The sequence below is a fragment of the Drosophila bipectinata genome, chromosome 3R, assembly GCF_030179905.1.
Source record: "Drosophila bipectinata strain 14024-0381.07 chromosome 3R, DbipHiC1v2, whole genome shotgun sequence".
NCBI lineage: Eukaryota > Metazoa > Arthropoda > Insecta > Diptera > Drosophilidae > Drosophila > Drosophila bipectinata.
The window spans coordinates 17,413,183-17,531,575 of record NC_091739.1 but is presented as its reverse complement, the minus strand read 5'-3'; the positions used below and the strand labels follow the sequence as shown (position 1 = coordinate 17,531,575).

General features: G+C 41.9%; 13 protein-coding genes and 2 long non-coding RNA genes across 21 annotated transcripts; 8 read left to right on the top strand and 7 right to left on the bottom strand.

Moving 5' to 3' along the window:
• The first annotated feature begins 5,643 nt into the window (after positions 1-5,643).
• On the top strand, positions 5,644-23,162 carry thw (thawb). The gene is made up of 5 exons (XM_017249270.3): positions 5,644-6,175; positions 16,901-16,948; positions 19,304-19,350; positions 19,410-19,676; positions 19,737-23,162. Exons 1-5 carry the CDS (start codon positions 6,154-6,156, stop codon positions 22,782-22,784), a joined length of 3,432 nt encoding a protein of 1,143 aa, XP_017104759.2. The 5' UTR covers positions 5,644-6,153; the 3' UTR covers positions 22,785-23,162.
• A 719-nt stretch (positions 23,163-23,881) lies between these two features.
• On the top strand, positions 23,882-25,818 carry LOC108130278 (uncharacterized). Its single transcript, XM_017248664.2, has 3 exons — positions 23,882-23,909; positions 24,573-24,619; positions 24,673-25,818. Exons 1-3 carry the CDS (start codon positions 23,882-23,884, stop codon positions 25,816-25,818), a joined length of 1,221 nt encoding a protein of 406 aa, XP_017104153.2.
• Positions 25,819-26,011: 193 nt separating this feature from the next.
• Positions 26,012-28,814, bottom strand: Noc3 (Nucleolar complex protein 3). Its single transcript, XM_017249143.3, has 4 exons — positions 28,693-28,814; positions 27,009-28,630; positions 26,325-26,948; positions 26,012-26,268 (listed from the first exon to the last, which is right to left on the bottom strand). Exons 1-4 carry the CDS (start codon positions 28,699-28,701, stop codon positions 26,046-26,048), a joined length of 2,478 nt encoding a protein of 825 aa, XP_017104632.2. The 5' UTR covers positions 28,702-28,814; the 3' UTR covers positions 26,012-26,045.
• Positions 28,815-28,849: 35 nt separating this feature from the next.
• Positions 28,850-29,756, top strand: LOC108130600 (G patch domain-containing protein 11). Its single transcript, XM_017249145.3, has 2 exons — positions 28,850-28,937; positions 28,998-29,756. Exons 1-2 carry the CDS (start codon positions 28,891-28,893, stop codon positions 29,752-29,754), a joined length of 804 nt encoding a protein of 267 aa, XP_017104634.2. The 5' UTR covers positions 28,850-28,890; the 3' UTR covers positions 29,755-29,756.
• LOC108130599 (serine/threonine-protein kinase 16) lies at positions 29,751-31,206 on the bottom strand. Its single transcript, XM_017249144.3, has 4 exons — positions 30,951-31,206; positions 30,289-30,883; positions 30,091-30,225; positions 29,751-30,031 (listed from the first exon to the last, which is right to left on the bottom strand). Exons 1-4 carry the CDS (start codon positions 31,058-31,060, stop codon positions 29,915-29,917), a joined length of 957 nt encoding a protein of 318 aa, XP_017104633.1. The 5' UTR covers positions 31,061-31,206; the 3' UTR covers positions 29,751-29,914.
• A 226-nt stretch (positions 31,207-31,432) lies between these two features.
• Positions 31,433-32,396, top strand: Dtwd2 (DTW domain containing 2). Its single transcript, XM_017249146.3, has 2 exons — positions 31,433-31,600; positions 31,665-32,396. Exons 1-2 carry the CDS (start codon positions 31,512-31,514, stop codon positions 32,356-32,358), a joined length of 783 nt encoding a protein of 260 aa, XP_017104635.1. The 5' UTR covers positions 31,433-31,511; the 3' UTR covers positions 32,359-32,396.
• Positions 32,397-32,433: 37 nt separating this feature from the next.
• Obp84a (Odorant-binding protein 84a) lies at positions 32,434-33,574 on the bottom strand. Of its 2 annotated transcripts, XM_017249148.3 has the most exons (5): positions 33,406-33,574; positions 32,941-33,153; positions 32,811-32,872; positions 32,626-32,752; positions 32,434-32,572 (listed from the first exon to the last, which is right to left on the bottom strand). In XM_017249148.3, exons 1-5 carry the CDS (start codon positions 33,557-33,559, stop codon positions 32,478-32,480), a joined length of 651 nt encoding a protein of 216 aa, XP_017104637.2. In that variant the 5' UTR covers positions 33,560-33,574; the 3' UTR covers positions 32,434-32,477. The 2 variants fall into 2 exon arrangements, with proteins under 2 accessions (XP_017104637.2, XP_070137149.1); XM_070281048.1 differs by lacking the exon at positions 32,941-33,153.
• Positions 33,575-34,177: 603 nt separating this feature from the next.
• Positions 34,178-47,468, bottom strand: Gld (Glucose dehydrogenase). 3 transcript variants are annotated; one of them, XM_017249301.2, is made up of 4 exons: positions 47,134-47,468; positions 38,612-38,788; positions 38,417-38,537; positions 34,178-36,001 (listed from the first exon to the last, which is right to left on the bottom strand). In XM_017249301.2, the coding sequence occupies exons 2-4, from the start codon at positions 38,777-38,779 to the stop codon at positions 34,413-34,415; spliced, it is 1,878 nt and encodes a 625-aa protein (XP_017104790.2). In that variant the 5' UTR covers positions 38,780-38,788; positions 47,134-47,468; the 3' UTR covers positions 34,178-34,412. The 3 variants fall into 3 exon arrangements, with proteins under 3 accessions (XP_017104790.2, XP_070138043.1, XP_017104791.2); XM_070281942.1 differs by lacking the exon at positions 47,134-47,468 and adding an exon at positions 46,542-46,570; XM_017249302.2 differs by having other exon boundaries at positions 34,452-36,001.
• A 1,152-nt stretch (positions 47,469-48,620) lies between these two features.
• On the top strand, positions 48,621-52,356 carry Syt4 (Synaptotagmin 4). Its single transcript, XM_017249271.3, has 4 exons — positions 48,621-48,732; positions 49,258-50,465; positions 50,540-50,614; positions 50,678-52,356. The coding sequence occupies exons 1-4, from the start codon at positions 48,690-48,692 to the stop codon at positions 50,795-50,797; spliced, it is 1,446 nt and encodes a 481-aa protein (XP_017104760.2). The 5' UTR covers positions 48,621-48,689; the 3' UTR covers positions 50,798-52,356.
• Positions 52,357-52,535: 179 nt separating this feature from the next.
• LOC108130605 (modular serine protease) lies at positions 52,536-55,384 on the top strand. Its single transcript, XM_070281424.1, has 5 exons — positions 52,536-52,672; positions 53,373-53,646; positions 53,698-54,338; positions 54,417-54,786; positions 54,856-55,384. Exons 1-5 carry the CDS (start codon positions 52,618-52,620, stop codon positions 55,148-55,150), a joined length of 1,635 nt encoding a protein of 544 aa, XP_070137525.1. The 5' UTR covers positions 52,536-52,617; the 3' UTR covers positions 55,151-55,384.
• A 36-nt stretch (positions 55,385-55,420) lies between these two features.
• On the bottom strand, positions 55,421-89,149 carry rn (rotund). 2 transcript variants are annotated; one of them, XM_043211906.2, is made up of 8 exons: positions 88,455-89,149; positions 81,769-82,374; positions 77,072-77,173; positions 75,796-75,835; positions 74,060-74,110; positions 73,544-73,824; positions 56,933-57,959; positions 55,421-56,828 (listed from the first exon to the last, which is right to left on the bottom strand). In XM_043211906.2, the coding sequence occupies exons 1-8, from the start codon at positions 88,932-88,934 to the stop codon at positions 56,512-56,514; spliced, it is 2,904 nt and encodes a 967-aa protein (XP_043067841.1). In that variant the 5' UTR covers positions 88,935-89,149; the 3' UTR covers positions 55,421-56,511. The 2 variants fall into 2 exon arrangements, with proteins under 2 accessions (XP_043067841.1, XP_017104642.2); XM_017249153.3 differs by lacking the exons at positions 73,544-73,824; positions 74,060-74,110; positions 75,796-75,835; ... (1 more) ...; positions 81,769-82,374; positions 88,455-89,149 and adding an exon at positions 58,292-59,063.
• Positions 67,934-69,544, top strand: RacGAP84C (Rac GTPase activating protein at 84C). Of its 2 annotated transcripts, none has more exons than XM_070281789.1 (3): positions 67,934-68,455; positions 68,508-69,303; positions 69,367-69,544. In XM_070281789.1, exons 1-3 carry the CDS (start codon positions 68,193-68,195, stop codon positions 69,460-69,462), a joined length of 1,155 nt encoding a protein of 384 aa, XP_070137890.1. In that variant the 5' UTR covers positions 67,934-68,192; the 3' UTR covers positions 69,463-69,544. The 2 variants fall into 2 exon arrangements, with proteins under 2 accessions (XP_070137890.1, XP_070137891.1); XM_070281790.1 differs by having other exon boundaries at positions 67,936-68,455; positions 69,356-69,544.
• Positions 89,150-94,714: 5,565 nt separating the features above from the next.
• On the bottom strand, positions 94,715-95,760 carry LOC138926521 (uncharacterized). Of its 2 annotated transcripts, none has more exons than XR_011443073.1 (2): positions 95,654-95,760; positions 94,715-95,493 (listed from the first exon to the last, which is right to left on the bottom strand). It is a non-coding gene; the product is annotated as an uncharacterized lncRNA (long non-coding RNA). The 2 variants fall into 2 exon arrangements; XR_011443072.1 differs by lacking the exon at positions 95,654-95,760 and adding an exon at positions 95,564-95,638.
• A 277-nt stretch (positions 95,761-96,037) lies between these two features.
• On the bottom strand, positions 96,038-97,442 carry LOC108130355 (endoplasmic reticulum resident protein 44). Its single transcript, XM_017248757.3, has 2 exons — positions 96,860-97,442; positions 96,038-96,802 (listed from the first exon to the last, which is right to left on the bottom strand). The coding sequence occupies exons 1-2, from the start codon at positions 97,420-97,422 to the stop codon at positions 96,139-96,141; spliced, it is 1,227 nt and encodes a 408-aa protein (XP_017104246.2). The 5' UTR covers positions 97,423-97,442; the 3' UTR covers positions 96,038-96,138.
• A 5-nt stretch (positions 97,443-97,447) lies between these two features.
• Positions 97,448-100,263, top strand: LOC138926520 (uncharacterized). Its single transcript, XR_011443071.1, has 5 exons — positions 97,448-97,462; positions 97,527-99,904; positions 99,960-99,989; positions 100,072-100,098; positions 100,160-100,263. It is a non-coding gene; the product is annotated as an uncharacterized lncRNA (long non-coding RNA).
• Positions 100,264-118,393: the final 18,130 nt, after the last annotated feature.

Below are 118,393 nucleotides of genomic sequence, written 5' to 3'. Positions count from 1 at the left end.
TAACCAGTTGGCTAACTAACCTTATTGTATTGCCTGATTCGCTTTAATTTATTTGTGGTTTTTCGGGTAGATTTAACAAGCAATCGATGGTCTTAATTGCCTTTAGATTCTTTTATGTGTATAGTATATCTTAGTATACTTAGTATATCATTTAGATTAAATCGAATTAAATAATGTTTTAGATATATCACTTTGTAAATTGTTAAAAAAGTAAGTTTTTATAAAAATTGGTATTCTTAAAACACTTTCAAAACCTTCTAAACAATTTTTTTTTCTTATTTAAAAAAACAAACTTATTCATTTTAAAACATTTACATAAAGTTTGACTTTTCAACAAAGTTTGAGAACATTTCAGGGATTTCTTTTTTGAATTAAGAAGATTATTTTTAGGAAAGACCAAAATGTTAATTATATTCTGCTCTACAGTCAACATTTATCAAACTAACCAAAAACATAACCAGCGAGCATTAATCACGGAGTTATCTTCAGCATTGATCTTGACAAATGTGGGTCGACTCCAAACGAATTTAACAAACAGCATAGTTTACCCCGAAATCGTGCCAAGAATGCAAGCAAATTGCCCAAGAAAATGCCACGCCTAGATATCGCCACAAAAATGAACAATTAAATCAACAAATTGTTACATCGAGGTGGGGAGAAAAAAAAGAAGCTGCAGCCCAAACCTGAATGAATGACGGCATGAATGGAGGAGTAATTGAAGGCAGCCAGTATTGTTCTCAGGCTGTAAGCACGTTGACAGAGCGCCGTGTGTGTGGGTGGGTGCAACACGCTGGCTGTGGCACAGAGTCGGGGTATCTGCCAGATACAAATACATTCGGTGGCTCAAACTCAGCCAAGTCAAGAGACGATCGGGGCCTTTAGCCATCGCGAAAATCGCACGTTTCTATGCAAATCTTCTTCGCTTTTCAATCATCTACACGACTAGACCACGGCGGCTTCTGTTTAGTTTTTTTTTTCTATCATTTTTGTTTTTGTGTGGCCTCTTCGTTTTTTGGTAGTTTGTTGTCTGGAGACGTTTTTGGGGGCCTGTAGGCAATAATTATCGCTTGCATTACGTATTTCGGCTGCTTCTCGCTTTTGTTTTCCAACTCGGCAGCAACTGTGTGGCAATCTAACTGGGTTGGCATAGAAAACGGGCGTTAAAATTAACGGGATTTAAATGGTTTTTCAATTTACAATAGGCCAAAAAAACCAAAAAGGTAAAAGGCCGCAATTGCACGAGGGCCCAACACCATTCATGCTTCTTTGATGGATAGTTTGGGGTTAAATATAGGCTAGATGGCTTCTTAGATGCTTCTACAATGATTTGACACTTTGCCGGATCTCTTTGCTCTCGGATCACAGCCAGCCCAGCGAACTTACCCACTGAATTACTTTTCAGAAAAATGGTAAAACGACCTTTTAAGGTTGTTGCCCAACGTTGTTCACAATGCTGCCACTGAAGGAGTGCTATAATACTACCTGTGTTACATCTGGGTATTATTGTTTGGCCAAAGCTGGCCGCAAAATGAATTAGTTTTGGCAATGAGATTGCATTAACAATTTTATCTGTGGGTGCACTTGGTAACGAAATTTTTTAAAAAAGAGTAATTAACAAATAGTTTTTTCAATATGAGAAGTTTTAGAAACTATTTTGCAAAAGTTTATATTGGGAGACCCTATTTGGCCAATATGCAACTCCTTAGTCTCTTTCAGGCATCTAAACTGAAATTCAAAAACTAATTTTTCTGAAGGATCACGTGGAGGCCCTATATTTATAAGTACTTGCATTAAAATCTAACCGCTATGAATTTTTTGTAAATTTTTCTGAAAGATCTCATTCAAAAATGGCTTAAATGCATGGAACGACCACATGGGCCCCTTCGAAGGCCATATCTTCACCAAAACGTATCCGATCCTTAAACGGAATACCTTTAATGATTTGTAGATCGATTCTCCATCAATCTCCATCAAAATCTACCAACGAAATATTTTTTCGATTTTTTGTCAAATTTTCTGGAGGATCCCCTTCAAAAATGAAGAATATGCATGGAACGACCACATGGGCCCCTTCGATGGCAATATCTTCACCAAAACTTATCCGATTCTTAAACGGAATACCTTAAATGATTTGTAGATAGATTCTTCTTCAATCTGCATCAAAATCTACCAAAAAAATATTTTTTCGATTTTTTGTCAAATTTTTTGGAGGATCCCCTTCAAAAATGAAGAATATTCATGGAACGACCACATGGGCCCCTTCGATGGCCATATCTTCACCAAAAACTATTCGATTCTTAAACGGAATACCTTAAATGATTTGTAGATTGATTCTCCATCAATCTGCATCAAAATCTACCAACGAAATATTTTTTCGATTTTTTGTCAAATTTTCTGGAGGATCCCCTTCAAAAATGAGGAATATGCATGGAACGACCACATGGGCCCCTTCGATGGCCATATCTTCACCAAAAACTATCCGATTCTTAAATGGAATACCTTAAATGATTTGTAGATCGATTCTCCATCAATCTGCATCAAAATCTACCAACGAAATATTTTTTCGATTTTTTGTCAAATTTTCTGGAGGATCCCCTTCAAAAATAATGAATATGCATGGAACGACCACATGGGCCCCTTCGATGGCCATATCTTCACCAAAAGCTATCCGATTCTTAAACGGAATACCTTAAATGATTTGTAGATCGATTCTCCATCAATCTGCATCAAAATCTACCAACGAAATATTTTTTCGATTTTTTGTCAAATTTTCTGGAGGATCCCCTTCAAAAATGAAGAATATGCATGGAACGACCACATGGGTCCCTTCGATGGCCATATCTTCACCAAAAGCTATCCGATTCTTAAACGGAATACCTTAAATGATTTGTAGATCGATTCTCTATCAATCTGCATCAAAATCTACCAACGAAATATTTTTTCGATTTTTTGTCAAATTTTCTGGAGGATCCCCTTCAAAAATGAAGAATATGCATGGAACGACCACATGGGTCCCTTCGATGGCCATATCTTCACCAAAAGCTATCCGATTCTTAAACGGAATACCTTAAATGATTTGTAGATCGATTCTCTATCAATCTGCATCAAAATCTACCAACAAAATATTTTTTTTTCGATTTTTTGTCAAATTTTCTGGAGGGTCCCCTTCAAAAATGGGTAAAATGCATGGGACGACCATTTGGGCCCTTCCGAAGGCCATATCTTCACCAAAACCTATCCGATTCTTAAACGGAATACCTTAAATGATTTGTAGATTGATTCTTCATCAATCTGCATTAAAATCTTGAAACAAAATACTTATTCGATTTTTGTCATTTACATAAAATATGAGGAGGGTTCTTTTTTAAAATTCTCTATGGTCTCTTACCACGTCTATATAAATAGCGATAATCTTAAGTGATGGATTTAACCTATTCTTTTAACCTAGCGAAATACCTTTAACTTTAAATCACAAAAGATGTCTAATTAGTAAATTAAACTAAACTTTTAGAAAAACTCGCCAATCTATTGCAAATTATCGATTGAGCAATTCATTACGATCGCATGCGGCTCGCCATGCTATTCTTAATGAGAAAAGCCACAAACTCAATGTCATTTGAAAGAAAAACATTGTGAATTGTGGAAGGAGCTGGGATGGCTATTAAAAACGAGAACCAAGTCGCCATTAAAATCACGTTAAGCAGGCAGAAGCGCCAACTGGATGGTGATTACGACCATCACTTCTGATTTTGAATAGAATTCAAAGTTAAATTTACATGAATCGCCAGGCGGCTTGTCGATGAACTAATGCTAGTTACTAGATAGATACTACCGGCTGTGCGAAGTGCCTGCCCCCTTGGCTGGTTGATTCGTGGGAATATTTGCGGTTGCGATTATTTGAGCATTTTTAACTCCACCACCACCGAATCCATAATCGCAGGCGCAATGAATCGGCATCTGCATCTTATGCCTTCGTGTGCAGAAGGAAGAAGAGGTCGCTGTCAAGAAGCTGAGGAGGCGGGAGCTGGGTGCTGGAAGCTGGAAGCTGAGGAGAAAAGCAGATGGAGCTAGCGAAAATCAAACAAAAATATTATGCAATCGACCTACTGCTCGTCAGGAGTGGTTGGGCTCCAAACTGCTTCTGCTGCCTGCCCCACAATCATACTCGTAATAAAAACTGTCCACTGTCAACTCTTCAGCTGTCTTCCCTTTTGGTCCATTGTCTTGTGGCCTGGTCTGGCTTGGCTGACCAGAAAATAGAAGCCAAGAAACAAGAAACGCCTCAAGTCAAAAAGTCGTCACTGCGAGCATTTCGAATCTTTAATTTGCGATTTTGTTGTTTGTTATGCCATCCACGGGCGATTGGTCGGCAGATCGACCAGCTCCCCCACCGATGACGACCGACTCGAACTCGGATCCACTCCAGATCCCCCTGGGTACCCAGTGGCATAAGCCCTACAAGTGCTTCCCCTTCCTCATTAACCGATGATGGATTTTAAAACTGTCATCTTGCTGATTGACTCGAATCCATTTGAATTGAATGAGACATTTATTGTCATTTATAAAAGTATATGATGCAAAGGGGACAGTCCCCATTATTTTGAACCCAATTAGAAATAATTTGACAATAGTTTTATTTTTGTATATATTTTTATCATTGTGTTCTTGATTTTTTAAAGAATGGTTGAAGAAATATTTGTTATAATTTATAGGTATAATGGAATGATTGCTTAATAGCTAGTTACAAGCCTTAAAAAAATATTAGGCTTTATTTTGGAATGAAGAATTCATTCATAAACATTTGTTATATTTATCTAGTTTATATTCTCAGCTAAGGTAGGACTTTTTTTTGTAAATTTTAATCGTTTTGTTAACACCTTTAACAACCTTTGTAATCAAAAAATTCTTTTAAAGCGACTAACAAAATTCCATCTTAACAGAAAATGTTAGCCAAATGGGGGTTTCTGCTCTCTTCCGATCTAATGCTGTTAAAATACGAAGACTGCCGAAGACTGGGAGCTCTCTTTCTTTTCTCGGAATCTTCACAATCAGCTGATGGCTGGACCGGTCGCAAAGACACACTGTCTTTGTTTGGATTTGCCTCTGCTTTTGGTATGGTCTTCGGGCTTCTTTGGGAATCGAGGAAGATGTGGCAGCGATCTTCGCCGTGCGGTAAGTTCGTCCGGATTGGAGTGGATCGGGTGCTTTTGCCTTTGCTGTGCTTTTGCCTTTGTGGCGGTGACGGTGGCGGTGGCTTTGCGAGCGTTTTCGCTAAACAGAGTTTCGAGTGGAGCTCAACTACTAAAGTTGGACGCCGCATTTGCCAATTGAAACATTCAAATGTGAATATCGTACGGGTGAAGACGTCTTCTGTTCGTCTGGCTCTGGCTCAAATTGTATTTTCTTACCAATCTGATGTGATAAATCATTTTAAGAATACTCAAGTGTCCAAAAGTGTTTAATGTTTTGAAACTCTTGTGATTTTCTCAGCTATTTTTTTTTTCCTTTTTAAGGATTTAAAAATAGATTTTGTATAGGAACAGTTTTCGGATTTTGAAAGCTTAAAAGGATAACAGAACAATTTCACTTCAAGTTTCTGTCGAAAAGGGATTTTTATCTCAACAATTTTTTATTAATAATTTTCTACTTTTTTGTGCCAATGTTTGGCCTTAATTTGAAGGCAAAACCTAATCAATTCACATTTTAAATGTTGGATTACCAATGTTTCCTGTCTTCATAACACTGAACATGAACAACTTGAAGTGATTTTGTGCCACCACCGAAAACATCAACTAAATCGTGATATCTGTGCATTACAACCGGATCCCACTCTAGCCCATAACAAATAATAAACCAAATAATCAACCTTAGTGAGACAACATCAACAGCAATAACAATAACGAAAAATATGCAACAATTTAAGTAATATTCACAAGAAAAACGAAAACAAAAAAAATAAAAACAGTACGAATAACCCAGTCGGAGAGCGGAAAAGTTGTCATAAATAAGTTTACGGCGAAACCTCTATATTACTTCAATCACGAAACTGAAAGCAAAAAAGGAAGCTGTGCAGATTGAGTTGCTGCCACAGTTACTTACCTGAGTTACCTGAGAGTGTTACTGCTCCACAAACTGACATTCAGAGCACTGCCAATGATGCTGATGCCGCTTAAAGGTGAGTGAGCCAGTATAACTTGGCCAAGAATTTCGACAGCTCATCACATCGACAGCTGAATTGCTTTAAGGCTGAGAGGCTTCTACAAAATAAAATGCCAAACGCATTTCGTACGCATGAATGGATAAAAAGTGTTGTTGTTTAAAGTCGTTGCCTTTCACAAAGCATCATCTTGCTTAGATTTATTGCATACGTAGTCCATGTAATTTTATAACTCCTTTTGGCCAGTCAGCTAGCCCAAGAGGCTGGTAAAATGTCAATGCGTTGTCTGCATAATGGAGATGCCATGTTTATGGTGGCTCTTGTGAGTTATGCAACTAAACTCCTTACTTGAGCACAAATTATGAATAAAAAATGATGATATATGAAAATATAATTTTTTAAACATAAATTTCCCAATTTTGAAGGTTGTAATCAATCCACCAGTCAATCAATTAAGATAAATAACTTAATTCATTTTGCCCACTGACCAAAGTCAATGCTATTAAAAATCTTAAAATAAATCTGGCTTCTTTTTGAATTCTTCTTGCTTAGTAAATATTAATTGGTTCTAAACGAATAAAATTATCGACAATTTTCATAAGTCTTTAATATGCCTAAGGTGACTCCGGTCCGATGATTAATTTGCAAATTGTTGGTTAGCTTAGATGAATAGATACAGCAATTAAAAGGTAGGCAAGAGCCTCAAAATTGCCGGCATGCATTTCAATTTTTTCTCAATTCTTTTTTTGGGTTTCTAATTTTTTTTTTGTTGGTTTCTAATTTTTTACTGCATAAATTTAGTGTTGCAAAATTTGCAACCACAATAGTTACCTCGACTTGGCATTGTTATTAACGAATCTAAGATAATGCTAGCGGGCACACAGTTCAAGGATGAACAGCAGCAGCAGTAGCCGATCAGCTCAGAATAAACCCTTGGGAGGAGGCTGGGCCAAAAATTCAAGTTAAATAGTTTGCAGCTGCAACATTTTTGTGTTAGATAATTTCAATTGGTGCTCAGACTGTGATTACTGGGTGAGCAGCTTGGAGCAGAGGGCCGCAGAAAGTAGTGCAGAAATTAGGAAATTCGTCTTAAATGTCAAGAGGTGGCGCAGTTTTGTTTTCTTCTCTAGTATCCAGTGCAGCCTCGTGGCGCAAATGAACAAAAGAAAAGCCAGGCCAAAAGAAAAGACAAATTTAGGCCAAATGTGTGACTTAACGTCTTTCACATCACATCGCACACACCTACACCTACACCTAAAGCCTAAAACCCAAAGCTAAAAAGAAGAAAGGGGGCAGACCTGCTTTTTGTTTTATGTGGCAGGAGGTTAAAGTTGACTAGGGAGACGAGCCGAAAAAAAATCCGAATCCGAAAATGGAAAACTGCCTGGCTGCCTCAAATGTAACAAATAGTACAATATAATTTTGCCCGTTGTTGTCTGCAGATGGCCAGATAAAAGTTCAAAATGCGAATTGTTGTTGCACTCCTAACCGGGTCTAGTCTGGCCTGGCCTGGCCAGGTCTGGTCTGCTCATTAACGTTGCCAGCGAAAGAAATGGCAAATAAATTAAAAAGTCATTCAAGCAACAATACCCGAATGGGGGAATCCTCTTAACTCTACCAACTAAAGCCCTCTTGTCCAACCCTCTTGTAGTTGTTACCTATTTTTGCTATTAGTCTGGTTGTTTTTGCTACAAGTATTCCATTCAAGTGTTGATGCGTTAACTGGCGCTGCGTGCGCATCGATGAAAAGCCAATGAGCCGAATCTGAGAGCCGGGTAAAAGTATCTAACGATTCCTTGTAGACGAAAACAAACAACCTCGCAATTGATGTTTGTTGCTGATGCTGTTTCTGTTGCCCATCTGGCTAGCTGGCCCTGTTTATTTTTTGCCCGTCTTCAGTGATTAATGAAGTGTAAATAATGTTCATGTTTTTGTATTTTTTCTAATTTTTATTCAACCTCAAGATTTCAACACATTCTAGACGGAATTATTTGGGGTTTTTACACGCTCGATCATTACTTGGTTGTTTGTTTTTACAATTTTTAAAGTCCATCTTAGGGCTGGTTTTAAAAAACCACAAAATAGAGGACAAAAAAACAAAAGACTTTGACAACGAACTTGCAACGAACATGGACTGTAAATAAAAACCAACAGTTTTTTTGTTCCAAACGATATTGTCAAATGTCAGCCAAGTGCACTTGAGTCATAAATAAGCCATTTGTCAGCTTTTTTCTTTTGGCGAACAAATAGATAACCGAAAAAACCAACGAACTTGAACTTTTCAAACGATTTCTGTAGATTTGGCAGCGCCACTTTATTGAGAGGGTTGGAGTTTTAAAATAAAATGACGAATATAACTTAAGCACCTTGCAGTGATTTATCAAATTTATGCTGCATCAAGCATTTCCCTAATCACAGTTATTTTCATGCATGCGTGAAGTGTTCAATTACATCACGATTTTAAATATGATCATTATAGCCATTTAACAACTAAATGCCAGCCGGCAGCCAGATTCTGAAATTGTTGCCACAAAACTGCGCGCTCATCGAGACACACGTGCGTCGCGAATTGCGTAGAGCTGGGATGCCTTTAATGGTGGACCCCACGATATAGCCGTAGCCAACTTGATATATAGTATATAGCACCGACCAGCAGGCTAAATGTCAGGCCAAGATGCTGACCTCCATGCAACGTTTTGGGCCATTTTAGGGTCTTCCAGCTCGGAATGGCATTTTGATCTGCCATGGTCTAAGGTGAGCATCACGGCGGAGAGTTGCCCAAGATGGTTGGTAGCTAGTTGCATTGAAATAGTTTATAGCATTGAGCTCCTTTTGGGAAGCCAAGCGAGTGGGGCAACATTGCTAATTAAAAGTTAATTTTAGATCAAGTTTTTTTGACCATAAAAATACTATTTTGCATAATATTTATAATTTCAATTATCAATGATTCCCCAAACAAATCGAGGTTTAAAGCCCACAGGAACAGGTTTGCTAATATGCTTTCTTTACTTATTATTGTTTTATTTTTTTTTAAGATATTCCAGAGGCTGTTTTACAGTTGTCTCAGAACCTGATTCCAGCATATTTGACTCAGTTTTGTTTACCTCTTAGGCAGGATCTAATTCGGGGAGTGACATCACTGTTTGGCTCGCGCAAAGGATGCGTATTATTTATCTAAGCGATCACGATCGCAGAACAGGTTATCGGCTGGCAATATATGATTCATAAAAGAGCATATAAAATATGAAGACACTAATGGGTTTTTATAAAAAAGGTGTCAGCCAAGGCTAGAATCAAAACATCCATTCTCACAGGGGGCTATTAAAAGTCGCGTCAATCGATAAGATGATGGCCACAAATAGTTCCCACTGGTATTTGGTCATTTAAGTTGCCGCTTCATGTATGAGCTATTATTACCTATCAAAAAAATGTATAAGAATAAAGTGTCAATAATGGTCTATTAGGCCACTACTTAAGAAGGCAACGTTCACGAATTGGTATCAATATCAACCACTGAAATCAATTCCACCGTCTGACAGCCAATTAGGGACGCCTACCACTCACATGTTTACTACTTATGAAAAATCGAATCATAAATCAAAGAAGTCAGAGTTGAATTCCGCATTTAATACCTCTATATCGTTTGATATTTTCAAGCACAATCGAACGCGCGAAGGAGACCAAATGACAAGAGCTTTCAGCAGTCATAATCATGTTTACCATACAAAAAAACGAATAAAAACAACAGTGAACAAAATACTTTGATATTTTCGGTAACTGGTTGTTGTTGCTGCTGACGCTTACAAACAGTCGCTTGAAAATGGCAAAGAGCTACAATAACAACAAAAGCATTTTTCTTGTCGTGCCAAAGTCAAGTTCGTTACCTGAGTCTTTTGTTGTGAACTTCGAATTTAAGAGTCTAGAATCGTGTTTCGAGTTAGGAACTTATCGCGTTGATTAACTTAATATGTCTACGGATTACGTTTTGTTGCCTCAAGAGCAAACAAAGATGTAATTTTCTCGGACATTTCCGCTTGGACTTTGTTTTCTATTTTCCGCCAAAGAGTTGCGAATGAAAACGAAATCATAACAAAAATCAAAAATGACTTTCATTTACGTAGCAGTAGCGGCAAACAAGAAACAATTACTCCAAACAATAAGCAACTAATTCGCATCTTCATTGCTGCATGTCTAACATTTATATGAAGATATTAGCATGTGTATGTGAGAGAAATAAGTAAGTACACTGGGAAAATTAATAAAATTGAGAAAATTTAATTTTAAAAACAAATATGTTAAATTAAATATAAATTTTTATTACCTAAACTAAAGTTTATGTTTTATAGTTAAACTGAGAATTACATCTTTTAAAAGGTAATGAACATTTTTGGACAAAATTAAAAATGATTGCTTGTGTTTTTTTTATGTGAGGATGGGTGCAAGCTGAAGCAATCATAAAAAGGCCATCATGACGAGGAAAAGCGCTGTGCGAACGAATGAAAAGCCGCAAAAACCCCAGTGGCTCAGATAAAGTTGGCCATTGTTGCTGGGTATAATTAAACAGAGAGATGGTTATTTAACCAGGTGACATAAATACACACCGCCCTGATAACAAACACTGACCCAAATACGCGTAATCTGGAATCAAAGTGAACAAAAGAACGAATCAAAAGTGCAATAGTTGTTGCTGCTGCTACTGTTGTGCTGTTGTGGCAACGTCAACGGCAATTACTTATTAATTGCCCCTCGACAGCTTGTTTGTTGTTGTTGGCGGTGTTGTTGTTAGTGGCACTGCTACTGGTTTGGCTGCTGCAACTGTTGCCGGCGTGTCTGAGGCCGACCGAGCTGTCATAAATTGCGCTTGCCAGCTCTGGCGGATTGCCTCATATCAATTGAAACTGTCTGAGCGGCGTTTTCAATTGTTATCTTTTGATATTTAGTATTTTTTTTGAATTTTTTTTTGGCTATTACCGATGAGACTTTTCACGTCTTGCAGAAAGTTATATATCTTCTCAGTGACAACTCAATTGTTATGTGAGCACTCAGCGGGTATTGATTTCCGTATGTGTGCATTCGGCGGGTGACAAAGCGAATTGGGAGATTGCCAATACATATTGTAGATGCAACAGGAAACCGGATTGATCCAGGTTCATCTTCAGGCAATACTTTCACAAAGTAATAACCAAATACTTTACAACCTGTTTGTTTTTAACTGGCATTTGATATCAAGATATACTTTTATTAAGGATTACTCGTACATATATTATTTTAATCACATATTATCTGGTCAATTGCCCAACTGGATTTTTGAATAAACTTTTTGTTTTAAAGATTCTAGCTGGTATGAGTCAGTTGTGAAAAAAAAGGTTCTTGCTTACGCGCGCTGAAAACAAGTTCGTCGCCTAAGTCTTTTGTTTAAGTCGCTTGGATCGAATTCTGGTTCGACTTTTTGCAATATTATTTTTATGATCCAATATTGTCATTAAGTTGATGACAATTTAACATCATTTCTTCGCTGAAATCTCACTTTTATGGACCATTATTGCTCGGTTTGATAAATGCGCCACATAAACTACTTTAACTGGATATTTGATATGCGTAGAAGATTTGAATAATAATTCTCGGGACCCCGAATTCGGATTAATTAGGTACAACTTCCTGTTGGGGCAGAGCCTTTGTTTTGACTTACTCGTTATGGCAACATAGCCCACTGCCCTGCAATTACCTTGAAGATTTTAATGGTATAGTTGGTTACCCATAAAGTGTGAGTGGTACTCTTGTTATTTCAACAGCTTGTTTTGTGATCTGGCGGGCAAACAGTTTTCGGGGAGTTGCTGAACAAACAACACAAAATATGTTTAACCAATAATTAAGTAGCATCAAAATCTGCTCCAGGGAATGCATATTCAAATGAATAATGAAATGGACTGCGTTCCAACATCGCCTGGACGCCAATGGCAAATCCCGGCCCGCGGTAGCTCTTGCATGAAGAATTGCTGGGGCGCATCGGTACAAAGAGCCAAGTACTGACAGCACACTAAAAAAGTGGAAATCATCTTCACATTCGGCGTTAAATGTTTTGCGCTGCTTTACAAATCTCCGGCAATTTGCCTGGCCTCTCAAACAAATTGAGTTCCATTTAAGCCTAGGCAGATGAATGCGCTCGAAGCTTCGCTCTCAATGGGCGGTCGGATTCGAATTCCGAGTTGGCCGAGAGCCAAGTGTGAAACGGTTGACAGGCGGCTGCCACGACGCGTCAGAGTGACTTTTGCTATGCCTCTGGCTGCCAGAGTATTTCGGTTTTTTCTTCTTGTTTTTTATATTTTTTTTGTATTCCCCAATTCTCAGCCCACAGCCAAACAGCCATGCAAATTGCAAATGAGCAGCAACAGACAGAAAAAACCCTGCACGGAAATGCACAAGAATTCTTGGGCAAAAAAGTGGCCGAAAATTGTATCAAAGGTGGAAAAAATGGCCGGCAGCGGCGGCAACCAAAAACGATTGCATTTGACCTCAAAATCTATTAGCACGTCGAACTCTGGCGGCTATGCGATGCAACCGATGTGGCAGCCGCCCAGCCTCAGGCCCAAAAACTGTGAAGTTGCCGCAAGAATAACAGCAATAATTGCTACTTAGAGTTGTGTACACCCATGTCTGGGTGCATCAGCGACACGTAGGTCAATGCATCAACACTAAATACCAAAAAAACAAAATAACAGCATCTTCGGACACAGACGCAGTCGTCTGGCTGCCTTTCCCGCATATCTGAATCTTAAAAGTTGCAGCTTAGCGAATATACACAAACCCAACAAAATAACAAACAAATGTTTAACAAAAAGTCTTGTTATTGCAAAATTTACATGTTTTGTCTGACGCACAATCACACTTCAAGGAAATTTTAAACAACTCACAGATGGAAACTCCATCTTTATGATTAATTGCCAACACAACCGAGTGTCACACAAAACAATTTGTGTCATAAATTTTATGACTGATTTTCTACAAAAAATAACTAGAGTACAAATGGTGATTGATGATATGTTTGTAGAGCAAACCCCGAAAAAAATGTATTTGATCAATCTGAAACTGCTCAGCTTCCGACCCATTTCTGGTACAGGTACCGAAATTAATCACGGATAATATATGTTTGGTAATCCAATTAAAAGCATTATTGTACAAATACTAAAACGCATATCATAGGAATGATTTATGGCTAGGAGAGTCCAAGAAAGAGGTGAAATAAATCCAAAATTGCGTCTCACAATGGGGATTCATTGTGGACTCCCCAGAAAAGCGATCTTTATCGCAGGGGATGTGCCAATATAAAATACACATTTAATTGCCTACCACCGGGACGGTCTTTATTAAAAACAAAAACAAAGAAACACCAAATCCAAATGTTTGGACTGCTTGCCAAATCTGGGGTAAAATAAATATAAACAAAATCCACAATGGGCGGGAGCAGAGCACTTTCAAAACATTTTGCTTGGGAAACCTAGAGTGATTTGCTCAGCTTGGAGTTTTATGCATTTATAATGACATTTTTCACACAGTTTGTTTCCCAAATCTGAAGCCAAAACACAACATTGCTCTGCCATTTAAAATGTTTAACGTTTTAATTAGTTTTTGTTTTGGAAGAAGTAGTAGAATTCTGTTTCGAGGTATAGCAGTTTTTTGACGGCATTTCGGTGATTAATTATGAGAAATTTGCATAACATTTGCTTGTGTCAAAGATTAGCACTGAAAAGCAAATGAGTATGTCAGAAAACAGGAATTAAGAAATGACTTTATCGGAGTCCTAATTGGTGGAATTTCCAGAACATTAAAGTTCCCGAAAAAAAATCTTGATCATAGATTCAATCGATTTATTCCCAACGATGGCAAAGGCTTAATTTCGTGAGCAGGTAATTTCTCTCCCACCATTAGCCAAATGACCAGCATATCTATCCGCACCTGCATGGCACTCCCAATCGCCAGGCCAAAAAACAAACAAAAAGCACCAATCAAGTTTCGAACTGGAGGGGGTATAGACATCGATTGAAGATGAGCTGACTTTATGCAATTTTCCGCACCAGGAATGGCCGGCAAGGAAAAGCAAGCCAAGTCAGCAAAGTTTCATAATGAATTTCGGTAAAGGTGAAATTTTTCCTGCACTCGATGTACAAATAAAATAAAATAAATACTATCCGCGTTACCTTTGTCAGAGAAGGCCACACAAGAGTGTCAGTGCAAGGCAACAAGCCAGATAAGCCAGCCCAGTCACAATCGAGCAACACGAAGAGCCAAAACAAATAAATCAAATCTTCAAATAACACGTATACGACATGTGGTCGACGGAGAAGAAAAAGAAGGCTGCAGCAGCAGCAGCAGACGCCGCAGTGGCTGCAAATACTTTGAATCTTTGGGTTGGCGTTGCCTTAGTTTCTATGCTCTCTGCACTGTGCGGGTTTCAACACTTTGCCACAATACAATGCGGCAAAAAGCGCAAAAACAACCTGAAGAGCTCAGCTGAGGGGAAAAAAAAACAAATGCTTCCTTCATGTCAGCTCAGCAACCGTAAAAGGTTAAGCGGCAACTTGACAAAAAGGTTAAAACGATTTAACAGACATTTGGCTGCAGTCTGCAGAGCCTCTCCAGCTCCAGCTCCAGCTCCTCCAGGCAGCCACCAGCAAAAAAAAAAACTTAAAAACCGACCCAGGCAATCTTTGAATCCATCGACTGCGTCCTTAGCATATCCATCTGAAGTACACCCCCCATTGCCTGCAAAACTCCCAATCTCCTCGAGGTGTGCGCGTGTGTTGAAGGCGGAACCAAATTTTGATTACAGAGACCCTCAGCATGGCGAGGAAAATGCAACCTCAGGTTTTAACAGTTAACTGGCGCTAGCTTATTATTTTTGTTGTAGTTGGTTCGTTGTAGTTGGTAGCTGGCAATGATGGTGCCGAGATCGCTGTAGCCACAAACACCTGCTATTGCCATGGCCCGCGTTGACATTTTTTTCGCTGATAATGATTCAGCAGTGTGACTTCCTTATTTGTCATTGTTGTCGTTGCCAATTTTTCACTTTTCACTTGGTTTTTTTGTTGTAGTTTTTTGGCGGCAAGTTTTCCGTCTCCAGACATGCTCTCTTATGAATGATTGGGCAAAAGCCTTTGATTAATGTCATCCAATGAATCCGATGAATGGAAGAAGCATAATTTGGTGCTGTAGCTAATTTATTGATCGCAATTTATACAAATTCTCAAATAATCCCAGCTATCCGGTACGACCTTCGCAAAACCAATCACCATTTAAGGCAATTGAATTGAATTCGGCTTAAGCCTTGACAATGACAAACTCTTTATCCGTGTAATTGCAAATCGAGAATCGTGAATTGAAATTAAGATTCGGCAGGCCCAGACCCAGCCAGTGCAACTCTTGAACTTTAACAAAGTGTTTGGCTAATCGACTTAATTTACAATTTTTATTAAATTTTAATGCCAGCCCATTTGTTGCAGCGGCAAAGCAATTTCATTTTGTGTACATTACGTTATTTTGATGAAATAAAATTTAGGTGTGAGAATATTTTATGCAAACATCCACGACGAGAACCCCGCCAAGGCAATCAACTAATTTTAATACAAAAAGCAATTTCGGCAACCGAATCCAACGCCAAAGAATCCCCTTTGCCGAGACAATGCAGAGAAACAGAATCTTCATCAACTGCAGCTAATTTCAATTTAAATTTATGTTCGCATCAAATGAAATTTCGAGATTCGGTTCGATTTTGCATTGTTATTGAAAATAGTCATTACGTAAACAGCAAACAAATGTATTGTCTCTGGACGTCGGATACCCAAACCATTGAAAATTATTTAATTGAAAGAGTGTCACTAAGCAAGCCGGTTGGTGTTGATCTCTCCCTCTCTGGGACCTGCTGGCCAGTATCTGGTCTCTAGTAGTGGCTCCCAAAGATTTGATATTGTTTGCTGTTGTGCAAATTAAAACAATTATATGAAATTATGCAAAGTACGCAAAGAAACTACGGGAACAGCAGCGACAACAACAGCTGCAAAACGGTCTGACGGAAGCGAGCTGGTGAATGTCTCGACTGGATTGACTGACTGACTGACTGACTAACTGAATGCCTTACTGACTGACCGACTAACTAACTGCCTCGATGGGTGTATGACTCCTGGTCGACGCCTGCAGCTGTTCCTGGGCCGTCTTAGCTAGCAAATAAAATTCGATTTTACTCTTTGGGGAAGCCGGCCTAAAATGTAATAATTTATTGCGCATACTACCCGTGGTACCCGGTCCCAAAGTTTGCAACTTTGAATCTGCATATCTGGCTATCTGCATTACTTTGTATCTCTATATGGACAAGGGGAGGATGGATATATCTAACGATCTGCCGTAAATTTCTGTATGCGTCTGTGGGCGTCTACGAAAGTTATGTAATCGCTGAGAGCCTTTTGGGCTTTGTTGTCTTCTTCGGCACATTGACATCTCGACTGCTGCGTTGATTTGTGCAAGCCCAGAGTTCATTTATTATTTCTGTTTGTTTTTCGTATTGTTTCTTATAATTTCTATTACCCAATCTGACGGCTTGTTGCTGGGTGTACGTGTTTTATTTGCGCCACTAATTATATTTTCGTTTTTTTCCCAATTTTATTTTTGGCGAATCTCCCACGCGATTGCGTAATAAATATTCATAATTTTGTTAACAAGCTAAATATTTGTTTCCCCCTCTTTCCATTTTAGGCGATTCCAACAACAAAATGCGGAGAACTCAGCTTAATTTGTTTTGCGGTAAGAATTTAAGTTAGAACAGTTTATTTTCTGAACTTTTTAAATTAAAAACAAGAAAGGAAAGCTAACTTCGGGCGGAGCCGAAGTTTATATACCCTTGCAGTTAAAACCGGATATATATCGCAAACATCGGATATAGTTGGCCGATCCTTATGGGAATAGGAATATATAATCCAATTTATTACAATACAAAATCTAAAAAAAGTCCCAAACTTCTATCTTTAAAAATACGAAAGTTGATATTTCTACCAAATACCATTTCCGATCGTTCAGTTATATGGCAGCTATGGGATATAGTCGGCCGATCCTAATGAAATTTGGTAGGTTGGATCAAATGACCAAGAATTAAATCTGTACTAAGTTCCAGCTTTCTATCTTCAAAAACACGAAAGTTGGGTCATTTCCGATCGTTCAGTTATATGGCAGCTATAGGATATAGTCGGCCGATCCTTATGAAATTTGGCATGTCGTATTATTTTGCCAAAAATAGCTCTCATGTCAAATTTGAACTCTCTAACTCTAAAAACACCAAAGTTATACCATTTCCGATCAATCAGTTATATGGCAGCTATAGGATATAGTCGGCCGATCCGGGCCGTTCCGACTTATATACTGCGTGCAAAGGAAAGAAGGGTGTGTGCAAAGTTTCAAGACGATAGCTTTAAAACTGAGAGACTAGTTCGCGTAGAAACAGACAGACGGACAGACAGACGGACAGACGGACATGCTCATATCAACTCAGGAGGTGATCCTGATCAAGAATATATATACTTTATAGGGTCGGAGATGTCTCCTTCACTGCGTTGCACACTTTTGACCAAAATTATAATACCCTCTGCAAGGGTATAATAAATGGTTTATTGAAGCCCTAAGTTAATGGAAGCCCTATTATTTTACATATTATTCAAATAATATTTAAATACCGGGGTGCCCCTGAAAAATATGAAAAAGTAAAAAGCATTCTCCATCATGGCAGCATCCTTGACCTTGTCAGTATATAATTTTCCCATCATTCGTCTCCGGCTAACGGCGCATCTATGCGGCACATGACGCATTCCGGCCATGCGTGCGCCACAAAGCGTGGACTGCAAAATGGCCAAGATTGCGTTAATGCCCCTTTGTCTCAGCCGGGTTGCGTGAGGCGGATGGAGTTATCGGGCCGCGATGGCGTGCGACAAAAAAGAGAGACTGAAAATCCAAAAAAAAAAAAGCATACACTCTGTTCAGATTTAGATTAAATGTGACTTTGATTTGAATTAATGGATTGGTCAAAAGGCTGGGAAATGCAATTTTTAACGGCTCATTAGGAGGGTCATGTTGGCCGAGACCCAAATGCCGGTACTGAGCAGAAGTGACAGCTCATCTCGCGTCTTGCGAGTAAAACCAACAAAGGCCAGTCTTTTCTATTATTTTTGGTGCTTTTTGTGATTTTTTTGGCCGGCTGTGAGTAATTACGCGCCCATCGACAGCGCCTCTCAATTAAGTTGGCAAGACCATCCCGCTGTGAGTGGCACGAACTATTGAATCGAATGGCCAGATATTCGGCTCCAGATGCGAGTACAACACGGCGTATGCTCGATTTGAGTCCGCTTGCCAATCAGCGGGCATAAATTATGGGCAATTGTTTAATTTGAATAAGGCAGCAACACCCGCCAGCAAAGTCCCCAAAGACACCGCATCGTCTTCATCATCATCGGCGCATCTTCTTCGATGATTCACTTAATCGCAGTGATTATGCAGCAAGTGGGCCTTGAATCTTGTGGCTATTTTGGTTATTTTGGTTATTCAATAACCTCCTCCTCCACCACCTATTCCGTGGCGGGGCTTTTCAGAAGACCACTTTGCCACTTATGCCGCAGTTCATCATGACTTTTTTTTATGTTTGTGTATGTCTTTCTTTAATTGTTTTTATGCTTTAAAATTTAATTATTGCATTTCGGGGGGGCCTGAGGTCAAACGCCGGCTTCCAGCCCCAGTCGTACGCTTCTTGCGTAATTTGACAATATCTGACAAGCGAGTTAAATGGAAAAGTCAAGGTCCGCGGTCCCGCCATCGAGAAGACATTCTAAACTGGAGAATCCATACCTGAAAAGTTGATTCTACCAGTATGAGGAAACAGCCAAAAAAAAATGCACAAAGCTAAATAATTACAGTGGAGCAAGAGAAGTTTCGTTTAATGATTTCCTTTTTAAATGTAAACGTGACTATAATTTTGTTTGATGAGCAAAGAAGAATTTAATGATCAAAGAAATAAGGTAGTCCCATTATAAGTTCTTGAATGGGATTTAAAATTAATAAGTTTCTATAAAAAAGAGTTTAAAAAGTCATTGATTTCTACTTTTTTTCTTCCTACAGCTCTCCTAGTAATGGCAATCTTTGGCCTTACAAATGCCGAAACAAAGGTAAGGTTATAGACCCTTATGGTGAATATTATAAAATACTAATCTAATTTTATTTACAGTATCGAACCCCTGCTCGGATATTAGCCAAACAGACTGGAGCTACGCAATTCGAGGAGGAACGCTATGAGACGCATACTAACTGCAATGAACACAAACACCATCTGAAGAAGCGTGCCTCGGATGAGGATGTGGACTACGAGGTGTACCAGGGTGTAGTCGGGCGACCGGGCATTGATTTTCCCATATACCCACGTATCCCAAGGACCTCGTTTAGCTGTCGCTCGTATGGGAATGGCTACTTTGCCGATATGGAAACTGATTGTCAGGTGAAATATTAGGAAATAGTGGTAGCTTATGGGATATATCTAATTCTATTTTCACTACAGGTCTTTCACATTTGCGAAGAGGGTCGTAAGATCTCGTTCCTCTGCCCCAATGGCACCATCTTCCAGCAGAGCGAGCTTACCTGCGACTGGTGGTTCAAGGTAAACTGCCTTGGATCTTCCGGATATTACGCCGAGAGTGCCGAGATCCTCAACAAGCAGCGTGTGCACCGAGTTCGTCCTTCAGTTCCAGTGCAGGGCTTCAATATTGTGGGAGGCGGACTAAATATTAAGCCCAAAGTAACACCAGTTGTTGGACAGGGCAGATCTGGACCTCGCTCCAATTCCGATAGGCGCATTGATTCCACCGAAGATGTACCCGCCTCTGTGGAGAGTGTGGACTTTGACGACGTTTCTGGGGAGAAGCAGCGAAAAGTCCTTCCCAGTACTGACAATAACAGTAATGACCACGAAACCCAAATAACGGCGGAGAGTTCATCCTTTGTGAGTGGATCCGGAAAGAGACGAGCCAACAAGGAAGCCAGTCCCAGTCGGAACAGCAACGATGACACCACACTTCTGAAACCTTCGCGCAATAGGGCACCTGCGGCTTCCCAGGAAAGAGGAGCTTCCACTGAAAGGGCCAGGAATGGGCAACGAGGACAACAGCGTTACAAGGACAGCGGCAGCGAGGAACTCAGCAAGGAAAAGGAGAAGCCAGCCAAGGACACCAAGCCCGAGTTCTTTGAGGCGCACTCTACCAGATCCGTTCAGCAGACCACTCCCCACTACTCTGCCGGAAGTTACTCCACCGTTCGTCGTTTGGAGCCCAGCAAGTCCACGCCCTTCTATACGCCCACTGTGCCCAGTTTGGTCAAGACGAAGTCCACGGATGGAAAACTCAACTATATCAAGGGCGGTCTTGCGGCTACCACACCGAATCCCAATCGCTTTGTGGGCAACACGGGCCTCTTCCTGGAATCCTCGGCAGCCCCAAAGGTCAAACCCACTGCCAGTGGCAGCATTGAGTTGGACAGCACCTACAAGCCTGTGGTGATTGGCATGCGACACCACTACGACGTGGCCAGCTCCGGAGAATTCCGGCTGCCGGTAAAGTCCAGCGAAAGTCGTGACTACTTGCCCACAACTCCTGCTCCATCGGCTACCAGCAGTGGACCCACTTATCTGCCCAAGAGCGCCAAATCGCCCAGAGGAAATGCTGCAGCGGCCGCTGGAGAGGATGCCGTCTTGTTCGCGCCCAATCCCATCAAGGATGAGTCTGTCTACCGCAATGTGCAGGAGATGCTCAAGACAATGAATCTACTCAAGGATCAGTTTGAGGATGTTGAGCTGAATGCTGCGGCAGCGGCACCCGCCAGGGTTGGACTGGAGATACCACCTTCCTCGGGACCTGATGCCCTCGTTTCACTGGCCAAGTACTTTGCCCAGGAGCACAATGAAACCGGCAACGCCTTGGGTAAGCCAGAAAAGTCCGAGAAAACCGACAAGAATGGGGTAAAGACCAAGCTCTCCGTCAAACCGCCACCACTGCCCACTGTGAAGCCCTCGGACACCACTGCTTTGCTGACCACCTCCGAAAATCCTCCAGCCATTAGCGAAAATGCGGATGACATTAAGAAGAGTCTCCTAAGCGACAACACTGTTCAGAAGTACAGTACTCTCTTTGGTCTTAAGGCCGCTGAAGGTCGCGGAGTAGCCAATGGAGATATAAGTTCTGGTCTTCTGTCCAACCAACCAAACGGAACCCAATCCGAGTCTGGCTCCAAGTACCAGCCATTCCCGCAAATCGGCAGTACGGGATCCACTATTGGCGCTCTGGCCGAAAAGCCCGAGTCTCGCAAGATTGCCCAGATCTTCTCGAATGCTTTGTCCAGCTACTTGGATAACCCAGCAACCTTCAGAGCGGAATTAGCTGCCCGGGCTCGTCCTACTGAGCCACCAAGTACGCCCAACTTCCGTCCCGTGACCACAACAGATCCCTCACTTTTCAGCGACGGCACGGCCAAATACTATCTGCCCACCAAGGGATTACCCGAGGTGACCACGCCAACGCCAAACAGCATAGCTGCGGAGATCAATCACAAGTTTGATTCAACTCCGTCCCCGGATTATTCCACTACTACGGAGCTGTACGAAGCCAGTACCATAAGGGGTCAGGATCTGGAGTTGTCGGCTGAGCTTTCGCCACCAAGTCCCGATTCTGGAGAAGGCGAGGAGATCTTGCAGCAGCAGCACACCCAATCCTTTGTCAAATCCCGCAATGATCTGCTGAAGGAAGCCAGACCACAGAAGCTAGTGACTACCCACAAGCCCACTGAGCACCCGTGGGCTCTGAAATCGCAGACCGACTTCCTGGATCCCCTGACCATCAACGATGGTCTGATGAAGGAGCAGAGGACATCGACGACCAGTAGCACGACCACCACGACACCGAAAACAACGACAACTGGAACTCCGTTTGCATACAGGGTGACCACGCCCACGCCATCGCGGTACGAGTGGGAGGATATTTTCCGGAGTTATGACATTCCCAGGGATGCGCTGCCGTCGAGCAGCGGCCTGCAGAGGATTGCCAATAAGTTGTTCGGAGGCCTCAACGAGCAGGAGGCACTGCATCTGCGCAATGTGATGGCCAAGGCGGAGCACGACCGCCAGGTGCTGAGCCTATTGCTGCTGCTCATCCAGACCTGCGATGACCACAATGGACAGGCGCTGGAGCGGAGTAGGAAGCATCTGCTTAATGCCCTTATCGACATCGACAGCAAGAAGTTGGCAGTGGGGGGCAAGAGCTCCAGGCAGCGGGTGGCGACCACCACCAACCGCGTTCCAGTGACCACCTTCCGACGGGGAAGCGAATACGTAACCAGCACCACGCCGGGCTACACGACGACCACGGACGTGCCCACCACAACGGGAGCGGGCAGCTACGAGGAGACAACCAAGTTCGAGATCCGGGTCGAGGAGCTGGACGATGTCAATCTGACGACGACGGCGGCGCCTCTGCTGCTCGAAGGAAACTCAGACCGACGCGCCCTGGAGCTGCTCAAGTCATTATATTCGCTGGCCTCGAAGTTCAGCAGCCGGCGGTAGAGCCAGGACGGTTCCTAGTGGTGCACGAAACCTAACTTTAGTCAACTCCACTACACTTTCTTCCTTTTACTTCCTAAACTTTTGATTTAGTTCCATTTAAAATTAATGCATGCCCCCCTATTTTTGATTTTGTTAATTGACTTCGTTTAGCCAATGCAATTTGCGCAATTAGTTTGTAAATATGTAAACGAAATACTCGAGGATCGAGGTAGAGAGAGCCCTGAAATACTCCCAGGCCCGAAACAGGCATAGATTTGGTTGTTCCTGATGCCCAGCCAAGCAGTTTCCAGTTTAAGATAATCAAGTTGTATTAAATTAGTTTCTTACTGCTTAGTCTTACGAACGAGAACACACCACTTTCCATAATATCCAATATCGAACAATCTGTACGTCTTGCTGTCTGTTTTGTAAATATTTATTTAAACTTAATAAAGTACATATAAAATAAATACAAAAAAATTCAAATGAACTTATTACTGGTTAGAGTTTTGAGATCTTCAACAAGTCAAGAGGTTAGATGTGGCCTTGACACAAATTCGATGGCTTTTGAGTTCCGCAGCTCCTAATATAAATCTTCAAAAGTAAGGTCGCATCTAGCCCCTAAAACCCATAAAGCGCTCATGTAATCAACCGAAATTTAAATATTTTTGTCATTTGCAAGAATATTGGATTCAAGCCGCACTCAAGGACAAGACGAATCAGATTGAAATTGCATTGCACTTGAAATGGCAATAATATTAAATTGATGATCGTGTAATACGTAACTTATATTACGTATACGTCATGTTTAGGGTCTGGCTGATGTATGAATTCTGATAACTGGCCAAAACAATGGATAATCCAGAGTCGTAAATCTGCTAAAGCGCAAGCACAAACGAACTGACGAACTGTCATGGGTCCCAGTGGGGGCAGCTGCCACATAAATATGGCAAAGATGCCGCCGACTCCAAATTGGTATAAATTTCTAAAAGCGTTCTAGTCTGCCCGGCAGTTGTTCCTCAAGTGCTGACCAGTTCACAGGTCGTGGATTACCCAAAGGACTCGAAGGATATCTCATTAAGGGAATAAAACCTACTAGCACCACCACTATTGGCATGATGCAAGACGGCTCGTGCGTCTTGGCAGGTAAGTTGGCCAATAAGCCAGGCCGGAGCTGACCCAGACCCAACCCAACTCAAGAGTGACGAGCGATCGGCTGTCCGCCTCATCACTATTACCACTTCCTTTGGAGGGGCGTCTGTCTGTCTAAGTTTTTGCTACCTTGCATATTTACGAGGCATGCGTCTTGCCTTTGGCCCACCAGCTGCCGCAATTCTTGGCAGCCAATTGATGTTGCAGTGCGTTATTTTTGCAATTGGCACAGTGGTGAAGGGCTAAAGTCAAAGTTGCAACTTAAATTTGCGAAATTATAATACAAAATTAATATCAAATTAATTAAAAGGACAAAACCTCTTCATTAATCAACTAAAGTTAGAAATATTTTTATATTTGGAACAAAATTTCCAAAAATAACTCCACTGTGCCCCGCGGCATAGGAGTAGGAAGCTGATAAATAAAGATCGCATTGCAGAAACGTCTAAGACGCTTTATCAGCGCCCAGAATCGCGACGTACTTGGCCTTAATATGGGCCAACAAAACTCTCGGCTGCCGCCGATGCCATCAATAGCTTCTGGCCTGGCGTTCATTTCGATTTGGTGCGTCGGCGTGTCCACAGCTCGGAGCTGATCTTCGTCAGGTTTCTGCTCTTGGTTCGAGAATTCTAATGTTGGCTCGCCTGTTTCTTTCAGTTTTTGTGCTGCTCTGCAGTGGTGGCCTGGCCCAGTTGCAGGTTCAGGTAAGATCTTTTGGACACCAGATTCTGCACCTTTTAATCCCTTTATCCGACAGGCTCAGAGTGGCTATAATTATGGGCGACCCGAGGTGGCTAATGTAGGCGGAGTGACTGCCGGAGGGCGCCTGACCCCTGGTCCATATCCGACAGCAGCTGCTCTTCCTCTGACCCCGGCTCCCGCTACTACTGCCTACGGAGCGGGCTTGTTTCCCTCACCCGCCGTGGGATTCACACCCAGTGGACAGGCCACAACCGCTTTCGGAGCACCTGCCGCCGTTGGAGCCAGTAGTCCGGCTAGGAGGCTACCGACTCCCGCAGGCATTCCCGCCACGTCATCTCGCTCCGGACCTTATGGACCCCAGACGCCGCAGTATGGAAATGCACCTGGATCGGGTGTGATTTCCTCCCGAACTCAAAGTGGAAGTGGCGACGGCAGGGATTACAGCGAAGATGCCGACGGCGATTACTCCGCCATTCCGGGTGTGCCAGGGGTGGACTACCCCATCTATGCCCAAGTGCCACGGACCAATTTCGACTGCTCCCAGCAGGCCCTCCCCGGATACTACGCCGACATCGAGGCCCAGTGCCAGGTTTTCCACATCTGCGCCCTGAATCGAACATATTCCTTCTTGTGCCCCAACGGGACGGTTTTCAGTCAGGAGACTCTGGTCTGTGTTTGGTGGAATCAGTACGACTGTGTTTCTGCTCCCAGCCTGTATGCAAACAATGCCTACATCTACGACTACTCTGGAGGAAGTGGCTCTAATGTGAACGGAAATGTGAATGCCAACGCCTATCGTCCGGCTGCAGCTACAACGACCGCCTTTGGGGCACCAGTAGCCACCACCGGAACTCTTCGGGCAACTGGAATACCTCCTGGCTACAGCTCTGGACGCACCGGTTCCTATCCATCAGCCACACCAACTCCTGCTGCCCAAGCCCAGAGTCCATATGGTGCTGGCGCTGTACTGCGTCCCGCAATCGTTCCAGGAGCTGTGGTTCCGTCGTCCACCAATCGCCTGGTTCCCACTGCAGCGGCAGCCGGACTTCTTGCCACAGCCGCCGGAGCTATTCCCGATAACCAGGTGGCCGGAGGTTTCGGACAACAACAGCAGTCTCAGATCGTGGCAAGTGGCAACCGAGAGTACCTGCCACCGGCCTCGGCTGGACAGCAACGGCAGCGTGGCTCCACCAACGCATAGTTGGAGAGTCCGGCGAAACCTGCAACCTTGGCAACTGCACCCGGTTTTATGGCATTAGTATTAGCGACCCTAGGCTTAGCATCTTCTTAGGTTGTTAGGAGCTCCAAACACACTTCTGTACAATTAGTTATAAAATCCATTTGAAATATACTCGTACCAGTAATCTTTTATATATTTTTATAAGACGCCCTAATTTCAACTTAAAAGCTTCAAGTTTATTATGTTATCTATTGAAGTGCACTATGAAAGTCAAGATTTAGTTTATGCCTATCCCCAGATCTTGAAGATTGCGCTTCTCTCAATAGCGTTCTGTATTCCTGCTTGAATCCAGGCCGAATATACATTTGCCTGCCCTTTTTGAGCTTTGGTTGCCCAGCTTTCGGAAGTGGTATTGTTGGATTAAAAGCCATCTGTGAGCTGTCGTACTGGGTAAACAAGTCGTGTGAGGTGCTGAAACAATAGTTTTGTCTTAATCATATATTATAGTAGTCCATTACTTTACTTACAGCTTTCCGATGTCTGTGGGCAGAGCGCCTTCGCCGGATGCGGGTACTCCGTTGGCAATGTGCACCGCCATGCGGCGCACTGTCGGATGATAGTGGCGGGCCAGAAGACTCAGCTCATACAAGGCTGTGCTGGATGCGTTACAGTACTCGGGGTCCTCCAGTTCAGGATCATACCGACCGGATCCTATGGTGGTGTCAGTGTCCAGCAAGGCGTCCAACACGGAGGTAAGTTGGAAGGTCTGTTTGATTGTGCCCAGGGTAGCCAAGGTACCATTATGCAGAAGATGCAAGCTGCCACTTAATAACCGTTTTATAAATGCCATCAAACGTTGCTGGCTCATGTTCCGCCGCCGTTTCACCAGAACCTCATCCAGGGTGCGCAATATAATGGCAAAGTCCTCGTGGTTCTTGCCCGCAGTCACAGCCAACATGTTGCGATAGAAGTGCTGGTAGAATCGTATGGGATCGATGTTCAAAACTTCGCCTTGACCGGAAAGAATCACAAAAATAGTCTGAATGCAGTGCAGGCGCTCGCGGTAGCCCAGCTCTTCCTGATCCTCCAATATCCGGTTGAGAACATCGATAAGATCGGCAAAGAAATCCAGATTGATGACATGAGCGAATCTTGAAAGAAAAATAAAGTTGAAAAAATATTAAGCCTTAAAAACAGGGTCCACTACTCACTCTGCCAAGCCTTCAAGAATGGCGCTCAGAATTCGCGATGTGGGATCATTTTTAAGGATGCGGAAGTAAATGGTGAACACCATCTTGATGATCTCGGTAAGCTTCAGATGCTTGGCTTGCTTGTTCTCCTCGGCTTTGGTCTCCTCCAACTCCCGGTTTACTTCGGTGAGCTTCTTCCGACGCTTCCGCTCTTTTTTGGACAAACTCAAGAGCCTCTGGCGATGGGACTCCAGTTTCTTTTGCTTCAACTCGTTCTCCTTTTCGGCGTCTAGGTTCACGTTCTTGATCTTCAGGCCCATAAGGCAGGTAATGCACTCCACGTGGACATTGTTTTGTTTAGTTTTAATCAGGTGATTGATGCGTCGCACGATGAAAAGGGTTATTTCAAATCGCTTGTCGTTGGCGAAGACTGTGCGGAAACACTGGTTAATGGCCGTTCGCATTTCCGCGTAGTTGCAGTTGAGCATATAGACCAGCAGTTGGGCAATGTTTTGGACGTAATTGAAATACGGATGGGCTACCAGAAGATCGCACATGCACTGCACGGCTACAGTTGCCATTTTTATGGTCTGTGGAGTCCGTTGGCCTCCTCTCTTGTTCACCTGTCCCGTAAGCTGCTCTAGTTTCTGGAGGAACTTCTTGAATTGCTGCAGCAGGGCATTCTCAAAGGTAACACGTTCCAGCGTAGCCTTGCGTAGTGTCTGCATTTTGGTATCAACCTGACCCACTCGATACTCCGGCAGAATGTCTTTGAATATCTCAGTGGCGGAAATCATGGCCAGCTTCCGGACAGGCATCAGATTGGGCAGCCTGGTAGTAGGGTTTATTTCATCCATCAGCTCATAGAGGGCATGGAAGTGACGCATCTTATCCTCGGGCTTCTCCAGCAGGCCGGAACAGATGATACCAATGCGGTACTTCTGTCGTTCGATCTCTTGCTCACGGACAAGCATTAGATCTGTGGTGGAAAGCATTTTCTGGCTGGGAAGTTCCTGTGGAGCGTCTACATCGTTCACAATATCGTCGTCACTGTCCTCGTAAACCGATTCACCATCTTCGTCGTCATCCTCTTCCTCCTCGTCCTCCGCGTCCCCTTGTTTCTTAACTTTGGGCTTGGGCACATAGTCTACTTCTGTGGTGCGGGTAATAATCTGGCCATCCCTGGACTTAATAGGCAGCAAATCCACCTTGATTTTCTTGGCAGCTTCCTCTTTTTTGCTGGCTGTCGCGTACTCCATTTCTAAGCCCACCGCCTGCAGTTGTTCCTCGTGATCTTCGTCGGCTGCTTTGGCCTTTCGCTTGCGTTTGTTGGCCTGAAGCAACGCCAGGTCGTCGCCGTCGAGCATATCAGCCACATTGTCCAGATCCAAATCGTCGTCATCATCGTTGCCTTCCAGTTCCAAGGGGTCTACACCTAAGGAAGCCAGTTTGTTGTGCTTCTTTCTCTGGGCCAGGTTATCCTTCTTCCTGGCCTTCTGTGAGAATATATTTTGGCCCTGTTCCCGCTTGGAGTGCAATTGATCGCGTTTCTGCTTCTGTTTCTGTTGTTGTTGCTTCGTCAGCGGTGTTTTCTTGGATTTCAAGTGAGCCGCCCGCTTAACGGAGCTAATCTTCACCTTTTTCTAAAGATTTTATAATAGAATTTTATTAATACTAGTAGTTTTTGCTAATTTAAGTTACTTACAGTTCCCATTTTGACTTTTTTAATTAATAAAAAGTAGATTTACAAAATGTTGACTCCAAGTGCCGAGCACATGGGAAGCTAATGAAACTGTCCACTTGTTATCATACAGCAACAGCTGGTTGGGAGGCTGCCAACCTGTTTCAGTAGGTGATTCCCCTTGATCTGGTCCCACTGGCTCCGCACTGTAAATATAAACAAATGTCAGACGAGGAGGAAGATTATATGTCTGATAAGTTCCTGGCTGGGTAAGGATTATTTTTAACTCAGTGACCACCTTATAATCGTATCCACTTTTTCCCAAACAGACTGCAAGATGTGCGACCCAGTCTGGTGCAGAACCGCGGCAAGAAACGTCAAATTGAAGTTCAGAGCAAGCAGGAGGAACACAAGAAGCGACAACGCGAAGCTTCTTCATCAGGAAACGTTAACAATGAGCGCTTGCAACAGTCTCTTAGCCAGCCGCTAACATCGGAAAACAAAGGCTTCCAACTGCTAGCTAAGATGGGCTACAAGGCGGGGACTGGACTGGGAAAACAGCCAGATGCCCGCATCGAACCTGTAGGAATTTCCATAAAAAGCGGACGAGGCGGCTTGGGACGCGAAGCAGCGGTGGCCGAGTTGAAGGCCAAACGCCAAGAGCTGCGAAGAGCTCATCTCCTGCAAAAGGCGGGAATACAACCTGGCGAGGAAATAAGTACGGAAGCTTATAGAAGGCGCGCCACCCAGAAGGCAGAGGAAAGGAAACTCATGTACGACATTAAACGATGCCAGCAAACCTGCGAGTCGTTGGATTTAAAAGAGGGCATTGCAGAGCCGGATATGGAATTCTTTTGGCCACCCAAACCAAAGGAGGAAGTAGAAGAAACCGAGGATGGAGAAGAGCAGCCAGAGGAGGAGGAAGAGCAAGCCGAAGAGGATGCCTATACGCCTTCAGAGCAGCTGGAAATGCTTACCAGCTACCTTCGCACGGCTTACACCTTTTGCTACTGGTGTGGAACACATTATACGAGTAAAGACGACCTGGACTCCAATTGTCCGGGACTAACTCGTGATGACCATTAAAATACAAATTACTTTATAAATTACACATTATTTTCACAAATTCGCAGCAATTTTAAAAATTATTTTACAATAATACATAGTCAAAAACGGGTACAATGAAATGCCTTTAGACGAGGTGGAATCCAGTGAGTTAGCAACCTTGTGTCCTTGCTGGGCGGAGCTACAATCGACCCTCCAGCTTTTGTATCAAGTCGTGGGTTCGTTCAATGACGCTAAAAATGAATGGTCTTTCCATGGGATCGGTGCGCAGCATGTAGTTTATCAGTTCATGCATGTCCTATAAGAAATAGTTGAAAATATATATGAAGCTTTATAATGTTCCCGCCATTTCTCTACCTCTGTGTAAATTGAATCCTCTGGAATGTTTATATTTCCGCTAAGTACAGCCAATGCCACGCTGTCTCCCCGCTCGTAGATGGGATCAAAAGGCGAATGAAAGTAGCACATTGCGTACAAAACACAACCAAGACTCTGAAATTGAGGAAAATTTTAAATTCAGCAAGCTAATTTTAGTCTTTTAAGTTATTTTCTTACCCATATATCTGTTCGTTCATCTATGGTGCAGTACGTCTTCACAGTAAACAGTTCGGGAGCCCGATATACAATGGAACTCCGCTCCTCAGCTTCGTCTTGCAGTCGTTGGGCATCCGACTGACCTACTATTTGAAGGCGCGCCTCTGTCATTGAGCCCAGATCCACGATAATGGGCTCGAATGAGTCCGAGAGACATATATTGGCGGTCTTTAAGTCCCGATGAGCCAGCGGCACTGGCTTGGCTTCGTGTATGGCCTTGAGACCTTCGCAGACGCCCAGGAAGATCTGCAGGATCTGAGCCTCGGGCATGTGGTCCTGTTTTCGAGCCCGCAATTGCAAATGATCCGCCAAAGCGCCATGCTTGTAGTAAGGCAGTACAATGAACAGCGTACTGGTGGTGTTTATGACAATGTCAGCCTGACCCTTTAGTTCGTAGTCCACCACTCGGATGACGTTTTCCGAATCGATCTTGCGGCAGTTTTCGATTTCGCGTAGCGCTATATTCTGGTCGTCGATGCTGTGGCAGGTGATGCGCTTAATCGCGTAGCTCCGGCGTGTGATGGTATTTTCCCCAAGGTCGATGAGACTGAAGCCCCTGCTCCGAGAGACACCCAGAGATTAGATATTTTATAGATAATGGTGAGGAATTTATAAAAACAAACCCTTGGGCCAGCCTGTCGCGAATTGTGTAGCGGGATCCGTTGATATTTAGTGTCTCCTTGCGGCAGAAGCAGCCGCGTTTCATGATTAGCGTCCAACCGAGGCTCTGCATTTTGTTACTATTAAGCTACGAACTTTTAACTTTAAGCCTAACAACTAGTTTAATTCATATACAAAACTAAATAGAAAACAGAAAGCGGAACTGCAAGGTTTATGCAGTGATTGAATTCCGATTGGTACTGATTGTGAAAACTAAATATATATAATGGTGTTTGTTAAATATAGATTTTTTTTTTTAATTTAATAATTCTTAGGGTGTCTGTTTTTATCAAAACCTTTCTTTAGGGCTTAAAGTTTTCTTAATTTAAATAAATAAACACTCGAATATAAACAATCACAAACTTATAACCGTAAAACTGCAGATTTCCCTCCGCGGCTCACAGCTGATCCACGGACAGGGTGTTTCAATTGCCATGTGGCGGCCAGCGTTGCCACCTGGAGACAGATGTTTCCTATCGCGGATATCATTGGGTGGATTTCTTTTGTTAATTCTAATTTAATCAATGACAAACATCGAGGATGAAGCCTGGCAGGATCTCGTGGGCATTGGTGCCGATCCGCCTATCAGACGCGACAAGTGCGAGCAGTGCAAGTGAGTGGTAAAGCAGGGAAATCCCTTAGTATCTCAAGACTCCAATAACACAGATCTTTTTCAGACGTCCAGCGGTCGTTTGCTGGTGTCCCGCCCTTCCTAGTCCCCCGGAGGCGGTAGCCTCGCAAATTGTGATCCTTCAGCATCCCGCCGAGGAGAAGCGTTCCCTCCGCACAGCTCTGATGCTTCAGCTGGGCCTGGAGCCTGGAAAATGTGTGGTGTACAAGGGAAAACGATTCCCGAACCACAAAAACCATGCTGAACTGCAAAGGATTCTGGAGTCCCCGCAAACGCTATTGCTTTATCCTAGCCGAGATTCAGTGCCCTTGGAGGAGGTGGACCGCAGTGCAGGTCCTTACACGCTGCTTCTCATAGACGGCACTTGGCCGCAGGCCAAAGCCATTTACGCTAGCAGTCCAGCCTTACATCGTCTCCGTCAAGTTAAGCTCATTGCTGTGGGCATAAGTGACTATATCATTCGGACCCAGCCCACGGAGGGTTGCCTCAGTACCCTGGAGACAGCGGCCCAGTGCTTGGCTGTGCTCGAATCCCGACCAGAATTGAGGCAAACCCTTGTCCGGCCTCTGCACACTCTCTGCAAGTACCAACTGGATAATGGGGCAGTGGAGCATCAGTCTAAGGAGTTTCTATTAAAAAATAACCAGTACCCCAAACCCATTGGCAAGCGGCTGAGCCGTCTGCTCAACTACAGCAACACTGTCTGCGGTGGCGGTCTTGATAAGGATTTGGAAACGTGATAAGAGAATTTAGACACTGGAGGATTTGTGGATGCTTATTTTTATAACGAACTCGGTGCTCGGCCGTAGCAATATATATAGTTTTGTAACACAAACAACTTAATTTGAATTATTAAAGCTTAAACGGTGGGCTTGTTCCTGGCATCAGTGAGGGATCTGGTAAAGACACACTTGACAATGGCGTAGCCTCTCTCGCAGGCATTGGCATCTTCCTCTGGAAAATAGAACCTATGATTTTATAGCTCAAAAGCAAAACAAACAACTTACTTCCTTCTTTTTCGCAAACCTCGAGGGAGTCTCCAGTTGCTGGCCAAACATATTTACGCACCAAGTCCGCATTTAGCTTATAGTCTGTCATCAGGCCAGATTTCTCAAAGAAGCAGTGAAAGTAGCACTATAATAAATCATTAAGGTTCAGAAACAGCTCTAAAGAACTCTTTAAAAGTACCAACCATGCTCGTTTTATCCTTTTCGTCTGGCAGGGTACCAGTGTTATTAAAAGTCAACACATTGGCTGAAAGATGTAATCAATTAGTATTAACTACATCCATTATCCTTTAAGATAAATCCCCCAGGACTCACACATCGGAGTTATGAAACTAGCATTGCAGTTACGAACGACATCGTCAAAATCTACATAGTCTGCTTCCTTGGGAGCTGGCGTAGTCGTGGATATATCATCCACATCGCCATCGAAGCTGTCATAGTTTATAATGAATATATCGCCATTATCCTTGGCTTGATCCTGAAGGGCCAAGCTCAAGTTTAACAGAGCAAAAATAAAACAGATTTTAAACAAACCGGAAACCATTTTGAACCAACTGAATGCTCTCGTTGCTCGAAGGCTCCCTTTTATAGTTGAAGTCCGGAATGAATTAAAATTCGTCCAGATCATGCAATGCACAGTTACAATAATTTCGAATAATATTTACAGAAATTGAGCGCCAATTAGTAAAGCTTTTCACACAAAAGAATCTAATTTCGAAACTGATTGGACATTTAATGATTAAGTAACCGCGTCTAGTTTAATCCGAGCTTTCAACTCACCATACGGAACTAAATTTTCATCCGCACAGGCCACCCTAGCCTTGTAGAACATCTGGTGCATTTCCTTCTGCACTTCAGGATCATCGGGGACGATATCCTGCCCAGCAACAAAAACTAGATACAACAACGAAATAACACATACGTTTCGAAACATTTTTGACACTATGACTGGTGATTGGTTTAACGCCTTTTATATATACCGACAGTAATCGGGATTCATGTGCTAAGTGTTGACAAATTAATAAGCCCATTAAGTATTTAAACTAAATAGTTGCACTTTAATCGAACAATAAATACATGCAATATACGCGTATACAGAAGTACAGGCCATCGCTCATAGTTGGTATTGCAAATGGACGATAAACGAAATTTACATTGTCAATGGGTTAACAAGAGTTACATAGTTTAAATATAGTTATTTCAAAGACCCATTCAAATCTAACGATAAACTGAACTTACATGCTTAATGTATTCATGTCAATTACATTTTTTCGGTTTTACAGTGGTTTTTAATGGAAAACTTAAAGTCAATTAAAAAAAGTGAACGTTAATCGAAATTATACAGTCGAATTTCGCAAATGCAGATTTTAGACACTTTTAAAAAAATATATTTTCATTTTTTATTTTAGGAAATCTATAAATGTTTTGGAAAAAAATAAATTATACATATTATTATCTTTGAAAAACTTTTAAATAAAATCTTTAAGGAAACTTGCTTAAACTTTGAACTTTAAACTTTTAAACTTTTTTAAAAATTGACATTTTTTATAGTTCGACTGTATTGCCAGTGGGTTACAGAAGTAGGTTTTAAAATAGTCTATAGGTTTACTTATCGAAGACATTAGTGGAGTTTGCGCAACGCGGTGTGCCTAGAGTGAGATTGGATTTAGGGTCAAAATTGTTAAAAAATAGAACATAGATCGGTATGTAAGGTTTTTGGAATCAAGGGGCCTTAATTGTAATTTCGTTTAAATTTTTATTCGCAATCATATTTGCTTGGATTCTGATTAAATTACTCTATGCAACGTCCACGTCGCATCCACGCGTCAGACCTTGGCGCCCCATGCCCGCTTCAGCAGGTAGGCGCCCCGCTCGGCGATCATTACGGCGGGAGCATGGGTATTGCCGGCCGTCACCTTCGGCATTATGCTGGTGTCCATAACGCGCAGTCCCCGGATGCCATGCACCCGCAGCTCGTGATTCACAACGGCCATAGGATCGTGGCTGGGACCCATTTTGCAGGAGCCCGCCTGGTGGTTCTCCGGTCCGGTGTTCTGCCTGACGGCGCACTCCCAGTAGGCATCGCTGCCAAACGTATGCGACTCACATCCCTTCACCACCGTCTTGTCCAGCCGCATGCCGTACTGCTTCAGAGGAGAGGTCTGCGACAGCCTGATGGCGAACTTGATGCCCTCTACCAGGGTCTTCACATCCCGCTCGTCGGTCAGGTAGTTGGCAAAGATACGCGGCGGCTCCAGTGGGTCTGCTGAACGCAGGGCTATGTAGCCGCGTGATCGGGGATTCAGGACAGCTGGGAAGATCTGTATGGCTCGTGAGTTGTTTGAAAGCAGCTCACCCACCTGACCGGTGCGAGCACAGCTGGCCAGATAGCCGCCAAAGTACAGCTGCAGATCGGGAAGATCCGGTCGATCCGACCAGCGTGTGGACAGTTTGGCAGTCACGTCAGAGATGCCAGTGCCTGACATGAGTCCGTCCCGGAACAGTAGATACTCCATGGCCGTGGCCCAGTTCAAGGGTGCCGTGTCCGCATCGTCAATAAAGAAGTTTGTGAAGTAGGCCACATGATTGTGGAGGTTCTTGCCCACGCCCGGTAAATTGTGGACAGTTCGAACATTAACCTGCTGCAGTTCATCCTTTGGCCCGACGCCACTCAAAAGCAGAATCTGCGGAGAGTTGACTGCACCAGCGCTGAGAACCACTTCCTTCTTGACCAAGATTTTACGCATGCTGCCAAACTGATCGCTCACCTCCACGCCTAGGACATTCTTGGTGTGCGGGTGGATCAGGATCTTGGTCACCGTGGTGTTCAGCAGAATGTGGAGATTGGTGCGCATGCGGGCTGGGCGCAGGAAGGCCCTAGCGGAGCTATACCGGATGCCATTTCGCGCCGTCATCTGAGCAATCATGAACCCGGTGGAATTCTGTCCATTAAGATCCTGCACAGAGAAGCCAAGTTCTTCGCCAGCCTTCAGGATGGCATAGGAAAGTGGGGGATTGTAAGGGAACTTTCCAACGGGCAGGAGTCCACCCTTGGCGTGGTATTCTGTGCCCACGGCATCCAGCTCCAGGTTATCCTCAGACTTTTTAAAGAACGGCAGGACGTCGTTGAATGCCCAGCCAGGATTTCCCTGGGCTGCCCAATCGTCGTAGTCCTCCCGATTGCCGCGAATGTACATCATGCCGTTCATTACCGAGGTGCCTCCCAGGACCTTGCCTCGGGGCCAATAGCATCGCTGCTCCATGGAGGACAAGCAAGCCATACGCTCCGGCTCCGTATTGTAACGATAGTCAATATCGCTGCCGATGAAGTTCAGGAACATGGAAGGAATCTGGGCGCCCACTGGTTCATCTCCACCTGAAAGAAAAAAGAGTCTTTAAAAAACCACGGTCTAAGTATAGCTTCTAGTTCTAACGACTCTAATCAACTACATTTTCAATAAACTATCTATCAGACAGTATCTCAATACCTCAATACCTCTCAGTATCTGTTAAATTCTTTCAAACCAAACAATATAATTGGTCATTTAAATTGGTTACCAATATTCGTACACCGGTACCCATAATCCAAGACTATAACTAGTCGTGACACTTGGCTAATAGCAGCAAACTGTCTATTAAGAAGCCGTTCAAACAAACCCCAATTTAACCTTCGGGCAGCTTGGGTGGGCATTTCAATTAGAGTTTGGGACATCTGAGGCACGCTTTGGTTAACCCATGGCAACCTATTAGTAATTAGTATATTGGCCCAATCAGCGTTCTAGAATTTCCGTTTCATCGAGCCCACGACTCCAGTTAATTAAATCGATTCAAGTGGAATCTTTGATTGCCAGCCATAGCGTGGGAGCCGAACAAAATTTTACCGCAAAATCCTGCAGTAATAATTTAACTTGGTATTTCAACAAAAGAAAATTAAGCAAAATAGCTTAAAAAATTGGAGACTATCAGAAATACCGGCTCTGATTCATTGAGTACAAGCGTTATATATGTTCCCATATTGCTTATAACTTGTTCTCCAAAAAAACATTCAACATATGTATGTGTCAAGCAAATAAAAACAAATGCGTTTTGCTGTGCTGTTTACGCTTTTAAATAAGAGAAAACAATTAGCACCAGAACGTCGCATTCTAATTAGTTTAGAATGAAAGTCAAAGCCGTCGAGCATCTTTGCATAAATAATACCATTATAAATCCCCTAAACTACATAGTATTGCCGAAAAAATGTTTTAGCCGAGTGCAACAAACCATTTGCGGGAACTTAAAAAATAGAATAAAGCTTAAAGTACAAAATCGAGTTAGGATTCAAATTTAGAACACGTGGTTGTCCGAATAAGTGGTGCTATTAACCTAACCCGAGGGTCACTCCAGGGGTCAGTGTACCAGGCACCAGGTTAACTTCTTAAATTCTCTAGATATCGTTAATTTACTTTCCGGCATGCTTTTGGCATTGGCTAAATGTGACGAGTTGCATGTCTAATGTCAAGCAAGACCGAATTATGACTTCGTCGGCTTGGCCGAAACAAAAGCCACTTAAGACGGGGAGTTATCTGCTCATACTGATATATAATAAGCCAGGTAGGTAATAGCCACAGCTAATTGCAAACCAGCCTCAGGCATTGTTGTATAATTAACGCCAACGCATTGGCCACATCGAAGTGTGTCTCTTTCGCGGCTTTTGGCTTTTAATTGGTGTAATTAGTGACAAGGCGTAAAAATTGTCACAATATAATTGCAATTATTTTGCGCAAATCTGCCAATGAGGGAGACGAGACCCAGAAAGTAACCCAACCAACGATGAGAATGCTGATAGGGCATTTTTAATGGAGACATTAGAATGTTTTCCCATGCCTAAGTGATTTTCCATAGTCTTGGGTGACTAATAAAGACATTAGTCAAAGATGAGAAAAAATTATGATTGATAGCTCTGCGAATACTGAAAGATATCTTTTCAAAGAGCTGACTGTCTTGTTTGGCGGCATTTAGTAGATAAGCACTTATTATGTTTAAAAATGCTATTTACTTTAAAATATTTCATTAGGAACCAGTCTTAGTAAATGTATTCGAGATTGACAAAAATTATAAATTCAAATCGATTATTTGCATTAAATGAAATCAAATAATTTGGCCCGAATTTCATTGTTCACAAAACCATAAAATTCGAGTTTGCTTTAAAATTTGGATTGCTTTATAATGAAATATAAATTATGCAGTGCTAAAAAGGCTCTTAAGCACAGTTTGCCGCATATTTGCCTTTAATTATGGCAAAGTGAATGCACTGCATTGAAAATCAACAAAAACGAGTACATCCAAAAGCCACCCACACTCTCAAAGCACAAATTCACGTGTTGTTTATGCATCGTAATTCATTCATAAAAAAAAGGCTGTGAACAACAACAATTATCCAATGCAAAAAATGAAGTCAACCGAAACGAAAAAAAAGGTCTTCAGGCTGTGAAACGGCTCCAACCGGAGCAAAATCCAATAAAATGAGGGAAGATATTTGCATGGGCTTAGATTGCCTTCGGGCCGAGGTGGCAGCTCGTTTAGTTTACATAATGCTCGTGGCAGTTGCGGTGGCTTCTTTGCCGCAGTGTTGCCCAAGTGGCATTAGTGTTTCTGCGGTTTCTGCTGCTGCTGTTGCGGTTTGCTATTGTTGCCGCTGTTAAGCTTCAATTACTTCTAAACAAATGCCATATAACGTGCCTCTAATTGCCTGAGCCGCTTGAGCTGGCCATGTTGCTGGCAACATGTTGCTCCTAAAAGACCCACTTACCGGCTTCGATCAGCAACACCTTCCACTGGGGCACCTCGGAGAGGCGAGAGGCAACCACAGAGCCCGCTGAGCCACCGCCAATGACAATGAAATCGTACTCGTAATCCGGCTCCGAACGAAACTGCAATAAGAATGGAAACCATTGGAAGGTGATATTGTTGGCCACAAAAATGTTGGCCATGATTGTCAACTAACCCGTGAGCTGGCTCTTCCGCAGGGGTCCTCCAGGTCGCATTGGGAGCGGATGAAAACTTCCAGAAGGCCCATGAACAGCATGAAGGCACTGCCGCCGCAGGTGGAAGCCAATGTGGGTCCAGTGGGCACGCCCACTAAACAATCGCAGGCTGAGGGGCTGGCGGACATGATAATTTACTGCAACATTATAAAAAAAAGTGGAATTAAAGCTTTAAGTTTGAGAAACGGCAGCTTAATATTGATGGAAATCAAAAGACTTAGAAAACAAACTTCACATTTTCAATGTTGGATTTAGCTTTTACTGGGTTAAGGTATTCAGTTTATGAATCAGATAGGTTATGGTGAAGATATGGTCTTCGGAGGGTCCCATATGGTCGTTCCGTGCATACGCCCCATTTTTGATGGGGACCCTCCACACAATTTGACAAAAAATCGAAAAAATATTGCGTTGCTAGATTTTGATGCAGATTGATGGGGAACCGATCTACAAATCGTTTAAGGTATTCCGTTTAAAAATCGGATAGGTTTTGGTGAAGATATGGCCATCGGAGGGGCCATGGTGTCGTTCCATGCATATTCCTCATTTTTGAGGGGACCCTTCAGAAAATTTGACAAAAAATCCAAAAAATATTTCGTTGCTAGATTTTGATGCAGATTGATGGAGAATCAATCTACAAATCATTTAAGGTAATCCGTTTAAGCATCGGATAGGTTTTGGTGAAGATATGGCCATCGGAGGGGCCCATGTGGTCGTTCCATGCATATGCCTCATTTTTGAAGGGAATCCTCCAGAAAATTTGACCAAAAATCCAAAAAATATTTCGTTGCTAGATTTTGATGCAGATTGATGGAGAATCAATCTAAAAATCATTTGAGGTAATCCGTTTAAGAATCGGATAGGTTTTGGTGAAGATATGGCCATCGGAGGGGCCCATGTGGTCGTTCCATGCATATGCCTCATTTTTTAAGGGAATCCTCCAGAAAATTTGACCAAAAATCCAAAAAATATTTCGTTGCTAGATTTTGATGCAGATTGATGGAGAATCAATCTACAAAGCATTTAAGGTAATCCGTTTAAGAATCGGATAGGTTTTGGTGAAGATATGGCCATCCAAGGGGCCCATGTGGCCGTTCCATGCCTATACCTCATTTTTGAAGGGGACCCTCCAGAATATTTGACAAAAAATCGAAAAAATATTTCGTTGGTAGATTTTGATGCAGATTGATGGAGAATCAATCTACAAATCATTTAAGGTAATCCGTTTAAGAATCGGATAGGTTTTGGTGAAGATATGGCCATCGGAGGGGCCCATGTGATCGTTCCATGCATATGCCTCATTTTTAAAGGGAATCCTCCAGAAAATTTTGACCAAAAATCCAAAAAATATTACGTTGCTAGATTTTGATGCAGATTGATGGAGAATCAATCTACAAATCATTTAAGGTATTCCGTTTTAGAATCGGATTGGTTTTGGTAAAGATATGGCCTTTAACTAACAAGAAAGGAAAGCCTACTTCGGGCGAAGCTGAAGTTCAATACCCATGAGTCAACATCTAAACATTATACAAAATTAATATTTTTAATTTTTCCATTCTATAAATAATTGTTTTAATTGGCTATCGGGCTGTTTAATTTTAGTTTTTAATCATTTCCAGTTGATTAAGCACAAAGCCATAGGGCAAAGTCATAAAATTTTGAAAACCCACAACTTGAACTTCTATTTAACCTTGCCGACTCTGACAAAGACTAAAAATTATCAAAGTAATGCTCCAGCAGCAGCACTGTAATTAATAAGAGTACCCACCGAAACAATGGGCGTCGTCGGTGGTGATTTCAATGCACACCGAAAAACAACGGAAAAAACAAAGCCCAAATGAAATTGAAATCAAAAAAGATACTTTTTATATCTTGGCCATTTGGCAAACAAAACGGCAACTGCCGCCAGCATTGGCAATTACCGAAAGGCCAAACAGACAGATAGACGGAGATTTAGGCAGACAGAAGTCATAGCTCATCATCCAAGAGCTTAGCTTTTGTGTGCTTCTGCTGCATAGTTTCACATGACCTTAGCCCCAAGCCCCAGCCAAAAATGCCTGGCTGGCTTCTCGTTTTCTTTCCTATTTGGGATTTCGAAACCATCTCTTGGTCTGTGCCTAAAACAGAAGCACTGAGTCGGGCTCAAATTACATTACAGTAGCCAGCTCCGATTGAGTAACGTGCATTAAATTATGTCATTTGTTTTTCGTCGGTGGACCGATGATGACCGCTGGGGATCAGGGAGACTTTAAGGCGATTTGAAGGCAGGGGAACCTGATCTGTTTCATGTTCCTTGTATGGGACACAGAAAAATGTTAATTGCACATCAATAACATTGCTGTTCACACTCCTTACTAGGGCGTTGAATTAGCACCCAAATTAAAACCAAACCCATCCCCGAAATCAGTGCATTTTTGGACGACACAAAGCTGACTACGTTTTTGACCTCAATCAACTCGAACAGCTTGAGGCAATTAAATTGCAATTTGCGCCCAGCCAAAAACAGAAAACCGAAACAAAAAATAAAACAAGAAACAAAGCAAAAACCTAATTGAAACAAAAACTGAAACTAAAACCAAAACTAACACTGAAACCGAAAGTAAAACAAGAGAATCAACTAAACAGAGATCGAGAAGATCAAGCAATTGCTACAGTTCGTCTGTTTTTGGTTGCCACAATGGTGGTGCTCGCATCTGACATTTCGAACACGATTTTTCATTCATTTCAATTGCATTTTGGTGTCTTTCGCTTTTAAAGTTGAAGGATGCCATGAAAGTGAGGCAAAGGCAAAGGCAACATCAACGGCAACGGCAAAAAGGCAGTCGGAGAACATACGCAACTCACGCGAGCGTGGAAAATCAAAAAGAGAGGCGGTTGACCTCGCAGCCAGTTTTCCACCAGGCTTGTAAAACTCTGCAACAACCAACAACAATAAAGGTTTCAACAGGCGAACTTCAAACGCCAAGAAAAACGCGTGCAAAAGTCGTGCAGCGATCTGAAAAATTAAAAGTTGTTCGGGACAACTTTTGTTGGCCCAAAAGAGTTTCGACCACTTTTGCGTAGCCCGATGGTATGGAAATTTTGGTAGAGAAATCCTTATCCGAAATTTAAATAGTAAATGTTTTACAATAAAATAGGGTCAAAAAAATAGGCAGAAATATCTGATGCACAATATATCCTTTAATCAAAAGACTTAGGACACGAACTCGACCACAAAACATGAAAATTTTTTTGTTAGATATAAGAGTCTGTATTTTTTATGAAATCTAATGTAAATCCTAATCGCACAATCTTATATGCATGCTTGTTTTTATGTTTATAATTACTCAATTAATAAGCGACAATTGTTAATACTTCCTCTGATTGCAGCGTAATTTCGCCCGGACAATACTATCTTTGGGGCTGCCATAATGACAGCTTGTTTTTGTATTAACAACTTTATCGGATAGGAGGCATGGTGCATAATATCTAGCGCACTGAAGCGATCCGGGTGTCGATTATAACCAACCCGAGCTGCAGTTGTCTTCTGGCGGTTTTTATTGTACCCGTACGATAACTTCATTGATATTGCTTGGCATTGTCTTAGTCGCTGCATTGCATTTGAAGGTTTCTTTCAACTGTCAGTCAGTCAATCAGGCAGACAGTCAGTCAGTCAGTCGGTCGGTTAGAGCAAACTCGTGCTCATTGGTGTGAACAACACCGCAACTCGGTTTTGGGCCTTGTTATTTGGTTATCTTGTTGCTGCTTCTGCCATATGTTTAGGCTTTGTTTTTCGGGTGCTTATTAATGTGGGAACCGTGCATTTATTAGAATAATAACCATAAAGTAATGCAATTTATGCGTGCCACTACAAAGACGCCAGATAAAGGCATGTGATTTTGAGTGAATTGTGTAAGTTTTAGTTTGGGGATGGGGTGGGATTTTGCCCAGTCTCTGTCAGAAGTTTCGAGTTCCACCTGTCAAATCAGTTAACATATCAATCTAACAAAGTCGAACACTTTCTCAAGGCTTTTAAAAAATGTCATTAATCAGCCCATAACAATCTCACATAATTTCAAAAATTTCACATCGATTTTAAGTTAATTTGACTCACCAATTTCCCCAACTTACCTGGCTGAGTAAGCTACGTAAAACTATAACAAATTTAATGGTCAAAACATAGCGGCAAATTGAAGTCATTAATTTGGCCAATGGACCTCCGACTATGAAAACTGGAACGGGTTTACTTTTGATTTCGTGGTTTAACTTCTTTCTTAAAATCAACAAATAACGGTAAACGCGTTAAAGAGTGGCAAAATATATAGAAATATATACATATATATGAAATAAAAATGAAGCATAAAGTTTTCACGTTCGGGCGGTAATTTGACAAGCGGGAGCTAGATGGCAAGGTGTATGAATAATTTAATGAAAAGTCCGGCTAAGCGAAGCAAAACGCAAAATGCAGTAATGCAAATAGATTTGGTCGAAAAAGTTCATAAATAAAACCGGCCACGTATGAGTGTCCAGGTAACCTGGGGAGACCATAAATTAACACCAACCATATCCCCTGCTGGCGAGGATAACGAGCCGGCAAAAGCAAACATTGGCCCCGGACCCGGGTTTCCCCTCTCTGATATTACGCAGACATCGCTCTGGCTCTGGCTCTGGCCATTAGAAATTGGCCAAGAAATCAACGAGTGTGGCAAAATAAAACAACTGGAACTGGAACTGGGGCTAAAGCTGAAGCTGAAGCTAGAGCTGGAAACAGCAACCTGCAACCTGCAACTGTCGGCAATTGCATTTGCAGCAAAACTAGAGGAAACTGCAGCGCAATGTCTGGCCAACTTGGCCAATGTCTGACTCAAAGTCTGAGTAGCTGTTGGTGTTGCTGTTGTTTCTTATGTTGCCGGTCTCATGGCTCTTTGGGCATCTCTTGACTTCCTATTTTCACTTTCGTTCGTCATGAGCGTGTCAGCAACTAGAAATGCAACAACACAACACCACCAAAGACCCACTTTAGGTTTTCCTTTTTTTTTTTTTTAATTTATATACCCTTTTTTGGGTCTAGACTCTAGACTAGTTTCTCCTGAATTTGGTTCTAATTAAAATGAAAAATACAAAAATTAACTTGTCCATTTACTCTACAAAATATTAAATGTTATTAAATATCATTTCTTGTTTAGTTAGGGTATAAAAAATGTTTTCTTATGAAAATAAATTTCTATTTATATATTTTGTAATTTTTTCTTGTTACTTTTGCGTACTTTGTGTTGAATTCAGATCTGCATCTGCCTCTAACTTAGCCAGTTGTCAACGCGACATCAACAATGTGCGAATGTTTTGTGTGAGAATTTGCCGGCCGTTGTTGTGTTGCTTGTTGCTGCTGTTGTGTTTTCATCCTGTCATGCTTCATCACGTAATTGTTAACATTTTTTTAGGCAATATTTAGTTAATGCACTTCTGCTGACGCTGTTAAGTTTAGCGGATTGACGTATTTGCTTAGCAACTTTTATTGGATAAATATTTAATCAAAGATTCTTAAAATGGGGATTTCCTCAAGCAATATTTTTATAACAATTGCCAGTTAAGCCCTTGGTAGTCATGATAAAAATCTGTAAGGCCTGAATACAATAAAATCGAAACTCGTGTATTGGTGATTGCATTTTTATTTGTTTTTTTTTCGTCGTTATTATTTCCAGAGAATTGCAATGTATAATTTATTGAGATGGCATTGGCCGGCACGACTAACGATGGATGTTTTTCACCAGAAACCAGAAACGGAAATTCCAACTAAGCTTTAAATTTTTATTTTTCTTCATGTTTGGTGGAAAGGCAGAAAAATAGCCAAAAACAAAACAGTTTTACATAATTTATTTAAATTTTGTTTTTCGGACGTCTTGGGCCGGCTATTGTTGCACGAACTACGTGATTGAATATTTACAACATTTTGTTGCATTTCGCTGGGCAAAATGTTGCTGCAACCGCATGTAATACCCTTGGAGTTGCCAATTACGTGGCACCGCTGTACTGCCACACAATTAAGCTTCGAGTGAAATTCTGCAATTGCGATGCGCATCATTCCGGCGATTGTCAAAGACCCCAGATGAGAGTTGAGCTAACTTGGCTGAGATGGGCTTTGTGCCTTGATTGATCGCTGGTTACGTGCTGGATAAGGCAAAAAGCGGCAGCAACATCAGATGCTACACCAACAACAACAACACTTTGTTGGCCCCCAAGGCGGATGCAAAAACAAAAAAAAAAAAAAAATAGAAAGAAAAAAAATAAGATAAAAAAGTGGGCAGCTTAGAGCAACGAACAACGTTGTTCAGGAGCTGCCTGTCAACTGGGTTGCCATTTCATGAGTTCGGTTTCGGGGCCTGCAGACAGTAACAACACTTTTAGTTTCATTGCTAAATGAGTGAATTTGTTAACAGGGTTGTGCTATAATTGAAGTCTTGCCGGGATTTCTCACGCTTGTCGCTAGGATAATGTTTTCAGAGACGCCCAGAGGCCACCGATTGTCGATAATGAGCTGGCCGCTCAAGTTGGATAATCTCGGACCGTCTCCGGCAGAATTCATGGAGCGATTTCGTAAACTTTTTCAATCGTCTCAAATATTGCCTATTGCCAATATGCTAATCCCTCTTCTTGGAAAAAAGTCCCGCATAGCATTCATAAATTTGTCCCAATTTTTGGGGAGATTTTTGTCAGTTCACCGTTCGTGGTCGACTTGGCCTGGCAATGTGCCATAACGAATTGTAAACAAATGAAGCCAAAGCCAAAGACCATTTAAATGGCAAATGGCAGAGGCACACAATGGTGGCAAGTGAGAGGTGACTGAGGTACTGGGGGAACGGCAACATACTGAAGATCAATTCAATGCTCAATGCGACCCAAAAGGGGAGCATACAATCGCAAGGCAAACAAACAACAATCGATGGCACTGGAAGAGGAGCAACAAAGCATCCATGCAACAACTATAAACTGTTTTTCGTATTTTCTCTCACTTTTTCACCAATTCAACAAAATGTTGGCAGCAGATAAAGCAGCGACAGCACGCTCCCAAAAACATGGAGACATACAAATTTTTATCTGCCGCTGACATTTGAACATGACTCTAAAAAATCTGGGGGACTCGTGTGCAAACAGCAGTTGTTGTGGGGTCTTGAAGTTTGTACATATTGTATATATATATTTTTTTTTATTTTGGCCAACTACAGAAAAGAAAGCTAAGCGTGGGTGTCATTCGGTCAAAGCACTCTGTTCCATGCCCAATTAATTCCATTGCCCCCCAAACGATCATTCCTAGATATTGATACCTTTTTATTTATTCGCCGGCCACTGTTTGCCCTCAATAAAATTTGATGGATCATCGCCGCCGCCTACTTTAATTTGCAGTGAACAATAAAAAGAAGTACAGAAAACAAACAAGCGAAATTAAAAGACCCTAAACCGAACATCGAGTCTGATATGCAAATCGAGAAACAATCTTGGCTGACGAACTCTTTTTTAATGAGTTCATGCGTAAAAATGTGAGCACGTTTGGGGTGAAATAATTTTTGATTAGCGATTTGCTTGGGAGACATGATTTGTTTTTTTTCGTTTGTGTTTTTTTTTTATATTACTAATATTTATATTTTTTGGGTATTTGGGAAGCACATTTCGATGCAATATTTTGATATCCTTGTGATGAGTAATTTTTTGGTAATGTTTCCCGGAATGTAGGCTTTCATCATCGTTTTAATATCTTTGATGAAAGTGGATTTTCTTTGGGCACTTTATCTTTAATTGGTCAGTGATAACCTCATCCTCAATTTATTTCATAATGTGTTTATGTCTCTCTTGAAAAGAAAAGATACAACCTAACGGATACTCCCATTCAATTCGGATGAAAAGACGAAATGTACTCACCATAAATAAGCGTAAGTGGTTTATATTTTACAATACCACGAGCTTCCGCCGAATTGAGGTGGCGGCTTCGACGAGGGTGGCCGGCTGAAACCGGGTTAATTTCCTATTACTGTAATGCACGTTTAATGAACTGGCATACTGAAACACCCTAGTCTGGTTTGAATGTAATTGAGTACAAAAATCGAACAGATTAGTGGCCAAATGGCTGACAATGGGTGACCGTTTTGATGTGTGTGGAAAATGGAAAAGAAACCAGTAACTAAAATTAGAAACGTGTCTAGAGCACAAATCGTGAGACACATATTGTTGTCAGCGTCAGCCAGCAAAACAAACGAATCGAATTGGAGCTGTTGGTCTATGAAATGGTCTATTGCAAAAAAAAGTGCAACACAATTTATCGCCATGAGCCATCAGAAGACCGAACAGAGTTCCGTTTCTTGGGCTTATGACAATGGCAAATTTTCCAACAGATTTCGAACCCCACGGCTGGCAAATCTTTTGAGCTTCCTCAATGCCAAAAACGGACATGACGAATTTTTGGTTGTGAAAAAAAACCGAATAAATAGAAATAAATGCGATTGCATCAACTTACATTTTCTGCGTCCAGTGGTTGGGTGTCTGGTTTCCTTTTATGCCTTTGATTTTGAATTAATTGTTTATTCCTTATTGAAAATGCCTCGAGAAAATTGCTCAATGGCCCGAAGATGCTACAATGCTTGCCAGTCTTTAAGCTTTAAATTTTTATTTAGCAGCAAATATTTGCAAACACAAACACTTTGGTCAGTTTCTGGCTTGCAATAGTCTTATGCCACTGCCTTTGGGTTTTTATAATATCTATTTTTTATGAGTTAACCTCTGGATCACTGCACTAAAATGGTTTGTATTCTGAGGTCTCTTGATTTTAGTGAACTGCGCGCAGACGCAGAAATTTACCGACTCAGCTATGGGGAGACAAGCGCGAGACTTTTTAAATGTCGAGCGCGAGACAAGTTTCGAGCTTGAACCTGACGAAGCCGAGCTTTAAGTTGGTCTAAAGTTTGATTGTGGCCTAAAGCTAAAGCTTTTGGGGTTTTGGCTTGATCAGAGAGTGGTTTGTCGCGGCTAAGTGTTTGATTTTATACTTAACGAAACATAAATATTTTCGTTTTAGATTAAGCTTTGTTTGCTTAAATCGTTATTTCTTTTTTAATCTTTGTTATTTTTAAAGAGTAGTGTTGGGAAACATTAAAAAACCTTCTAACCCACCCCTATTTTTGGCCAAGACGTCACAGGTTTCTTCAACCACCGCTTTCAGCTAACTAGCAGCCCACACAAAAAGCTGCAAAAACTTCAGCTCCAGAGCGCAGGCGCAGGTTTAACGATTTCCAAGTCAAGAAGTCATTGGCAAAATAAAGTACAACGGCAGCGGAACTACGTTGTAGTATTTTTTTGAAACCAAACGTTAACTCGAAAAAAAATATTAAATACTTAAACATAATATCAGCGGTTTTTTTTTTTTGAACAAAAGTAAGAGAGTTAAAATACTAAACTAAACAATATTGACTTGAAAAGGATAAAATGAAAAAACATTTAAGACACTAGGGAGCTCAAAATAAAAGCTTTCAGATGCTGCAAAAATACCTTGGCTGAAAAATAAAACAATGACTAGCAACTGGAACACTTAAATCATTAAATTTTCTAATATTGTGACTATAGTTGCCCTTTAGTTCTTGGGTTTTTGGAATCCCAGAAGCAAAAAAAAAACAATTTTGTGTGTGCGGGGGTTGTGATGATTCATACAACCCAGGCGAGCACCCGCAGCTCCTCTGGGTATGCATGTATGTATGTGTATTTGCTTCAGAGTGTGTCTGTGTAGATGTATGGGTTCTCAAAGTAATGCAAATAACAACAAAAGCAAATCGTTAGCATAACCTGAGCATCTGCTACCCACGGAAAAAAAGCCTCTAGCATACATTTGTGCGCAAAATCGATTGTACGAAAATTTTTCACGTGCCACGGAAAGTTGCAAACAGCCAGAAAAGACAGTTGCACAAGTTTCGCCTCCCTCATCATCTATTACAAATTGTGACTAATTGTTATTCCACTCACAGCTACGAGGAAAATCGAGAAGGAACGTGCTGAGAGGGGCCCGAGCCAAAACCATTAAAAATGGCTGAAGAGTATATACCAGATGTTAGCGTCATGGACACAAGTAAGTAACATATTGCAGCATCAAATGTAACCTTTGTGGTAGATCTCTTCAATTTGCTCATTAAGAAGTTGCCGAAAATGTGACAGAGAAGTTTTCCAAAACTTTTTCCTCTTGCCATGAATAATTAATTCGGGTTTTGGTGCCAAAGGAAGCCTGGAAGTGCTTACTGCATGTGTCATGTACTTAAGGGCTTATTATTTATTGGGATTTTTTTATGGCATGATGTTAAAGAAGTTAATGTTTCTTTACTGTGGCGCCTTATTTGTAGGCTTAAGTTTTATTAAAAAATATATAAAAAGGAAAGAACTATTTTGTGGTTTCGAAAACTTTTTCTTTGACATTGTATGTGCGAACTATGATGACTAAGCGCTGTGAAAAAGCCTATTAATTCTCTTCAGAGGCTTAGATCTTGATTACCTTCCTATTGGTTTCTTTCAGATGTTTAATTCAAGGTTTAATTGGCTTTAAATTATCAATAAATAAAACATAATTATAATTAATAACCCTACTCTTTTTCACCCACAGTTGTGCCCGCCATCCTGGGATTGACGGCAGCTGCTGTCCTCTCCTCGGTGGCCTGCATCTGCGCCAAGCAGATGCGCATCCGGAACAAGAAGCAGAACCAACATGACGCCTCGTTCCCGTTCCAGCCGACGCGACGTCCGACAGCAGTTCGATCGCCAAGCGGCCAGCCGCCTCACTACTTGAAGAAGTCCCCCTCGCCCACCGGCGGCAAGCAGATGAGTCTCCTTTCCCCCATGCAGGATCAGTCCACCTCTCCGATCGCTCAGCCGAACGCCAAGTACAGTGAGGAGGACGAGGCCCCCCAACTGAATCCGGAGCACCAGCACAACGGCAACAAACTTACTGTGGTCGATGGAAATGGGATAAAGCAATCGCTGCACCACAATAACCACCACCACCACCAAAACCACCACTCGCCGGTGGAGACGATTGCCAATGGAAATGTTACCATCACCCTGGACGACCAAGCACTGTCTAATGGCAAGGAGTTGACTGTCACCGATCAGTACGGCAAACTGGGCACCATATACTTCAAGTTGCGCTTTTTGGCCGAGAGGAACGCTCTAATGGTCTCCATCATTCGTTGCCGGGGGTTGCCTTGCAAGGGCGGTTCGAGCGGTACAGGCGACATACCCACTGGCATGAACGGACGCACTCAGGCGGCCACTGATCCGTATGTGAAGCTCCAACTTCTGCCCGACAAGCAGCACAAGGTCAAGACCCGTGTCGTGCGAAACACCCGAAATCCTGTCTACGATGAGGACTTCACCTTCTACGGTCTGAACATGAACGACCTTCAAAATATGTCCCTGCACTTTGTCATCCTTAGCTTCGATCGGTATTCGCGCGACGACGTCATCGGCGAGGTGGTCTGCCCGCTTTCATCCATTGAGATCGGAGACATTTCCAAGGAGGCTCTGTCCATCAGCAAGGAGATCCAGCCGCGCAGCCTGAAGATTCGCGCCCAGGGCCGGGGTGAGCTCCTCATCTCGCTCTGCTGGCAACCGGCAGCCGGACGTCTGACTGTGGTCCTCCTGAAGGCCCGCAACCTACCGCGCATGGACGTGACCGGTCTGGCTGATCCGTACGTCAAGATATATCTGCTCTACAATGGCCAACGCATAGCCAAGAAGAAGACCCACGTGAAGAAGCGCACTCTTAGCCCGGTTTTCAACGAGAGTTTTGCCTTTGATATTCCCGCTGCCGAGGTGAGAAATATTTTACCAGTCATTTAAATTCAAAAATATAAAATTAATCAAATATATTTTAAATAATATTCTAGGGCACTGGCGCCACTCTTGAGGGTGTTTCTTTGGAGCTGATGCTGCTTGACTGGGATCGCGTGACCAAGAACGAGGTAGGTTCAACTTAATGGACGACTATTAACGCACCACTAATGGTATGGTTGACATTCCCATAGGTTATTGGACGCCTAGAGCTGGGAGGACCCAACTCCACCAGCACCGCTCTGAACCACTGGAATGAGGTGTGCAACTCGCCCCGACGGCAGATCGCCGAGTGGCACAAGCTGAACGAGTAGGCGGGCAAGGGGAGGCTTTTAATGCCACCACGTGGGCGCTGGCACCGTTAGCGAGAAGAAACCGAAGCAGGAACCGGAACCGGAAACGGCAACGGACACGGAAATGGGAGTCGTACGGTTCATGAGTATGAGCTCGTTCCCAGTCTTAATTTGTATTCATTTTTGGTATATACTTTAGATTATTTTTATGAATTTGTATCGATTTAATTTTTTATTTTTGATATGTTATTTTAACGATGTGCTATGCGTGGCATTAAACCCAGAGGGCGACTGTGGTCCCATGCGGAAATATATAATTACCACACCAACCACTAAGTAAATTAAATGTATTAGAAAATGTTTAGGACGTAAAAGATGCATGTAAGTGTAAGATAATTCAGAAAACATCATATAAATGCTTGAAAAATTCAAAATAGAAAACTGCAGAAAAAGACACAACTTACATATAGTGGACACCGATTTTGTTGCTGTATAGAAGAAGAATTATACGCTTTTGTGTTGTTTGAATGTCTATATATTTTTTCATATCAAGGATTAGAAGTACCATTTAATGTGCCCACCACAATGGATGAAAATATTTGATTTTCAAAACCAAACCAAAGGAAATATATTAACCATGCATATGTATAAAATATTTATTATGATATTAAATCTTAAGCATAATGTTTGCGTTGGTTTGATGGAATAAAACTGTTTTAGGCATTTTTCGTTTTGTAAAGCAAACATAAAAAAGTTAAGTACCATGATCCCACAGCCGATGGAAAGTAGCTTACTGCTTCACAATTTATACGTACTCCTTAAAATAACCAAAAATGAAAATAAAACGAAAACCAAATTGAATCTAGAGAGACACGCAGCAGAATGCTTAGCACCAAAAAGCTACAAAACCACACACAAATCGAACGAAAGTCAGAAAAAAATAATGATTCGGAGGAGATAACAAACACAAAATCATATTGTAAGCAGCATAGTAAATGTAGAAACAAAATACCCATGAAAACTGTAGAGTATAAAAACTCACGCATAGCTCAAACCGATCTCAATAAGCACTCCACGTAGTAGACACTACTCATAAAGCAGGATAATGCAATCCCGAGGAGCGGAGCTTTAAGCTGGAGCCCAACAATTATCCATAAACTGATACCGAGTGTACTGATCGCAATTGTATTGTAACAGACCTAAATATATAGACACCAGCCCGCTTCTAAGTATATTTTGTGAACTGAATGTTAGAACATAATACTTCATTGAATGACTACGTATGAACGTACAACCATAAGAATATATATAGAAGCAACTATATACACGTTCCAAAGAATGGTAATCCACTACAATTTGTGTCCAATCAAAACTTCAATTCGTCTAATGAAAAACAATAATATTGAGTAATGCAATCTCAAAAGAAGGCACTCGAATCAACCAATTACGCATGTGGTTTAGGTATTGCAAACGAACCCAACATTGTATGAGATGTGTATAATTCTACATTATATATAAAATTAATTGTAAGCTACATCAAATGGTTAATTTCAGTAATAAAAAGTATAATACAACATAAACTCTGGTGTTTTTGTAATTTACCAACCACCCGTCTAGATCCCGCTTTAAAAGTCAAACATTTTCTTTAAGTGTTTAAGATTACCTATTGCAAGATGATCCTCTCTTAACTGATAAGCAGTATCACATAGAGCACATCAAAAAGCTTGAATCAATCTTGTAGAAAGCCTCAGTACAGGCTTAGCACTCTATCGTGACGGTATACTGCTCGTGGGAAAATTTCGCGTCTCAATTTATTAAAATATTACCTTATTTATTGAGCTATGATATCGAAAAAAAATTTAATATGTATTATAACTCTAGTTTTGTGTGTTGTTGGTGAGATGGAAAATTTTGAATATTAATTAATTTTTTTTAAAAGAGCAAGGGCAATAACCTATTATATTTGCTGATAACGAATTGGAAGTGAGGAATGTGTGTCTGAAAATAAATAAGTAAATGTATTTTTGCTAAATCAAGGCCATTAGATTCTTATGTCTAGGCAAAGATTAGAAAAAAAAAGATTATAAAAATGTACTTTATATTTTTTGGTCTAGGTTTCTTATGTGCTAGGTATATAAAATGCCTTATACGATAAATGTGCATATATGTATGTCATGACTTGGTCAGTTAAGTCAATACAGCCATTTTTGTGTGCCGGACCGTCCGTCTGTCCAATTACCGCGTGGATCTCCGCAACTATAAGAGTTACAGCTACAATATTTGGCATGTACTTAGACTCTTTTAGTACCCACGAAGCTCAAGTATGTTTTAAATTTGTAGCCCCCTCCCCATAAATGACATCTTTTTATAGCGCTCGTCCAGATAAGTAGCTAAGTCGGCCGTCTTCTGAGAATATATAAAGAATATATAAAAAGAATATATAAAAAAAAGCACGCAGATTAGGTACGCATCTTACTTCTAGTACTCTTAGTAGCCACGTAAAAATTTTGATACCCCACGATTTTAAAGAAAAAAAAACAACAAAAAAACAATTCAGCCATTGATTTTAATTATTCTTCACTAAAAACGCCAACAGATCTTTCCGTTGCAAGCTATATAGAAAAGGATGCGACTGATTGCAATGGAGTTAAGGAACAAAATGACGGCTTGGACGAATCATTTCAAAAATGCTATAACCATAGGTGTAATGACACGACACATTTTCGGTGTGTGTATGGAGGCTGCATACCCATGAATCAAATATGTAATGGAAACAAAGATTGTTGGGACGGCAGTGACGAAAACGAACTACTATGCTTAGAAGGCGAGGATCTGGAACAAAAGTATACGGAAATCGCCGGAGATTGCGAGTGAGTCGACTTCTATTTAGAAAAATATTGATCATTAATTAGAAAATATAGGGATTTTGAGTGCCAAAATGAGGGGGCTCGAGTCGGAAACAAGTGCCTTACCTGGGATAGGGTCTGCGATGGAAAAAGCGACTGCAAGGACAGTCTTGATGAAAATATAGATATTTGTTCATATATGGAATGCCCGCCGCCGCACTTTAGATGCAAATATGGTGCCTGCATCTCTCAAAATGCTCTGTGCAATCATATCGCTGATTGTTTGGACGGTTCTGATGAGCTTGCCGAAATTTGTGATTTGTATTTAATTGACACGGATTTAGAGGGAATAAGACCCACACCCCAAGGTCTCTCAAAGTGGACTGTAAATCAGTGCAACCTAAACGACTCGAGGTTGGTGGCAGAGGATTTTGCTTTAGGAATTACCTATCGTGGAGCCGATGGCAACGTTCCCGAAAAACGCCACGTCATGCTGCGTTGTGCCGACGGTTACAGCCTGGACGGGGAGGAAAATAACATTTGCGACGGCGACAAATGGCGATATGAATTGGCCAAGTGCTTACCACAATGCCAACACTTTGGTAGCAACGTCCTCTTCACACAGTGCTTCCGCAATGATAATCTGGTGGACTGCGAACAGCCTTACCTTGTGATGGGTACCGAAATGAACGTTGCCTGCGCTCAAGGGTATACTGGTAAGTGGAATCCATAGGCTCTTACTCAGGAGATAGCCCAAATATAACACTTACCCTACGTATTACTTTCGTTTGCAGGAGATGATTATGGAACGCAGGTTTGTGGCAATGGTGCTGAATGGAAAGTGATTAGGACTTTGCCCACGTGCAGGCCTATGTGCGGCTTCAAGCAGCTTAAGGATCAAGACCACCCGGACCCGTGGGAGATGAGTGTGTTCCAGCGCGGCCACGAGCCGGTCTTCTACTATGTCGGTAGGGCCATTGTTTTGTCGCCGTTTATCCTTCTGGCCCCTTACAGTAGTTTCCGGAATACCACCATTGGAAGCGTTAACCCCGATGAGCCATTGCTCTATACGGTTGCCCAGGGTCCCAGGTATAGTGACACCTTTAAGGCCCACGAATTGCACCCTTATAAGTTGCACAACGTCTCGGCGATTTACAATGTTACGTAAGAATATTGAAAGATATTTAAAATTTGATATTTTATAGTTTTATTAACTTGTATGATGATTTGCAGCGAAAAGTTTAAAAACGTAGATTATCCCCTGGTCTTGGTGCAGCTGATCCAGCCCTTGGAGTTTGATGTTCTTTTCAGTCCATTGTGCCTCCCCGTCGCGGAAAAGTCAGGAAATTGGATAACTCATGGTGACTTCAAAGAACATCTTGGCGAGCCGATAACCTCAATGAAATCAAATGAACTCTACATGCTGGAGGCCTTCATCGGAAGCGATTCGGAGAAATATCAAATCAGCGCCTTCGTGGAGAAAATCCAAAATCATATACAACTTGCCCAGAAGGCGGGAAACATTTAATTCACTTTATTACGGGATGAGTTTTGTGGTTAATCGAAAATCAATGTACATCAACTGAGGAATCACACATCTACTATTGACAATTATATAATTATGTATGCGTATTCAGTTGGACGGGGTATCCGCAACGTTACTGGATCGCACGCCGTTCGGGAACTATCTGCCATTTGAATAGTACTGTAAACTTTAATCTGTTTTTTAAAACAATAATTATTTAGCTCGATTATCAGAATACCCCAATTGTTTCTATTTAATGCATGTGTGGGTGGTGTGTGTTGTGTGTCTAGTTCAGTGTTCATTTTGCTATATACTTTACTTAACTGTAGGTATTTTGTTTGTTCGGTTTTGTCTTTACATAGAGATTGCATTCTGGAGTTAAACACTATCTATGGATTACTTTAATTTTATTTTAGATTTAAATTTAAATTTAAATTAAAATTACTTTATTTAATAATACATTACATTTGATGTTGTTATACTGGAATTTACGTTTAGGTTTAGTTTCTGCCGTTTAGTACGAAATTTTATAGGACACATTCAGTTTGCTTAGTAACTGCGATAAAAACGTTCTTTAAAATGTTAAATTTTAATCATTTTTATATCTTGCTCGTATAGTGTTTTATTTTTCGTTAATTTTGAATCACTTCAGTCTTTCCAAAAAGTAATACACCATCTCTGATCGCGGCTTTGTTTGTTCATTTATCATCGTTCTGTTTACCAACTGCTAACATTAAGAAATTTTTTTTTTCAAAATAGTTTTGTTTTCCGTCGCATAGTTTCTTCTAACATTTATGCTTCTTACAGAAGTGTCTGTATTTAATACGATACATTTAAACAACTATAAATGTGGAAAATTGAGTGTAAATTACGTTTTCCGGTTAGTTATTTTAGGTTGATGTATATATACCTATGTACAGATATAAATTTTTAAGTTTGCAGCTCTTTTGAACTTTGCTATTGCTTCACGACTGCGAGATCCGTTTGTGCACCGAAAATAAATACATTTTAATTATAAGTATTTACACTATGCAATAGACCGAATAGAGGTTCAGGATAATTGAGGATTACTTGTCAAGCAATCCTTGTCACAAACACTACTGAAATTCTGTTTCCAGGAGCTAGCATTAACATAAGCATGGACGGTGTTGGTCAAAATAGAATACGTATCGTTAGCCATTTACAGTTTGCTTATTGAGTGCGATGGAACTCATTAACTAAACCGAAACGAGACCTACAAAAATACCCACTGCCCCCCCTCGGGGGCTACGACTAACTACAAAAGTAATACTGTACAGGATGCACGCCTCGACTCCGCTTGGATAAATAACAAGTTGACCGACAACTTAGAAGTAGGACCCTAGCTATCCTTTGTCCTTCCCGGGACCCACACTGACGCCCAACAGGTGCTCCCCCGCCATCAGACCCGCCGGCTGGTGGGCGTAGTTCCGGATCTGGTGGAGCGAGATCAGCTGGTTGGGAAAAGCATTGGCGTTGTTCTGGTTCACGTTCTTGTTCGGAAAGCTGATGGCATCGTAGAGATAAGGACGCTGTGCCATCGGGTGGTGGCTCAGCGAGTTCAAGTGCGGCGGCATGGAGTTGATCGGTGTGAAGGCCGAGTTGCTGCTAGTTTTTGTTATGGATGCGGCGTCGTAGGGACCCACAGTGCTTGGTGTCGAAACTATAAAATTTAATTGAGGAAACAAAATTCATTGGTAAATACAAAACTTTTCAAAAGATGCCCCAAATGATAGAAAATCCAAAGTTAAAGATTTTATCCTTTACCTATATCCTCTCGAACCGGATCAGGCATCCTGTGGTGGGACTGTAGCTCCGGTCCATGTCCATTGCTCTGCGCGCTGTTGGGCGCCGATGGCTGGGCATAGTGGGCCTCCATGCCGTGCTGAGGTGGGGGCTGCTGCTGCGGATGGTGGTGTTGCTGTTGTTGTTGCTGTTGCTGCTGCTGTTGGGGCGGGACATGCTGCTGGGGGGGTACACCATGCTGCGGATGGTGATGGTGGGGTTGCTGCTGCTGCTGTTGTTGCTGCTGCTGTTGCTGTTGCTGCTGCTGGTGCATCACCTCCATGGCATTGGCTGCGGCAGCCGAATCGGGACTCACCTTTGGCCAATAGCCATTGTCACTGGGCGCAATGGAGACTGGTGGCAGGCCCAGGCTATTGCGCTGGTGCTGGGCGGGGTTGGCGGGAGGTGGCGGATTACCAGAGCCGCCGGTGGCAGAGCCAGATGCCGCTGCTGAAGCAGCGGCTGCTGCTGCAATAGCAGCTGCACTACCCGGCGCGATCGGCGGCCGCTTGTCCGTGCGCTCCGCGTGCTTCTGCATGTGCTTGGTCAGGTAGGTCTCCTGGGTGTAGGACTTGCCACAGTACTGGCAGATGTGCGTCTTCAGGTGCTTGGACTCCTTGTGCTTCGGGATGTGCTCTAGCAGCGAGGGCTCGTCCGAGAAACATTTGTAGCAGGAGTTGCACTTAAAGGGCTTGTCCGTCTGGTGGCAGCGCGAGTGCGACTGCAGGTTCGAGAGCTGCGAGAAGGCCTTCTGACAGCCGGGGTGACGACATTTGTACGGCTTGTCCCCCGTGTGCGTTCGGATGTGCTGCTGCAGGTGCGAGAGCTGCGTGAACTTCCTCTGGCAGATCTCGCAACGGTACGGTTTGATTCCCAGGTGAATGCGCGTGTGCTGCGATAGATATGAGGAGTTGGCAAAAGCCTTGGAGCACTGGGTGCACTTGTACGGCTTAGCCTCCCGCATGTGGATCTGGGTGTGAAGCTGGAGATCGGCCTTTGAACTAAAGATCTGTGGAAAAGAAATGCGGATTTGTTAGGAGAGGTCAGGTTTGGTTAAGAAACTATCATCTTCCTGACAGCTGCCTGACGCTGGTAGGGCTGGTAACTTTCGCAAAACTATTCCTAACTTAATACTGAAATGACACCCTATTTTATAAATGTAAACTCTATCCGTAATGAAGAAATATATATGTATGATATATGAACTATAACTGGGCCTTCAATTTTCTAGTTTCCTTCTGAATTTGAAGTTGGACCATAAAATACACTCCCAAGATCGGAGTTTAAAAATATTTGACAATAATTTCGTTTGACGTTATCTATTTTTGTATCCCTCTTCACCTTGGTGTCCTTTACATCCATCTGGGTCATGTGATGCGGCGAGCTGGTGGAGGAGGAGATGCCGTTGCCCGATGAACCGGTGGCTGAGACTCCGCCTCCCCCACCTGAGGAGCCAGCTGCCGGGTTCTGGCCATTCCTCTCGTTAAGCGTAGCATTTAGCATCCGGATGCCGCCATTGTCCACGCTATTGCTCGTGACGATGATGTGCTGGTTGGGATTGGGATAGATGCGGGACTTGCGACCCCTGGTTGATCCGGTGGGTGCGCTTCCCGAGGAGGCTGTGGTGGTGCTGCCGCTGCTGCTGCTCACCACCGGATCGTTGACATGCTTCTGCTGGCTGCTGTTGACCGATCCACTCACCGCCGAGGAGGCTACACTGCTCTCCAGGTTCGTGATGCTAGGCTTGGGTTCCGGCACTAGCTGATACTGATGTTGCTGCTGCGGATGCTGCTGCTGTTGCTGCTGCTGTGGAGGTGGCTGGGGCTGTTGTTGGGGCTGCTGGCTATAGGTGAGCACGGAGTTTCGAAGATCGGCCGTGTTTGAAAAGACACTCAGAGGACCCAGCGCCACCCGTTCATTCAAACTGTTCCGCAGGTGATCAATGGACCGATGCACCGCATGTGAGTAATCTCCGCCAGCTGGCGGGATCTCTCCAATAAGCGGCGAGTTGTGATGGTAGTCCAGGCCGCCGCCAATCGGCCGATATTCGATCAGTCGGCCTTCCATGTGGTTGATTATTAAATCAATTTTTGAAAACTTTACTTTCACTTAAAGTTTGATGTTGTGATATTTTTAATATATTTTTAAAGTTTATTCCTAAAATGTAATCACTTGTTAAATATAATTCTTTTGAATTAAATTATGCACTTTTGTTTAATTTAGTTTTTATATAGTATTGTATCAATTGTATTGTTGGTTTTAAATCATACACGGCGTATGAGTAATCTTGTCCAAATATATTGGATTTGTTTTATTGAAAAATGGCTTGTATTTTGTGTTTATGGTTAATGTTTCACTGTATAATAAGATTAAAGTAATATATTGAATACAAATTGGCAGGCGTCTGAATCATGAGACAGGTACTACCTGTTGTATGAGTAATATTTTTTAAAATCACTAAAATCATTTTTTGTTTTGTCAACTGATAAAAGAAATAGATTCGGAGAACTAAACAAATTAGGGACTCAAAAAGGTCCTTATAACCAGTTAAACCATAAACCTTTAAGTAAAACTATCTTTAGTACTAAACCTCTCTAAATACCAATTTGTTTCATTGCCATGGAATTCTATTCTATGGAAGAGCAACATTTCGTAAAATAGAATAAAAATGTTAAATTCCAGTTAGTTCTTTGTTGACATTCTGCCACAACTGCCAAAGCCAATATTAAATAAAGGCGAAATAACAAAAAAGAAGCTGAACGGAAAACCTGCGCGACGAGACCGCAAAAACGCTTTGGTCTCGACTGGCTGCACCGCCAAGCCGGAAAAGCTATTTTTTGTCTTTGCTTTTATTGTCCTAAATCTAACGCCATTTTTTTCCACGGCTCCCTTTTTATTTTGCATTTTCAATTGGTACGCCTGTTTCACATTTTTTTCTTATATCATTCACGTTTTTACGCGACAGGAATATTTTTTTCGCACGAATCTGAATTTTTTTTGGTTTTTATTTGTGCCTTTTTTCAAAGCAAAGCCCGATTTTTCTATTTTCTATGCATTTCTCTTTTTTTTGACTGCCTTCGATTAGATTTTTTCTATATATTTGTATAAATGCTTGCCTCTCTTTTTTCGCTTTGGCTCGTATATCTGGCTCCCCCACTTTGTTGATTTTTTCCGGTGAGCTAGGCATTTGGACGCAGACACGCCGCAGACATCCTGTGGAATTTACCAGGTGAAAGTCCTCAATAGTATTTCTATTTCTGTATTTTTTTGCTGTATGCTAAATGCTCCAATTTTAGACTTTCTAGTTCTAAACGCGACAAATTATTCATTCATAAAGCGTGAACGTTTCGTGTTGGATTTATTGTCCTGAATCGTTTTTTGCCATCTTGTTTTTATTAGTTTTATTAGATTTGAATTGTAGCAGATTTTTTGTGTCCATAGCATTGACCTTGAATGCAGTTTTTGTGGGTTAGATTTTTGCCAATTCAAAAATGAGAAATTGATTTGTCAACGCATCGCCTGTTGACACCCAGATTCGAATTGTGGCCTTGCCTCAATTATTGCAAGTGTTAATTCTCGATTAACGAATTATTTATGGAAATGGAATGCTATGGCCGAGAGCCTCTCTGAGATTTAATTGACACGACAATAAGTTGTGGAATGCCAGCGAGCAAAATATGAAATGTGAAATGAATTTAAATTAATTTTGCGACCCGAACTAACTGTTCGAAATGGATACCTACCGTAAACAGATTATTCTTTTTAATGTACGTTTAATTAAATTGATTTCAATCTCTTGAAATTATTCACGTTGTGCTAAGGTATCCGTAACCCCTATCGGACTGATCTATGGTCACCGTGAAATACATGTTTCACGCATTATTCCGCACAAAAAAGTACATAAATCAAGGCCCACACCACCTACTGCCAGTTAGGCAGTCTGATTTCTTTTATTGGTTAGCTAAATATTGACTTTTTTTGACATAAGCATTTAAATTATATAGGAAAATATATAAGAACATTGTACATAATATAATGCAGTCTGAAAAAAATGGAAAAAAATCTCAAACAAAAAGCGTAAAAAAAATGAAAAACTGGGGAAAATATGATGCTCTGTCTGTGTTTGAATTTGCAGAAGGTTTGAGTTTGTTTGTGCCACGGGTTGGGATTTGGTGGGTTTCCGTTTGTGTTAATGCGTAGTTTGGGCTTTTAACTAATTAACATTTAGCGGTTTGGCCATATTTTCACCCGGTTCCCCATTCACGTACAGATTCCGGGGGATGTTATTAATTGAAAAATGTGTAAAAAGTTTTGCACGCTCCTTTATTATTCATAATTCGTTGTTGTTGGCATTTTTTTGTTAATTCTGATTAATGCATTTTTCACACTACTCTCTAGGTTTTGTATTAACTTGTGCAGAATCACAAAAATATTTCCGCTTGTTTTTTCGCTCTTTTTTGTCAGTTGATGAAAAATGCATTGCCCGATGTTATGCGATTTAATTTTTTTCTTTACGGTTAACCCTTTTTTACATAGCCGATTTCTTATTCATTTTAATGATATATAATTTCACATTGCACCATTGGAGTTTGTTTTGTCTGCTTGTTTGCACTAATCATTAATTAATTTCACATCACTTAAAATATGCAATTAATATTATGTGTGTTCGCTTAATTAAAAATAATGTTTCAGCTTATTAGAAGCGTACGCCGCAGGCTCAGATCCGAAACCCGAAAAAACGATGTTGGTGCAGCGCTAGTCTTTGATTAACTGATCGCTCCGACCACTCGCAAGCCCCAGATTTCTGGCCCAAAACATCTCAATGCCATGCCAGCTGGCCAAACGGTTCGATTAACGGCTCATCCCCAGCCAGAATCTCACAGCTCTCTGCCCTGGCGGTGGCCCAGCGATCTTCTCAGCATATCAAATGTCAAATACCCAAAAATTGTCCTGGACCAGCTCCGAATCAGGTGTTTTTCGGTGCCCAATTTGTTTAAGCTTGATTGGGTCACAAACGAACTCGAGGCTCAAATCAGTGAAGTCGACTGAAAAATTTTTGGTCATCGAGCTTTTTGGACTGGGACAGTGATTCTGACAAGCCAACGAGTCTTGTGACTTTGGTTAAGATTTCAAATCGTAACATATGACAGCCCAACGAGTTTTTAAGGATAAAGCCATGGTATAAAAAATGAAATCAGTAGAAGGATATCTTTTCGTTGAATAGAGGTATTTGTTTGAAAAAGTACTTTCCATTAGTTTATATAGTGGAGTTTAAGCGACAAGAGGCAATGGTATACAAAATTCAAGATAGTTTTAACAAGAAGTACAATACCAGAAATACAAGACACAATGCATGATTTATTATATTTGGGAATAATTCAAGCTTTAAATAGAGATCAATAATTTTACAAGGAATCCCTTAAAGATATCCGGCAGAATTTTTTTCAAGTCCTCAAATCCCTCAGAATTTCTACTAACAGTTATAATTTCTATAAAAAAGAACAAAGTCTCTGAATTATCGCAAAGCTTAGCTTCGCATTAAAGAAGCTGGTTTTATAATAGTTATACAATAATGCTATCATACACTAAATGGTACATATTTTCAGGAACAAATCTTCTTGTTCAATTTTCATCTTAAGTGGCCGATCAACCAATAAATCAATCTCTGTAGATCGGCCAAGGTATGGCTCCTAACGATCGTCCAAACACTCTCATTTTTATGATTGGCCTATCCTAGTGTTACGATCTTGGCCAAGATTTCGGTATATGATATTAGCATCCGATGCTCAGATAATTATGGATCTTTAATTGGCCAATTTTAATTTTTTGTATAGGTATCGAAGGTTGACATACCCTTTTTAAAATACAGGATTCCTCTAACAAAGTAGAAGGCAGGTATCATGGATTTTTGTACATTATTTTTAAGACTTAATTTTTGCAAAAAAACAAAGTTTCTGCATTGTAACACGTTAGAAATTAATAACACAAGTTACGAACGATATGTATTACCATAGAACACCTTTGATTTTAAACAATAATAAAGAATGTTGATTATCCCCAACTTAGAGATTGCTTTAATATTTTCATTCATGTTATGAGTCATTTTTCACTTCCAATATTATTTCTTTTGTATAATATTCAATATTTAATATAACAGTTTTTCTGAATAATTTGTCAAGCAAACCGTTTGTTTACACGCACTCCCAAGGAGAAGGACGACTTTCGACCTTGATATTGAACCCAAGGAACAGCTGATACGTTGTGCAAACACACCAATACATGGGAAGAGACCGGCGAAGAACATTTATTATTTATATGTAAGCTCGCCAGCTTCCCCCTACTCACTACCACACACACTCTCGGAGCAAAACAAAGCCAGCGCTTTCTTCAGAGTATCTGCACGTGACCAAGGACCCGCGTATCCTTAAGATACACCCATACACACACGCCCTGAGTTGGAGGGAAAGCCACACAGACGTTTGATATTTTTTCTTGGCCGACAATAAATAAACACACACTGGGAGGAGCAAATCGAACGGAGCGAAGAAGTGGCGGAAGAGCCGGAAAATGTCTAAAAACGCGCTCACGTACTACCGGAAACGGAAACCGAAACCAAGTCAAGAAAAAACCCACTTTTGTGTATGTGTGTGAGTTGTGTTTTCTTTTTTTTTCCCCCGTGTCCTTTCGCTCTTCTTGCGGCTGAGATACTTTTTCTTGACGGAGGAGGCGAAGGAGTTTTTCCGAAGACGTTTTTCGTGGTGTTGCTTTTATTTTTTTGTTGTTGTCGTGACTGCGACTGTGACCGATGCTATTGTTGTTGCTGTTGTTGTGGTTATTTCACTTGGTGCGACTGTAGTAGTTGTATCTTTTGTTGATATCGCGTCTCGGGCTCAAGGAACATGTTGCGCACGGAGAAAAAACACGGAGCAGACTGAACGGAACGGAACGTAACGAAACGGAAGGCCGAGCTTAGCGAGCGAGCCGCTGCCGAGAGCACGATCCGTCACCAATGTAAAAACTCAACTAAAGCGATGATGAAAAAATCTGAAACAATATATTTTTGGGGGGCGCCAGAACACACACAGCCACACACACAGATACACGACGCAGCGCTGGGGCATCGACAGGCAGACAGACAAAACGCGCACTAACACCACTGCAGCTTTTCAAAACGCAGCAGCAGCAGCAGCGACAGTATCTGTGTGGGTGTGGGTGGGTATGGGGCAGTGGTAGTGGTTGTGGGAGTGGGCCTGGCTTACTAAAGGCCGCCGCCGGTCGACACAGACAACAACAACATCATCATCAGTCGCAGCAGCAGCCCCACTCACACACACACAGATACAAACTGGCGGTAACTTCGAAAAAAAGCAGCGGCCGCAGCAGCAGCAGCAGCGCCAACTAAGCGAACTCAAAAAAAAAGGGAAATACAAAAACAAAAATGGTAAAAAACCGAAAAAATATTCCACGCACACAGAGAAAAAAAAAGTTTTGGTTGCATAGGCAGCGGCAACGTCGCAGTCGGCTTCTCTGTCGGCGCTATTCAAATGCTGCGACGTCGACAGCGCTGCCACCTGCCAACAGAGAGCGCCAACATTGACCCAAACTCAAAGGATGGCAGGGGGATGGGGTATGGACGGCAGCTGGGGCAGGGGCAGGGACAGGAGCCCCCGAGGAGTGGGGACTCTAAAAAACGCGGAAAAAAATTGTGTAAAAAAATAAAGGGGAATTTTTGCGCCGGCGACAAACCCACGCACAGACACACACACATACACACTTGTACAGAATCACAACACTCGCAAACACACACACTCTCACAGCAATGGCCATGCCAATACACTCACACAGACGCACAGGAAATTTTTTCGCTGTTAGCCTTTGCCGCCCCAAATATCCTGTCTGCCCACCTCCACCTCATTGCCCCCCCTCCCGGTTTTTTGCATTTTGTTTTGTTCGACTTTGATGCGAGCGTACTTTTTTTTTTATTGCCCGACAGGGACAGCAGGACGCGAAGAGCGAGATGGCGAGTACACGCTTTCCATTTGACTTTGCCGGCTGTGTTTTTGTTTTTGTCTTTGCCTTTACTTTTCCCGGCTTTGTTTGCATTTTTTTTTTATTTTGCTTTTTATTTTTGTTTATTTTAATTTGTCATTGGTCAACAGTTAACGAAATCATTAGTATTTTAGCCCGTATCCCAGGCGATATTTTAGCCAGAGCGCCAGCTTAATCAAAGGCGCCGGGAAGTAGGCAACTGTTTTCATTTGCCTCAGTTCTGTGGTTGCGCTTTCTAGCACTCAATCAGTCTGACATGGGGCGGCATAAAAAAAAGCTCTGTTCTCCCCAAAAAAAAAAAATTTAGACAGCAGAAGGGGGGAGAAGCATAAGAGCACCTCAGGCAGTCGCAGCATCAGCAGGGGAAGCAGCAAAGCCAGCAGCCTCCGCCCTGACCTAAGCCACCGAGCTGGCTTAACTGCTGTAGCAGCAACCACCTCACAATCAGCTACCCCACCTCCCACATACGCGCCCCACTCCTCCCACCACCAATGCCGGCGTCGACGCTGGTCTTCTGCTGCCGTCGTTGCCGATGTTTCTAAGTTCTTTTTTTCGCATTGCAACCTTGCCTCAGCTTCTTGTTCAACACCCCTTCCTCAACTTTTCACATCCCCCCCTTTTTTTTTAGCAGTTTTTTCCATTTCCATTCGCTGTGCATTTTTTTCTCTCGGCCGCCCCTATTTTTTTTCCAATTTTTTTTCCTGCCACAGGAAATAAATTTTTTCCTTTGGATAGCTGCATCTCGCTCGGGCACGCTGCAAGGATTCTTTGTGCATTTTGACCCCCCCGTTTGCAAAACACAATCATTTTTTTTTTTTGCAGACATTTCCCCACCACCCACTGGTGTTGCTGTTGCTGTTGCATTTGATGTTGTATTTTCGCTTTTAGATTTTGTTTTTTTTTTTTAGGAAAGTTTCCAAAGAGAATTGGAGTGAACGAGAGAGAGTCTTAAAAAATAGCAGAGTTGCCATTGAAAAATACAATTTATTATAAATTTGTTGTTTTTTAGTGGGAAACTAGAATTGGGTTAGACAGTTCAACGATAGCGGAGGAAGTCTTTAACAGGTTGTTGTTGTACTTTCGAGTATGTTGTTCGTTCGGAGAAGCGAAAGCTATTTTTTATGATCAGATCGGATTTTAAAAGAAAATGGATTAATATCCTCAAAAATTGCCATTTTCCAGAAACTTATTCTTTAATATTTTTCTCCATAAAATGCATTTTTCCTATACATATGCAACACAGTTGGGGAAAAAAAACGTTTTGATCAACTTTTGTGTGTGGAAAATTAATTATCACCACGTGGCAACACTGTCAACGTGCTTTGATGCCATTTTTTCGCACTCGTTTTTGCCCAAGCTCGCTGTACAGTTCGTTTCTGTATGTTTTGTATCCTTTTTTTGTGCATATTTTGTTGGATGTCCAAACATTTTTTATGCTGTTTTGTTTTTGTTTTTTTTTCTGTCTTTTTTTTTGCGCACGCAGCGCTGGACCACACACGTATATCCACCCATACAGTTGTACATCATCGGAAAAAGTACAAAAAAGTATTTGGGAAAAAAATGGAGTGGGCCATACATTTGCTAGGGCTGCCTGCCTGCATGGGCTTATGGCTATGCGTGACTCGCATTTGTGGACTTTGAATACAAACAAAACAACAGTCGCACAAATACACCCGACCACCCACCCACACACACACTAACACGGGCAGATAGGAACGCACACAAGTGCAATTATGAATACTACACCAAACACACTCCGGGGCACACTCTCACTCACATCGGCTATATACGTGCATTTCAATACGCATTAATAACTACGAATTCAATGTGGCAACCATTCCAAGCCTCTCAGCCCCAATCGCCTCACTCACACAGACACACAAACAGAGGCCCAACTCACTCACACAGACACAGGCCGGCGTCACTGCAGCTGACGCCTAAAAAACGACTACAAAAAGTAGAAAAATCAAATTCCCCGCCCTGTTCGTTAATTTTGCTGCTGCTGCTGCTGCTCTTCAATTCGCAACCCAAATTGAAAAGCGCCGCGATTATTTTCCGTTTTCAGGCTTCCGGTTCCAGGTTCTATCAACTTTACAATGCACATTCAGATGCTAACGTGATTACCCATTATAACAGCCTGAATATCCCGTTTAGTGAACCTTTCTAGGTTTCTAATTGCTTTGGTGGTAGGTATTTTTTTTTGTACACAATATCACTATATAGACTTTACATTCTCGCTGTTTGATGTGCTCACTTCACATGAAGTGTGGAATTTTTCCATAGAACATTTTTGCTTTTCGCATTTTTTCCTGGTGGCCGCAAAACGTTTTGAATTTTCCATGAATTTTTCATCCATTTAGCCACGCTGTTGAGCCATTTTCAGGACGCTTAGAATTCATTGATACATTGATTTTTTCCCCATCAGTTCTATTTTTTTAGAATCTTCTCTTTTTCAAGTTTTTTTTTCTTGTTTCCACCGTGACATTGAATATCCCCATGATATAGAATTTTAACGGGCACCAGCGTTTCATTGCTTGTTTAGTCACCTTTTGTTTATAGTACCGGGTGCTTATCTGCCTGGAATGCGTTATGGGATCTTTTTGTTTACATTTGGCCCGTAATTTAAACCAAAAATAACGCCATGGGGATAGAAAATCTTTTAATAAAAGTGGCATTTTTATCATGGTTTGGAATCCAAACATTGGATGTACTTAATAAAAGAGTGATGGACAATTTTAATATAAAGCTACCCTCATGGGCATCTAGTATCTAAAGAAGGAAAGCCTTTATTAGATTTGTCAAAACTCTTCTTAGTTTTCCAACGATTAATAAACTAATTAAATTATTTGAAACCTAATTAATTTAAAAATATTTTTCCTATTTAAAAACTTTGTCGCATCTAGTCGCCTTTCAAAACTATCTTATTTCATCTTTAGAATTCGATTCCAGGCCAAACGAAGGCCTAAATAAACAGTCCAGTTCAGCAAGTATTCGGAGAAACGAGGCGAGAGCTCTTGGACAGCTGACTCAGTCCGAAGTAGTGGGTTTTCGGAAATCGCCACCACCCCACACCCCTCTCAGATAGCGGACTTGCAACAGAACAGCTAAATAAATAGGCGGCGGGACGCGATAGTCGGCTTGGGGACTTGGGAGCCAGCTTGATGGCTTTCAGTTGTCGTCCGATCGCCCAGCCATGCAGAGGAGAAGTAGACTGATGCGGGAGTACAACTCCTACGATGACCTGAACGAGCCCTTTCGCATGTTCGGGTCGCAGTCCCTGGACTCGATCCAGACTCGGGTGACAATGAATCCCAGTGGAAGTGATGGCCTGTCTACGGATGGCTTGGATTTCTATCCCAGCTGCTCACAATCGCATTCTGGACTTCTGAGGGAGCACAATTTCAAGGTAAAGTCGTACTACTACAACGTAGGCCATTGCGTTCATTGCAGGAAACGGTAAGGCCTCCACAAAACTTTGATCCATAAGCTATATCAACTACTATTTAAGAATCCGCTTTGCTATGGCCTGTTTGCGTTGCCGGGCCTGTCCTTTACGCTGCCACATAGCCTGCTGCCGCCAACTGACGGTTAACTGCATCCCACAGCCCCAGATGGGCACCAAAAGTGGAAGCCTGAGTGATTACGCCCCCCAGGTAGCCCCAATGGTGCCGGCCCTGATAGTCCACTGCGTGACTGAAATAGAGGCGCGTGGCTTGCAGCAGGAAGGCCTCTACCGCGTGTCCTCCACCCGGGAAAAGTGCAAACGCCTCCGGCAGAAGCTTTTGCGTGGCAAGTCGACTCCCCACCTGGGAAATAAGGATACCCACACGTTGTGTTGCTGTGTGAAGGAGTTCCTGCGGCTGCTCATCCACCCGCTGATACCCATTTACCACAGACGCTATTTCGAGGAAGCCACGCAGTTGAGTGATCCGCTGGCCGTGGAGGAGGCTGTCTATATGGCGGTGCAAGATCTACCACAGGCCCACAGGGACACGTTGGCCTACCTAATGCTTCACTGGCAGAGGGTAGCCGATAGTCCACCCGTCCGGATGACTGTCAGCAATCTAGCCGTGATATTTGCTCCAACTTTGTTCGGAGATTTGGATTTGACGCTGGTGAATGTGGTCGTATGGCAAAAGGTGTTGCAAGTCCTGCTGCTCTTGCCTTCCGATTTCTGGGGCCAGTTCCTGGAAGTCCATCCCCTGCCCTTCCCGATGCCCAGCAGCTACGACTATGATGATCGTCCTTGGGACCAATCGTCTTATCTACGCTGGAGCTCTGTCAAGACATACTTCAGATCAATGGTAAGCATACCAGAATACCTGTCAGGATAACAAGTAAGTTCCTTTATTTCAGGTGAATCTCAGCAGCGTCAACAGTTAGTCAAGGTCAGTTGTCTGATAGGGAAGCTAATTGGTAGCTTTTTAATTGATCAGAGGGTTGGGAAAACGGTCTTAATTTAAATACCATAATTTCGATGAATTATTCATTACTGATGAATAAGAGCTAATAAACAAGGATCTCAAAAGGGCTTCTGGGATTTTAGGTTTCTTCTTTTTATATATTTGAAATCCATTTTGGGAAAGTAAGCTCTACGTGGTTAATTGTTAAATATTTAAAAGTATGGATTATATTAATCACTGTATAAACAAATTATAAAAAATATTTGTTGGTACAACACTTCAAAAATTATTAATTAAAAAACATCCTAGGGCGCAGATAAACACTTTTTCAATTACAAGCGTAATCTTCAGAAAAAGTTGTACCCCGGATGAACAAGGTTTTTGCCTATTTCAATATAATTTTTTCCTAAATGTAATAAACTCCTGGTTGTAAAACCTTTTGCCACTAAATAAATAATACAACGTAGCTTAAAGCAATGTAATAGTATCGCCATATATTCCGAATATTGAAACATTAATACACATTTATAATTGAATTTCCAATTTTTTCCGGCAAACTTTGATTAATTCCCAATCGTCGAATAACATGTAAAAAATTAATAATTTCCATTTCCCATATTTATGTTTCTTTGGAGCGTAAACCAAAACACAAAGTAAAATATTTTGCCACATATAAATAAGTTAAAGCTCTAAGAAAAAATTAGCATTTTAAAAACAATTTGGTGAGTGCTAGTAGTGTGTGCAAAAAATGCATGTTGCCCATTAAATGCAAAATAAAACATTAAAAAAAATATTATTAAAATAAAATACAAGCAAAGCAATGCAAAATACTCGAGTGCAGAGGACGAGTGCATAAATAGACCCACACCTGCACCGATAGCACACCAATACATGGCCGCGGTAATGTATAATGCAATTGAAAATAAACGCAAAGCGAGACGGCAGCTGTGTGCGAGGAGAGCCGCGTGCTGCAGCGATTGCAGGCCTCTGTTGCTAACCGCTAAAAATTGCAAGTGGGCTGGCAATTGTTGCAGGAGCGGGCGAATTGTTAACCGTTAACCAAATGCTAATGCCAAAAGGCCGTATGAGACACACACACTATTGCCGCGACGCACCAATACCAGAACAGAAAAATGCACCGGAAAGAGGGCGAAAAAATGCAAAAATATATAGGCAAAACAAAAATAAAAATAGTTTACATAATTCATGTATTATATCGGATCAAATTTTAATGCCCGCTGTGCTCTGCCACCCGTACAAACATATAGTTGTGCGTGCTCCTGAGCGAGTGCGAGTGCGTGTGTGTGTGCGCGCTCGAAAACATTGCCTACTTGGGGGCGCGCGTTAAAATTGTTTAACAAATGGCATGCCTGCAATGTGCGCGAGTGTGTGTGTGTCGTGCATAATTCGCGTGCAGTTTTTGCCTTTTTTGAAGACTTTTTAGCCTATTTTTATTGTTAATTAAATGAGGGGAATAACAGACACAGTCCAGTGAAGTCCTGTTGGCTTGTGTGTGTTTCACATACACACAGGTCCTGGCAGTAAGTGTGTGTGTGTTTTGATGCGCGCAACAAATTTTTGCAATTTTTCTATTTTCTCGACAGCACTTTTTTTCCAGCACTTTTGCCTGTTTGGGTCCTGTTGGGTGGCGTGCATTTTCCGCTCGTTGTTCGCATGTAATTCACTAATTGATAGTGTGAGCACCCCTCCTCCAACCTCCTCCCACTCTTAACACCCCACTGACCACTTGCATCATTGTGTTAGTGTCCGCCCACACACGGCGTGCGCACACATACGCAGGCAAGAGGTTGAGGGTAAAGCATATAAAAAATAAAAGCAAATGTCAAACAAAACTAAAAAAAAGGGTTCGGTTAAAAATAATAAAAGCGTATTATGCGTTGCACTTATACTCTTTAAAAATACACCCATAAAGGCGCAGCGTGGTGATAATAACAACATAGGGTAAAAAACGCCACATACTCGCGCTTTTATGCTTATTTTAGTTTTTTTTTTAGTTATTTTCCTAGGCGTGTTCTATAATTTTATGTAAGCGCTGTTGCTGTTTCCCCAAACAAGTGGGCGCGGCATTTGGTCTACAAAAGAGAGTTCGCTTTTTGTTGGATAAGATAAATATTTTGTTGAAAAGAAAATAACAAAAAAACGCATGCCGTGATTAATTTTATTTTTAAAGGATTAACATTACAACAAGGACTTTCGTAACGCCAGAAAATATTTATTTTGCAGTTCAAAGTTAAAAATATAAGTGAATTCTCAAAGAGATGTTAAGAATTTTATTGAATTTTAAGTTATTATAAAATTCTTATCAACTTTTGCAGCCTTTCCATTCAATCAGGAAATTCATTTACGTATTTGTAAATTTAAATAAAAATTAAGTGTATTTTTTAGTTTTTTTTTTTTTTGGGGAAAATGGCCAAGTGAAGAGCCTGACATGCGCCCCAAAATGGTGAACATAATTTTTTGGTCAGCGGCAAAAAACTGGTGGGAAATAACGGTGGCAACACGACCTCACCCCACCCTTACAAAAAGGATGCAAAGAAAGTGCCGGAGCAGAGCACACTAACATGATAGGCTGGCCGAATCATCCACAAGCACACACCTACTCACACACGGAATACGAATATGTGGCCAGTGCCAGTTCCAGCTCAAAAGGTACAAAAAAAAAAAATACAAAAAAAGAAAAGTTAAAAGTAAAGAGAAGAGGCGCTGCTGCAGCTTTTTGTTGGCCTGCCGGCGTACATATGAAAGTGCCAAGTGTAGTAATTCCAATTGAGGCACTGAGTCCGGGTGTGGGGCAGCATTGGCAACAACAAACCGACTGCCAAAGTCCTGCTGCAAGACCAGAATGGCAAAAAACAAAAGTGTGGGTAATTAAAAAAGTAGCAGCAGCCGCTTTTGAGCGTAGAAACGCACTAATTTCCAGTAGTGCTGCAGCTCGGGCGCCCCAAACGCATAGTACATGGATGTTTCCGTAAAAAAAGAAATACAAAATGGAGCCACCCACTCATTCACACGCACACAGATGCACTTCGAGTAGATGGCAAGAAAAAATCGGGGTATAGCATACTTTTAGGCATGCTGCTATTTCACTTTGTCCCGCACAAATGAACACCTCCCACCCACAATGGCCTTTCCTTCCCCACCCTTTCTATCCATTTTTCTCCTGGATGTGCTACTCGTCTGTATGTGTGTGTGCCGCTCATGAGTGCTGCAAATGCTGTTAGCCCCGCACCGCAATTTGTGGGCATTGTGGGTGTGGCATATCAGCCTCTTCCATCATTCGTCCAAAATTTTTGCTGTCAATGCTGCAACACGAAACGAAACACGTATTTCTTCTCCAAAGAGAAAGCTTTCATTGTTTTTTAGGGTCATATCTTTCAAAAATTACTATAAGCTTTACTGAAAGATAATTATTATAATAATTAAAAATCCCCTTTCCATAAAGATTTTGGACCACCAAGATTAAGGTCCCACGCATATCGTTGGCCCACAAAGTATCGCAGGCTGACAGCTGGCACCTGCCCCGATTCTGGCCACAAATAACCGTTAAAAAACAATAAGCTCAATTAGCAGCTATCAACACAGGCCGAGGATGTTGCATAATTGACATTTTACGTGCAACTGCAGCTGTTGGTTCTGGGGAACGGCTTGAGTGTCATGGCAAGTGCGTGGGTAGCCGCCAACGAATGTGAGAAAACGCAGCAATACGATACCATTCGAGGTATTGTACACTGAGAAGGATATTTAAATCACTTTATGGCTAAACATAAAAGTGGCACGTACTTGGTACTATAAAAGACTTATATTAATTTTATAATATAATTCTTAAAACTATCTTAAATTAAATCAAAAGATTTAAGTTTGGGCTTAAAACAAATCACCACTTTTTTCCCAAGTGTCCTTGAAATTCGATACTTTTGTGAGGCTTAATCAACTGAAAAATTGTAAACAAAAGCTGTTGCCTTGCCGCATCCTCGAATCCGATTGCGTCTCTCGGTCAACTGACCGATGCAACGCCCTGGGCAGCGGCATAATTTAACAGTGAACACCCTTAAGCTTTAAGTTCCAGCGCCAGTGGCAACAGTCAGGGAATCGAAAAAAAGAAACAAACGAATGCACTCACCTGGGGGCACATTTTGCACTGATACTTGCGTCCACTGCCACCGCCAGTGGCATGTCCGCCGGCTACGGAAGCGACTCCGCCGGGTCCGCCCATTTTGCTGGCGTTGATCGGCTGGGGCACAACCAACAGGGCTGCAGCGGAGGCAGCTGCCACTGCCGAGCTGTGATGATGGGCAGCGGCGGCGGCATGGTGTGATGTGGCGCCAAGACTGGGATTCCCAGCGCCAGAAGACGCCCCACCACCTCCTCCATTGGCAGCTCCGCCCAGTCCTCCCAGGCCACCTGAAAGACGGAGACATTGATGAGTCAAAGTTCCGGAAGGCAGACAATTGGTTTACAGAGTAGAAAATTATTAGATAATTAGAGATTTATTTGAAGAAATTCTATATTTTTTAATTAGAATTAGAAGAAATTAGAAAAATTCTAATTAGAAAAGTAGATTTTAAAAGATCTTCTTAGCTTAGCAAGTGTGAACTTTTCTTCAGTGAACATGAGTCACCTTTTGGCAGAAACTCACCTTGTCCCGAGACCGCATGATGCTCCAGCCGATTGTCATCCAGAAAGTGACCTGCAATGACGATTGAGATGTTGCATTTAGTTCAGTTATGTCGTGAGCAGGCTGTGGCGCCACGGTCTAGCGTAGCCCCACGGTTGTCCATCAAGTCACAGTCAGGTTTTCGGTTGCAGTTGAAGTTGCCGCCGCTGACGTTCACTCACGTTGACCACGTCGCCACCTGACCAACTCCTGGCCAGTTGCTTCTGGCCAGACCTGCTCATTTTTTTTTTCTAATTAAACTGAGACATTAGCCGGCTTCGTTGATTGCCACTGGGAAATCGTCCGAGTTATGTGAAAATAGTTTCGCATTAGCTTGGGCTTTAGAATTTTTTTAAGCCCAGTGGTTGCCTGGTTAACCCATTTGCGTGCAAAAATTGTGTGAATCCGCTAATGAGCTTGTCTGTCCGACTCCCCGCAAAAGGGTTTAGCTGCCCAGGATTTTTGAGGGTAAACATCAAGTTATTAACAATAAGCACAATAAAAGCCGTGGAAATTCCCTTGTAAGCCGGCTTAGGAACTTTCTGAGTGCTGGGCGCCCCGCAGCTATGTCAAAAGCATTTCTCCAATAAAACATTTGCAGACAATTACTGGGCCGTGTCCTTTCTCCACCAGCTTGCCGCGTTAATTACAAGAGCTGCTTGGCCAGCCAGTGGCGCCGGCCAGAAAGTTCAGCTAACGAACAGTGGCAACTAAGTAGCTGCGGCGTTTCAGATGGACGTCCCGGCAATATGAGCCTGGGCACCAGCTAAAGTCGCCTTATTGTTAATTTGTACAGGCCGATCGAGTTGCCGATCCGATCCGATGCGATTCAAGCCCGAGTCTACATCTACATCGATGCTAACAATGTGGCCGATCGCTATCGCAGCAGTGGGAGCAGCAACAACAACCTTATTGGCCAATTGCCTAGCGTTGACATTATCGGTCCGTGATCATTGCCGCCAACGTCAACGCCAACAAGCTCTGGGGGTCCGACTGGGTCCAGCTCCGACTCCAGTCCCAGCTTCAGCAACAGGAGCGTGTTGCTGTCAATGTTGCCAGTGGCAACAACAGAAGCAACAAGACCAGCAGCAACAGCAACAATGCCGGTTGGTAGAAGGTCCAACTAAAATGTTGTTTGCATTTTAGGAATTTATGTAAACATCTTGTAAGTATCTAGCAACAGTTGTTGCTGTTGCTACTGTTAAAGGTCAATTTTTGGATTACACAAAGAAAAATCTGTAAATGATGAATATTGAAAAGATTAAGATCTATTTATGATACTTTTTATTTTTATGAGAAAAGTCTAAAGCATTTATTATTGGAAAAATTTGTAATCTTTGAGGATAATAAGATGAATTAAATATCTCTTTGTAATCTGCTTTATTGATGTAAAAATTTCTTTTCTCTGGCTTTTATCCGTGGGAGTTTAATATCGGATCACATTGTCTTGGCGGCTTTTGTTCGTCGGCCCGCACGCGTTTTCCAATTTAGCTTTTGCATTCTTGGTCGAGTGAGTTAAGATCGGTATCTGGGAGATCTGTGGTTCGCGCGCCGCGATCTGAATCTTCGAATCTGGAAATTCGTGATTATCGGTCGGGTATGTTTTTGTGAGCAATTAATTAACAAGCGCATTGTTGTCCGTCAGGTTGCCCCGGGGTAGGTCAAACGATCGGTTCGTTCTTGGGATAGGTTCGAGAAGTTGGCTGAAGCTGACTCACCTTTCTGAAGATTGCTGTGGTGGTGATCGTTCATTTTGGCCTGAAAGTGAGAGGGAAATGTGTGGCTGGCATTAGTCGCTGAATTTTGTGCATAAATCTAAAAGCTAATTAATTAATTAATTTAACAATTGCCTCTTGTAATCTGACCAATCTCTACCAATTACCTGCTTTCTAATGTCAATTCATAATTATTCCGCACACATTTAATTGACCTCATCAACCTAACATTAGCATCAAATATTCATTCACAAATATACGACTATGACCCACCAAACAAACGGTCATAAAACAATTTACGAAAGCCGTCAAACTATTTAAACAAATTCTCTAATGCATCTCCCTCTCCCAGTTGACAAATCGCATCAGCATGCCCCATGAAAGCCCAAATGCAATTTACATACAAAGTGCAAATAACAAATGTTTTCGCCAGCTGTCAGTGCAAGTCAAAGCTAAACAAGCGATAAATAAATTGAAAGGAAAATCGAATGCGTGACAAAGCCAACGGATCGGACACATCAAGTCGGATGACAGTTGCCCGGATTCCCGGCTAGAAAATATAAATAAAAATTCTAACCGCCGCGGCTACCACCCACCAGCGAGAGTGATAGGTGGGCCCTTCAAAAAAAAAAAGCGTTAAAAAGAGGAGACAATCTAGTCTAAAAAGTGACACGCTTTCGATTGCATGTAAATTCTGTATGTGGGTTAAAATACTCCAGCCAGACATGACCTAGGACAATTTCGCGCCATCGATGCCAACAAAATAGAAATCGAATAAAATAAAGTTCTCCCCGCCACTGGCTATATAAAAAAAAATATATATGACAGTCGGCTTTTTTCTAAACAATATTCACATGCTTAGGCGGGGGCGGCGGACAAGTTTCGAATGCAACAAGAAAATATAAATACAAATATGCAACAAAACAAAACCAATGTCGGTCTGGTTTTGGCCAGACACAGTCGGCTATAAAAGTAAATAAACCGGCGAATGGGTATTAGGTGGGCTGAAAAATGGGCGGCTGGGGTGCTTACCCAACCAAGGTGTGGGGTTGGTTGGGTGGATAGGTAGCTCGGTGTCTAGGTGTCCGGGAGGAGACAGTGGAGGCCCGGAGGAGGAGAGAAAAATAAATCCAAAGCCATGGCGGCACGCGAGCTTAGAATTTGTTTTTGTTCTCGCCCCCGCTATTTTGCGCGCCATAAAGTTATGCCAGTTTGTTTTAGCTGGTGTTTGGATACGTATCTATAGATAAACATTTTGTGCATTTAGCCAGCCACTTACCTCGTACTCCTGTTTCAGGGACATGGGATGATGTTCGCTGGCATGTTGATGACTGCGCGGCGTTGGCGGCCAAAGATTGTAATCGCCAATGTCTTTGGCATGCTGTGGTTGTTGGTTTTCCGTTGAGTGTATGGTTTTGGCCAGTTTTTGGTCGGTCAATTTGAGGTGATGTGTGAAATAGAAAAGATTAAAATAGAAATGCTTTAAATTTCCAATAATTGGTAAAAGATATATTCCCCAAAAGGGGAAATCTAAACCCTCCTTCATATTGATCAAAAATTTTTTTTAAATATTTTGCCATTTAATAAATATCCTTTACCATTCAAAAATTTCATACTGGTCATGTTTTAAAGGGTTGTTCAATAAAATCCTTTTTTTTAATGGGTCGAACAAAAATGTTTCATTTAGCGGATCATTCAAATACCTTTCCGCGGCAAACATCAAATCTCAAATTGCTCAATCATTAAATAGTGACAGCAAATAACCCCCTAAAAAAGGGTCTATTCAAAAACTGGAAACCGCCAAGGAAAGTCACACAAAAAATGATTAAAAAAGTAACAAAAATGGCCAAAAGGCTTGAAACACTAATACAAATAAATGTGAGTGTCAATTGAAATAGAAAACCGCTCTCCACACAATCGAGGTGTCAAAGCGACGGCAATGGAAAAAGCTATGTCGAGGAGAGCGACAAAAGTGCGGCGGCTTTCGGTGTTGGTTGCACGCAAAACGCAAAAAAATCGGAGCAAAACAAAGACTGGCCAAAACACAACTAAAAAGTGTTGCATAGCGCAAGGGGAGTTGGCCAATGTGTGATAGGCCCACATATGCGTGTGGATGAGGATGTGGGTGTTTGGATGTGTGGGTGTGAACCGCCAAGCGTTAGCACTGTTATTTTAGTTTCTTTTGTGGCTCCCTGTATCCGTCTCCCTCTCTCACTGGCTGGCATGCCGTTTTTTAATCTCCCTCCCCCCTGCCGGCCAGCGAGGACTGTCGGGACTAGTTAGTAGGTGGGCTAGCTGAAAAGTAAAAGATACAAAAAACGACAGCGACAGACACACGCACACGCAGCTGCTGATGAAGATGACCAAAGCCAGAGAGCTGGGGCTGGAGCAGGGGCAGGAACAGGACCAGGACCAGGAGCTGGAGATTGGAGACGAGAGACTGGAGCTGGACTGGACATGGTTGTGGACATGGACGGAAGTCCTCTCTAACCAACATAGCAGGAGCAGCCAAAAAAAAAAAAAACAACAACTACATCTGGCCAGGAAGGCGTCGCTCGGCCCACTCCCATTTCCCCCTTCCTCGACCCCCCTTTACCAAGTTTCGTTTGCTGCACGCAGCGAAAATGAACGGGAAAAAAAAGGGAAGAAAAGGGGGATTTTTGAAAAGAAAGAAAAAAGTGGCACAGCGCAGCAGCAGCTTTCTCCCTTTCTCGGTGGAGCCATCGCACTTCCTGTCTCGTTCGCGCCGAAGCTCCAAAATAGCGAAAACATAAAAAAATGTCTAAAGGAAAAAAATCAAAACAAATTTTTTAACCCCTTCACTTGGGGGCAGGAGCAGGAGCCGGGCGTCAGGACACAGGAGGCATGAGGCAGGAGCAGCAGCAGCAACAGCAAAGTCAGCGTCGAGTTGCTGGCCAAGTTGGCGGCAGTAGAGGGTGGCGGTTTTTTAGCCACCTCTAAAAAAGTGCAAAAAATTAGGCGGAAAACGTTAAAAACATTTTTTTCCCTTTTTGCAATTGCACGTCCTGACCATCGAACCTCGTCCACAGACCCAGACCCGGTGAAGTCCCAGTTCCAGTCCCAGTCCCCAAAACGCGTTTTGCACAATGTAGCAACCTTTGCCAGGGGGCTTTGGTCCAGAGTCTGGACCGCTGCCTCATTCCCTTAAGACGAACTACGGACCATGGACCACGGAGTCCAGCATACCGGATTCCTGCCCCCCCATCACCTTGGCTTAGCTGACGCTATTCTTTTTGGATTTTTTTTTTATTTTATCCTTGTGCATTTCATTTTTATTTAGCTCCTTTTGGCCTCACATCTTTTTAGTCATGTTGCCACTGTCTGCTTCTATTGATTTTTTTCGCATTTAGTCAAAAAGACTAAAAAAATGCTACTACAATTTCGTTTTTTCCTGTTCAAATGTTTGACCATCCGCACTTGTGTTTCATCTTCCTAGGGAGCTCCTATTCATGCACTTTCTATGAGGTATTATGTTTCCATGGATATACTATTATACACCAACTATAATTGTACAAAATAATATCCAACTTTTTATGAAAATTGTTTGCCATATGTATGATATTTTATAAGCTTTTCTACAAAAGATTTATATAGAAAGAGTATCATTAAATTCGTTTCTTCAGGACAACCCTTTCTCTTTCTTCTTATATATTTTATTTTATTTTTTTGTCGCGAAAGTCCAGCTTTGAGGTCTGAGGTTAGAATAGGTTGTCTCTGGCTCTTGTTGATTTTGTTGCCACACACAAATGGTGTCCAACTTTGTTGCAATTACTTTAAAAAATTAAAGTTGCTTGCGGTTTTGGCGGTTCTCCTTTCCATTCTGTCTATTATTTTTTTTTCGATGGAACTCCGTTCCCTGTCTGAACTCCGTGACTGGCCCCATTAGTAAGCTTTAGCCATAGAATCGGAATCCGAGTTAGACTCGGACCGTGGCTTGTTTCCCTTCGCGTTTCAATTTCCCTTTTTTTGGCATCACGTTGACGGGTTTTCCCTAATTGAAGCGTAAGTATTAATTGCAAAGCTTTGTTTTTGCTACGTGTCGCGGTCAGAGGTTCACTTTTCAGTTTCAGTTTAGACAGGAACGTGATATTCAAAAAAAAATAACTTGGACTTCATTCATTTAAAATTAATTCAATCTGAATTGGGGTTCGCGACTAACTAATCTATTCTATCGCAGTACTCTAGTGGAAATTAAGTGCAAAATTAATTAATGAGCTCCTTTGCCAACTTTGCGCTGCTTGTCTCGGCTAACTAATTTCGCTAATGCAAGTGACAAAAACAATATAAAAAAAAAAATATCTTGATTGTTGACTCAGAGAGGAGTAGGGGGAGGGACGAGCCGGAAGGACCATTGTTAAACTTTAAAAATTAATTAACTACGAATATCCTTTAAGAATCATGCGGGTGTAGCAAAGTTTTAAATGGGTTTTCCGAGGACTCGCTAACGAGTCCATTCAACGAAAGATTCAGGTGCCGTGAGGAGGTTGGGTGGAAAGCGAAGGTGAACCTTTCTGCCTGGACACGTCGTCGTCGTCCTTGGCGACAATCACTCTCCATTCAAAACAATAATTTCTCTGCTCCTTGGCAAAAAAAAAAAACAAAAAATAAATGTTAGGAAACTCGCTCAACTCGATAAAAAGCCAAAAGGAAAAAGGGAAAAAACAAAGAAAAGCCCTGGAAAAAAACTGAGGGGAGGGTGATACAACAACAAGGCCAAAAACAAACCAATGTTTAACGCGTCGCGCAAAGAAAAACTTGTTTACATCTTGAAAAACGCACAAAAAATTCAAAGAAAAAATTGTAAGATTTTTTTACACGCCGTGGCACGCGAGCGGAGAGCCAAGCGTTTTGCTGCAAAATCGCAGAAGGAGTAGCGGGCCAAAACCAAACGGGCAAAAAAAAAACACGGCTAAAATAAAAGGAAAAAAATGCGAAAGGAGGGGAAATCGTCTCTCTTTTGAAAAAGGATTTTTTTCACCGTCGCGTCTGCTTGGTACAAAAACTGGAAAGGGGTTAAGGGTTTCCGAGGTATGGAGTTGGCTTAGCTTGGCCATCAGACAGCGAGTGGTTTGAGGAGGTGGTCCAAAGTTTTTCGCAGTGAAAGTGCAGCATCCCAAGGCTGAGGATGGGACTTGGGAGGGTCAAAGGTGGTGGGCGGTGGATTTCTCATTTCCACTCAACTCTTTCCGTTGTCGGCGTAACGAATCGTCGCAAATGAGGTCCTGGAATTGAAAAAGGGTTGCTGGCTGCTAGTCACTGGAAATGGAGGTTGCTATGCGTTGACCCCAAGCAGTAAGCAAGGGTTAAGGTCGCTGTCTTTGGCAACTGAACTTTGGTCAACTTTTGGGCAGCATTTTCGAGGAGTCTACTTCAGGCCTAGTTGATAAAAATCTTAAAAAAATTTTATTGTAGAAAAGAATATTTTTTTGATGGCAATCCAATTAGGAGTCTCTCTTAGTTTTCACAGCCACCCGTCACTCATTTAATTCACTTAGCTAGGCAAGTTTGCTTGCATATTAATTATAGCGCAGCTCTATTGGTCGGGGGCCAGTTTTATCTAGTGGTTGCAACTGCCAGTTGCAGAGTCAAGTGGAAAAGTTTTACCCGCCTCACTTTTCACAGTCGGCTACCGCCCTCAACTCTTTATCTATCTGGAGAAAAGTTGGTCCTTCAAAAAGGAGAATCGCCAAGAAAAAGTTCGGTGACAAGTCGAAAGTTGCAACACTGGCGCGAATAATTATTTTTTCAATTTAGATCTTATTATTACTTTGTTTTAAGTAAGCATGACTTTTAATATGGGTTGTGTTTACTAAGATAATTACTTCATAATAAATGTTTTAGCTTCATAGAGTCTAAGACTTGGATGGATAAAATTCTTGCTTTTAGTGTAGTTTCTATAGTGATAGTTTAATGTGGCAAGTAACACTCTCCCCCATATAAGCCTGGCTTACTCACATCAACGTTGCCGTTCCACATATAGTGCATTCCCACCGCGGCACTGGGATCGTGGTGCGTCTGACCGGTCATGTGCTCGGCCATCACAGCGCTCATCCAGTGCACCAGTCCCTGAGTGGGATTCTGGCCCTGGACACCGCCGATCGGCATGTTGCTAGTGGCTGTGGCAGAGACAGCAGCGGCAGAAGCAGCAGCGGCGGCAGCAGCGGCCACACCGGCGGCTGACGAGCTGGAATTGGGGTCTTGATTGGCGTCGGTGGTGGTGTGGTGGGCGCTCGTATGGGGATTCGGACAGGAGCTGCTCTCCTGACTTTTGCACGAGGTGGCTGTGACCGCGTCCTGCTCGGACGGTGGTGACTTTATGGAGCTGCCAAAGTTTGGACGCGTCTGTGATGCGGGTTGGGTTTGATTCAAATTAATTGCGGACACTGAAGTCGCTTGGGTGGCGCTGCCCTCGATGGTCGGAGTGGGTGATGTCGTCGAATGATTGTTGTTGTTGTTGTTATTACCCCCGACCTCACTTTGCTGACCGTTGTCGTTGGTGTTGTTGCTGCTGGCGGACCAGGAGTAACTGTTGTTATTATTGTTGCTGTTGTTGTGGGGCTTCTGCAATGAAAAATGGTTTTCGGTTATTTTTTTTTTTGTTAAAAGGGTTTCGTCAAACATTTGGAAATTTCGTTGGTTAATGTTATGTCCGCCACCAAAATCACCAAAAAACGAAAAAAAGAAATGATTTTTTAATGGCATTCCCCGTATAACGAGAACCAGTCAGTTTAGGAATGGTAATGGGTTTTATTATATGGAAGATCTTAATTTAAATTCGACCTGGGGATTTTAATTCCAATTAGACCTCTATTCAAATTTTATTCTGAAATACCTAGGACTTCAATTAGAACCAAATATATGTATTACTATTCATTTGAAAGACTTCAAAAATTTTGGAAAAATTAAAAACCCATGTACCCTTTAAAAACAGCTTAAACTTTACAAAGATTACATCAAAATGTTGACATGACTTGCTCAATATAATTTGTATACAAATCAAATTTATATCCCTAATTGTCTGAGACATAAGAAGTGCTTAAGGGTTACTATCCGTATGTAAATATACCCAATTTTAATTGTTCAGGAAGTGAGGCGTAGACACAGGAAGGTTGTGTTTTATTTTTATTCATCCTGGCCGAAATAATCAGAAATAAACCCCTTGAAATGCCCATTTATGACCCTTCATTAACTGCCCCCACCACCCCGATTGCCATACTAACACTTGTGACAGGGTTAGCTTCGAGGATGGGCTTTCGGTCCTTATGTCCGGGATCTTCCTGCGTCTCCTGCACCTGGTCCATGTCCTGATCCGTATCCGGATCCGGCTCTGTCTTCACCTGACCGTGCTCCGTTTCAGCCGCAATACAAACAGATACCGCAGCTGCCGAGGAGAATAACAAATTGCTTTGAGGATGTGACCGTAGAGGAGGCGGCGGCGAGCTGGGATGAGGGCTGGCTGGAGGGGTTCCCATATAGAATTTCTTCACTTGCTGATGCTGATGTTGTTGCTGCTGTTGGAATACGGCGCTGGCCAGGAGGCTTTTGTAAAACTCCGCTGGCATCAGAAAGGGCGAGGGGGCCGAGGTGGATACTAAGCCACCCGGAGTGGGTGGTCCAAGAGCGCCCATGTAGCTACCGCGCTTCAGTTGATCCTTTAGCATCTCCATATCCGGATGGTTGTGTTTTCCCATGAGTTCGTGCATGACGTACCAGGCAGCGCCCAAATGTGGGCAATGCTTTTTTTTTGTCTTTTCCCGCTCGACAATTTCACTTTCAGAATACTCGTTGGGCAAGGCTTACAGCAATTTATCTAACTGAAGCACAGTTTGTTTGATTTTTGCCACACAGCCACACATCTACACATCCACACGCGATGAAGGCAAACAAAAAGTTTCCAACCAAATCGTGATGTCTTTTTATTTTCGCTTAACTTTTATTTTATTTTAGATGGCTCGGGCATCGCACTTCAAAACTTTTTCCGTTCCCCCCTCTTTTTTTAGATGCACACAAAATTGAAACAAATAGAAATGATTTGCCACCAAAAACTTGCCGCGAACGACCTTGAAAAAGTTTTTCCGGATGGCAGTTTCCTTTTTGTTTTTTGTTCGAAATTTTATGGTTTTATTCGTGATGGACATGTGTAGGGATCCGCTTTTACTTGCATATGTTATCCTTATTTTTTTTATGGCTATGGTTTGACGGTTGATGGTTTGTTTATTGTTTAGTAAACACTTGGTTGGCTAGGCTTTTCCCTCTCGCCGAGAGTGTGATTTGATTTATTTTCACAGCCGGTTGGTGTTTGTTTACTTTCCGTTCATGATTGTTTCATTTTGTGGCCGAAGCTTAGGGTTTATTTAGTTGGTTTAAAGTTTCAGTTGGTGGGGTATTAAAAGCGTTGAAATATTTTATACGTTGTATATTTTATTAAACTTTATTTAATTTTAAAGGTATTTCTTGTAAATTATTAATAGGAATCGTTGATTTATCTTATATTTATGTAGTTTGCACTAGTTAGTAGGAACTTTGCGTTACGTTTTTTGTATTTTGGTACGGTTTATGGGTTTACATATTTAATATTCTTGGTGGTTTTCCATTGCGATGACACTGCGAATTGAAATTAAAGAGTAAGTTTCCGTCTCTATGGCGTTTTATCACGTATACGCCATGTTGAACCGGTAGATTACTAGTCCTAATAAGATAGGAGTTGTGCTGTCCCTAAGAAAGCCTGTTTGGCTTTTCTATCCAGGTGTCCTTGTGTCCGTGTGTCCGTTTGTCCGTCTCTGTCCGTCAGCGTGCTTGGGATAACCTGCAACAACTGAGAAAACCAACTAGAACTCAAAGTGCAGCAGCTGAAGGCATAAAGCTGAGCTGCCGCACAAGAAATTGCGAGCGCGCGCGAACCAACTGTTCCATATATACAAAAAAAAAACACACACACACACATACTAGTAGAATCCATAGAGGGTGCCACACAATGTGTGTATGTGTGTGTATATGTTGTGAATGTTTTGTTGGTTCTCGTAACCTTCCTTCAAGCCCCGCTAGTCCTGTTGATGCTTTTTTCTGCTTATTCTGGCCCTTTTTTATTTTATAATTCCCCCCTGCTCCTTTTTTTATGCACACAGCCCGTTATAAAGACATACATTTGCAGTTTCAGCGCGCACTGCAGCATTTTCTTATAAGAAAAGCGAAGAATGGGGAAAAAATGAAAAATAAAGCTGAAATTGCGCGACGAGGCTGGGAGCTCGAGGGGGATTGATTTTCTTTCATACCGCTTGTCCATGTTTGTGATTTTTATTATTTTGATTTTTCTACTCAACCTTCAGGTTATGTTTGTATGTGCCACCATGCTACACTCTTCTTGGGAGGTCCTGTGTGTGTGCCTGATTTTCAGGAAAAAATTGTTACTGGCCGTAGGCGCAGACAAGAATAACAGCATTTGGAATTTCTTTTCATGTTCGACAGGACTTGAACGACTGCCAAAAATCTGAAGTGTACATGTACTTATGGAAAGCTACTCGAGAAGCTATAGAGTCCATAAGGGAACTCCAATCAGGCATACTGTGGAGGTCTTTTTAGAAAAATATGTATGTAGCTATATTATATTTGTATATCTGGAAGCTAGAATGCCTATTAAGTTAGTCCAGACTACAAAAATGTAAAGCCTAAGGATGAATTAGAGAACTTGCTCTAATGTTAGAGTAAGCTACCTTCCCCCCTGTCTTAAGTCCAATTTCTAAGCAATTCTAATTGCAACCTCAAGCAACCGCCTATAGTGTGTGTGGCGCCATCTGGCGTGTAGTGGCCGCAGCCGTTGACCGCGAAAGGACACGGAAGCGGACACGGACGCGAACGCGGCACCGCGACCAATAGATTTGGCCAAACCCAAGCGAACTGAAGACAACGACAGTTGCAGCCCGCCAAAGGCAACCAACCGACCCAGGCCACATGCAACAATCGCTGCCACTGCGCAGCTGGCAGCGACGTCGGCGGCGACCGAGGCAGAGGCAGAGCTGCTGGGAAAAAGGAAAACAGACAGCGGAAGCGAGCTATTTGGTTCGGAGCCGGGGACTCCGGCGACTTATGGCCATGTTTGTTGTACGGGTAAGTAGCAGCAGTACTAGGACCAAGTGGAGGACCAGGACCAGGAGTGGAGCGGGAACAAGAGCCGGAGCAGCGAAATGGCGCGCGCGAAAAGGAAACTCAAGAAGTAGAGCTCGGAAAACCAGCAGGACCTGCAGTAACAAACACGCACACTGCCACACACATGGCCATAAAAAAGCCAAGTAAAATTGTATTTTTTCTTGCACATGAAGCAAAAAAAAAGAAAAACGGTAGCAAACTGAAAGAAATACATTGCAGGCGTCGAGCAAAAAACGAAATAATAACAAAAAGTTGTAAAAGAAAAGCGAAACCGTGTGATGTCCTGGCACACACACACCCACACACATGTATAGACCACACAGATACCAACAAAGGAAAACGCCGCGACGACATATCGAAGAAAGGATAAAAACATTCTGCGCTGCCCGCGTCACAGTCAGCATCGACGTCAACAGAGCATCTGCTCTGCCAGCTCCAACCGAGCTACAGCTACAGCATCAGTTCTAGCTCAGCTCAGCGCCCTCCTGGCCCCGTTAACATTTCACGAGCGCCAATTTCTTTTCCTTCATTTTGTTTATATTATTTCCCTCCATTTTTTTTTCCTTGCTCACTATTTTTTCCGGCTGAAGCCCGATGTTGTGTTTGTTGCAGCTTGCCTTGCCATTTCTCTGAATGTTTTTCTATTATCTGCAGCCATTTTTTTCCTTTTAAATGGACCTGCGTCTGTGTGGCAAGGAGAATCATTCAAGAATTCCCACGACAAAATAAGATCGAGGTAGTATGCCACGAGGGAGGCTTGGAGTTTGTGTGGAACAGAATTTTAAATATAATTTTTTTGAGCTTTAAGTTCTAGTCCTTATAGTAAAAGGATCTTGACTTTTAAGTATATCCTCTTTAAGGTGCTTCAAGGATGTAAACCCTTAAGATGTTTGTAAATAAAAACAGCCCTTAAATAACAACTACCTTCAAGATATTCCTTTTCAATATTCTCAACCATTTGTAGCTTGTTTTTCTCCCCCCAATATTATACACATCTTAGAAGATTTTAAAACTATATCAAGATTACTTTCTTGCAATTTTGTTCTAAGCCGATTTGTTTAAAAAGAAATACGATGGACCTGCAGCAGCAGCTCGGTCGGACTCCCCTTTACATTATTTCGCAGTCGACTTGCAGCAGTTGCATGTGCAGCGCAGCTGACGTCGCTGCCGGCGTTGCGCGAACAGCAAGCAGCGCTTTAGCGAATGGGGACCCCCAACCTTAATCCTGTCCAGAAGCATATGTTTTTATGTGTGTATGTGTTGGTTGTGTCTTGTTTTCTTTTTATTTTCAAGGATTTCGAGCTGCCCTTTACTGGCGACCCACACTTTTTTTCACAAACATATACTGTTTGGTATCATGGTGTGGGTAAAATTTCCTTTTGTGGCACTGATAAGAGTAAGAAACGTGCTTCCATTTTGTATTGCAAAATGCAGACTAAGATACTTTAAAGATTTTTAAGGGAAATCTGCTAAAAACGTTGTTTTCTATAATAATTGAAATGCATTTCGAGCATTTTTGGGCCCACACGGCGTATGAGTGATATTCAAAGTTTTATTTTAAAACATTAACTATCCAAATTCAATCAAAATAATATTTATAATAGAGTTATCCTTAGTTTAAGATCTTATAATAAATATTACGTATACGCCAGAGTGGAGGAAAACCTCATTCTTGAACTTTTTAGATTAAAATCCTCATTAGAGCACAAAGTAATATCTTTAATCTTTGAAAAAAAAGTATATCCTATAAAATCCTTTTGCCCATCCTTCACAATTACCACCTGTTGCTTGGCCTCTAGTCCCTTTTAGCCACTTGAAGCCATCAAGTCAATGGCTATTAGCCTGCGAAAAAGCTCTGAAAGCCAAGCAATTATAGCATATCCTGTGCACAAACCAGACAGCAAAAAATATCCTTTGCCGCCCCATAAAAAGCCAAGGATAAGCTTGAGCGTTTACCACCAAAAAACGCTCGAAAGTCAGACCGCTCTTTCTCCGCTTCATGCTCTTACTTTCCCCCAAAAACAAGAGAGAGCGCGGGTGCTCTTGCACACGCTCTTCGTGTTGGGGGCGTGTTTGTTTTCGTGTTTTTTTTTACTGGCTTGCCACTTGTGTGTGTCGGGTTTTTGCCCCGGTTCAGATTTTAAGTGTTATTGGATGATTTTATGGAAATTGATTTGGAGCACGCCCCCTTTTCGGTGGTCGGGGAGGACGAAGAAAGGAAACAAGTGCAGCAGCTGCCCCAATGGGAATACCAACCACCAATTTGGCATAATAACATTATTCATGCACTTGAAAAAATTAACATTCATAGGTCATAGAGGTAGTGTGGTTAAATTTTCAATAAAGAAGATATTTATTATCAATATTTAATATTGATTTCTTTATAATAAAATTATTATTTTTCCTGGTAAGGATATCCACAGATATCTGTCTCTCTGTCTACCAAATAAATCCCAAGCCTTTTCTATTTAAATAGCAAATATTCTCCGTGTACTCACCCGAAATGTGTGCTCCACCGAACAGTCAAGGCTTAAGGAGTAGTCCTCGACAACGGATCCCAGGGCAGACGGCTCGCCAAAGACCTGCTCGATCTTAATGGGCGGACTGGACAGCAAGGGCGTGGCGCCTGGTCCTCCAACGGAGGCGACGGAAGCGGCAGCAGCAGCAGCGGCTGCAGCAGCGGCGGCGGCTGCAGCGGCAAAAGTGCCTTCAACGATTATTGGCGATCCCTCGCCGCCACTTGGACAGAGCGAGACTGGAACCGGACCGTTGCAGGACGTTGGCGTTGGTACAGAGGCAGGGGCCGGACAGGGAGTGGGCGTGGCCGGGCCCTGGACAAGACCATCATGGTAGGGGGTCACTACAAACGAGGGATACGAGCGGAACTGATGGTAGTCACTGTGACTGCTGCCGTGCGGATGCGTGTGAGGATGATGCGCCAACTGAGGTCCCTTGTACCAGGTACCATGCATAATCATTTAAGCTATAGTGCTATAGTGGGTCCAGTGGAGCTATTTTAGTATTTAAATTGTTTAAAAATTTATTTCACTTTGCATTGCAGTAGTTTATTGGTATTTAATTCACTTTTTCGATAACTATTTTTCAATCAAACTATGAAAGTACGTCAATTGGTTAACCATAGTCTGTTTAAATATTTTTCTATCGGTTACAAAGCTTTCTATATAAAATTGAAAAAATATTTGGATAAGTTGAATCTCCGTTTTAATTAGTATTTTAAAATATTTGCTTGTTTTCGAACTTAATGCTTGTTTTGTTTGAGTTAGAGCTTCGTTTCAGGTGACTTAAATTCATAAATATTTTTGCAGTTTTAAGAGACCATAAAAAAATGTTTGTAAAATCATTTTTATGGGCTAGATATATGATCGCATCCTTGATAAGTATTCATAAATTAAATTTAAATAAAAATCAAACATAAATTGTTATATTCAAACAGAGGCAAACGTAACTGGATCTAACTACAAATTTAAATTATTATTTTTGTGGTTTTGAAAAATAAATATTTAAAAAGACTTCTAGAAAACCAACTGGCATTTACTTTTATGTTTGAATAAATTCTTTTATGAATTTCACAGATCACTGGATGTTGTTTTTATTCACTTTTATTCACTTTATTCGCGCCCAGATGATTGCAATCATTATAATTACTCCACAATGCATCACCACTTGGCCAATTTTTTATTCGCGAGCGATCCCCTGATCGGGGCTTCCCGTTTTTTTTTTTTTTGTATTTATTCTTTGGGTTTTGTGAGGAGGACGTGTTGTGATAACAATTCGAAACTTCACTTTACTCGATTTTTAATTGCGAAACGAGCCGGGGAGCAGCTGCACTTGCGGAATGACGAAAATGCATTGCACTTTGCGACAGAATTCCTCACGGATTGGGTAGCGCGAGCAGGAGCTGGAGCTGGAGCTGGTGCAGGAGCAGGAGCTGGAGTGCACTTGGCTGGAACGCGCGCGAAAGTGGCTTGTGGACAGTGGCCAGCAAATTGGGCCTGGTCCGACCTGGCCTGGCCTGGTCTGGCTTAATTCGGCTTAGTCGCTGGGGCAGAAGCTCTGCTGTGCGGCGGGCAAAAAGTTGCTGCCAACTCGCAAGAATTCCGAACTCGAATGCTGAGGCGGCCACGAAAAAAAGCATTCAAATGCCTCGCACGGCTCGTAGCCGCCAAATCGCAGCGTCGTCGGCAGCTAACCCTCTCTCACTTCCTCGGTGCTGGCCTCTCGCTTGCTCCCACAGCGTGGAGCCCGTTTGGGGGCAACGGCGACGCCTGCGCAACAGCTTTTTACTCCTTTTGCTCTGTGGAGGCAAAAACTAGTTCGCCCGCTCTCTCACTCGCTGGCTCTCCCTCGCTCTGTCTCACACTCTCTGGCTGTCTGCCCCCAGATGGGGAGCTCTCCACAAAAAAATTGTTTGTGGTTTTTCCTTCGCTTTTTGCCGGGCCATCTCTTGAGCAACTTTGATTTGATTTTGGCCTTTTTGCCTGAGTGGCTTTGCTTTTCTCTTGACTTTGAGCATGAATGAGCATTTTGCATGTTGCACGGTGTACGTTGCACGTTGCACTCTGCTGTGGAACGGCTTCCTGTTTTTTTCATTGTTGCTATCTTTATGGAAAAAGGCGGGGGCGTTATAATGACTAAAAATGAAAGTTCAAGTCCATCAATGAAGCCCAAGATCATGAATCGGAAATATTTAGTTGAAGTCATGTCTTTTTTCTAGATAGGGCTTAAAACTCTTGGAGTTTTTGGTCACTTATGTATAAAATAATAGGCTTTCTAGTCTTTTAATTTAAGGTTTGGTAGTTAGGAATGAAATTTATTAGAGTAAAAAACTATCATAATGTATATTAAAATAATAACCAAAATAAAATAAATTCTTTGTTAAAATAAAAATTTTATTCCAAATATTTAAATAATAAATAAACCTACTTTATAATTATTTTAATAAAATCTCAAATTTCATAAATTTTTAAAACAAAAATAAAAATAAAACAAAAAAACATATAAAAATCCCCATCCGTCGTCCATTAGCCCATTGACCAACTTTGATGGCGTACCACGCGTAGTAATGAGTTTTTAATACATGTAATATTCAAATTAAAAATCGACAAAAACCACCAAAGTCGGTGGCAAAAACGAAATACACTTTTTTTGTGGCTAATAATCGCACATATTCATTTCAACCGGCGGCGAAGCGCTGCGGAAAAAATTTCACTCATACGCAATGTAAGCCAAGCTCAAGAGCAAGTCGGGGAAAAAGTGGCAGCGTAGCGCTCTTAAAAAAACCGTTTGGGCCCACATGAGAAAAAGCATGAGAGAGCTGTGTGCAACAGAGAGGGCGACAGTGTGCGAACAGAGCGGCATGCAGGCGAAGGCGGTGGAATTTTTATTGGAGCACTTGGCTTATTTCTTTTTTTGGGGCGACTGCTCGCCCCTGGATTGGCATCTTTTTTTGTTGGTTTTTTTTTTTTGGATTTGACAAGACATTTTTTATGGCCACGGGGACATGTGTCGCAGGCGGGTGGGAAACAGGCTGCAGATTTTTGGCTTGGCTGTGACAACTCCGACTGCAGCTCCGTTCCTTGGGGAAAAAGGTCCAAAATAAATGAAATGAAATTAAAATGCAAGTGCTGTATGGGAAGGACGTTTATTTAGTTAATCAATGCAATTGCTCCCTCCACCTGGGGGCCTCAGAGGATACCAGTTGGTATACCAATGGAGTATGTCAAACATGCCCTTCATATTGGCGACAATGTTGCAGAATTATCCATTTCTGAATCACTAGGAAATTGCTTCATTTAGCGGCCACCATTCAGGCAGCCGTCGGTGAACTTAATGTCCTGCAGTTTCCCTTTCAGCTTATCGGCTAATTTGATTATATCACCTAATTGCCACACGGAGAAATTACACATTTTTTTTATGGACATTTTTAAGCGCCTTTCGTGCTAGTTTTCATTTGGTCGAGTACATCGAGAATTTGTTATCGGCTTAGAACTGTCGCCGCCCTTGTTTGCATTGTCATCAGTGCCATTTTGTATTTGCATACGAGCGGCCATTTTGAACGATTCTGGAGAGATAACGGAGCTAACACCCTGCATTTACATTTCATTGAGTATTTCTTATCGCAGATATCTGTATTATGAAATATAATTTACTATATCAGAGTATTTCTCTCCGCAGATATCTGTACTATGAAGTATATGTAATTTACTATCTAGTATACTATTTTGCTTTTAGTCTATTTATTTCAGATACATGATGGTCGATTGAAAGCTATAATTACATTTTATTTCAAGTAATTATTCAATTCTAATAACAAAATGCAATTGAAAATGAATGGATTGTTTCTCCACCCGACCCAAAATCGTTAAATTAAAATCTTTAATAGTTTCAGAGGCTACATAAATACATATTTCTAAAATATTAAAATGTACGCCTTTTAGACTTCAGAATAATGAAAGAAAAAACTTAAAAAAAAAATTTCCAAATTAATATTGTTTTCTTAAGGAATCTTTTAAAAATTTTCCAAAATAATGTTTCTTTAAGCAAGGTGTTTTAAAATTTTTTAAGAATAAAGTTTCTTAAAGAAACATCTTTCAAAATTTTTAACTTTCTTATCATTCTTAAGAAAATGCCTATGAACTTTTTATGAACTTCAGAACTTCTTAAAAATCTAGAAATGTATAACAATTTAAAGCCGGTTAAATCTTTTATTAAAACTTTTTTTTTTTAAATAATTGCCGGCACTTTTGTTAGGAAAAAGTATTATATTTAGGAATATTTCCTCGTAAAAAGGTATAACCTTGCTCCTCCTAACTTAACTAACCACAAAATATGATAATAATTTGGACAATTTCTTTTTTTAAATGATAATCAAGTAAGGACAAACTAATTTTAGATATCCTGTTGCAAAAAATGGCAAAAATATAATTCGGAAAACACAAATACTACACGAAATGTTAACAGCAAAAGCCGCAAAATGCAAAATCCACACCCAGTTGCATGATGGGGCAGAATTTATCGCCACAAACCGCAACCGGACAGACACCGAGGCAGATAACTGATGTGGCTGCAGATGTTGCAGTGGCAACTGCAGTGCGGCGCCACCGACACCGCCGAGTCCGACTGCCTCCGCATTGGAGTCCGGACTCCAGAGCCTCGGAGCGAAATGTCAAAATGCCAGAATCGGGGCCCAGATAGCCGTCATGCTTGGTCATGGACGCCAAATGGTTGACAGACTCTCCCGACAGCGGCAATGGCGCAGGGGCAGGGTCTTGTGGGTCTTCTGGGTTTGAGTTTGGGCCCCGACTGAGGGCTCCCGACCCGGTTGCAACGCGGGGTCCGGTCCGCCAGAGAGGCTCCGCCTTTTTTTCAATGCGCACATGGCGCACTCGACCGCTTTTTGCCGATTGGCCGAAACGAGCTTGGCCCGACTCGACGAGCGAGACAACAGGACGCATGAGCTATGCTGCCAGTTGGAGCGAGCGAGAGGCCATAAAAGCCATGGTGTCGCGACGGAGATGGAATGCATACTGAGCTTAGAAGTGGAAGCGGGATGGGTGATGGCTTAAGAGCGGCTTCTGGGCCATGTGGCTCTCTTTTGGCCAATTCTGCAACACGTGTTGGCGTGTTGGCCTGCGTGCAAAATAACCGAGTTTTTGCCATTCGCACCATCGCTGTTCATCCGACGCGTATTTTGTTAATTTAATTAAACAAAAACGTTTTGTTTGTGTTTTTTTCATTAGTCGCTGGGCCAAATGGTTTTTGTCCTCCATTCGCAAAAGCACAAAATGAAATTGGAATCGCGCTCGTGCACAACTTTGAATATGTTGAGCTCTCTCAAATTGTTGTTTCTGGTTGTTATTGTTGTTGTTGCTGTTGTCCGTTCAATGTGACATTTGCAGTTTTTGCGGCTTCTTGTATCTTTCAGCTTGCTGTACATGTTGTATTTGTCTTTTAATGACTTGCGCCGTTAAATTTTAATTGAAATATCACACATTTGGTCACTGCAAGCTGAAAACTACAAACTGTCAGGCTTTAAATGAGGTTTTGGAATCAAATTTAATAATTTTTTAGGTATACAGTGATATATTATTTTTTAGTGGTGAATTTAAGATCTGCAATCCCAAATGTTTGATAATTATTATCAAAAATACAAATCATCAAGAAAAGAAAGTTAAATTCGGGAGGAGCAGATATCCTTGCTGTTTAATGGCGGTTTCTATTGCAAGATATATGTCCATATATACGTGTATTTCAAGTACTATGGTATATACATATGTATATACATATAATTTTACTATATAACTATATTCTAGTTAGGCGGTCCTCATGGGTATTTTAGTATAAGATCAATCCCAGTCTCAAACTTGTATCTAAAGACTTTAGAAATACCCAACTTTCTCACTTAAAAAACACCTGATTTATGAGAGATAATCGGAAATTCTTGTATCAACTCAAGAAGTGATCCTCTTCGAGAATGTACTTCAAAAGATAGAAAATGTGTCCCTTATTGTATTGGACACTTTTAGAAAATAGCTAATGCCTACAAAGAGAACCCTCAGGAGTATTATAAATATAAAAAACCCAACGGTTCTAAGTCCCCCATCTATATAAAATCAAATTTACTCGACCTACTTGACCTGCTTTTTTTTACAAAAGAAAATATAAACAAAAATTGCTCTTGAATCTAAAAAAATAAAGAAACTAGGTTTGCTTTTAAAAAAGAGAACATAACGGCTAATTTATAAACGGAAGTTTTAGTCTCTAATTTATAAGTCGCATGTTTGTCGGCCAACACTGAAACTGGGAAAGTTTTCAAAATTTCCGCACGTGACTTCCGCGGCAATTGTCGTTCAGACTCTGACTCTGATGAGACCTGTGGCAATTGAAGATGCTGCGAGCCACTCCGGATCATTCGGCTTCTTCGGCTGACAGCCTGAAAAGGTAACGATTGCAGCAGTAATTGGGGCCCAGACCCGTCAGTCGAGGCGTAGGCGATTAAAAGGTGATTATTTCAATTGTGGCGAGCTGGTCCAGGGAAATAATGATGGCAAGCGATGGATAGATCGCCTTGGGAAGATGCAGTCCAAGTCCCAAAGAGAAGCCATCAACTGTCAACGAATTCGGCTGAGCTGTTATGTTAATGCGCCAAAACCGTTGACATTTATTGGCAGTTATTTATGGCCAGCAGCACCTCGCGCGAACTCTTGGCGGGACACCATTTTGGAGTATTGCCATTTTGGTGACCAGCCCCGGCCGACTATGGAAAATTCTATAATTGTGCAGGTGACAACCTGAGTGGCACGCGCTTTTGACGCTGATTAGAGGCACCTGCAGCTGCAGAAGTAGAAACCGGGAGTTGCACCGGCACTGGCAGATACTTCCTCTCAAGTCACGCTCCGCGGTTGCCATAAATATATTATTAATTATGACAATATTGGAGTAAAAGTGTTTGCCCTCATACACTACCTTAAATGGAGCTGTGCGAATTTCCCATGAGATTATATGCGGGAATTCAGACTAGAATGAAAAGTACAGAGAAACAGATACACTGGTAAATGAATATTTTATTCTTCTAGAAAATAAATACTTTCAAAATTATTCACGTTTTGTATTTATCTTCCTGGGATGGAATAAACATTTGAAACTTTTGTAGAGTAATATTGTAATGAAATAATACCTTATGTGTACAAGTACGTTAGTTATTTTAAGTGGCTCTTAACTATGTGGCTTGCATGGCAAAACAATTTTTCACCTGTTGGATTTAGCAGCAAGATGCTTGACTAATGAGTTTATTAGTATTTATATGGAGTCGGTGAAGCGTATTCAAATGAAATCTTCAATGCTGTGTCAGCTTGCAGGAAACTTCCTGGAAATTTCTATACCAAGGCACGTGTCGTTTCTTGGTCTGGCCGATGAAGAAATGTCCATATTGGATGGGTGTCCGATTTGTCGCAACGTTCAGATTTGGGCATTGAATTCTAGACTAGCCTCGAATGGAGTTACGTAAATATTTTAAGCCTGAACGTTGGATACCTTGCATAGTCAATGATAAAAAACAATGTACATTGGAAGTAAAGAAAATTTTATTCAATTTATTCGAAAATATAGATGAAAGTTTCAGTAAGTGTTAACTCATAAAAATCTTTAGTATTTAATTTTTGTTTATAACTCATCCCGGGATCTATTGATTAGAGTATAACGATGCTTTGAAGGCAACAGTTCCTTAAATTTCGATTCGTGGGGCACAGGTGGAAAGTCTTCTGGATCTATATTTTTCACTTCATTTTCCTCAAAAGCTCTATGAAAGTCGATGTGCAATTTTCCGCTAAACAAATCATTAATAAACTGTTGCAGCTTTCCTGGCTGGTGGATGTCCTCGAAACGCGGAAAGCTGTACATGTGCCGGAAGGAATCTATGGCGATCAGGGGCAGATCCTCCAGGGTCTTGTCAATGTGATAGAGCGGGTGAATAAAGAGCTTTCCATTCGCGCTTAGGAAGTTGACCCTTTTCTCGTCCGCCAGGACTTTATGAACAACGGCCTTGAACTCCTGGATGGGTCCCGTATCATCCTCGTTGTAGAACAGAATCACAAAGGGAAGTCCCTCCTCGGAGAATTCCTCTGCGTTGTCGAATGTCAGCTCCCTTACCAGAGGCTTACACTTTTCTCTAATCCAGTGTACTAGATCTCTGAAGTCGTTCATGTTTCCCGAGTACTCACTGTAGTACTCCCTGTGGTTGGCTGTGGAAGCGTCAGCGCGGAAAATTATAAGGTTTTGCTTAGGTGGTCGTAAATTTTCAGTGATGTTACCGAAGCCCACCACGTATCTGGAATGGAGATGAAATATTACAATTTCTTGCCGAGCTCGAACGACAAAAACTTACTTGCAATCGTAGCGCAGAAGGCTTGCTGCTTTGCGAAAATTGTCATACTCCGGATGGAGCTTGTTTTCGAAGTATCCAACCACCAGACCTTCGCCTCCCTCGGCACTATTCAGCTCCGGAATCGAAGTGAATTCCTTGATCGGATCCGACAGCTCCTTTTCTACATATTGGACGAAGGCTTCTACGGAGCGCTGGCCCCGGTATTCCTTATTGGAAACAAAGCCATGCCTGGCCACCTTTAGTGTGGGGTACTTGGTAATGTCGAACATGTTGGACACATCTTCTTCCTCCTCGCATTCAACCCGGCCGAAAACCACTCGACCTGGCTCAGGGAACTTACGATGTACCTCCCTGGCTGCCGCCTCGAAAATTGGCTGCAAAAGCTGGCTAAAACGACACCAGTTTGTGTAAAAGCTGAGTAACACAAGTTCATTGGAATTGAGAATCTCGTGGATATTATGGAAGGTCACTACCACCGAGCCATTCCCAGCAGCGAGAACAACTTGGGACTTTTTCAAAAATAGGAACAAAACTAGGATATACCATCCAACGAATCCGGCCATTTTTACGTGACTGATCCACTTATCGAAAGCCATTCGAGAAGTACATTATTTATTTCATAAAATTTAATTTTCAATGGTATTATTAATGCATTTTCCGCACCCAGGCGAAACTCATATAAAATGTGATCCCTGTTATGCAAAAATTAAACATTATGAAGCTGTTGTTTTTGGTGATTACAGTTCTTCTAATAACGATAGCACTAGTGGACGCCGCTCCAAGAGATTCCGCTATAAAGGACGCCGATCCAAGAACCAAAAAGCGTCGAACTAACATTAAAGTCCCCAATCCGTATTGGTTGGGAAATCCGAGGCAAAAACCAATTTTTAAGTGAAAATAACATTAGGGAAGGCTAAAGTAAACGTTTAACTCAAAAAACTATGTATGATATTATTAATTATTATCTACTAAAAATTATTTTATCAGTAAAAAGAATTTTAACAAATTTCTTGAAACTGCAACCATGTCTTAAAGAATGTCTTTAGAGACATTCGTTTGAAAGAGTTAGGCAATTTTGGCAGTTCCAAATTGTAAAAAACCTACAAAAATATTTAATTGAATAATTAACTAATACTGGAAGCCCTACTGAAAGCCACTATAGAGGACCCCGATCCAAGAACCCGCAAGCATCGTTTTAGGGAAACTTTTTCTAAGCGATTTCTAATAATTATTTATATATTCTTCCTTTAGAGTGTTTTGATGTTAAAGATTGCGAGTTTAATATACCTACAAATAAATTCTTTCCATAAAATTGTAAATTTTATGGTCTTATTTATGCATTCGCTGTACCCTGAAGAAAGTGCATATATAATGTGTTCCGTTTCATGAAAAAGTTAAAAATCATGAAGGTTATATTTTTGGCGGTTACTATTTTGCTAATTATGACAGCCCTACTGGAAGCCTCTATAGAGGACCCCGATCCAAGAACCCACAAGCATCGTAGAGCACAGCGCCTCGATTCGTGGTGCAGACATCATTCAATGAAGAATTCGAGGTTGTGTCAAAACAGATTGCCAAAAAATTCATCTACCATTATAGAGAACAATTTGCAAGTAAATATTAAATCCGGGAAGGCTAAAGCAGATGACAGTAAACTTTTAAACTGAAACAACTATGTATAGTATTAAGTAATAACTACTAAAACAATTTTTATAAGTAATAGTAATTGTTATAAATTTTTTTAAAACTGAAATAAAGTCTTCGAAATACTAGTACTATTACTATTAGTACTATTAGTTTTAGAAACTAGTCAAGAAATAAAAAAGTTGCAAAATACAAAATTTTACCATAAAATTTTACATTTTATGGACTCACTAATGCATTCGCTCCACTTTGAAAAAGTTTATATATAATGTGTTCCGTTTTATGAAAAGTTTAAAATCATGAAGGTGATATTTCTGTGTGTTACCATTTTTCTAATCATGGCAGCGTTAGTGGATGCCAATCCAAGACGTCCAAAGGGTCCCCAGAGGGGTCGCACTAAAGTACCAGTACCAATACCAGTACCGTAATAAAAATGCAAAAAATGTACCAAATGTACAAAAATGTAAATGCAATGTTTGCACCAGAGACCATAAATAATGTCAATTGCTGTTTCTTTGAATAAAAAATCAATAACTTAGAACAGACGTTCCTAAAAAGTGTCAATTACAAAACTTAAAGGAGTTATTTTTGATAGTTAAGATTCTTCTAGAATCTAGATCCATGGTACTTCGCCACACCAAAGCTCCAACGTTGCAATGCTTTTAGGTTACTCGCCCTAATCGGAACAAAACCAAAAATCATGGTATTGATTTTGTAGAATATTATAAAATACCCCCTTCTAACCCATTAATTTATAAAATAAATAAAATTCTGTAATTCTTGTAAAATTACCAATTCTTTCCATAAATTGTAAAATTTTATGGTCTCGGTAATGCATTTGCTGCAGCCAGTCAAATGATATAAATTAGATTCGTCTTACGAAAAAACTGAAAACCATGAAGGTGTTATTTTTGGTAGTTACTATTTTCTGGGTCCATGGGGTTTCATCCCACAAAAAGTCCCATGACCTCAAAAAAGGGGCGAATCGCCCATTAGGTTCTTCGCCATAGTCGGAAAGTAACCAATCCGCCCAAGAAATCCGGACAACAATTTTTTGGTATATTTTAATCCAAACGATTAAAGATACACTTATCTACCTAAAATATGAATTACTTACTGAACTAAATATCTTAATTCTCTATGTATTTAAATCTTTAGAACTGATAAGTAAATTATTTTTTGCGTTGTTAATCCTAAGACATTTTTTCAGGCCTAACCATGAAAAATTAGCTTAAAAGATTTACATGCTTTTTCGAAAGAACCAACCTATGGATTAGTAGTACCTTATTAACAGATTTGTATAGATTATCGTTTATTTTTAAGTTTCCGCCATGCATTTACGTATCTGTTTTCTAATTTTATTTGTTTGGAAAAGTGTGGGAATTTTAGTGCCTCCTAGTTGTAAGAAACTAAAATTGATACGTAGTTCAAATAATAATAATGAACTGAATTTTAGGTGACCTGTTAATGGTGACAGTTCCCCCTGGTAAGAAAATCCAAAGGATGCAAATATTTAATAAATCATTATAAAAATCAATAGTTTGAATTATTTATGTTTATCTTTTAAGAGTGCTATGATGTCAAGAACTGCGAAGGTAAGTTTAAGAAGCATATAACATATATATTTTCAATCACAAACAATTTTATTGCTCCCAGCTTTTAGAAAATGCTTAAACCTTCCATATCGAAAGGACATTGCTCAATATTAAATTTAAATGTTTCAAAATGTATTCGAAATAAAACACAGTTACTATAGATAAGATACTTGGAGAAACTTTGATATTGGGATGCTAATGATGCGTCATGGCCGTGGGCCGAAAGTCTGATGCTTGAGACAAATATCAAGCAGACGATTTGGCAAGCTGTCAACGCCACTCACAGTTCAAGTGGGCGTGGCAGTTTCCAGAATTCGGGGCGGAGAACGAGAATCGACATTTCCCGGCTAATGATTGTCTGAGAAATGCTAGCCAGCAAAGACATCAATCAATCCGATGTTAAAGAGAAGCCACCCCCAGGGCGAGAACTCATCCCCTGACATTGGGCGCTGAGGGCCGCCTTAAATAAATAAACAAACTTATAAACTCATTCAAATCATATTTAAAAATCATCGCAAGTGTGGCCGGCACGGAGAGCAGCAGCAACAGCTTGGCCATTCATGAATTATTAGTTCAAGCTTATCAAACGTGACCAAAATCAGAACGAAAAAGTTAATAATAAAAAGCGGGCAGGAGCAGTTGGCCAGCTGTTGCTGCTGAAGGCTCAGGAGAGTGTGAAAAATCAGCAAAATCGAAGGTCCCAGAGAAACGGCTACTCCAGCCACCAGAAAGGGGAGTGAAAAAGTCCACAAGGACTTAGTACCAGCTCGCATGTGCCGCTGCGTGTCCTTCCCCGTTATTATCTTTCGGCCTGACCACAAGACGTGTCATCTTGCGGTTCCGTCTTCAGGCAATGCCACTACACATATAAATCAAGCTAAGAAAAACTTGTGGCCATGAGGGCATCGAAAGTTCCTTTTTGGCCAGCAAGCCGCTTATAAATTTTTCAGTAATATCTATTACACTTTAAATAATTATCAGGAGTAAGGAAAAAATAAACTTGCTTCCATTTTACTTCAGATTTTTGTAAACTAACTATTCAAAGTTAATTTTAAAAGGAAGTTATTTCCCTTCAAATATTTCTTGTGTAGCAAGCAGAAAAGCAGCTTATTGACAGGACATGTGGGTGTATATTTCCTCTAGCTGTGGTCAAAAGTCCTTGCAAGTAGACATCTTAAAGGCTAGGTCTTAAAGGTTTTCGCCGGCTTGGGCACCGCCCAAGTTGCTGGGCCATGACTGCCGCGGTAAGGTGACGTAATTATAGATGTACTGGTAAGTTGCCTGCCTTCGAGCCAAAGTGCAATGGACGCAGGACAAAGGAGCAGCAACCCCTGCGTGCAACGGACGGCTAACAAACGAACTCGCAACGGGAGCTGGTGTAGCTGCGAAATGTTAAATGCTGAAAGGCAAATGGATAACACACAGTCCAAGGTACGACCGACAACGGCAAAAGGGTTGACACGGCCAAAAAAAACCAAACAGCCAAGTGGGCGTAAACTTAAACCAACACGGAGCGATTGCCCCTTAATTTTCAATGGTGTGGGCCAAGAAACAGTGTTGCTATCATTTACAAAGGTGGCTAAATGGAATATTATTAATATTAAATTATACTCAGCCTTTAGTCTTACCTGACGGTACAAGAACATTTTAAAATAAAACAATTTTTTTTCTATATTTAATTTTATTTGAAAACCGGTTAACCCAAAATTTGGCTTAAAAGCCGCCAAATCCTTACCTCTAGCCTTAAGACGGGCCCATGTTGGCAAGAGTTGAGTTGTCGCAGTTCGGTATCTTGTAATCTGGCACTTACAAGACGCTGCGACACATTAGCATAAAATCATGATTAAGATAGGAAACTTCTCGAGGCAGTGCGTATCTGTATCTATGCTTTAATGAGAGTAAGTATCTTATGGGCAATTAACGCACACAGGACCAGCGTAAATCAAGGTTATCTTCCGTTTTGAGGATTGAAGCGACTGCCAAAGCCGCTGGTGAAAAATTGCAGTGCGGACATGAATCCTCTTAAAATGCAATTTGTAGATTTGAACCCGAGGAATCTTTTCTTTAAAACTTTTTTTTCATTCGACTAGACATTTCCGTTTGTCGCAGTTTCTGGATGGCTGCAGCTCAGCGGGAAAGTGTCATTAGCATTGATTAATTTGTCCCACGATTTACATGCGAAAACAATCAATCAACACGTCCTGCTCGTCCTCCATTAGTCAATCCGAAGATTGAGATTGAGATGCACAGCGCCACTTGAACTACGAGTGGATGTCAACGGGGCAGATCCATTCCAAGCTGTCTGTCCATACTCTGGGTTATCCGCATATCCTGGCATCCTATCCCAGCCTGGGACATTAGCCATCTCAATCGCCTGCACATCATTAACGGCTTTCCTTCGTGGGGGTGTGGCCACAGGCAGCCGGCTCATCAACAAGGCCGGGCCAAAATGTTTTTAAAGCTGTTGTTGCCAGTTTAGGTTTAATGAATTACCACGCTCCTACCTCGTGTGAGTGCAAAAGTTTCGACTTTGTCTGGGTATAATTAAAGTGCTTGCTGTGGCTCAGTTGTGGGTGAAAACAGTGGCTTAGACTTAAAGGGATTTCATTTTAGTTAAATTATTGAAAGAACTTTTCAATTTTTATTAAAAATTAGGACATGAAAATGAATATCTTTAAAACCTAAGCTAAATCCATCTTGACCTTCAAAACCTACTCCTCTGCTTTACGATACATAGCTCATCATAGGCATAATTAAGCCACATCAATGTCGTGTTAAGTAGCTGGCCGACTAATGATGGCAACATTTGCAACAAAAGCCAATTGTTGCGGGGTTGGAGCTTCGCCTAGACAAAAGCTTGGGACTTTAATTTTTATTCGTGAAAACACAGCCCAACAAAGGCCCATAAACAGGAAGAAAAAAACAAACAACAGCCACCACAGGCGGCACTTAAAATGCGGGACATCCATTTTTCTAGGACTGCGAAGGACAACAGGATGGGCGGAACGAGGCGGAAGGACACGAGAGTTCAGCCAGAGGAAATTCAATTAGCCTGAGAACTTTCGGGTTGGCTTCACCGTTTGGGCAACGTTTGCTTAGGTAATGTTTCAATTAATTCGTTTCTATCTGCGGCTGTGTCTCCCTGCATGGCTCCAACCCTGCTAATGATGATGCTGAAGGGTGCTGGGTGGTCCTGGCAAGGACAATCTCCCTGGATGATGCATGGCGATTTCCATTTGCCTCGAACGAAATCAATTCAATTGCCCGCAATTAATAACACCAATTCGGGCTCATTGATCCAGACTGCGACAGCATTTCATTATTTGTTATATGTTTCAAAGATATTTATTTGATAAACGCCGCCGACGTCGCCGTCAGACGCCAAAAATCTCATCGCTTTAAGTGGCTCATTTTGGGACGGGAATCCAAAGCCAGAGCTGGATCTCCGCAGCCATAGCCGCAGGCAACAAACCAACACCAGGCCCTGTACCCAAAAAAATGAGCAGGGCTCCCGGGCTACCGGGTAACATATCAAAACGCCGCAAATGGGCAAGAAAAAATAAAATCATACGAGCACAAAGTGCCAAAAAAAGGCAAACATGCGACGTCGTCCAAAGGATTTGCCCCATGGCAGGCCACGGCAAAGACAAAGTAGCTGAGGACCCCTAAAGCAACCCGAAAAAAAACCAACCAAGAACCCAAAAATGTGCTGAGCCAAGACCATGCTGTGGATATATATTTGAGAATTTATGCCGCGATTTAAAAATAAAAAAAAAGTCACAAAAAAACGTACAAATAAAAAAAAGGGACTTGCTTTGGCGGCGGCAAAAGTCAGAAGAGAATCGCGTATTCGGTAGCCCGCAAATGTCAACCAAATAAATATGATGTGATATAGTGTTTAAGGATATAATGAATATGGAATGCTCTTACTGTAATAATATATTTTATTATAATTTAATACAAAACTACGAATATTATAATATATAAAGTAAATTCTTTATATAACCATATTTGAGAATATTCAGTCTTAGGTAATAATAGGTAATAGGTAGGTAATAAATTGTAATTGGTTGCATTATTATTTCATTGATTATATTATATTTTTTATATCTATATAGCATTATTAAATTATCTTCATAGCAGTATATATTTAAAATCAATAGAGTATTCAACTTCGACAGACCATCTAAGCCCCTGAATGTGACTCACTTGTGGAACCCCCAAACCTTGGAAACTTCAAGCTGAAGTTCACACTAGGCTGCGTTAATCCAATATGTGATTACCAGTATTCTGACTTTAAGCATCTGTTGAATTGGCTTAATCTGGGCATCGGTGTGCGTGTGAGCCACCGTCTGAGCTGGCTCTGCAAGTATCTGTATCTCCCGCAGCCACTTTGTAACTGTTGTCATTTTTATTGCCCTGGGAATGTTTTTTGTCCACTCACTCGGCGCACACGCCCCTCAGGAAAAAAGTTTCTTCCCGGCCCCCCTCCAGCCCATATTTGCCTCTCTTTTTTTCGTGTATACTCTATCTCCCTCTCCTCCTTTGTGGCTCTGGGTGTCCTTTGTACTTGGCTAAATAAAAGTTTCGCCGATGATTTTATTGACCAATTTTTGGGCGCGTAAGTTCTGTATTTTTTTCTCAAAGTTTTTTGCATGCCTTCGGCCGAGAAACCAATGACAGACAGTCCCCACACGAGTTCGTTTATTTTGGATTTTCTTTTCTTAGAGTTTTTTTTATGGCTTTATTGCTTTATCTGCGGGGATTTAAAGTTTTATTGTGATTTAAACACTTGTTAATCGTGTGTGCATATGTCAATGGGCTGTCGCCTTGTTTTTGTTTCGAATATTCGTGGGGGTCATCCGAATTTGTGTTTTTATGCCTGGGGGATTAAGATGTCGAAGGATTTTATGGCCGAGTCTTGGAAGGGGATAGTTATATTAGTAAATATTGAGGGAAGTTGGTTGGATATTTGTTGGCTTTCTTGAAGTGTTCAGATTCGGATTAAATGGCAATGAAAGAAAAGTGCTGAGAAACTTTAATTCTGTTGTAAGTTAGGTTCTAATTCAAAGTTTCAGTACTTAATTTAAAAATTTAAATTTTTGTAATGTTAGCTACCATTGTAGCGGTGCCCACTCGCATCTGCCATCCATCGTTCCATTAATAAATTGTCCCAGTCCGAGGATATCTGGGCCAGTGGACATGTTAAGGCAATCACTTTGCTTCAATCTGCGGGTGCGACGGCTGTCTTGGCCAGCTCTGGCACTGCCACTGCCACATCTGCGCTCAGTTCTCAGTCAGTTAGCCTGGCCAACAAACGATTGTAATCAAAATACAACAAATTAAGGAGAGAGAGGAGCAGGGAAAATGTGCGTGCGAGGCAGGGGGAGCGACGGGCTGGCTGGATGGGCCTTTTTTAAAATATTTATTTATGCAATTATTTTGCAAGTAGCTCAAAATAAATAAATGAAATGAAATAAAATAGCAGACCCGGCTAACCGCGTACCTGGGACCGACCGGGTACCGGGCTTCCAAGCTTCCAAGTGCCCGGGCACGACTTCAATTGACGAGGCAGTAAATTAAAATTTAAATTTATGCCATTTGGCAGTGGAAACGCTGCCGAGTCCGGGCCATGTTAGTAGTGCCCCGAAAACAGGAGAGACAGGGCTCAATTAGGTGCAGCAAAAGGTGCGTCCCAGAAGTCTTCAGGTGGTGAATGGCCGCTGTATGGGAGGGTGTGTGTGGTGGGGCAACCAAATGGCCAAAAGCAAGGGCAAAGGAAGGGGCGACAGTATCGGCCATGTCATCACTTCTATTGTCGTCATCTCGCTTGCGTGCGTCAAGTCGTGTCATCTTTCTGTCAAAAATATATTTATTTATTTGTGAATTGCAAATGCAATGTGCTCGAACCGTAAGTGAAACGTCATTGCGGTCACTTTCGGCGCTCACCTGCCAACAGGTGCGCCAAACTGGGAACTCGGCTCCCTCTCGCTGAGACGCGGAGACGCGTTTTGACCCAATTAGTTTTAGTTGTTGCCGGCTACAATGTAAACCTGAGTTTATGGCTCGTAAACGTCGAGCCCGGCCGGTTTTCGTCATGTTGCATTTAATTACTGGCGCAACCGAGTCGTATACGTAATTTCTGGGGTCATATCTGGAGAAAAGCTTTTAGGGGAAGCTGGGTAACTAGTCCGTGTTTTGTCACTCGAAGAAAAAGGGCCTAAAAGAGGTATTTTTAAAGGATACTAAGAGATACAAGAAGTATTTTACATTGTTTAAAACAACGTACGATAACCCCTTTTTCCTCTGTGCAGGATCAACTAAATGTGTGAACCCATAACTCGTTTCACACAATTACAACCACAAATGATGGGCCGATCTTGGCAAACAATTCCAGATCCTGCCCCTCATTAGCTCAATCATAACTGTGAAGTTGTAAAACCACCAAAATTGAACAGAAAAAGAGGGAAAACGAGCGGAAACCACCCCGTTCCATTTGGATCTACAGAGACATCCCTGATCTCAGATCGCCAAAAGGGGGCAATAAATGGCAATCAACAGACAATCAATGGGTTAAACCCTTTTTGCTTTATGATCCGAAAACAATTTAAGCTTTTATTTGTTTTTGATGCCACCACAGCAAAGTAATCAGAAGCCGCCAACTTGTCTTTCAAATGGCAGCAAATCAAATTGCCCAACAGAGTACAGAACAGAACAGACTCATACTTAGGTTCAGACCAGAAAAGACTTGGGTGCAATGAGCATACATCATGGCCAACAGTTGCTTTTGGACGAGTCCGAGTCCAATTGATGGATCACCGAAAACCGACTGCTCCGACCGATGGGGTTGCTGTTGCAGTTGTTGTTGCCACAAACTGCTGCTGTTGCAGGTCCAAAGCCAAATGAGTTGAGAAGCAGTTGCGTAAAACGAAACCTGCGATAATGATCATGCCAAGCACAGAACGCGTTAAAGATTTCAACGTCGTCATCAGTGGCAAACAGAAGCGGCTAGCTACAGTGGAACCTCATTAAGATAGCCCCAGAAATGTGGCTAAGAAAAGTGTTCTTCGTTGGTAGTAATCACTATACTTTACATCTGTAGTCTTCTCCGGCTCCTGACCCATCGGCGACCGGACGTAGTCGCTGGCCAAGTGCGATTGCAAATGCACGGAATTCTCATTGAGAATAAGCCCTCCTCCCCGCCTGGCCACTGCCGGCCTGGCCATTAACGCGGCTTGCTAGCACTTGGCATCGGGTGATCGGCTACCGCTGCTACCGGTTGCCTCTTCTTGGCCATCTTCATCGCCATTTCCCCCAAGAAGCCCCCAGAAAGTGCCCATCTAAAAGCGCTTCCTCCGCTGATGAGTTTAGTGCCGCTCACTCGTCAATGATTTGTACTTTTTTCCTGGTCTCCGGTCCCAAGCCCCATGCCCGGTGCCCGCCGCCTGTCCAAAATCATAATAATCATAATAAAATGCAGCTATATCCATTTTAACACCAAAAATACGAGTATGTCTGGCTCCTGTTTTCGAGTCTCAGCTTGTGGGGATATTGGCCAGGAGGCAGGCGGTAAGGCCATTGAAGTATTGCCGTTGTCATGTCATTTTTGGAGCCGCAGACTTTGGTCTCAGGCCTCGGTCTTCGGGCCTAGCCCCCACAATGGCCTGTCGCATTAAAGTCGGTGATTTGTGTTAGGCATCCACGGTAGCCACTTCTGGGTGGTTCTGGTAATTAAGTCTGCTTAACGTGCTAAAATTGTATGTTGAATGCCATAGAAAATGAGAATGGAAGCTCCCTAATTCCAATGAGTTGTAAGATCGAAGTTTGGGTTTTAAAATCTCAAGTACAGACTCCCCTTGAGAGATTTCTCTGCCAGTATTTCCCCCCCAAAATTTGGCCAATAAACAAATAAACCAACAAACGTACACTTGCTGAACCGCAAAACAAATTTAGTTGCAACAATGACAACAGAGCCACCGCAGCAGAAACCGTTGCAGATCTGCATGTGAATCTGAGAATGTATCTGCGAACATTGATCTTGCAACGTCTTGCTGGCTGCCACGATTGATGTTGTCAATCAGAGCGGATTTAAACGAAGGTTAAGAGTTGCATACGTTTAATCCAGATTGGAGATGGAAACCGGAGACCACAGGCAAGCCATTGAAGCGCGTAAAATGCGGCAAGTCCAGGAGCAAGAGGCGCGCTACTCTCGACGCTGCTGCGGCTCGGCGGATGCTGCAACATCGAACCCCAATCCGAGTCATTGGTAATGATGCAAGTTGCTTCGCGATGCCAGATGCAATGCGATAGAGATGCGACGCCGTTGATTGCAATCGCAGCCGTTTACTGTTTGCATTTGTGTTGCAAATTTACAGCTCCATCAGTGGCAGTGGCAACAGTCTGCGGCCTACGGGCTGTGGCCGCATCATTAGCCACCACCAAGGTCACTGCAGACCGATGAGGCAACCAGTTCGAGGGGGCCAACAACAAACGGCCACAAATTAACCAAAGTGATGATGCGTTAAGTGCCGAAGTGGTGCGATTGCAGCACCAATGAGGAAATTACTTTTAGCGGTTTGCCTTTGAATGAGTGCGGCGCACAAGGGTTCTGGGCCTCGTCATATTGCGGTGACAGCTGCCCACACTCTAGGGTCCTGTGTCTTTGGCCAATTAAAATCAAATTTCAAAATGCTTCAAAATTTGTGAAACTGATGACAGTTTAATTGCCGCCCTGACAGCTGCTTTCACTTAGGCACGAGTATCATCATTTCAAAAGCCAGTTCATACGGGGCGAGAGTTAGATGTCCTCGTCGATAAGGACTCACTTTACTCTGCAAATTTTGACATTAATTACTCATCAAATTGTGGCACTTTAAAAGCCCTTTTCTCTTTTTGAAAGTCATTGTCATTTGCTTTTTTCAGAAGGGTGTAGCATTAATAACGAATGGAGATTAAATTAAATGATAGATAACTTTAATATTGAATATAATATTGAACAGCAGAATAAGCTAAACATCAATATTCCCAACTAAAAAATAAATATATTTTTAGTGTAATTTATGAAGGAGCTCCCCGATATATTCTTCAACTAATTGCCGATTAACCTTGAGTTTTGGCCAATTTGTTTTGATTTTGGTTTATAAGTAGCATATGCAAATTAGCCAGACAGATAAATACACATTCCCAGCTACCAATGGGCCGGCGCACTGAACTTGGCCAAAACGCATTACCGTTAGTAGCGCCAAATTGCCGCGAAGGGAAAAAAAGGAGATCGATTTGCATGTGAGGCCGACTGCCGCGGGCAAAAGCCAGTAGCTCCAATAATTTCAAATTATAAATCATAATGCGGCAGCGAGAAAAAATTAGAATATCAAAATTTTTTTGTCTGCCATTCGTTGGCTGCGACTACTGCAATTTTGTTAGCCAAAATCGAAATTGAGTCTAAACACGAAGGCCCCCGAAATTGGCGTCGTTCGTCGAGACTTCGGGAAACTAACTGTTCTTTTTGGATTTTTGCATAATCGCTGGAGCTCTTGGTATTTGCGATTCTCATGCAGATTGGGGGGATTGCATTAAATTGCAATTAACCTTAATTGATTGCACGATTATCGCAGCAGAGACTCACAGAGACGCAGACACATACACATTTCCTCACATCAAAATTTCACTTTCAGCATGCAATTGTGTGACTTCCGATTTGGATTACACCCATCGCATAGAACTAGTGGATCCGGCTCCAGCGTTGTCTATCATTAGCATCAAAAAGCTATCATCATCATTACCACAGCGAGCAGCCAGCAGCACGAGCTCCCACTTTGCACGCGATGAGGCTGCCCCGAAAGGTTGATGTTGCTGCTGTGCCTTTGGTGTTGGCTACCTCTGTTGCTGCTGTTAGATAGACACGGGCAATAATCATAGGCCAATCATAGTGGTTTCGAGGTGTTGCTTTGTAAAGTGCGCCATAATCAGCAGGTATCGTGTAAGCTATGCGTCATAATCTGTTCAAATCTTTGGATAAAAATTAAATTTCAATTCAAAGGCAACATCCCCTTAAGACTGAGGGCTTTCATTCGGACTGACATGAGTTGACAAACTTTTCCAGCAAAGACAACATGAATCGCTCAATCGACTGGCAACAGAGTGGGGCTCTAAATAGATATATCAGTAGCTTTAAATATAAATCAATAAGCGAGCAAATGGCAAACGCTGCATGTAAGCACTAAATCAAACTGTCAATACGGGTAACTGATACACTGGACCAAAGCGGAGTGGAGCGGAATGGAGTCGACTCGACTCCAGTTGAGTTGAGTTGGACGGCGGAAATTGAATTATGCCCCGTTGGACTTCAGCCTGGACATGCATGAATGAGCGTTTGACTGAATGGCTGCTTTGGCTTTGGCTCCAGCTTTTCCAGCCACTAAAGTGGCTAAAGTTGCTGCTGCCGAGTGACAGACGGTGGACAAGTGGTGCTCGAATCGAATCGGGTGCAACCACTTTCGTTCAGCAGCGGACATTGCCGATCGGCAACTGTGTGAATATAGCCAGATATATACATATATAGTTGGCCTGGAGTCGGACAAATCTAATGTCCATGTCTGAGCTGTTTCCTTTGCGAAACCCGTTTTAGCGGCATTAGATACGATACGCATAAGCGATACTGTGGTTTATGGTCCACAATTAAAATTGTGCGATAAGTTAATGGAAGCGACTGCAAAAGGGGTTTCTTAAAATATTTCCCAATAGTTTTTTATTTTTTCAATAGACAGAGTCTATCTCTAATATCCAAATTTAAAAACTCTCCATACTTTTCCTTATGTACCCCCTTTGTCCAAGCCCCTGGCAGAGGCAAACGCAGTAAATGAAAATTAGTTGCAATAACATGAAAATTCATAGCTTAATATGAGTCTGCCTCCAAGATACACACTAGCTGCTGACAAAAAAAACTTTTACTTATACATTCGCCGATTGTGGCAGATTGACATGGGAAAATGCTTATAAAAGGACTGAGCGAAGTGTTGAGTTATGATCTGAGTTTTTGTGGCGATCGAAACAATAAATAAACTGATTGATTGCTGGCGCAATTTAATTGAGATGATACATCGTGGTAGACGTTGACGAAACCCAATTAACAGGCAAATATTCCCATGATCTAGTATCGCAATCGTGACTGAAATCGAAAGTGTCGCCCATTTGAATATCTGGTTGTCTCTCCGCTCGGCTGGCTACTTTCAATTACCAGATACCGCGGGAAAAAAAGTGTTTTCCGAAACGGAAGTGGAAAGTGTTGCAATTACACAGGTGGTAAATAAACTTAGTCATGCAGCAATGTGCCAACAATATACAATATATACACCAAAGCCATATTGTTTTGATTTAATAAAACATAATGGGTTTAGGCCGAACTAAAGAGGCCCCAGAATCGTGTGGCCAATTAGGGGCAAATAGGGCAAATCCAAGGGCTGCCATTAGAGCTCGGATACCAAACATTCTCTGTTTCGATTATTTCTCCGCAGGCAGACCACATCCACCAGGCAGACCCTTAAGATTAGCGAACATTTCGGTTGACTAACGGCGTTTTGGGAGCCGACGCAGGAATCCATCAAAGGATCATCAAACTTGAAGTGACGTATTGCGTTTTTGGAGGAGGCCCAGACTCCAGGGCTCAGGAATGTGCGGATCCAGACCCCAAAAAATAATACCCAACTAAGAGGTAGATCGCGGAGAGACTGGCCGAAAAAAAGCCAATAAAACATCAACACGACCAGAATGATAACAACTAAGTAAACGTCTGTCACTCAGGCGACCTGGACAGAATTTTGATCAGCCAAAAAGTGGCGATCAGAGGAGATCAAAAGGTCTGGGAAGTTCCCGGGGACCGGGATCGATCAAAGGCCCCCAAACTTGATTGAAGGCTGAGGGACACTGACGATTGCAGTGCAAATGATAATTTATTAGATTGCGATCTTTGGCCTGGCACAAAAATGTGCCCGGTCGCATAGAAGAAGGCCAGAAGACCCCAGGCCCAGGCTCCTTTGGCATTTTTATTGAATTAATTTTAGTCTTCATTGTCTGCATTTCTAATTAAGCCGAATTAATCATGAGACGCATGAACCGATCTCCGATCCGGTTGCAGTGCACTAATTATGCGTAGACCAAACTGGGCTAACCGATCTGGATAGAGCGACTTCTCTAAATTGGTATTAGTGGATCTCCGGACTACTCCACTGGCCGGCTCGGGAGCAGCTGGTGGCGGCAGTCTCAAAAGCATTTTGCAGCCAAGCCGAAGATGATGGCAGTCATGATCATGATTATGATGATGGTGGCCACGATTATGATCAAACACTTGATACCGCAATCGCAATGGGAACTGGAACTGAAACTGAAACAGAACATTGTCAGAACTTTGAACTGCGCTCGATTGATCTTTTGATCTTTTCCGACAGCCACGACACTCTTAACGTCATTGTTTTAGCTTATAGAGCCAGACGATGGCCTTGCAGACGAAGCCGCGCCAGGAATGTGCCCCAAAAATGCTGAAACAGTTAGTAATAACAAGAAAGGAAGCAGAACCCTCGCTATAGGATATAGTTCCCAATATGGCCAACCGTTATATCAATGTCTTCCCCAATTCTCATCCGATTCTCAAGCATAGTACCTTAAAAGATTTCTATATCGATTTCCCACCATTCTGCATCAAAATCCTGAGACAAAATATTTTTTAGATTTTTTGTCCATTTTTCGTGATGGGATCCCTGAAAATGGTGTTTTCCCCTATAGGGCCCAGCGCGATGGCTATATCTTCCCCAATTCTCATCTGATTCTCAAGCGGAATACCTTAAACGATTTCTATATCGATTTCCCACCATTCTGCATCAAAATCCTGAGACAAAATATTTTTTAGATTTTTTGTCCATTTTTCGTGATGGGATCCCTGAAAATGGTGTTTTCCCCTATAGGGCCCAGCGCGATGGCTATATCTTCCCCAATTCTCATCCGATTCTCAAGCGGAGTACCTTAAACGATTTCTATATCGATTTCCCACCATTCTGTATCAAAATCCTGAGACAAAATATTTTTTAGATTTTTTGTCCATTTTTCGTGATGGGATCGATGTGTTTTCCCCTATACGGTCCATCGCGATGGCTATATCTACCCCAATTCTCATCCGATTCTCAAGCGGAGTACCTTAAACGATTTCTATATCGATTTCCCACCATTCTGCATCAAAATCCTGAGACAAAATATTTTTTAGATTTTTTGTCCATTTTTCGTGATGGGATCCCTGAAAATGGTGTTTTCCCCTATAGGGCCCACCGTGATGGCTATATCTTCCCCAATTCTCATCCGATTCTCAAGCGGAGTACCTTAAACGATTTCTAGATCGATTTCCCACCATTCTGCATCAAAATCCTGAGACAAAATATTTTTTAGATTTTTTGTCCATTTTTCGTGATGGGATCCCTGAAAATGGTGTTTTCCCCTGTAGGGCCCACCGTGATGGTTATATCTTCCCCAATTCTCATCTGATTCTCAAGTCGAGCACCTCAAACGATTTCTAAATCGATTTCCCACCATTCTGCATCAAAATCCTGAGACAAAATATTTTTTAGATTTTTTGTCCATTTTTCGTGATGGGATCCCTGAAAATGGTATTTTCCTCTGTAGGGCCCACCGTGATGGCTATATCTTCCCCAATTCTCATCCGATTCTCAAGCGGAATACCTTTAACGATTTCTATATCGATTTCCCACCATTCTGCATAAAAATCCTGAGACAAAATATTTTTTAGATTTTTTGTCCATTTTTCGTGTTGGGATCCCTGAAAATGGTGTTTTCCCCTGTAGGGCCCACCGTGATGGCTATATCTTCCCCAATTCTCATCCGATTCTCAAGCGGAGTACCTTAAACGATTTCTATATCGATTACCCACCATTCTGCATCAAAATCCTGAGACAAAATATTTTTTAGATTTTTTGTCCATTTTTCGTGTTGGGATCCCTGAAAATGGTGTTTTCCCCTGTAGGGCCCACCGTGATGGCTATATCTTCCCCAATTCTCATCCGATTCTCAAGCGGAGTACCTTAAACGATTTCTATATCGATTTCCCTCCATTCTGCACCAAAATCCTGAGACAAAATATTTTTTAGATTTTTTGTCCATTTTTCGTGATGGGATCCCTGAAAATGGTGTTTTCCCCTATAGGGCCCACCGTGATGGCTATATCTTCCCCAATTCTCATCCGATTCTCAAGCGGAGTACCTTAAACGATTTCTATATCGATTTCCCACCATTCTGCATCAAAATCCTGAGACAAAATATTTTTTAGATTTTTTGTCCATTTTTCGTGATGGGATCCCTGAAAATGGTGTTTTCCCCTATAGGGCCCACCGTGATGGCTATATCTTCCCCAATTCTCATCCGATTCTCAAGCGGAGTACCTTAAACGATTTCTAGATCGATTTCCCACCATTCTGCATCAAAATCCTGAGACAAAATATTTTTTAGATTTTTTGTCCATTTTTCGTGATGGGATCCCTGAAAATGGTGTTTTCCCCTATATGGCCCACCGTGATGGCTATATCTTCCCCAATTCTCATCCGATTCTCAAGCGGAGTACCTTAAACGATTTCAATATCGATTTCCCACCATTCTGCATCAAAATCCTGAGACAAAATATTTTTTAGATTTTTTGTCCATTTTTCGTGAAAATGGGATCCCTGAAAATGGTGTTTTCCCTTATAAGGCCCACCGTGATGGCTATATCTTCCCCAATTCTCATCCGATTCTCAAGCGGAGTACCTTAAACGATTTCTGGATCGCCTATAGGGGATTCTCATCCGATTCCTAAGCGGAGTACCTTAAACGAGAAAAGAAGAGTGTAGCAAAGTTCTCGTTGAATCATGCAGACATACAGACTTGCTTATATCAACTCAGGTGATCCTGATCATGAATATGTATACTTCATAGGGTCGGAGATGCCTTCATTTTGTTGCACACTCTTGACCAAAATTATAATAGCCTCTGCAAGGGTATAATGTAGCCAACAGTTGATCTTCCAATTTTTTTAAGGCTTTTAAACTCTTTTATCCTGCAGCTTCCAGAAATCTTATAAAATTTTAAACAAATTTTATTTAATCTTCTCCAAAATATGACTCTTATAATCCATTCATCAAAGTTGCAGGCCCCACAAGCCGCTTGATTGTTTGCCTTAGACGGCTAGAACTTCCTGCCGGGTCCCCGCAGCCATGCCATGTATGCCGACTGGTGTGTGTAACCTAACCTGGTCCTTTTTAAACCGCTTAATAAAGTCACTTAAGTCCGACCTTTTGACTACGTTACAATTGACACCCGACACACACGCACACCCAGCACACCCAGCCGGAGTGTTTGTGTGTTGACAAAAGTTGTCCCGGACCCCGGGGCGCTGCCATTGTTGTTGTTACAAGACAAGGACTTGGGGAGTATGGAGGAAGGGAGTGGAGGACAGCGTGACAGGCTGTCTTTTGTTGCGGTCAACCGGAAAACTGCAAAACATGTCGCCCAAGCCGCTTCCTCCCTTGTCCTTGCCACACGTTTGTCATAACAACAGCAAAGGCAGACCCAACCAACAAAAACCAAAAAAAAAAAAAGGATCAGAAACAAGTCTGTCAAGTTTTCAGCTTACAAAATACCTGTCGCCGCTGGTTGTACCTTCTACATGTGTGTGTCTGTTTGCAACCTACTCAAATGTGATAAATACGTGCAACATAAAATTCTGAATCATTAATAAAAACGGGGGTTGCAACCCCTCACGCTCAACCTAAATAAACAGTAGAAGTCCCAATTCATTCGAGGGCGAACATCTCCGGCCGTAGTTGTGGTTTAAGTAATTTGTACAATTTTTCAGCCACATCATGTGTTGCCCCATCTCTGGGTTTTTGGGGCAATCTGCGCATCATCATCATCATCATCAGGGGCATCGGTATACTGCGGCCATGTCCTGGCCCACATGATGGCCATCTTGTTGGTTATTATGGTCATTAGGCCCCTTGGCCGCCAGCCACTGTTACACGCATCTTAATCCTTGGCACTTTTCCGGCAGACAACCGTACTCCAAGTCCTTTATGACGGATTGCCCGAAATAGCTACCTTTAATTTGATCAGATTTTGTGAGTTGGAAAAATGGCAAACACATTAATCCCATTCATCTGGAACAGTATGTAGGTCAAATTTAAAGAGCTTAGCTCGAAAAAAAAGCTTAAACCTTATATACACTAATTACTAATTAAAACACAAAGAACTCTTCTCAAAGCTGAAGCTCAGCAAAGAAAAGTCAACCCTTACCAGTTAATTCCATAAACTCATTTTCATTTAAACATTTTTTTTTGGCACACGGCTTAAAAATGTCCTTTTCTTTGTGCTCCTTATAATTTATGAGCCATATGTTACCAAACAAAAGTTACTATGACACACCGTGGCTGTAATCTGAATAAAAACGCTCGGAAATCCAAACAATGCCATGTAATGCTGGAATTCCTCAGCTACCTTTTTCGAGTGAAAGAATTTCACACTGATTTATTTGTCTTGGTACCTATGAAAAATGCTTAATGGCATTAGAAATGATATAAAGACCTTAAACTAGGGTTAAAGAGTTATGATTGTGACAAGTTCATTGACATTCCAAGCCGATGATTCACACACAGCACTTGACAAATGAATTGGCTCAATTCACTCACAATGCGATACAATGCATGTCTTTCAATGGCAGAGCCCAAGTGTCAGGCCAAAGCCAAAATAACAGTAGACAGGCCAAACAAATGCCGAGAAGTCGTCCGAATAGCAAACAAGTCACACAAACAATCAAGGGCTTCCTGTTGAAACATTGCAAACTTCCGACAGGCCGAGGGACATGGAACCATATGCCGGCAGTGTGGGCAGTAAACTCCACCGCCAACAATCCGGTAATTCGCAAAGCAAGTCGACACTACACTTAAAAATAGAAAATAAATAACTAATCATTTTGGATTTAAACTAAATTCAAGACCAATCACATAACAATATACATATTTCAACCTTAAAAGCCTATGGAATTCTTAAACATATTTTTATTCTTTTTTGGTTTATATATTTTTTATCTCAGTGCATCTTTTAAGGAGCCAGCGTAGTTGAAATATTTTTGGTGATTTATTTGCAGCGCGTAGTTTGTGGCATGTTGGCTGCCGACAAAAGACGAGCCAGTGCCAATAAACAAATTGCCGACGCATTTTGTCAGCCCTTACGGGGCCAGGATTATGTTAAACAGTCGTACCGACGTGGCCCCCAGAATTTCGACTCCTGTCTCGTCTTGGATTTTTGGGGCTCGTTGTGTGCAAAGGATGACCCGAGAAAGTGATTTAAATGAGCGTCTTTGAAGCGCCATTTAATGTGGCATTGAATCCAAATCAGTTTGGAGTTTTGTTTTTCTTGACACATTCGGGATTTTTAGGCGTAAAAATTCATAACATAAATTTGTAAATTATTTTAACTGCTATCTTGATCTGTAAAGGATCACGCATACGCCCCGTTATCATAAAAGCCTTAATCAACACTTATGCCGTTATGACGAGTTATTGCCACAGGAATCGTAGGCTGGGCCATCCATTCACATTAATGCCGCCCATTCCTGACCAACTTACCGACGACAGTAGCGCCTCCAGTCCTATAAATCACAGAAATATGTCTTTCATCTCGGCGCCTGCAGTTTGCAGTTTGTAGTTTGCAGATTGCAGATTGCAGTTGGCGGCTCACAGTTTTCTGCCTCCTTGGCTTGGTAGCAATCACCGCCGATGCGCCTAAATGCAGGCCATACATCATCGCACATGCCAGATGGCCTGGCCACGCCCCCCTCTGAGTGTTTGTCGCCTTAATTACTAGTCAGCATCGCGCAATATTTGTACAGGCTTTGTTCAGCCACTTGCTGATGAATGAAAGGCGCCCGTGAGTCAGAGATTGAAGATTGAAGGGGCTAGAGGACCAGGGGAATTCTGGACCCCTTTGATTGGTAGCTAGATCATTTGTCAAGGAGCTGCATAGAATGTGAGCGCCCCGAGGCCGCAGCGGAAGCTGTAATGAGTTATTTGAGGCAATTAACTCGCAAAAACCCCACCCCAGGGGTCTTGGATGTCTTCTTCGCCAGCGAATCGTATGCCATCCACTCCCACATAAGTTTTGGATAACCGCTTTCACATACACAATGTACCTTGACTTGATAAACCACTAAAAATAATTTACGACTTTCTTAGGAATTTAAATTTCAACGCCATTGCCAGTTCTCCGT

Excerpts from the sequence above, each read along its gene's own strand:
- thw (XM_017249270.3), top strand. The coding sequence starts at position 6,154 with ATGATGCTGATGCCGCTTAAAG. Across the intron at positions 6,176-16,900 it reads GATGCTGATGCCGCTTAAAG|GCGATTCCAACAACAAAATG; the intron begins GTGAGTGAGCCA and ends TTTCCATTTTAG. Across the intron at positions 19,677-19,736 it reads ATATGGAAACTGATTGTCAG|GTCTTTCACATTTGCGAAGA; the intron begins GTGAAATATTAG and ends TTTTCACTACAG.
- LOC108130278 (XM_017248664.2), top strand. The coding sequence starts at position 23,882 with ATGCAAGACGGCTCGTGCGTCTTGGCAG. Across the intron at positions 23,910-24,572 it reads CGGCTCGTGCGTCTTGGCAG|TTTTTGTGCTGCTCTGCAGT; the intron begins GTAAGTTGGCCA and ends TGTTTCTTTCAG. Across the intron at positions 24,620-24,672 it reads TGGCCCAGTTGCAGGTTCAG|GCTCAGAGTGGCTATAATTA; the intron begins GTAAGATCTTTT and ends TTTATCCGACAG.
- Noc3 (XM_017249143.3), bottom strand. Across the intron at positions 26,949-27,008 it reads ATTCTTGAAGGCTTGGCAGA|ATTCGCTCATGTCATCAATC; the intron begins GTGAGTAGTGGA and ends TTTTCTTTCAAG. Across the intron at positions 26,269-26,324 it reads CCCACAGACATCGGAAAGCT|CACCTCACACGACTTGTTTA; the intron begins GTAAGTAAAGTA and ends CTATTGTTTCAG.
- LOC108130600 (XM_017249145.3), top strand. The coding sequence starts at position 28,891 with ATGTCAGACGAGGAGGAAGATTATATGTCTGATAAGTTCCTGGCTGG. Across the intron at positions 28,938-28,997 it reads TCTGATAAGTTCCTGGCTGG|ACTGCAAGATGTGCGACCCA; the intron begins GTAAGGATTATT and ends TTTCCCAAACAG.
- LOC108130599 (XM_017249144.3), bottom strand. The coding sequence starts at position 31,060 with ATGCAGAGCCTCGGTTGGACGCTAATCATGAAACGCGGCTGCTTCTGC. Across the intron at positions 30,884-30,950 it reads CGCGACAGGCTGGCCCAAGG|GGGCTTCAGTCTCATCGACC; the intron begins GTTTGTTTTTAT and ends CTCTCGGAGCAG. Across the intron at positions 30,032-30,090 it reads AGGATTCAATTTACACAGAG|GACATGCATGAACTGATAAA; the intron begins GTAGAGAAATGG and ends TATTTCTTATAG.
- Dtwd2 (XM_017249146.3), top strand. The coding sequence starts at position 31,512 with ATGACAAACATCGAGGATGAAGCCTGGCAGGATCTCGTGGGCATTGGT. Across the intron at positions 31,601-31,664 it reads GACAAGTGCGAGCAGTGCAA|ACGTCCAGCGGTCGTTTGCT; the intron begins GTGAGTGGTAAA and ends GATCTTTTTCAG.
- Obp84a (XM_017249148.3), bottom strand. The coding sequence starts at position 33,559 with ATGTTTCGAAACGTATGTGTTATTTCGTTGTTGTATCTAGTTTTTGTT. Across the intron at positions 32,753-32,810 it reads AAAAGGATAAAACGAGCATG|TGCTACTTTCACTGCTTCTT; the intron begins GTTGGTACTTTT and ends GATTTATTATAG. Across the intron at positions 32,573-32,625 it reads GGTTTGCGAAAAAGAAGGAA|AGGAAGATGCCAATGCCTGC; the intron begins GTAAGTTGTTTG and ends TCTATTTTCCAG.
- Gld (XM_017249302.2), bottom strand. The coding sequence starts at position 38,779 with ATGTCCGCCAGCCCCTCAGCCTGCGATTGTTTAGTGGGCGTGCCCACT. Across the intron at positions 38,538-38,611 it reads GCGGAAGAGCCAGCTCACGG|TTTCGTTCGGAGCCGGATTA; the intron begins GTTAGTTGACAA and ends TTCTTATTGCAG. Across the intron at positions 36,002-38,416 it reads GGTGTTGCTGATCGAAGCCG|GTGGAGATGAACCAGTGGGC; the intron begins GTAAGTGGGTCT and ends TTTTTCTTTCAG.
- Syt4 (XM_017249271.3), top strand. The coding sequence starts at position 48,690 with ATGGCTGAAGAGTATATACCAGATGTTAGCGTCATGGACACAA. Across the intron at positions 48,733-49,257 it reads TGTTAGCGTCATGGACACAA|TTGTGCCCGCCATCCTGGGA; the intron begins GTAAGTAACATA and ends TTTCACCCACAG. Across the intron at positions 50,615-50,677 it reads ATCGCGTGACCAAGAACGAG|GTTATTGGACGCCTAGAGCT; the intron begins GTAGGTTCAACT and ends ACATTCCCATAG.
- LOC108130605 (XM_070281424.1), top strand. The coding sequence starts at position 52,618 with ATGATATCGAAAAAAAATTTAATATGTATTATAACTCTAGTTTTGTGT. Across the intron at positions 52,673-53,372 it reads TCTAGTTTTGTGTGTTGTTG|ATCTTTCCGTTGCAAGCTAT; the intron begins GTGAGATGGAAA and ends AAACGCCAACAG. Across the intron at positions 53,647-53,697 it reads GAAATCGCCGGAGATTGCGA|GGATTTTGAGTGCCAAAATG; the intron begins GTGAGTCGACTT and ends TAGAAAATATAG.
- RacGAP84C (XM_070281789.1), top strand. The coding sequence starts at position 68,193 with ATGCAGAGGAGAAGTAGACTGATGCGGGAGTACAACTCCTACGATGAC. Across the intron at positions 68,456-68,507 it reads TGCGTTCATTGCAGGAAACG|AATCCGCTTTGCTATGGCCT; the intron begins GTAAGGCCTCCA and ends CTACTATTTAAG. Across the intron at positions 69,304-69,366 it reads AGACATACTTCAGATCAATG|CAGCGTCAACAGTTAGTCAA; the intron begins GTAAGCATACCA and ends GGTGAATCTCAG.
- rn (XM_043211906.2), bottom strand. The coding sequence starts at position 88,934 with ATGATTATGCATGGTACCTGGTACAAGGGACCTCAGTTGGCGCATCAT. Across the intron at positions 82,375-88,454 it reads CGGTGGAGCACACATTTCGG|AAGCCCCACAACAACAGCAA; the intron begins GTGAGTACACGG and ends TTTTCATTGCAG. Across the intron at positions 57,960-73,543 it reads AGTGCAAAATGTGCCCCCAG|ATCTTTAGTTCAAAGGCCGA; the intron begins GTGAGTGCATTC and ends TCTTTTCCACAG.
- LOC108130355 (XM_017248757.3), bottom strand. The coding sequence starts at position 97,422 with ATGGCCGGATTCGTTGGATGGTATATCCTAGTTTTGTTCCTATTTTTG. Across the intron at positions 96,803-96,859 it reads CTTCTGCGCTACGATTGCAA|ATACGTGGTGGGCTTCGGTA; the intron begins GTAAGTTTTTGT and ends TCTCCATTCCAG.